This window comes from Dermacentor silvarum, chromosome 9 (assembly GCF_013339745.2).
Source record: "Dermacentor silvarum isolate Dsil-2018 chromosome 9, BIME_Dsil_1.4, whole genome shotgun sequence".
NCBI classification, from domain to species: Eukaryota; Metazoa; Arthropoda; class Arachnida; order Ixodida; family Ixodidae; genus Dermacentor; species Dermacentor silvarum.
In genome coordinates this window covers 26,586,434-26,730,612 of record NC_051162.1, presented here as the reverse complement: position 1 = coordinate 26,730,612, position 144,179 = coordinate 26,586,434, and the positions used below count along the sequence as shown (strand labels likewise).

At 45.6% G+C, this 144,179-nt stretch overlaps 2 protein-coding genes across 2 annotated transcripts in view; both read left to right on the top strand.

Annotated features, from left to right (window-relative positions):
- The first annotated feature begins 25,611 nt into the window (after positions 1–25,611).
- LOC119465170 (sulfate transporter-like) lies at positions 25,612–97,251 on the top strand. Its single transcript, XM_037725965.2, has 17 exons — positions 25,612–25,911; positions 32,164–32,419; positions 44,276–44,386; positions 46,343–46,506; positions 52,306–52,470; positions 57,619–57,774; positions 59,238–59,320; positions 61,584–61,731; positions 65,206–65,319; positions 71,023–71,100; positions 71,558–71,653; positions 74,103–74,209; positions 78,429–78,507; positions 81,994–82,130; positions 93,845–93,944; positions 94,770–94,824; positions 97,078–97,251. Exons 3-17 carry the CDS (start codon positions 44,359–44,361, stop codon positions 97,227–97,229), a joined length of 1,662 nt encoding a protein of 553 aa, XP_037581893.1. The 5' UTR covers positions 25,612–25,911; positions 32,164–32,419; positions 44,276–44,358; the 3' UTR covers positions 97,230–97,251.
- A 24,815-nt stretch (positions 97,252–122,066) lies between these two features.
- The window catches only part of LOC119465169 (sulfate transporter-like), a 215,725-nt gene continuing 193,612 nt past the window's right edge, over positions 122,067–144,179 (top strand). The window contains exon 1 of the mRNA XM_037725964.2: positions 122,067–122,165. The gene's annotated coding sequence lies outside the window, so the exon portion shown is untranslated. The remainder of the gene's footprint in view (positions 122,166–144,179) is intronic.

The window sequence follows — 144,179 nt, the reverse complement described above, 5'->3', positions numbered from 1 at the left end:
AAGTCTAACCTGCGATATTCGACTAGAAGCATAATTAGTGGCCTATAGAATTTTGGTAACGATATTGTGGGGTCTGGGAGCACATTATATTTTAGGTTTGTTAATTTGAATAAACTTACCAGTGGCAGTAACAGTGACAGGAGGCATCTGGGTAAAGCCCGATCTCAGTACAACTGGTGCACCACCAGTTGGCTCACGATAAAAATTGACGCGGAGAGCGCATTCGTTGCATCTGAGTGTTCCTCCTGAAGAACATGAACCCCATCGGGATTGTTTAAATATTGGAAGAGAGATTTTCTGGGCTTAGAATATTCGAAACGCGCAGAAGATTTAACAAGTCTTTGCGAAGACATTTTACGGCGTCTTAAAGGTTAGTATTTTCGTGTAGAAATATTGTTTCCATTTATTTAACAAGGTCAACTTATTGGCTGCGCGGTAAAGACGATTTGTTCGTATTTGAATCATTTCGAGTGCAGACCAGGGGTAGATGCTTGTCTATTAAAGTTAGTAACCTTTGTTTGTAGAGAAACATTTTTGGTCAGCTGTTCTAGCCAGGGCACTTTGACAAAAATAGCTATAAACATTTCCGAGTTCCAAGGTATAAACCAAAATATTAGCATTTCTATTGACGCAATCGTATTTTTGGGGCGGTTGGCGCACTGAAACAGAAAGTGATAGGTTGAATGAGACAATTATGTGGTTGCCCTTACCGTCGTCAAAATACATTGAATAGATTAGCTCTGGCTTGGAAAGACAGACGAAGTCGAGTATGGTAATGCAGCGAGCTGGTGTGTTAACTGACCGGGTGAACTTAAATGAATGAGATTCATAAAATTCTGAGACGCCGTGATGCTACAGTTAAGCTGTCTCAGTCATTATCGAGGCGGAGGAGATCACCGTACATAACGTATACGGCACGAGGAAGGCGGTAAAAAATTTTCAGTAACACCAAATGCAGCTCGTCGAGGAAAGAGAGATTGAAGTCAGGTGCGCGGTAAGAGGCAGCTAGTATACAAGTGTGCTCGAGGCAACAGACAGTGTAGCGTAAATAATTTCGTGGTTTCCATTAACCTTGAGTAGACAAGACAGCAAGTAAGATTTTAACACCAAAACACCTCCCCCACGGCGCACCCTCCTGACAAGACAAAAAGTTGTGAAAAGTCTCTTATGGGACAAACTTTCATCATCAGTTACTTCCGGAGTCAGCCATGATTCGGTTATCGCGGCTGTCAATGTTGATGTCCTCAAGGAAATCTTCAAAAACGTCTTTTTCCGGCGGATAGCTTCGAGTATTTGTTAGTATGCAGGACACACCGTGATAACGCAAACGAGTGACGTGGATGGGCGTTGACAACGAAGGCAGAGTGCAAGAACACGCCGTGATAGCTGTACCTTCAATTCAGTTTCATTCTCGGCACTGCATATGAGCTGCGTATTATGCACAGAAACATAGTCTGATACGTGAGAAGAATGCTTCGAATCAGCGATTTGTTCGGTTGCGATGCTTTCGATTGGTGCCTCTCTATATTCGCCGTAGCTCGTAAAGAAAGCCAGTCAGCAGGTAGCCCAGGAAGGAGTGTTTCTTGCTGCAGGTGGGCCTTATCCTGCAAGAGCTGTGAGCAAGAGCTTCGTCCGAGCACCACTTGGAATATTGTAGGGTTGTGAGTGCGTGAGATTGTTGCTTGTAACACTAAACATTGTGTTACGAACAAGGGAAGACTGAACGGGAGGACGGGTGTAAGCCGAGGCGAAACCAAGGAGGTTTAAATAAAACTTTGAGTGAAACTAGCTCCGTGCCATATATCCGACGTCGACCACATGACTCCGCAGCAACATTACAGATCTGTATCATGCATGAAGTACATGATGGATGTGTATCATGCATCATGAAGTTTAGTAGCAACCGAAACACCTCGCTTGCTCATACTCAGTTTCCCCGTGGAAACAGAATGTCACTTTCACTTGTGTGTGAGCACATGTTCCGTATCATTTTTTCTCTTAACAGATTTACGTTCTACATTCACAAATATTCGTCGATGACAGAAAGATCCTGACAGTACACACACGACGAGTTCACTCCGAGTACTGTGTTTTAGTGCCGTGCTTAAGTTTGCACTGACCCTGATATTTGATGACCAGCCACGCACTCTAACATAGTAACTTGTTATTCGATGTGGATCTATGAGTACGATGTCATCGCGTCTTTCGAATCTATCACCAGGTGTCTTTCGATTGGTGACCCAACCTTAAGGGACAAGGCAGGTAGGCTTTATACTCGTCATACAGTGGTCTTCACATTCAGGCCTTCAGAATGCTGCTTTCTTCGATAGTCGTCGGTTGTACCTCAATTGTCAATGGTGTGGGTCCGCGGTACATTGTTTACAAGTCAGTCTTAACATACATTTTCGACACCTGTTGCCGAGAATTAACGTTAGACATAGACCACACAAACACTTAGTTTGCTTATAGCTACATCAGCGCAGCAATTACATTCTAAAAATAGTACGAAGTGTTCAACACGTCAGGAATGGGAGACAAATGAACAGCATTAAGCTTCTTTTGTGAAAGGAAAGACGTAAAATTAGAGCAGCAAAATTCACGGGGTCAGCCGTGCTGCTGTTAAGTGCAATGCTTAGTTTAACGGAAGAGAAAGCCTGTCCCGGCATTGTTTCATTTCACCCTCCTAGCTCCTGCTTCAGTAAAGTGTCACACTTGAATAAATCTTACTTTCAATTTTTCTTTCCCTGCAAAATGCGATAAAGATCGGTCACTTAGCAGGCCATCCTTGGAGAGGGTGAGTGTTGGCTCCAGAAGTTAACGCTAGAAGACCATGAACTTGCAATGGCGCTGATTTTGAGCTCAGTGCACCACAGTTATATTCAATAGTGCACCAAACTGGCCTGAATTGAGCCCGGAACACGGCAGAAAATAACGAAACTCTGTAGGTGTGCACGAAACCATTACAGGGCAAAAGGGGGAAATTGACGGAGAAAAGCGGACAGTGCACAAACGAGCCACGAAAACGAAGTCTTTATTGGGTGAACTTGTGCCCAGAAAAAGCAAGTAACAGTGAAGCACAACGATTGCTGTGTGTACGCTTGTCTGCTGCCGAAATCTGATCCGCGGGCCAAACGCGTCAGTTATTTACACATGACTCTTCGCACGTTGCAGCGTAATCGCTGGCGTTCGCGTAATGTTCCACAATCTATACAACACTATTCACGATAAGCATGCAATATGATCTGGCTAGGTTCCCTCACCATATAATTGGCGAAAACATTCGAACGAGTTCTGATAGGTGAACGCGCGTCTTGCACCGAGCGATAACACTGTAACAACGGTTGGCCGTTGAACAACGATCACCGAAAAAAAAATTTACTTTTGCGCATGTCAATGTAAAACGCAGCATCTCCCGGGGTCTATACTTTGTTTATTGTTCAATCAAGTAAGTTTCGCTTTACATTAATAACAACGACATTGAGGATAAGAACAACAACCAGTATACATGGCCGGTAAACGTTGGAACTTGAAGTGCAATGTGAAGAGTACCCTCAATTCATGTTGCTGAAAGGCAGGCATACAAATATGAGCACAAGAAGGCACGAGGAGGACAACACGAACGTCGTGTGCCGCACAAGCAAGGACGTAGTCCTGGCACGGCACGAGCAAATAGCAGTGAGGGAAGCTGCAGTAGTGCGATGGATAAGTGGGAGGAAGAGGTTCGGCACTCATTCTACTATAAATGAAACGTAGAACAATCTGAACGACTGCAAAGTTCACAAGTTGGTCCCTTTCAAACTTTGTCGCCGGTGCATGCGTATTTCGGCGGAGCGAAAGATGACCACCTGCGAGAAGAAGCACGCCAGAACTTTTGTCCCTTGCTTTATGAACGTTGTGCATAAAATTCGTTTGTCACGTGCCGACAAGTATGTCGGGCAGACAGGCCGATGCATAGTGCGTGAGAACATCATTTATCTGTAAGGAATGAAACGTTTCCTCGCAAGCTTCCGCATTGCAAGGAGTGGTCCTGCAAGATGTTCGTGTCTACTAGGGTGCTCGGCAAAAGTTGTGACACGCGAGCTGCTAGAGGCACACATTTAGTCGGCGGGATGGGGATATGTGTGTCAATGGCAGCTCTGTTTTCCTTAGAAAAACATAATTTGAAACGGTCGACATGCTTCTCTGAGTGCATTTAATATGCTTTTATTGTGCGCATATCTAATAATCCGAAAAAACGTTCCTTCTTTTCGTGCCTGTTTCACACCAGCTGTAAATCAGAACCTATCCTGTGTCCTACCTGGTATCTGTAAAATGTGTCCTACCTGGTCTTTGTAAAATCTTGTGCTCGCCTAAGAACGCACATTGGAAATTTAGTAGCAATTCATATTGCTGAAAGGTCAGCGTGCAAACTCGGACAAAAGAACCTACGGAAGCGACAACACAAGAAAGTTATACCCGAAATGGAATCGCCTGTTGCTCAGGAAAGCAGTCAATGAATATAAAAAGAAGACCATGTCAGCTGTCGCAACCTCCTTTTCTTGACCACTGCTTCGCTTGAGTGATTATACAAGGTTGTACAAGTTTTTAGAGGTTTTCGTGGTGTCTTTACTCATGCCGTGTTCATTTTAGGCGAGCTGGGAAAAGCAAAGATAAAATGGCACAAAAAATTTGAACGTCTTTTGTATTACGAAAAAAAGGTAACGCATGTTTCAGTCGAAGTTTATTGAGATACACTCTCGTCATTGCTTGCAATGTTACTCTCATCGTCTCCCTTCTCACCCATATTTACACCTATGACTCGAGTGCCACTGAACTCAAATCATATGCCAACGCCATTACCGTGTTATTTCGCAGTAAATTGCAAGAATTTCCATCTGACAAGTTTTGCTACTCCCGTGCATCACTGTGTTCGTTCTCCTGCTCATCATACGCACCTGCATAACCAATCAGTGTGCAGGCTATTCTCCTCCAGCCTGAACACGCGCACACCCGTAGTCATTTCCCTCAGGGCATAAAAGGATTGGAACGACGTGCCCCCTCCAACAGTAGCGATCTGTAACCTAAGTAGTTTCCAGGCTTTGTTGTTTCAAGTGAGAGAGAATATAAAAAGGAAAAGTGGGAGTTGAATCGGACGCGCGTCCAGTTTGCTACCCTACTCAAGCGAAAGTTGTTTAAAGTATCAGAAGGGTGCCGCTACATCCAAAGAACTCACCCACTGACAAGAAGCCCCTCCCTCCCCCCTCCTCCTCGTCATGTAAGACCGCTTTTTTAGGAGCCTTCGACGAATTCTAAATGGATAAAGAATTGCGCAGAAACAACCGACGATGGTTGTTAGTGTAAGCTAGAGTGTACTAGATAATGGTCGAGTGGGCCGAACGGCGCTCTCCCGCTGAGGCGCCGCGTGTGGAAAAATTATGCGAGGGCGCTGCGAGCGAACTGGATTGGGGCGGAGACGCGCTCCGCGGCATATTCAACGTACTTTCGCTGCGGGCGCCGAGGCCGATTGTGCATAGTACGCTCTTAAAATAGTGCTTTATTTCAACTGCAAATTTATGTTTACACCATCTTGCTAAACATATATATTTGAGGCATGGATTATACAACGCGTCGTCTTCAGTTTTGCTGTCGTTGTCAAGCGCGTCGTCTGCTAGCGAGCGCACGTTCGCTACGCGGATGCTGGCGGCGCCCCGTTTTTCTCGCAGAACGCCTGTGTAGTGCATTTTTTTTGTTGTTGTTTTAGTTGCTTTGGTGCGCCCATGACTCTTGACGGCGGGTACCAAAGGTAGTTTTAGCCAAGTGAACCATTGTTTTTAACACTGTCTTCTAAAAGCAACTGGCATCCCTGCATCATGAAGCTACGTAGGAAAATTTTATTACTGATAGCGTGTCATTTTACGCGCGCTTCTTGTCGGTGGATATTGATCAGGAACAATGATCGAAGAAAACAATATTAAAGTCAAATCAAAGGGTACATTGAGAGTGGTACAAATGGTACAGTGAGAACTCCCGACCGTGCACGTTTGCATACGAAACACACGTATTAGTGAATACTGCACATAAAACTCTCATTCGCAGAAATAATATTCATAGCAGGCAATTAAATCTATATATATATATATATATATATATATATATATATATATATATATATATATATATATATATATATATATAGATGCAAGTGTTATTGATATGCTGTACGACGCCGAACAGTCGTTTCCGTACGAATGTAACGCATAACAGCACTATTGCAGTCTCAAAGGTGAGTTACCGATGCAAGTGCGGACTGTTATTCCGAATGATTGTGCTGCCGGAGAGTTGTGGCTGTTGCGCAGAGGGGCAGTTCCTGAGAGAATTAACGCAGGGGTGTTAATAAGTCCGGCTAATAAGCTGCTAATAAGCCCTGCTAATAAGTGTAATAAGCTGTCATTCAATATAAATGCCCCGTTTTGTGGCAGCCTATAAATCTGCTAACTTGATTCAGGCAAGGAAAACTTTTTTTTTGACAGTCTCACCATCTTTGCAACCCATTAAAACTGGGTGCTCCATGTGGTACCACACTTATCTTCTTGAACGAACGCAGCAGATCTACACATATCTGTACGTGTATGTGAGGTATGCCGTTTCTCTAATTGCTTCCTTATTGTCGTTATGATAGTGCGTTGAATAACTGAAAGCAGCCGTTTATAATATACAAGCTGCTTAGTTGAGCGGACAGACATTTGGGAATGGCATTACATTTATGTATGAAATATAGGATAAGCGTAACATGTTTTTCTCGGAAATCAGACTCGAGAATAATTTATTTTGTTTACACTCCTAGAAAAAAGACGAAGAACGCAGCCACCTGTCTTTTTATTTTTTAGTTCAAACAAATTTGTGGGTTTTATGTGGCAAAACCACGATATGAGTATGAGGCACCCGGTTTAGATTTCCCCACCTGGGGCTTTTTAACGTGCACCTAAATAGAAGTACACGAGTGTTTTCCATTTGTTCCCATCGAATTCCGCGACGGATTGAACCCGCGAGCTCCAGTTTAGCAGCGCAACGCCGTATCCACAATACCGGGTGTTCGAAATTAAGGTTTAGGGAATTTTTAAAAATCTCCTGTGGCAGTTAGCACAATTCTCATTGATGAGCTGGGTTATTCGAAGAGGCGGACATTAGTAGCACGAGAAATCGAAACACATATTCAACTTATTAACAAAATTGATTAATGAGCTTCTTAGTTATTACTTTACGACACATATTGCAATTTACTGAATTGTAGCAGGTGAAGTGGCAAAACGCATCCACTTGAAATGAATTTCCAGAATGACACCGACCGCGATAAAGGACCCCGTACCAATTACTCCGCATTCTGTTACGCGGGCGGAAACTTGAATAGAATGTTGCGCTGCAGTTTTTTTTTTTTTCAATAACAATGCTTCCCGTAAATTTGAGTACCAGCCGCGGGGGCTCAGTTAGCTAAGGCGTTGCGCTGCTGAGGACGAAGTCGCGGAATCGAATCCCGGCCGCGGCGGCCGCATTTCGGTGGAGGCGAAATGCAAGAAGCCCGTGTGCTTGCGTTGTAGTGGACGTTAATGAACCCCAGGTGGTGAAAATTAATTCGGAGCCCTCCACTACGGCGTACCTTATAATCAGAACTGGTTTTGGCACGTAAAAAAACCCAAAAGAAGAAAGAAATCTGAGTACAATTAAGGTACCGGATGGGGCAGATATGCTTTACTTGTTTGAAGCGGCAAGCAGGAAGGTTACATATGTTTCTCCGTTTGTGTTTCGCAAGACCTACTGATGGAAAACTATATGCGGAACAATACACACGAGAGATACATGCTGCTTGAAGAACGAGAAAAATATTTGTTCTCCAAATGGAACCGTACAATAACATAGTAGAATGTAAGCCGACACTGCGGCCGCAATGCACGCGCATCACCGAGCGGCATTAAAAAATAAAAGGAAGAGAAAGAAAGGCATTTATTCTTAAGACATATATACATGTCATATTCGATTATGAACACCATTTGAGAGGTCTTAACGCAAATACCAGCGCGCGAAGTAGTGCGAATGACCCTGCCGAGCAGTATCGCCAGCACTTTCCAACGGCGCGACCTTGATGTGGCCCAATCCAGTTCGATCGCAGCGCCGCCACAGTATTTTTCCACGTCGGGCGCCTCACTGCAAAGCATGCGCCGCCCCAGCCGCTCGTCCCAGTCGACCATATTCTAGTACACTCTAGTGTAAGCGAACAGCCCGAACAAACGAATGTATGGTCCAGCTACTGAAGGAGGGAGAGAGGGAGAGGGAGGAAGAAAAAGATAGAACGGACAAATGAATGTTATCCTTGCCGAGTCCGACCACCGACCAACCGCGAAAATGGCCGAAAGAGCCAAAGACAGCTATTCGCTTGAATAAACTCCAAGTATAGTCCACATTCGAGGAGAATTAAAAGTACGTGCGCCTGGTGTTAATGGTTTCTCGATGATAACGATCTGTAGGAGGACATCACGCCTAATTCTGCAACCCTTGAGGGAGCACGACGCGGCGTCGTCAGGGGAGAGGGAAGTGAAAGTGGATACAGGAAGAGAGACGACGATAGGTAGTAGTCTCCACCATGTGCAGAAGCGGACAGGCGCGCGCTGATTGGCTGGTTGAGCACTACGTGTCGCGAAGGAAACAGTATTGCCGAAGTAATCGTCGCAGAATACGTCCCAAAATGTGGACCTAAGACGCGATTAGAAACGCGAAACGCGATTTGTCCATCAGCGACAACATCTTTAGCAACATCGACGTTGAGGTATGCACCCATTTATTGCAACAAAAGTCAAAGTGCTTAGAGATGTGTGGAAAAACCAAACTAAAACGAAGTAGTAGATTTCTTTCCAATGTGAAAGACGCTAATGACATTGCTGGTGTGTGGAGTGCGAATCATTTTTGTGTGTTTGTACCTGCATACACACGCACACTTCTTTGTGAAAGTCGGCCTCGGAAGCATGGCGAAATGTTTTCTGGAACTCATTGCAATGGTTTTGTACACAGTAGTAATAGGTCGTCCTAGCACTTTAAGAACGAAACTGCATTACAGAAATATTTGTGGTGCAATATAGCGTCGTTGCCTGTTTAAAAAAAAACTTTAACGTTAAGCATCTCCTACTGAGTTTGCGTAGTTCAATTACGCTCAGTATCACTTACTCGGTGAACGAAATATTTAAAAGAATGATAAGTAATGTTTGTTTTGGCGACACTTACGCTCTGTTAATAATGAAAGGACTCGCAAAAGCTTATGACAACAGAATAAATTAAGTGCTGAAAATAAAGTAAGTGCTATTTACACTTGTGGAAACTACTACAGCTGTCGTTTGAAAACAAGCTACCGCCTGATATACTCACTGACCACGGGATGAATTTACAAAAAATATTTCCGCTTTGCTTTGCTGCCAAAGCACGCTATCTGCGGCATACGGAAAGTAAATTGTCGATGGTTTACTTGCCGAGTGCGACCATACTCTATCGACCCCTTGCAAACAACGAAAACCGGCGATACAAGAAAAAAGTTATTTCCGTGAAAATGCGTGATTTGACCTTACAAATGAGGCTACGGTCACTGAGCAAGTCAATAGGGTTACTTGACGTTTCGAAAGCCGTACGAGTACCTTGTTCGCAATGAAATCGACAGGTGCTGTCGTGCGGTTAAAAACGTAGAACGTGATGTAACTAGCGGCAGTAAACTTGGGGTAAATTTCCATCTGGCTGGTGGATAGTGTCTGGTGTCGTCTGTATCAGTAGAGATTCAAGGAGCAATGCGGTTGTCATGTTTCTTTCTTTAGCCGTGATTGTCGCGCTTTCCCAACCGATAAGCCGATGAGTTCTGTGCGCATGTTCCGCGAGTGGGCTGGATACACGGCGATCATTCTGGACATCGCGTCTGTGTTCCTTCCGTCATCGTGCGAAGTTTCCCGTTTCGCCGATAGAGCAGAAGTTTCCGTATTTGCATGGAATCTTATCGACCACTCCCGGGAACTTACTGTCTTCTAGGCGATCCTTCACATTCACAATATGGTTGCGGTGTCTATTGGATGACGCGTTTGCAACGCGTAGGTCATATTTCGAAATAAAAATGGCACAGTTTCGCCCTAAGGACGAAGCAATGAATGCGATAGCAACACAGCAATGTCATACGAAGTAAGGTGAGCGGCTTTGGTAGCAATATGAAGTGTAGTAAACATGAGCTGATTAAGTAAGCAGGTGTGCTGCGGCGTAAGTAGACCGACGTGAAGAGAGACTCGATGACCACGAGAAGGCGCATGTGAAACGGTGGTGTTGATGAGAAGCGCTTCCAGTGGGCAGCGCGTGCGAAGGGACACACCTGTAGCGCTGCACTGCGGATCCGGGCAGCATTGCATGTGTAGCGTGCGTTGGAAAATGTGGCCCGACTATTACTAACTGTGGTGTGAGCGCGCACAAGCAAACATGAATAGATCACACTGAATGACTGCAGACAAAGACTGTCAAAACGCTGGCAGCAAGCGCATATACGCCGCAGCGGGCGAAGGTACGTGCGGTCTATCGCTTCAACGGAAACTGAGCGGCGAATGCACGGCGCATAAAGGCCAGAGCCGTGTGGAGATAAGAGACGGTGTGAGGCGAGCGACGAGCGCGGTTGTTGGCAGAGTAGAAGTGCGCCCCCCCCCCCCCCCCGCTCTCCCCGCTCCCTCCGGCGCTCGCTTCCCGCTTCCTTGCTTGCGCGTGGGAGATTGAGTGCGTTCGCTCTCCGTGACAGCGTGGGTCCCCGCACGCTTCCGCTCGGGCATACGGCGCGCGGCGAAGATTTTATCTATACGGAACCTCACGGCGACGGCGACGCCGACGGCAGACATCCGGTGGAAGTGTCCATATAATTGCTATCGCAATAAAACAATTCGCGACAGTGCTTCGCTGCATGATAGCAGGCAGGTACGAAATGTTGGATAAGTTCGCTTCTCAGTCAATTGAAAGTTCCGCACCCGTTTTTAAATGCGATGCATTTGTTTGCCAATTGGTAGCCAAGGTCAAACGCCAGGCCGTCCAAAGTCACAGTTTGTCGCCAATGCGCGCACACCCCCAAGCACTCGCTTGCTAGCCGCTATGGTCTCGGCCCCTCCTTGCTCCACGCGCATGCGCGTGCTCTCCGACGCGCCCGCTCATACAGGCACATGGCTTGGCGCCTCGTCTCCTTGCTTCACTCTGCGGTAGCGGTGCTCGCGCCACAAATAGACGAGGCTCGGCTGTGCTATATGCGCTATGTTGCACGTAGGCCTCTACTTGTAGATACAACAATGTGCTCTCGAAAGTACCAAGCGGAAGAGGAGCGGAAGAGTGCAAAGGCTGTGCAGGCACTACACCGGTATGCGGCGCATACTGAAGTTGCGAGGCCGGAGGCGAAACGACGGGCCGACGAGATACGCGTGGCCGTGGAGCGCGAGCAACAAGAGGAAGGATGCGCGGACGAAGTACAGCGGCCGGCCAAGCGAAAGGCAGTTGAACATGCCGCCGAGACTGTACTTGTACACGTTGCAGAAAAGCAAGTAAACGATTACAATTACAATAACTTCAACAAAAATGTAATTTATTACACTGACCAATTACTGCCCCATTGAGATAACTGCGCAATTATGAAAAATCAATCGATTACTTTTACGTTACTTTACTTCCAACATTTATTATTATTGCACGAAGACAGTAAATATAAAACGAGCTGGCCTGGTTTTTTCAGAGCCTCGTCACAACCCTTCATATGTTTTTTACCTTAACAGTTTTTTTTCATTCGTTGAATGCCACACGGCCTAATGTCCGTATAAAATTAAGTATAAGCATGCAGACCCGTTTCATGCAGGTACTGCAACAGTGACCTAAAGAACGGGTTGTCAATAATCCGTCACGCATATTCTTCAGCTTAATCACTGTTCAATTTCACAGCTCTAAGTACGCTTTCGCGAATTGTCTCTGTCCTAGGACACGTCCAATGTAGATGGCGAGCTGTTGATGCTTCAGAAGCTTCGGACACAGCACATTGTCATCGTATGTTTGACCTGAAGAACAAGTGATGGCGGATATAAGGGCAGCATCCGCCCCAAGTCATTGAATATAGACTTCTTGCTCCCGAGAAAGATTGTGGGGAAGGGAGTGGACGCTTCAGCGAGCTGTTGGAGATCTGCCGTGTGTGCAAGGGCGCATGACAAGAAGGTAAGTGCGAGCTCAAATGGCTGGTGGCTTCATACGCGTGCTGTCTTCCAGTGTACTTAGTGTTGGAGGTCGCGGAATCGGTGTTTTGTACTTACGTGCGTGTTTTAATAAAACAAGCCGCCGCGAAGGTGAATGGGAGCCAAGCGGAATTCAACAGAATGGAGAGAAAACTCACACGCACCCAACGAATCCTTAATGGAGTCTAAATGATGTAACAGCATTCAAGCAAATTTGTCAAGCCTCATACCATTCGATAAAATAACGACATAATATCGAAAGGCAATCAAGACCATATCATCCAGCTAGTGCATTGCTCATCTCGCCGACTGCATGCATACGACCCAGACCCAGTTGACCCCGAGTATTCAGCCATCCTGAACTACCACAGAGGGAGTCGCTTGCGATATCCACAACCCCATCGAAAACTAAAAATGGAGGATGCCGCTGCCTGGCGTAGGCTCCAGATAGGCACTTACACGAACCTACACATATTACGTCGCATGCACCCCACAGCCTTCAGGGACGAATTCACGGGGTGCGGGGCCACACCAACCCTATACCCGATTACGTGGGAGTGCACGTTACACAACGTAGAACACCACGGCACGAACACCACGAGGGAGCAATGGTTGGCAGTGCTGTCCAGCTCGGCCCTCGACGACCAGATCAAACTGATTCAGACAGCAGAGAAGATGGCAAGAGCCAGCGGAGCCCTTCACAAGGGGCCCCGACCATTAGCGATGCCCCTTCGGGGGCAACACAAAACACTTATTATTCTTCTAATAAAGTTTATCTATCCTATCTGCCAAGTGCGTTGAGTCTAAGTGGAAACCAACTTTATTATTCTTACAAAGGAAACTAATGCGAGCAGTCAGGGCAAACTTGGATCATAGGTGATGCGTCATAAGCACTTCTATCGGCTCTGCTTGATGCACAACCCATGCAAAAGTTGCAATGATAAATCACAAAGTTAGCGTTAATAAGTAACCCTCAAATCGCTGTATATGATGCGCCTAGGCGCAGTTTTCTGCCGCTATGGTGTAGCGTACGCGAAGGCTTGGCGAACGATAATCTAAACTTAAAAGAGAGGCTTAGAAATAGATTCATAGGCGGATTGGGAATACTTGAATCCCATTGTAATATCTAGCCGCAGCCACACGTCCTTAAAACGACGCTGCAATTTAAGCACATTAGACCCAACTAATAACACAATTTCCGTTAGCTCACATATACTAACTAAGCCACAGTTTAGATGCAATGGTTTCTCGATATGTACAGACACTCAGGCATGTTCTTGATGAGATCCTGTTGTGGTTGTTTCGAAGTAAAGTGTCCCTTTGAACGCCGATGCTAGTTGCGCCTACCCTGCAGCTAAGCTTCCAGGAGGCTGCAGTACACGGGCGTAGATACTGTATATGCTCCCTACGGGAACAGAGTTCCGCTTATGTCCGCCATCTTAGCCGCCGACGCATCCGTGTTAAGCAGAAATACCATTCTCCTTGATGTAGGATATGGCGCGGCTCAGCTGCCGAGCGTGGTTGCTCCTTCATTCCGCGAAGGCGGTGGCGCGGTGGGCGGCAACGAACAGAGGCTTACGACGACGGTGGTGCAGCGGCGTGCGGCAGTGCAGGCCATAGAAACTCTATGTTGCAGGCGCAGCTGTGAAGCTGGGTTTCCCTCAAAAGGATACTTGTTGCGCATGTGACCAGATTTTGCAAATTGGGATGCGAGCGGTGCGTTCAGTCAGAAGCGCAACTCTCAATCAGAAGAGCATATACAGTCACTCTACGCGGGCGCTGGACACAACGCCATCCATTGGCAATTTTCACCTCCAAGACATATACTCGGCTTACCAGCTTGGTGAATCTTGTTCTAGGTCCCATAGGTTTTATTTCACACCACTGTTAATTTCCATACAACCTCTATTGCTCGTTTGGGACAATATTCAATACGTGAGGAAAATTTAGCATTTGTTGTCGTTTGTTGCTTTTGAGAATGCCCCCGTGGCGTAGGGGCTGGAACTGTGCATGGTATAGTTCGCGTCAGTGCTGAGTCACTTCTACTGAGTGACTAGAGAGGCTGCATTGAGCACGACTATGCCATCATTCATTACTAAGTATACGTACACGGCCGTAAAAAAGGACGCAGGCAGCAACAAAGGACCTAAATATGAAATTGCAGATGATTAGGCGAACGCTTTATAAAGAGAATCAAAATCAGCTTAGGCTGATGAGCTATTCTTTCAAAGTTTCAATTTTGTAAATTTTGCTTTAAGAGATTGATTACTGCAACATTTAATAAGCACCCAATCCCAGCACTGATACTTTAGGGAGTTCAAGGTGCTTTTAGTTACCTCCACCCTTATGAAACCTGTAAAACTTCTCTAACCTTGATAGGTTTGCTCTTATTGCTCCTTGGGAATGCGCTGCATGTAGATCCACACAATTATCTAGACTCAAACAGGCGCAATCACATTTCGTGGCTTCAAGGTGAACTGGCGTAAAAACTTCGACGGACAGACTCCCCAGAATGTTCAGTGTGTGGTGTTATAGAGACTATAGACCATGTGCTCATGGTGTACCCTGAGTATGCGCGCGAAAGACTTACACTGGCAGCCACCTTGAGGCATTTATATAATAGACCACTGTCGGAGGACCTCTTGCTAGGCGCAGGGCCACAGAGTTGGCGGACGATAGAGGCAATGCGTGCTTTTTCACGTTTCCTAGGTGACACGGGCCTGGACTCACGCTTGTGAGAACATTTATCAATGTGTCCTTTCACCGTCTTCCTCCCATTATCATCCCCCATTGTGACCCTCTTTCTTCCCCTATTCCCCTTCCCTTACGTAGAGTAGCAGGCCAGATGCTCCATATTCCGGCTGACCTCTCTACATTTTGAAATCAATAAACTACTTCTTCTTCAAGGTGGCGTTGCCACACGTGTTGCAATGTTGGGTCATCTCTAGCTTATCCACCATTGCTACGAATTACATTTTTGACGTAATAGTTCAGCGGAAATCCGTTAGGTGGAGATAAGTAATTAAAGGGAAACTGAGACTTCCACCCAAATGTAGCAATTTGCTACAATGGAAACCCAACCGGCTTCATCGAAAGAAAGCCTCGCAGTTGAAGAAAAATTCCTCCTGCTCCGGGACTCGAACCCGGGACCACCGCCTTTCCGGGGCAGCCGCTCTACCATCTGAGCTAACCAGGCGGCTAGCAGATGGCAGGGCGAAGTCGAATCTGTCGACAACTCGAAGCAAAGGCAAGTGTATGACGTAATAGTTCCGCGGAAATCCGCTAGGTGGAGATAAGTAATTAAAAGGAAACTGAGACTTCCACCCAAATGTAGCAATTTGCTACAATGCCTGGTTAGCTAAGATGGTAGAGCGGCTGCCCCGGAAAGGCGGTGGTTCCGGGTTCGAGTCCCGGACCAGGACGAATTTTTCTTTAACTGCGAGGCTTTCTTTCGAGGAACCCGGTTGGGTTTCCATTGTAGCAAATTGCTACATTTGGGTGGAAGTCTCAGTTTCCCTTTAATTACTTATCTCCACCTAGCGGATTTCCGCTGAACTATTACGTCATACACTTGCCTTTGCTTCGAGTTGTCGACAAATTCGACTTCGCCCTGCCATCTGCTAGCCGCCTGGCTAGCTCAGATGGTAGAGCGGCTGCCCCGGAAAGGCGGTGGTCCCGGGTTCGAGTCCCGGACCAGGAAGAATTTTTCTTCAACTGCGAGGCTTTCTTTCGAGGAACCCTGGTTGGGTTTCCATTGTAGCAAATTGCTACATTTGGGTGGAAGTCTCAGTTTCCCTTTAATTACATTTTTGTATTGTTGAAGGGCATGAAATTTAGTACAACAGCGCACCTTAATTTAATCTTTAGTGCCTCTTTCAGCGAGAGGCATAAGCGCTTAGAAATTAGGCCGAATTGGCTGTAATGCAGAAATTAAAAGAAATAGAAAGCAAGAAACGTTGTAAATTAGTAGTTACAAAGTTCGAGAAAACAATAAAGAACGTTGGAAGCACTAAACCAGCAAGCACGAGATTCATCTCCGCATTGGCATGAGAAACTTTCACTCAGTCCAAGATAAAAGGGAGAATTGTCATAAGCAACTTCGACAACACAAAAACGTCGCAGTGTCACCCGAAAGGCGAAGCATCGATTGCGATAGCGAACTCTAGTGGACAGCTAAACGAAGTAAACATAGTAGTTTTATTGGCTGTATTAACTTGTAAACATAGACATACTAACTAAATTAACAAGCATGGTGTTAAGCGCGCTCAAGCAAACATCAACGCATTTCACTCGATGACCGCGGAAACCCGCTGTCAAAACGCTGTAGTTAGTGAGCGCGGCAGCAGCAGCGAGCCAGTTGACCTTCGTCCCGCCGCTCGCATCAGCGCGAACTAAGCCACGGAAACAGCACAGGGAGTGCAGGGTGGGAGCGCGCGGCTTAGTACGCGACGTCCCCTTCTCTAACATCCCCCCGAAGTCTTGCAGCCCGGTGGGCGCGCGTGGGCACTCGGGCGGCGCAGAGTAAAACGCCCTCCTCCCTATCTTCCCCCCGGGGCGTTGCGGGTGCCTGGAAGAAGGCGCGCTTTCTTCCCGCTTCGCGCCGATGCGGGCGCGAGATTGAGCCGCGATCTCCGGCTCAGCCTCGCACGCTTTCACTCGCACATAAAGCATACGGCGCGTAGCGAAGGTTTTATCGCCCATGAACTTTATACAGAACCTCACGGCGACGACCACGGCGACGTCGTAAATGCACCTCGAGTGTCCACATAATTTCTCTCGCAATAATAAAATCAGCAGGTGTATGCTGCACTGAACTGAACAGTGCCCTGAAAAGGCTCGTTGCCGCGGTTACTTGTAGAAGCTGAGATTGACTGCAAGTCTCGCTTGACGACGAAATAATATAGAAGGTTCTTGCTGGACATCAGCATGAGAAAAAAAAACAACTAAAAAAACCCGCCCTGAACCAAGGTGTGACCCAGCCAAAGGTGAACAGGATTTCGCTTGTTAAATTACACCTATATTGTTATAATACAACTAATGTCCTAAAATAGATAATAAATAATAACGCAGTTCATCGAAGTTAGTAAAAGAATACCTAGCGCGCTTAAGAAATTACAATGAGTAGCTCATACACACTGCGAACAATATTCCATTGTTGCGGTCCGTCTACGGACCGCAACATTTCACGAATTTCGGGGCGTTTGTGATTTCACGAATGATGCATCAAGCTTTACGAAAAATTTTGTCAGCGAAATCGCTTCGCTCCTCGGTTACCGAGCCTCCTTTTAGAAGTATTGAATGGTTTTCTATGGCGAAAAGTCTGCCGCCTTCTCGAGCTATGCCTGTCAAATACCTACTTCACCTTCCGAAGCAGCTACTACAAGCAGGTGAAAGGAACTCCCATGGGGGCCTCAATTTCCGTCACCATGGCTAACCTAACTATGGAAAATATCGAAGACAGAGCTCTGAGTACTTTTTCCCCGAAGCCAAAAGTTTTCCTCAGGTACATGGATGATTGCTTCTGTATCGTGAAGGAGTCGCAAGTCAAAACCTGCAGAGCCATTTAAATTCCATAGACCCGGATATACAGTTCATGTCGGAGCGCGAACAAGGCGGATCGTTACCATTCCTAGATGTACAAGTTACACGAACCAACGGCAATCTAAAATTCTCAGTCTACCGAAAACCAACCCACACAGGCCGCTACCTACACTTCGCATCCAACCATCCGGCAAACCACAAGGCATCGGTCGTATATTCTTTATAGAAAAGAGTCGAAACTCATTGCACATTGGAATAAGATCAAAAGAAAGAAAGGAGAACGGTTCTCAACGAACTCAAAAGGAACGGCTATACAACGAAATTCATTCAAAAAACAACCCGACAACAAAAAAGAAAAAGCTAACTACGAGACCTCCAACCGTTGACTCCCCCTCGACCACAGAAACGAGTGTCCATCCCACACGTCAAAGGTACCAGCGAAGCTCTCAGCCGAATAATGAAAAAAGAAGGCCTCAAAGTCGCGCATAAACCGATGAACACATTGAATATCCTCATTCCTAAACCAAAATACCGTCCACCAAAAGAAAAAGCTCAAGGCGTCGTCTATAAAATCAGCTGTGCCGACTGTCCGGCGTCGTAAATCGGGGAAACCAAAAACCTAAAAGAAAGAATCAGACAACATGAAAACGACGTCAGAACATTCAACCGAATACGCAGCGCCGTCGACGAACATTCCGAAGACGCCGACCACGAGATTTCTTTCTAAGAAACCCAAATCCTCCAAACAGAGACAAACTGGCGAAAAAGGCTACTACTGGAGTCTTCCCATATTCAGAACACGGCGGGTAATATAAACCGCGTGAAGGGCATCCATCCTTCCTTCGTTGTATGTTCATGGCCTTGCAGACGCGACGAAGGGAAGAAAGCCCCCCCCCCCCCCGCTCTAGGTCAGCAACACCAAAACAACCCGTCCCCCCCCCCCCCCCCTGTCTCGTCAACGCATTCCCGCGACTAAAGGGCGCCCAGCATCGGTCAACCCAGCCGACCAGCGACGCCGAAGCCCCCCCCCCCCTCCCCCCCCCCCCCCCCACCCGCGACCTCTTTTGTCTGTCCAGAACCGGTGCCCTGCCAAGTGTCTCCGCACCTTACGCTCTCTCCCCCTTCCTCTCCTTCGTTACGACGGACCTTTTAAAAGCGGCACACCGCCACCTCCGAAGAATACCCCCTGAAGAAGGAGCCGAATTGGTTCCGAAACGTCGGGCTAGTAAATTTCCTTATTTGGTTGGAGTCAATCTCTAAGTCTTAACCTGAAAGGTGGAAGGCGGCCGCTTTATTCGCGCAAGCTGATTCAGACAAGTTGATGAAGCAGGCAAGAGCTGCCACAGATAAAGACCAATGCGATGCTTGTAACTTTCGGCTCTTCCAACTTCTATGTTGGTGCTTGTGCAGTGCCTCTTCAGCAAAACCATTGTTAATAAAGTGGGGTACGATTCACACGCACTCAGAGATTGAAATGCGAAACTGGAACGCCTCGGCAGCCGGTGCTTTGCGCGCCACCGTTGAACAGTGGGTGATCAGTGAGGTGCCGAATGCAGTCACAAAGCATAACAACGGCTCTCGCCTTCAAGTGATACAAAAGCGCGCCGTTTGCTGTACAGGTATGTACGAGTGAAAGCGCGCGAGGGGAGCTGACGATCGCGGCTAAATCTGGCGCGCGCAAGAGGGGAAGCTGACAGTGTGGCTTTCTGATATGATATGTGATATGATTTCTCATATGATATGTGATATGTGTGGATTTCTGTCTTCCACACATATAAATCCTTGCATTAGACACAGGTGTACTTCCCGAGAAAATGAAAACCGCGAAAGTCACAGTCATTTAGAAAGATGGAGATAAAAATAATTTGGGTAATTATAGACCAATTTCAATTCTTCCAATATTTTCCAAGGGGCTTGAAAAATTGTTATATACAAGATTGTCCAAGTGTTTTTATCAACACAACGTCATTACGTCGTCACAGTATGGGTTTCAGCCTCGAGTTTCAATAGACAGTGCTTTGCTATATCAAAAAGAATTAATCATAGAGAACATGGAAGCAAAAAAACTTACACTAGGAATATACTTAGATTTTTCGAAGGCCTTCGACCGAATTATTCATATTACTCTGTTAGAAAAGCTATATTGTTATGGCATTCTGGGTGTCATTTCAACTCTTATAAAAAGTTACTTATCAAATCGGCATCAGTGCGTATCTATTAACAGAGAGTTGTCATTGTCTAAAGGTGTTAAGAATGGCGTACCACAAGGAAGTATACTGGGGCCCCTTTTAGTCGATATTTTCATTAATTACATTGTAAGAGCTGACAGCTGTGTAGATTATGTTATTTATGCGGATGACACTGCTTCATTTTTTTTGTGAAACCATTGACAACCTTGTTGTGTCTGCTAATGAAGTACTAAAGAAAATACACGTATGGACTGTTAAAAACTCGCTGCACATAAATTGCTCTAAGACTAAAGCTGTACTGTTCCGAGCGAAATCAAAACTTTGTAAACCATCTCAGAAATCATTTCTCAACAGTAATGAAATCGAACTTTCGCCATCCGTAAAAACACTTGATGTTATCTTTAGCTAATACTTGTTATGCGATTACCATACAGAGCACATCAGTCATAAACTTTCCAGAGTGTTAGGCATATTGCGAAGGTTTCAACATATACTACCTGTCCCTCAAAAGCTTTTAGTGTACAATGCCCGTTTTTCTTCTCATCTACATTATTGCTATCTAGTTTGATCAACAGGCTCTAAAAAGTATTTAAATGCTTTAGTCACCCTGCAAAAAAATGCATTACGGTCTATTGAAGGTGTCTCTTATAATGCGCACACCCCTGAACTGTTTAAGAAGTTTGGAATCTTGAGAGTTGATTATTGCTACGAATACCAGCTCTTGTAGGCTTTTAAATCTGAAATACGCAGAGGCAGTATACGTACATACGTAATATAGCTGCCTTGCAACCTAATACAGCCTGTCGTCCAACTCGACATACGGCCATTTGGTATTTATTTATTTATTTATTTAAAAATACCTTATAGGCCCAAAGGTCATTGAATAAGGGGGGGGGGGGTGTACTTAATACAATGAAAGCACACGCAAACTAGTATAGAACAGGGTTACAATGCAAGTGAACATCAAAACGCAACGCAACAGAGTAAATTGCAAAACGTAAAAGAAGTTTCCAACGCAAGTGAAGAAAAAAAAAAGAATATGCTGCACAACAGAATACTTTTCCGAAATAAGCACTAAAAGAGCATTTGAGTGCAAGTGAAGAAAAAAAACTAACAAAAACGCAACACATCGCAAAATAAACAAAAGAACTTAAACGACGAGACCATGTTACAGCACTATTTAACAGAAAATATGTACCTCAAGCTTCTGGCGAAATGTGTTAAGGTTATTATCACAGGCGATATCGTCGGGAATATCACTCCACATGCGGATGGCTTGTGGAAGTGCGGATGTGTTAAAAGCGTTCGTCTTGCCAAAGATGCGCGTGAAGCTGAGGTGATTATGTATCCTGCGTGACATGAAAAGGGGGTGTTCAAGGTGTAACGAGGCTATTTTATTGCTGTAGACGCACTTGTGAAACAGGCATAGGAGAGACATTTGACGGCGGATGGCCAATGGCTGAAGGGAATGATCAAGTTTAAGTTGAGTCACACTTGAATGATTGTCATAGTTCCTTGATATGTAACGGGCGGCTCTGTTCTGAACTGCTTCAAGCATGTTAATTTGATAATGAGCGGAAGGGGACCAAACAGATGAGGCATATTCAAGTTGTGGGCGGACGAAAGTTAAATAGGATAATTTGCGAACGTTTGAGGGGCAATGACGGAGGTTTCTTCGTAGATACCCTAAAGATTTTGAGGCTTTCGCGCACGTAGCAGAGATGTGTTCAAACCAGGAGAGGCCTGGTGTAAGGTAAACGCCAATATATTTATAACATGATGCCCGCGAAAGCTTGTCTCCCTGTATGTGGTAGGAAAAAATGGAAACGTCACGCTTACGTCCGAAAGAAGTAATGTTACACTTGTTGGTATTTAGGGTCATGAGCCAGGTGCTACACCAGATAGAGATAATGTTGAGATCGTCTTGAAAGATCAGCTGGTCGTCGGGACTCTTTATTGCTCTGTATAACATGCAGTCATCAGCAAAGATTCTAATACTTGATGATATGCTATTTGGCAGGTCATTTACATAGATCAGGAAAAGAAGCGGGCCTAGAACGCTGCTCTGTGGAACGCCAGAAAAGACGTAGGAAGAGTAAGAGGAAGTAATATTAACAATCGTGAACAGCTTGCGAAGTGAAAGGAAATTCCGAAGCCATGATAAAGTGAGAGAATCTAATCGAAGGGCAGATAATTTAGAAATAAGGCGGCAATGGGCAACACGATCGAAAGCTTTGGCAAAATCAAGAAATATGGAATCGGTCTGTAGGCCATTGTTCATGTTGGAATGAAGGTCAGTGGTCAATTCCAGTAGCTGCGTTTCGCATGACATGCCCTTCCTGAATCCATGCTGGTTTGGAAAGAAGAATTTGTTAGTCTCCAGGTGATTGTAGATGTGGGAGGCGATTATATGCTCAAGAAGTTTGCAGCAGATGCATGTAAGTGATATCGGACGGTAGTTTTCAGATAGATTCTTATTTCCGGATTTAGAAATTGGTATTATTTTAGCAATTTTCCAGTCGTCTGATAGTTGCCCAGATGATAGTGACTGTCGAAATATGTGGTATAATATTGTGCTAGATATAAAAACGGTATTTTTAGCATTTTGGAGTTAATATCATCGATACCGGCTGACGAAGATGCCTTAAGCTTCCTAATTTGACATGCGATACCATCCACCGTGATTTCAATGGGCTGCATGTACTCGTAGTTGCGCTCAGGGACATATGGCACGTCGGAATGATCTTCCCGAGTGAATACAGATGAGAAAAACGTATTAAATGCAGACGAGCACTGAGAATCTGAGAGAGGAAGCTTGTTATCATCCAGTAATGATAACTGGTTTGTGCCTTGGTCAGGGGATATGAAGCGCCAGAATTTCTTCGTATTATTTTGCAAAAGGGAAGGCAAATAGGTGTGGAAATATTTATCTTTGGCATTGCATATTGCAGAAGAGTAACTGGTCAAGCATTGTTTGTATTTTTCCCAAGCAGAAGATGTACCAACGCGCTTTGCATTACAGTACAAGCGTTTTTTCCTGTTTCTATGTTTACGAAGGGATTTGGTGAACCAAGGGTTTGATTTATCGTTAGAAATTGTGATAATTGTGATACATTCGTCAATGAGCAGGGACATTTTATCTTTGAAAAGTGCCCAGTTTTCATTTACAGAGCGATTGTCGAAAGAAGGTAGTAAAACTAGATTTAAAAATGTTTCGAGTTCTACGTTAATTTTGTTATAGTCGGCTTTGTTGTAGTCCCGGATTTTCTTTTTTGATATTCCTGTGAATGGTAGAGGCAAGTCCAATGTCACTTCAATTAAATTATGATCACTAAAGCCTTTTTGGCAAGACACTGTCTTAAGTGTTTCCGGAGCGTTCGTCAGTAACAAGCCTAACTTGTTTACACCACGGGTCGGCTGATCGATGACTTGAAACAGGTTAAAGTCTAAGGCTAAGTTGATAAATTCTGTTGAAAGGCTACACGGTGACGATAAATTGGTCGAATCAATTAGCGGTAGATTAAAGTCTCCGAAGAGATAAGTTACATCTGTGGGACAAAGATTTTTGGCATCAGTGATACTAGCACGAAGTTCGTGTACAAAGGTATTGCTAGAGTCCGGTGGGCGGTAGCAAATCCCGAATAGGATTTCAGCGTATTTAGTCACACAGACTATCCAGATGATTTCAAGGGTCGAGTCCAGATTTAGCGCGTACGAAGTGAGCGTGTTTTTTACACCAAGAAGGACACCGCCACCTCTTTTGTCGTTGCGATCTTTGCGATATATGTTGTAGCATTTCCTATCAGCAAGAACCTCGCTATTTGCGATTGCAGGGTACAACCAAGTTTCTGTGAGCACGAGAATATCGGAATCATTGTCTTCTAGTAAAGAGCAGATGGCGTCACGCTTGGCCATTATGCTTCGAATTTTCGTGAATGATATCAGAAAGGAAGGAGTGACAAGAGGTGGCGTGGGCCCTTGGTGGTGCTTTCGCGCACATGTATTAGTTGCGAGCTATCTTTCCAACAAAAAAACAGCTTTGCTGACACGGTCGAGTATATAGGTTTTGCCGTCCATGCGCATCCTATCAACTGAGAGTTTAAATGGTTTCTCTTATGCTTTAGCGAATTCTATCAGCATTTTCCTTGCCTGTATGTACCACGTATTCGAATTAACTATGGGGGTTGAAACTCTTCGTTTCTGTCTTCCAAATGTACTAAATAGGTAGAAACTAACAATTGAGAACTTGAGTAGTTTATCAAAAACAGTTATATAAAATGATAAATTTATTTCAACAATTATAGAGCATCTAGTTTTCGTGTTATGTAAATGCTTTATTCGCAATTTCCTGTGAAAGACCACATAAGTATATGTATTTTTATGTATCGTTGTTTTCTGCTGCCTGTGCTTGTTGTTTTTGTTTTGTTTTAAGGGTGATGGGGCTCGTCAAGCTGCTTCTATGCAGCTTTTTACCCGTCATACCCAACCACAAATGCACATTTCTCATGTACCAGTGTGGTTGAATAAACTCAATCTCAATAAACTCAAACTCAAAACGCGCCGTCTTCTGCCGCGGAAAGGCAATGGGAGATGGGAGGAAGAGAGGGGAAGGCGGCGTTGTTTTCTGACAGTGATTGCGTATTTCGCGGCCGGCTCAATCTCGCGCGCGCAGCGAGGGAAGCTGGGAGGCAACGAGGGAGGGAGGGGGCGGCGTTCTACTTCGGCACCAACTGCGTGCTTTGGGGGGCCGCGCGCGGTCGCGTGCGCCTTATCTTGAAAGCAATCTGCAGTCGGCTTATACATTTGTGCGTGCGGTGTTCTCGTCGCTTAGTTTGGGGAGCAGCAGTAGACTGCACCAAGGTCACTTCACTCGCTGCTGCTGTCGCACTTCCTCACGCCAGCGTTTTGACATAGAGTATCCACGTTTATCGAGTGTGATGTGTTCATGTGTGTCTGTGCGCGCTGACACAACGCTTGTTAATTTAGTTATTAAGTGAATATTTCCAAGTTGATAAGGTCGATAAAACTGATATCCTTACTTCCTATAGTTGTCGACTAATTTGCTATCGAAATCGATGCTTCGCCTTTCGGGTGAAACTGCGGCTTTTTATGAATCTTAATGTTCGCTGTTTTTCAGGCTAATTTAACTACTTTTTATAAATGCGGGTTTTCAGGACACGTGGACGCTCTGTATATGATGAGGTTTCTGTTATTCGGGTGGCGTATAAATGGGAGCTGAACAACAAGTCATTGATCTACTATCAACTGCCATTATAAGATTTCGCCTCGCGCGTATTGTTTGCACTGATGAGATAAAAACAGCGGTCACAACTACACATAAGATCTTCGAGTGCTGATTACATTGATACAAAGAACTTGCTGTTGTCTCGGACAAGTCTACGGCAACCTTACCACCGAGATAAAGGGAAATGCTCAATACGGGTCTTCAGCCACACATCCTATGAGAACAGCTATCACGCAAAAAGAAAAAAAATGCCAGGAGATAAGGTTTCTCATGACGTACAGGATAGAAAGGATATTTCAACACAACAAAGGTAACACCAGCTGTCACAATCGTGCGTAATCTGATCTGTACTTGCAACTACTGTTGAGTAGCATTTTATTCTAGACTATGAGAAGCATCGGAGGTGATTTACTCCTATTGAAAAAGAAAATGCCAGTAATGCTGTTTCGTAGGAAAACGTCAACTTGCAGAAGAAACGCGTAGTGGATAAACATTTGCTATCGCCATTGTTCTTTCCCTATAATTTATTGCCGGTAGTCGCTCACAGTGAAGCTAACAGGTGTCACGCAGGCATTATAAGTAACAACACAGTGACGAGGAAGAATTGTGGCCGAAGCTTCTCAACAGACCTGAGAGGGACAGCGAGAAGTAATGGATGGCGACATGGCAGCTCGGGAGACGTCATTCACTGACCAACGTACGTAGTCACTGAAATTTAATCTCTTCGACAAACGTGCATTATGAAATCACCATTGTGTTTGTCAAAGGAGACTTTGAAATCGTAGTTTCGCATGGCTTGATTTTTAAAATTTTTGATAATTCTGACCTGAGCGCTTGAGGCGCATCTTAGTGTTACGTTTTCCAATATAATTTGATATTTCTCGCACTAGTCGAAATTCATGCAAGATAATTCCAATAGGTCAATGTATCGTTCTAAAACAAGGGATATCTCAGGCTGCAGATACAGGCAACGTTAGGACAAGGGAACTTGCTTTCGTAAGGGCAACAACTCCGTTCTTTCGCAGCCGTTTGTATAGCTCCCTCTCCCTCATTCGGATGGGGGATGACAATAAGCGCATGCTTATTGATTACATCGAGGATAGTAACAGTGTCCAACAAGGTGAGAGTTTGAAAACAGGAACATAAATCGGGAGGGGTGGAGGAGGCGTCATGCTGCCGGTTCCAAGAAGCCGCGATGATAAACACGCACACACACAAAAAATATCTTGACATATGCGCAGCTACTGTAAAACCGGGAAGCTATTTTTTTCTATTAGAAAGCAGGAAGTAAGAATTCATAGTCCAAAGGCAATTGAAGTATTTTGTTCATGAATAACAGACGTATTGACAGCAATTTGCACAAAGAGAGAAGAGAGACAAACGAAGCAGCATTACGACTTATTGTGCTATGTGTATTTCCTGCATGTTTCTGCCATTTATGGTCAACTTACCACTCTGAAAAAAAATCTCCACTTTCGATAGTTGATCAACGACCAATAAAGTAAGAGGAAAAGGGGTTAACACACTGAGTTTTGTCGAACGACGTACGGTTTAGAATAAAGATTGCACGGGTGTACAATATTCGAAATTACAAATCTAATGGTCCTTGGTCTTCGATTTGTATTCATTTCGAGAATTGACGATTATAAGTTGTAGAATTTTTGGTCTGTTTCACTATTGAGAGGCAGCAAGAATTTTTTCCGTGTGCAGGGAGACAGGCGGATCCAGATAGTGACTCTCCCGAACGATTCAGCGTTGCGAGTACCGCGGCTGTTGCGCAAACGCTCGAGTTCCTAAGCAAACGCACTGACGACTTTGCTTATACACAGCAGCTTCCACTTGTTAAACAAGCACTGCGCAGCCTTAGGCAGCTTTGGGATCAGCTAAGGCAACCTACAGACTTGATACCTAGGTTTGAGCAAAACTATTTGTTTTTTGGTTGATGTCATCTTATTAGGATTCTTTTTCAACCATGTCATTTGCAGGCCTTTGAAAGAAGTTAGTCCGAAATCCAGTTAGTAACAGCATTACATGTGCAAAAATAATTTAAATAAGCATTTTGTTACCAAACGAACTCCACAGAAACTATATATATTGAACAATAATTGCTATTTAACTCGATTTTCCGAGGTCGATTTTCACGAACATGTGCATTCAATTCAATTTGAAAATCTGGAATTTAAAATGCCTTAAAATTTTGAAATGAAAAAAGAAAACAACCAGTAGGAATACACCATAGCTGAGGGAGAGATGGGGAAAATGGGGCAAATATATCGCGGCTAAACGAAAGAAGAGGGAGCATTAAACACAATTTATAAATGACAATCAAATATTTCCTAAAAAAGGCAATAAGTGAAAAGCGCCGTGTGAAATGAAACCACATGACTGCAGCGGCTGTTAATATTGCACCGGTTTTATCCAAAATTAAGATCTCTAAACTTAAGCGGTACACTTTATTACCACCAAATAGCTAACAGATTTGAGAGCTCTATATACAGGAGTGATCTACATATATATGCTGCGAATAAAAGCAGTTGATACGTTGGCGAATGCAAGTCCCCTTTCTCAAACGTTGTCTAGTACCGAATATAGGCCTCAGTTCGACCACTGCCCATTACTTCGTGTACATTTGATTCAGTAGAGATACCAGCAGTCATAGATGCATAGCGTAATCAAGGAGCACAGCAGCCATAAGTTAATATCTTGGCAAATATCTACAAAGATGCCACAAAGATTCCAAAGAAAAGCAGGAAGTTCCCTATCAAACAAGGGGTCAGGTAAGGAGACGCAATATCTCCACTGCATCTTTAGAAGAAGTATTCAAGGCTGTTAGAATGGGAAGGCCCAAGAGTGAGGAACAACGGTGAATATCTCAGCAACCTCCGGTTTGGAGAAGACATTGTCTTATTCAGCAACAATGGGGGCGAATTACTACAAATTATTGAGAACCTTAACCGAGAAAGTGTAAGAGTGGGGTTGAAGATTAATATGCAGAAGACAAAGATAATGTTCAATAATTGAGCTGACAAGGGAGCAATAATTCAGGATCGCCATTCAGCCTATAGATTCTGTAAATGGGTACGTTTACCTAGGTCAATTTCTAAAAGGGCCGCCTGATCATGAGAAAGAAATTTACAGAACAATAAAATTGAGTTGGAGTACATACGGCAGGCATTAGCAAATCCTGGCTGGGAGTTTACCACTGTCGTTGAAAAAAAAAGTGTACAATGATTGCATTGTACCGGTGCTAACATATGGGGCAGATACTTGGGGGGTAACGAAGTAGCTTCGGAACAAGTTAAGGACCGCACAATGAGCCATGGAACAAAAAATGTTAGGCCTAACGTTAATTACCAGGAATATAGCGCTGTGACATCAGAGAGCAAACGGGGATAGCCGATGTTCTAATTGACATTGCAGAATGAAATGGAGCTGGGCAGGCCACGTAATGTGTAGGATGGATAACCTCAGAACAATTAGAGTTACAGTATGGATACCAAGAGAAGGGAAACGCAGTCGAGGATGGCAGAAAACTAGGTGCGGTGATGATGTTAGGAAATTTGCAGGCGCAAGTTGGAATCAGGCTGGCGCAAGACACAGGTAATTGGAGATCGCAGGGAGAGGCCTCTGTCCGGCAGTGGACATAAAGATAGGCTGATGATGATGATGATACCACCCACCGGTATATTTACTATTTGGAGGTCATGCGCCCCGTTACATTATCGTGTCACTGCGCGAAAAACCAAGACATGCAAATAGCACATGTCAGAAAACGGCATTCATAAATCGACATTCGGAATTGTGGACGTTTCGCTGGCACAGATACAGGCATGGCTGCTTCCAATACCAAGGGATACTTGCTACTTTTCGTCTTGCTTGCAATCTTTGTCCCCGAAACCGCGGCTCACATGCACGAAAAGTAACGTGCAGGACCAAATGCGCGAAGTTATCCTATTTCCTCTTGTATTTTCGACAATATGATCTCAACGGCGCCGTGTTTTGTCTGGCCGACCTAAAGTTTACCACACCTCATATCTAGGAAGTACACAACTGCGATGGATCATTTATTGAACATACAATTGTGCCTTGTCTTCCACCTTAGTGTGGTTTCAGCGGAAATTCGAAGAGAGCTTTTCCTCTTATAAGAGCTAAGAATACCAGAGCGGCGTCATGTCTGCTTGAAACTTTCTTGTGATTGCGAGAAATCATGGTCATTGTCCTTCAGCTCCAGCTTCACTTTTTTTAGGATGCACTCAGCTGCGCAACTCACGATGATCTTAGGGAAGGACGCAGCTAAAATCACAATCAAATTCTGGACTTTTGCCAAATGTTCGGTCTGAATACGAGGCATGCCGTAGTGGTGGGCACCCTGGCTTAACATTGACCACCTGGGTCCTAAACCTATGTATACAAGCGCTTTCCCGTATCGTCTCCATTGAATTGTAGCCGCCGCGGCGCTGGATCGAACTCATGACCTCGATCTCGGCAGCGCAACGCCATAACCACTTAGCTAGCGCAGCGTAAGCCCAGTGCCAAATGGCGGCTTATTTTGTACTCAAAGCTATCCTGCATGAGGTGCGGGCACGACCTTCGGAGCGCAGATGCCATTCAGGCTACGCAGTACCTCTTTTCGTATCCTAAAAGTATATAGAAGGCTATTGCACAACAAAAGAATAAAATATATGGGCAAGCACACCATGTAACAACGCTAGATCAAAAATGCAAGATGCTAGACATGTATAAAATATACACATGCAGTATTCTAGGTAGCGTGAAGTACACACACAGCAATAATTATGCCGAATACCAGCTCTGCGAAATTTGATACCACAATGTTAAGCATACAAATGCTTACAAAAGACTATAACACGACTGGTTCACCACACAACCACCCCTGTTGCTACAATCCACAACCACCACCACACAAGGTGTTGCTATCCTATGGAACCAAAGAAGGAATAATTCTTAAACTTTTGTTGCAAAAAAATGCCAACTTGCAGTTTTGAATCATATAAGAACGATCGTAATGTTTGTTTAATAAATTATGTAATAAGTAAGCAAGTGCCCGAGTTTTATAGTTCTGAATACTGGTGTTCCACGTCAGCTGTGCCTAAGGTAGTCCGGGTGTACAGACCGGGAGAGAAGATAAGGACTGAGTACAGTGGGGACAGAAATTTTTGTCTGTGTATATAGAGAACACTTGAATAGAGAGAGCTAGTAAACTTCGAGCATTTTAAGCTTAGAGAAGCAATGTCCTCTGTAGTCTTATTTTGGTAGGCTTTCAATGCAGCGCGCATCTCTCTTTTTGTAAGGCTAACAACCTGTCTTTTTCTTACTAGTTGCGCACCAGATCAGTATGCAGTAGGGAAGAGTGAACTGAACAAGGGCATAATGTTACTGCTTTTAAGAATTTCGGCAACAAGCGTTTAAGATTGCATAATACCCATATCGGCCTACACATATTGGCACGAGCTTTGTTTGCGTTTATTGTCCAGCTGGTGTTCTCTTTAAGAACAACACCTAAATATGGGTGGGTGGATCTCTGTGAAAAAACAGCTGGTAGTAGCGCTCGTCCGTGTCTTTCTTGCGTTTGTGTCTGTCCGCCATGTTACTCTGAGTTACCGTAGTTATAGTGAGAAAGCATGTTTAATAGCTTCTCGATCTCTCCTAAACATTAACGTCTAGAAGGCTACGAAAATAGCGAAGTGATAATTATATAGGGCATTTCGAGGTTCTCCCTCCTTACGTACTTCCCCAAATTATTCGAACCGTGCCTTAAGCGCTTCATACTTCCCAGGTTGATTTTTCACTTCAATTTTCATTGTCCTTCTTGCAAGGTTTTCTCCTTCCAGATATTGGCGGTTCATTCTCATGGCCGAATTTGTCGTAAATGATTGCTAGCATCTGCAAGGCCTTCAATCAATTCGGTTAGCTCTTTAATACAGAGAAATTACAAGCCAGATCATTGCCGACATATTACGAGGGAGCTCTTCCACGTTTGTGGCATGTTCCTTTTCATGCGTATTATTATCTGTATGCGATCGTTTCAGATGCACTTAAACTGCGCTTTCATTCCAAGCTTGAACATTTTTGTTGCGACACGTGATCATCTTCCAACATGATATGCACTAAAAATGCTACAGAATGACGTAAGTTTACTTGAGCCGAGAGCTGCTGCCATGTGCCTGCCTCTGCTGCCTGTCCTTCATCTCGAACTTCCAAGTCTCGGCCTCATAGGTCAATTCTGTTAGAAACCATTAATTGTGCACTTGCTGCATAGATAGAGATGAACTGCCATTCATTACATGCTAATGCTTGCCGTGTGTTCTCCAACTGATTTTATTCTTTTCTAGATTTATGTCTTACGATCCGGATCGTCCATTAACGTGCGTAGTCTTACGCAGATTCTGTAGGCTGAGTGTCAACCACAAATTCTTATCCTCTTGACAGGATATTGGCATGACCTTTGTCTTCTGCACACAATATGGATATCTACTCTTACACCTTGTCGTCTAAAGTCCTCATCGTATGTATAAAATGATGTCCAGCTTTGCTAAACAGAAGGATGGCCCCCGCAGACCTCATGTTTCTGAGACGTTCCCCGTTGATCCTCGCTCGTAATGCTTCCCAGTCTGATAGCTTGAATACGTTTTGTGAGAATGGAGTATATAACATTTGACATCTGCCTTCTTGCCTGACCCATTTATGATCGCTTTTGTTCGCTCCTCTTGTGTATAATGAGGAGAGCTCTGAATTGTCTAAAGTGTTTTCTCAGGCATTCAAGCCTGCTTCCTGAACTCCTGGATAGCACAATGCCTCCACGACTGCTGGTGCCTAGGACTAAATCGAACAACGTTTAGTAATCTATGTTGTGGTTGAATACACCTTCAGAAAAGTTTGGCAACACTGGTGCTTTGCTTATGTGCCTTTTCATATCTGGCCACCGCAGCGGAAGCCAGGATCATTGTCGACCGAAAGGCGCTTACAAACTGGGCGCTTGAGATGCTGGACCCAAAACAGAAGGAGGTGAAAACACTCGGTGCAGTGGCTGCTGATTTTTGTCGAAACACGCTCCTCGGGCACCCCATCGTTTTTACTCGGACTCTTTCCCATCTTGACGTGGTTGAGGACCTACGACCTGCGGACGTTCCTGCTACCGGACATTCTTGGCGGACTCTCAACGGTCGTTATCAACGTGCCACAAGGTACGTGAACTGGGAGCACCACCTACAATGCACAATCAGTTTTGTACGGAAACATTGAAGCGTGTCACTGCAGCGCCCTTGTCAGCTTGAAACAAAAATAGGAATTTAAGGTAAAAACGCCATTTTTCATAGCAAACTATAATTTTTATAGCAATATCAAACACCCCAGTTTGCGGGCCAATACCACTACAATCATTATTTACCAAATTTTGCTAGTTGGTTTTTAAATAATATTCTGAGAAGGCATATTGTGAATAGAAAGTGGTATTTCAGAATGTTCAGATTGCAGCCATTATCAAATACTGACGTTTCACTAGGAAGTCTGGTCCTTGCACGAAGTTTGTGAAATGCTGACCGAAAATGGGCTGTGAGATCCGTATCTGTAGTACAAAAAAATTTGCTCATCTGTTCTTGGGGCGAGGAAATATATCAACTGGAACAGCAATTCACTTGTCTGTAGACTTGGACAAGTTATGACTCTTAACTCGCGCAAGGCATAACAGTTTCATCAAATAATAATTGTAACAGTAAGCTATTTAGTACTGTACTGGTTCGGAATGTCCGGAAAGGAACAAATTAGTTTTTGATCACCATAGCTTGTGCATGAATGGGGTTTATTTACCTATTGCTTAGTTAGTGTGTAAGCGCTTGCTTCGTTATGATACCGAATCTCAAGCGAAATCTCGTCTGCTTATGTTGACGGAAAGCTTTCTGCGTTCATTTGCACCTATACAGTTCCTTTATTTGGCGCATTTTGTGTACTTGAAGTTATGGTGCAGTGTTTTGTGTATCAGAAAACTTTACTATCGTTCGCATTGCTCGTTTGAGCGAAAAAGCAGTCTTTCTCGAGATCTCCCGCAGACTTCCCTGTCAGGGAAGTTACGTCGTCAGCCGACGTGGCTCAGCACGGGACAGCACATTAACGAGTCGGCGTTTACGTATGTCCATCTGTACTACCTATAAATATGCGCCGGTCACTGACTTACCGGTCACAGGTCACAGAATTACGCAAAGAAACAACAAATGCTACCGGTATATTTTCCCCCACAAAATTCACAGTCAGGTCCTTTATTCCTATATTAAACCGAATTCAAGTGTCTCGTTCTGTCGTTTTAAAGTGATCCAGTTTATTTTGCTCTTTTGCCCATTTCTGACTCGAGCGGACGCGTTCCTCGCCGAGCCAATATTGAGACGCACCAGCTGTCGCATGAGAGCTCTGTTGGTTTAGCTGCAGTAGTTGGTGGTTGCGCTTTGTCATGTTTCCCTATCGCTAATTCTTGCTTTCTGGTTCGGGCTATCGAGATGCACTGTAATTCCATGAGCACAACAAATCTCAGTGGCGCAGAGTGGCCACTGTTTCTGCAGTAAACTATATTAGTTCAGATATTAACATATTCCCAAAATGCAGTTGTAGAAATTTAAAACTCTTTGTGTGGGCTTGCGTTTTTGACCATCAGAGTGAACAGGAATGCGTTAAGTGTGAGTGAACAAGTGTGTTGAATATTTTATATTTTATCATCATCATCATCATCAGCCTATATTTATGTCCACTGCAGGACGAAGGCCTCTCCCTGCGATCTCCAATTACCCCTGTCTTGCGCTAGCGTATTCCAACTTGCGCCTGCGAATTTCCTAACCTCATCATCCCACCTGACTTTCTGCCGCCCTCGACTGCGCTTCCCTTCTCTTGGTATCCATTCTGTAACCCTAATGGTCCACCGGTTATCCATCCTACGCATTACATGGCCTGCCCAGCTCCATTTCTTCCGCTTAATGACAACTAGAATATCGTCTACCCCCGTTTGTTCTCTGATCCACACCGCTCTCTTCCTGTCTCTTAACGTTACTCCTAAGATTTTTGGTTCCATTGCACTTTGTGCGGTCCTTAACTTGTTCTCGAGCTTCTTTGTTAACCTCCAAGTTTCTGCCCCGTATGTTAGCACCGGTAGAATGCAATGATTGTACACTTTTCTTTTCAACGACAGTGGTAAGCTCCCAGTCAGGATTTGGCAATGCCTGCCGTATGCACTGCAACCTAATTTTATTCTTCTGTAAATTTCTTTCTCATGATCAGGGTCCCCTGTGAGTAATTGACCTAGATAAACATATTCCTTTACAGATTCTAGAGGCTGACTGGCGATCCTGAATTCTTGTTCCCTTGCCAGTCTATTGAACATTATCTTTGTCTTCTGCATATTCATCTTCAACCCAATTCTTGCACTTTCTCGATGAAGGTCCTCAATCATTTGTTGTAATTCCTCTCCATTGTTGCTCAATAGGACAATGTCATCTGCAAACCGAAGGTTACTGAGATATTCGCCATCGATCCTCACTCCTAATCCTTCCCATTCTAAGAGCTTGAATACTTCTTCTAAGCATGCAGTGAATAGCATTGGAGAGATTGTGTCTCCTTGCCTGACCCCTTTCTTGATAGGTATCTTTCTACTTTTCTTGTGGAGAACCAAGGTAGCTGTGGAATCCTTGTAGATATTTGCCAAGATATTCACGTATGCCTCCTCCACTCCTTGATTACGCAATGCCTCTATGACTGCTGATATCTCTACTGAATCGAATGCCTTATATTTTATATTTACAGGTAAATAATACGTATGATCACCTCTTTAACATCCCATTTGCTGTCCAGTTGACCCATTTCACGAATGCTCATGTGGTTTCTACTACAATTTTGTTTAATTGGGGTACCTCGATATTAAGCCAATGCTGGCCGGTGGATAAGGCTATTTGAAATGCTATTCAAAGGTGTCACATCACATATAATGAATGGGTTTAGAAAGAGAATAAGAAAAAAATAAATTCTACTAAATAGTTCTTTTTAAAGGATACGGTTTTGTGTGTTAACATTATCAACATTGTCTTGTCGTAAGCCTGTTTACGTCCACTGCATGAGAAAAGCTCCTCCCAGCGCTCCCCGATTCCCCCTGTGTTGCGCCAGCTGACCACATTTTCTGGTCCTCGACTGCACTTCCCGGTTATTAGTCTCCATTGTTTGTAATACTTACACACGACCAGTAATCCGTCCTATGCCTTACACGGCTGGCTCAGCGTCATTTTTTCCGCTTAATATTTCCAACTAGAATGTCGGCAACCACTGTTTGCACTCTGATTCGCACCACTCTCTTTCTTCACATAGCATCGGTAATATTACACAAAATTAAACAAGGTGAAGCTTTAAATTTATTCAAAGCTAGAAAATGGCGTAGCAAATCTCTGCAGCTTATGAGCAGAATAAATGAACTTTTTTTTTCACATGGGTGGCAATAATATAGGTGAGGTGACATCGTTTTATGTAGGCAGTATGCACCATTGCTGACGCCCAAGATTTCCAGTTTTTCAGCTATTCAACGACGCCTGGTACGTAACTTATCAGCGTGTCAAGGTTATTGAAACATTGTTTTTGCTTATCCGAAGAAGCTTTGCTTATGATCATATCATGGCGTACAGCGCTGATTCTTGAATTACTTATAAAAATTGCAGAAGCTACAGAATCTGTGATTGGGTCATACCGCTTTGGTTTCACAGAAATGTAGAACAAACTAAGCAATGAAACATGAACTGTACACTTTCAGCACCCGTTTTTCATTTAAAGAGAACTGACGGGTACTTTTAAAGAGAACTGACGGGATACGGACAGGACATGTGAAAATTTTACGAACATTCTGAAAACGAATTCTCAGTGTGTGATTACACCGAAAAGAAGTAGTCACTTAGCTCATTTTTGAGCCGATGGCTTTATTTTTGGCGTTTTTGTGAGCGAGCGCCTTGCCGCCCCGACCCGCGGGAGTTGGAAGGCGTGACGTCACGACACCCTCGTCGGATAGCCAGCCGGCCGGCCGCGGTCATTCGAAGCGCGCCGACGCCGCCATCGCGAGCATGAATTAGAGTTCTGGTTCCTCTACCAGCGATAAGTACACGTCTGAAAACGAGGACCATTCCAACTTGGCAAGAAATATTACCGCTTAAGGTTACCAGCCTTCCGTGTCAAGCGACGAAGAGGAGCAGGCGGCCGTGGAAGTGCCGGTCAGGTTTTCGCGTACCGTAGCGCGAAGATTTCGCTCTGTACGAGACACTTGTGCAAGAATTATTTGTCATTTCCTCTGTAAATTAGCTTTTTCAAGAGCGAACGCAGGCGAGGCAGCTGCGGGTTACTTCAGCGCTGCGTGGATGACTGAATAGTAGTTTATGGCGTCGGTGTGAGCAACTGCTGTGAGGTATCAGTACCTCTGAGTCTCTCACGTCCACTTCGCCAGCCGACCGACAGATGGCAGCACCTGTCTGGCGTTCTGCCCAGTTTTTTCTGCTTTTAGCCTGTGGAGAAGCGGAGCTGTGTGTGCGTCTGATCTCGTGAGTGGCGCTCGCTAGTCTTGTATTCTTTTACTATGCTTCGCCAACATTTTTAAAGACATTGCTGCCTTCGTGCCCAGCCTCGGGTATCTCGCGCCAGCCTCGCCCTCACACTGCTCAAGAAGGCTGCAAGTGAACGAAAACAGTACCGACATCTTTCGCCTCCTCTTTTCCAACGCGCCGCTGACCATTTCTGCCTTGCGTTTTCGTGAGAAGACCGATGGCACAGCGTCAGGCTTTAAGCGTTGCCTTTTGAGCGGCATGCCGAGGCTTTTCAGCACAGCTGGCTGGTCACATAATCATCGTTGACGAAGTGGTCCGCGCAAATGAAGTCATTTTTTAGAGGTCTCCAGGCGGGGCGTGATGGCTGACAGGCAGGTATCCAAAGTTTACGCACCTTATCGTCTCTGGGAAACGTGTGCGATGGCTTGTCACGACCGACGATGCTGTTATAACAGTAATGTCTAGGGCATTTCCTTCCGCGCGACGAACGCGTCAATACCGAGCGACGACCGCGGGAAGGCGCATGTAAGACGCACCACCTGTGTGGAGCGCCGACGAGGATAATGTTTGGACGGACCACGCGCGAAGATCGCCGAAAGGGGTTAAACAAACGCTGCAAGGGACTGACACCCCCGCAAACACTGCAACGGCTGTGGCCGAACTTGGCCGCGCGCGCGCGCGCAGGTGGGTGTTATGACGTCAAATTTCAGCTTCTGCCGGCGGCCGCTTGGAGGCAAGGTGCAACAGAACAACTAAAAAAAAGTTTCTTGTTCTTTTTTTTCAAAGCAGCTTGTTGTATTCGTCAGTTTCAGAAGTTCAACTTTTGTTCCGACGCAAAAAACCACCCGCCAACTTTTGTGTCCGTGTCCCTTTAAGTGCACTGTTTCCGCTACGATCAGCGGCGTTGTCTTATGGTAGACATCCTCAGCTTCTGAGAAGGTGTTTGCCAAGGGGGCAGGTCAGCGCGTCTCTCAAGTCTCGCTTTTCGTTGCCTTTCGTATCAGTGACCCCTCCCTAGTGCTACAAAACCAAGACACTCACTGGACAGCCAAACCGTAGAGGTCCGGGTATCACCACTCGAGTTCTTTTGTCCAACGCCGCGGTCGCCACCTTCGCGAGTGTAGAACTTACGTTATCAGTGCGTGCTCATTCGGCAGGGCATTCCAAGAAGTAGCAGAAGCACTCCAACGCACAGGGTATCACGGGGAGACGCCTATCCGTGAGAGAAAAGATAAGTGTTTGCGTCAAAGCAGGTATGTCGCTGCCAAGGAGCTGGCGGCGTTGTAGCAGCGCCCATAAAGATGTTTACGACGTCAGCACCAACCCATTCGATCATGCGTCCAGTAATATATGGTTTATTATTTAACGTTGTCAAAATTTGAAAGCCTCACAAATTTGCAAGCCTCCAGGTCCTAGGGACTCACCGACATATTCCTGTATTAATAATGGCTGCTTATTATGAACGTCTGTCACCAAACAGATGGCGACGATTGCCACCAATCTTGTCCTTTAGGGCTTGGTAGAGCATACTGTCTGGACGTGTGCTCTACCAAAATTCGTTGTTGGTGTATTGAAAAACAAGATTTCTAGAAATGCCGGAACGACGCTAACGAATTAGCATGTGACTCTGATATGGTATTTTCTTTTTCTTGGCGCCACGACTAATCTACACAGATCCTGGAGTTCTCAGAGATGCTATTAAAACCTTCTTACGAGCAGTGTCACGATATTGTACACTCTATAAAGAGGTTAGATAAAACACCAATGAAAGTTTGATGTTGTTAAGGCAAAATTAAGTTGTGTCGTTCGGGTCAGGGTACTGCCCAGTCCCGCTCGAATAAATCAACGCTTTGTCGGGCTGAAGAAATATTGTATTTCTGTATTTTACATTTTAATAAAGAAATAATAATTATTAGGAGTTGATCCTATGGACATAATTTGTCTGATGCTCACACTTCTGTAGTTTTAAGTTCTTGCTGATAGTTTAGCGGTAACTATGTTCTATGCAAACGTATGACCTCTCTTTGCAATTTACTACACCTGTAAATGACGAAAACAAGTTGTTTTATAATGCAATTGATGGAATATTTTCTTGCTGCACGTGATGTAATGAATTCTAAGATCAGTGTATATCTGTGAGATACCAATAGAGACAAGTACACGGCTTTCTTTTTCGTGTTTTTGTGGTTGAACTGGGCGTTGTTGAACTGGGCGAAAGGGTTAACAAATTTCATGATCTTTGCCTTCGACGAGAAACGGATTTTAATATCGGTCAAATAGAGTCACTTGCTAAAACCGCATGTAACGAAAGCCTGTTATACTATAATCGCTTATATCTGTGAAACCGTAGTACGCACTCACCTTGCAGTGGTGCGGTTGTGTAGAAGAAGAAAGTCCTTACTCGATCATGCATGCGTCGCATGCACAAATAACGCTGCTGTCGCGCCGTACGCCTGACGTAATCGAAGCTAAAGTTAGCCTCTCCATTCGATGTTCTCACAGGCATAGCACTGCAGTGCGTTATCCATGTAGAAACGATGGATAAACGTACGTTTATCCATTCGAGCAGAATTGGTCGCGTTTGAGAAGCTCACTATGTCATAGTAGGTATGATTCATCAAACTCAAACTGGTGCTGATCAGGAGTTATAAGGCCTACAAGTGTAGGAATTGTACAAGAAATTTCACGTTTGCTCGGCTACGGGCCCTTGCTCTCGACATATAGCATCCAGAAAAGTGAAATTATGCATATAAAGGCAGGAAGGTTAATCAGAGGTAGTTCCGGTTGGATACCCTGCACGGGAGGAAGCAGTAAGGAGGTGAAAACACAATAAGTGCGGAAGGGGGGGGGGGAGAGAAAGATAAACAAGTAAATTGCGTAAGGAGGCTCGGGCAGCAAGACAGGGGGATATCGAACACATTTGACCGATGCAAAGCTGGTCTATTTCTATAGGGAGCGCAAGCGCAGGTGGCGCAACCATCTACGAGTGCTGCGGGCTCCAACGTTGCAGCACAGGCTCGGGCGCCATGAATAACGGGCGAGAACGATTGCAAAATTAGACTATAACAAACCCCTTCCTCTAACATGGCTTAGGCATGTAAGCTTTCTAATGCGTGAATAAATGCAACTTGTATCTTTGGTTGCGTTATTTATGTCCTCTAATGCCCAAAACTATCTGCAATACGCACACGAATTTCCGCGTCTCCACTGGGGCTGCGTGTCTGTTACAGTGTAACCAAAATGTTTCTTTTTGTTGCTTTCAAGTATTCGGAATTCTTCATTATGCTCATTGTCACATATGAAAAATAAAAAAAACACAAATGAACAAAAAAAAGGGAAAAGGAACAATGCTAGATTGCTATCTGCTATATAATATGCTATATTTCCAGGCAAAAAAATGAAGTGCTTCCACCTGAAAACTGAGTATATTGCTTCATAGCTGAGGTTGCGCACGTTATATGCCTTCCGCAGTCTGAAGCCAGCTATCAATTACTGGTCGATGTTTTAAAGAGTGTATTAAAAAGTATGCGCAGGAGGACTGCTGCTCCAGCGGATGGAATTCAATGGTTGAGTAATTCTTCTGACATTTCCCCCTTCCCCCCCCCCCTTATTTTTGAGCTCACGTGATGTCAGTAATGTATCCGATAATTCTACAGATTTGTGGCTTACATGGCAAGCCATGCATCGTTCAGAGGTCCATAATGAAAAATAATTTAAAAAAACACGACAGATTGAAACGGCCGCAACCGCAGTCGTGCTCGCGGTGCTCTTGAAACTAAATCTCTCACTTCGGATTGGCACGGAATCATTCATTAGTCATCAGTGTTCTCATGGGTTTCACTATCGCGAAATGCCGGACGCTTATTCGTCCCGGTGGCTTGAACGCATGGTCACTCTAGAGGGAAAACGCATGCCACATTCCGCAGCGCGCAGAAAGTGCGCCGAAGCTTTAGTCGGAGCCACCTACACTGTGTAGCTTCCAGCGTACTTGTGGGGATGTAAAATATAAAGAAGGTCGCTCATCCGCATGATAACTATGTGTAACTCTGATAATAGTAAAATGATTTGAAACACTGTTGCTGCAGAAGATTGGTGAGGCTATTTCCTTTGATACTGGAGCCATTCTATCAGTAATTAGAAACTATTCCAGGGCCCCATCGATGTTCCCCGTGGGACGGTACCATATCAAGTCTGAGACAAAGCTATAAATATCGACCGTTGTTGCCTTTTGTCGCACTTTGTGACATTTGTTATCAATGTGCACCAACCTAGTGTCTCCCGATTGTCCCAGTTATGCGCGGCAAGCTGTTCTGCAAAAAAAAAACAACATTAATGAAGGACGAGGCAAGGTTCAATTATTAAACCTACCATGTTCGGCCTTCACAGTTCTGACAACTGAACATCGTAGGTCTTAAAGTGGCATCTTGCAGCGCGTTTCTTTTATCTTCATATTTTTTTATAACCGCTCCGCGGACGTTAGCTGGGACACCCTACATACATGTGGATACACCCACCCTACGTGGTTGTCTTAGTAGCGTTGCCGTTGTGCTGCTCAGCAAGAGCTCGCCGAATCTAATCGCGCGGCGGCCACATTTCCATGGGGGCGAAATGTAAAAACGTCCGTGTACCTTGTATTGACTGCACGTTGAAGAGCCTCAGGTGGTCAAAAGTATACTGGAGTCGCCCTCTGTGCATGGTTTGCCTCACAATCAGAAGGTAGTTTGACACGTAAAAACCCAGAAGTAATTTTAATATATGGATACATTTTCCATGAGCACAATTAGGCTAGGCACCTCCTGGTATTTTTGCAAGGCAGTTAGCCAAGCAAACTGAAGTAAATGCGTCCTAGTTACTGCATAGATGTTGCACAAAAATCACGCTGGAAGCAAGGAACGTCGATGTCTCGCGTAATTCCGGATGACACAATTTATTGCGGAGATTAGATTACTTGTAACCTCCATGTGGAATTTTTGCGACGGTGCTGAGATAGCTTTATCAGAGAAAAAGCAATAGAATTGAGTGTGATGTGAAGAGTTTCATACCCCTACCCGGTTTGAAGTGCCAGAGAAATCTCAAGTAGGTGGATTGAAGAAGTGTCTCCTGGTTTATCACTGACATTCTCTGCATCTTTTCGTTGGCTGTAGATACCGCGAACAGGAGAAGGAATTGAGTGAATAGGGCGCACAAGATTCAAGGAAGGCCTACGGGTGTCGATCATGTTTAACGAAAATGCATGTTTCTTTTTTTGCATCTCATCATGTATCCACCACGGCGCTGATGCTCCACATCCTTACATGGCGTTGCGCTCGCACTAAAGTAGAACGCAAGAAAAAAACGTGCACGCGATTTAGTGAGATATTTAGGGATAAATATGAGGTGAAGCCCAACCCATAGATGTCCACTGCGTTGGCTCTAACTGAACTTTAGATACAGAGGGGAATCAACTTACTGTTGATCCCCTCCATGATTCCTTTCCATTAAGATGCTCTCGATCAGCGAGCCATGAGTCAAGGCGCTACTCGGTATTGTCATTTTGGCCCGCATTGACTTGCAGGTCAATGTCTCATTTTCATCAAACAAAACCAGCCCCCATATCACCTGTTCATGTGTGGATAATGTAGGCTGGCTTGTGCATAGTGGTGTTCAAGAAAACCGTGCCGACAGGTTCGAGCTAAAAGACGCCCTACTCAAAACTGTGTGTGTGTGCGTGTGCGCGCGTTTCAATCCTGTTTTCCCACTCATGGCGTTAGGTACGCAAACGACTAATCAACAAGAGCTTCTTGTTGTGGTAGCGGCTGTTCTTGGTGTTGTCGGCTGATATTTAAAATCTTCCCGTAAGTATAGTGAGTAGGCTGATATTTATAGCGTCATAAAACTCAAGTGGGCATGGAGCAGGCACGACTTCTGCTCTGCGGCCAAATTAACTAAATTCTTGTCAAAGGGGCAGTACCTCTACGCACAGATTTGAAAGACGTTAAACGGATGCAGTCGAGCCGCGATAACGCAAGGAAATAGTCACAGGGAATTATCTAAAATCACACTGCTTGCAGTCCGTGAACCCCACCTGGCTGGAAAGGTGTTGTCTTGATGCTATAATCATTGTAAACGAAAATATCGCTTAAAAATCGGCCCAAAATTGCTAGCTGTGGCCTTGTATTTGTCGCTAGTTGTGGCCTAGTATAAAATTTCATAAATATAGCGAACCGCGAGACTGTTAAGGAAACCGAGAAACCAGCTGGCTCTATCGCCGACATTATTTGTACTATTTTTGCGTCCATCGCAATTGTATATTTATACCTCAACCTGGACGTCTATCACGGTGGATAGCTGGGCGAGCTGACACAAGCGTCGCGGCAAAATAAGACACAAGGAAAAACAAGTAACGGGTAACGAGACTTGCAACTGAGTCCACGTGAAGAAACATTACATAATACACAACCAGCGTGCCATGTTAGAACGGGAAAGCAAGTGTTAGTTTGGTCTAGGCGTCTAGTTTTGTGAGATATTTAATGTTTACTTCTGCACACTTCTTGCTTTCCTCGTCTTTCCATTAGGATATGAGTGGTAGCTTTCCCTTGTAAGCCACGTAATGATTACGCTATGTTCATACCGTTGGCGTAATGCTGGGTGGCAGGACGACATTAGTGTGGTTAATAGAGCGAAAGAGAGCAGTTGATATTGTACTTCATATAAGAGCACGAACGCAATTTTACGGGTCGTATGCTACGCATGAATAATTAAGTGGTTGTCTGTTGCAGAACCGGAGGGTCCCAAAGGTATTCTACGACAGCAAGTAAATGGACTATGTCACAGAATTTGTAGGCAGAGGATGCAGTACGCTGACGCAAAATGGGCTACTTGAGATTGCATAAATAGAATCTTCGCCATGCTGTAGACTCATATTAAGATATCGTTGACATCGTATATTTTATAGCCATCCAGACTTGTGACTGAGGCCTCGCTTCAGTTTAAGCTGACAAAAATATTTCCTCCTGGTCAGTCCATATATTGCTCCGTTATGCTGTTAGATGGAGGCTCTCAGGAATGCGTAAAAGTTCTGCAACTAGCCCAAGGTCATTACACATCTTCATACCTTTCACAGAGCGCATAAAGGCCCCCTAATGGGAAGTACGTCTGAGATTACGAGCACGTGAACGGAAGGCGAATTGAATAACTTAAAGATCACCCAGACTAGCGTTTGCAGTGTTCATATGGCTGCTGCAAACTATGAGCGCATAGGAACTACCTCAGCTGACCACCATTGTGGAAGAAGTATCATGTGGCGAGTCGTAGACCATGTGAAGCACAGCGGCACACCTGTTGTTCCAGGACGTCCTATCCTAACATTATGGCACCGCTGCGTCATCAACCACTAAGCAAAATAAATATATTTGAAAACTATGGAACTCACATGTAGACATATGTGAAACTATAAAGTAACGCAAATTGCATGATTCACAAAAATAAGTAAATGCCTTTTTCGCGGCTTAGGTCTTGTGCTGGCCATCATCGCGGGAGTCGATCCAGCCCTGGGTCTCTACACTTCGCTCTATCCGGCGCTGGTCTACGTCATCATGGGAACTTCTCCTTACGTATCTATGGGTATGTAAACATACCAAGCATATTTTCTGTGCAAGAACACGTTCTGCTCTACATTTTTTTTTCTGTTTATATGGTCGTAGCAGTGCATAAAGAGCTGCGACGTGACGAGTCGCTGTCCGACTCAAGATTTCGAATGATTGCTCACAGCGATCGCAATCATGAGCATTAACCACTTCTTGGTTGCCTTGTTTATGTGTTACACTGCGAAAAAGAATGTTGTTATACTGCCTTACAATCGCTTCGCGACAGCAGTTATGTACAAATAAACAACTCAATTGCCGGACGGTATTTGTTGTAATTGTCTAGCTACTGAAGACTGCCTCAGAAGCACAGACTTAGGAGGAAAGCTTGACTAGTTGTTTATGCACAGCGTAAAACTAAGCGCTGTACTTGTGATAAGTCACTTGCTTTCATCCTTTTCATCGTCGTACTGTTAGTTTTACATGAAGAAATACTGGTCATTAACAAAAAGAAAACTTATTTTGCACTAATCTAATGTATCCGGCGCTCTTGTTCATTTGATCCCGGCGGACTTCCTCTCCTGTAGCCATCAAATTTTAGCGTTTATGGCCCTGTTGCGTGAAGGAATTAGGCAAAATATAAGATATTTGTGCGTAAGTTATTATTCGACAAGTTTATACTGTTTGCTTTTTTTGTTAATCATCACTTCTGAGGATACGAAGGCATCCCTACCTTGAAAACAACCTCAAAATCGCGGACTCAGCACTTTGGAATATCAGTGCCGAGAACCATTGGAGGGAAGAACAGTCCACAGGGACACGAGCTCTGTTGTGATCCAGAATTAATTGTCGGTACACATGGGCAAGTCACGCAACACAATAGTCAAAATTAGGCAGGTGTCCGTACTACATCCTACACTCGGAAATTTTAGTGGAATACTTATGGACTACTGGGCTTGTAGCCAGAAACCCAGAGGCCTTGATTAAAAGTTAACTAGTATGCGTAGCGCCACTCCATAGCACGCTGTCGGGACAGGTTGGGTGAAGTGCTTTGCGTGTTACTGGTCGGCTCCCATTGGCTTAAGCGGTCACAAACGAAACTGTTTTTTTTTTCTCCTTTTCTACAATCCGTTCAATCGAGTGACGAGGAGAAAATCTAGGATAATTTTAATCATTTTATTAAACCTGAATTTTTCACTCTCTCTCCGCTTGAAATGTTGACATTTATTTCGCTAATCAGGAAATAAATTCAATTATTGCAGTTTTTTTCAGTGCAGTAATTCGTCTTTGCACTGCCTTTTAGAAGGAAGCTCCGTAAGCACGATGGCCCTAGCCTACGAGGCTCTTAGGTACGCTAATACGACGCCCCGCCTAGCGCATTGCTAAACAGAGCATTCGACGTGCCGTTGACAGAGTTCGCTGCGTCCTAATCACGTAAGTGTTGCAGTTACCCGAGAGTGCTACATCTGTCAAGCCTCCCTGACCCATGACTGTACACGACCACTACGACCATAGTCCACCAGGAATTTTAGCAAGGGACCATAGACAAGGAACCATAAACTCACATTCGTGTCACGCCAAGGGGAGCTGCCCGCTGCTTGTGAAGAACAGTTTACCACCTGTAAAACGTAGGAGACGGGGGCGCTGGGACCCAATATGCAGATAAAAGCGGATATGGGGCCATTCATGGACAACACCGTAACGAGGCTTAAAAGCTATACAACCTCGCAAATCTAAGGTTGTGCATTGTGCTGAATCTAAGGTTGTCGATGTACTACTGCTCTGTTAGGGCGGCCACCAAGAGGCACTTTGCAGACGTTACATGTGGAGCACTGGTACTCATGGAGTAGCGCAACAAAATGCACCCAGAGTTGCTTAGTGCACAGCATTGGTAATATGTATAGTATGGCACTGAACACGCAACGCATACAACACCCCTCAGTACTTTTTGCCATTTACTGAACTGTTACGTCCTGTTCACTACCATTCGTCGCAGGCATGGTCCCCGTGTCGGCCCTCATGACCGGAGTGGTCGTACAGAAGTACAGCGCTGTCTCGGACAATATGACTCTCGTCAAAGACGGTGTCGACGAATTTTCTATAGAACGGTCCGGCGCTGACGTGGCCATTACGCTTGCGTTCCTCAGTGGACTAATTCAGGTGAGGAGCAAACTGAACCCCCATAGCCTAGAAAAAAAAGTGTTTACGTGGCAAAAATGAATTTTTTTACAGTGTAGTCGATTGCGCAGGCACCGTCGAAGGCTTTCATAGGTTCATCATAACATTTTTTATCCCAACAATGCTGATGATGTGTTATTGATCAATAACGATAATTATGGTGGAATTTGTATTCGTATTTACCATTTGCTGTCTGATTATCTCAATTTACATAATCTCTATACTTTGTTTAGTATTTTTATTTCCCTGCTTTCGGTGTTTATGAGAAAAAAAGGAAGCTTTTTTGAACGCTTTGTGCTTGGTTTTGTGTACAATGTTACTGCCCTGCTGTCAGTGTGTAGGACTTAGGGGATCTAAACCCGGTAAGTCCCCCCCCCCCCCTTCCCCTACCTTTATTTGGAAATGGAACATGAATAAGTGCTTGGATGACATGAATGAATGAATCAATAACATGTAAAAGCGGGAAAGACGTTTTGTTTTTGTAAATAGTTCCATGACAGACTATTAAATTGCACACAGAACTACGCCACACAGGCATTACAGTTTTCCGGCTATTGTTTAGGAACTCCTTTCTTTTTCATGCCAAAAAACGCGTTTCAGAAGCATGACAGCCTAAGATGTTTAGCAGCTGCTGCAAATCAGAAAGCAGAGCACTGTATCAGTCAAACGGTCTCAGAATATCTCAGACCCTTTGGTCAATGAGATACTAGTAAACGAGAATCTAGCTTATTATTTTTGGTTTGCTTCATTTATAGTACAATTGAGCAATTGAAATCAGCATCCTGAAATTTTAAATTTATGGGCTTACTATGAATCAGTAAAGAATTGCTCTTTTATCTTGTAGTGGCTGCACTAGCATTGCTCATATTTACTGCAGTCAAGATGGGAAGTTCAGTAGCGAAAAAAGTGTTACGTACAAAATCATGGTTTTAGTGAATTCAATAAATTCTTACAGGCACTGAAGCTTACTGTTACGCGTTCTTAAAGGGGTTTGTAATGAATTCCCCATAATGGGCTTGTATTACAGGTAGTTTTATACTAGTTACAGTTCGGCAGTTTTGCTTGCTTCTGGTGTACAAGTTTTCTGGAGTGTCAACGTAGTATTATTCCAAATTATAAGCGTGCAAACGCATTCAGCTGAGTAACAATGACCACCATCACCTTATCATCAATGTTGGTTGTATATATATATATATATATATATATATATATATATATATATACAACCCTTTTTATATTAGCGGCATCAATGTGCTGCTCATGCAATTTCTGCTTTGCATAAAGTAATATAGAAGCGGTATCTTTCGCGTAAATTCTGTCGCTGTTTTCATCGCGAACGAATATATACGCGAAACGAAAATAAGTTACCAATTCACAATGCTTTTTCTTATAAGGAGCTGTATGCAGTTTACCTGCCACCATAAATAACTATATATGAAAATCGAGACCGGCTAGCATCATCATCAGCAGCTTATCTTTATGTCCACCGTAGGACGAAGGCCTCTCCCTGCAACCTCCAATTAACCCTGTCTTGCGCTAGCTGATTCCGACTTGCGCCTGCAAATTTTCTAACTTAATCACCTCACTTAGTTTTTGGCACCCATTCTGTAACTCTAATGTACCAGTGGTTATCCATAGAGCACTGCACGGGCCCATTTTTGCGGCCCGGGCCCGGCGCGGGCCCGTTTTCACATTGGACGGCCCGCCCGAGCCCGATCAAAACTTTTATGGCGAGACCCGGGCCCGGACCGGGCCCGGAAATAATCTACGTTACCCGCCCGGCCCGGCCCGCCACCCCTTTACCTTAAGCCCGAGCCCGGCCCGAGCCCGACTCGAAACCGGCCCGAACCCGGCCCGAGACCGAAAAATACAAGTTTTTCAGAGTTGAGAAGCCCGAGAATAACTCGCAGAAAGCCCGAGCCCGGCCCGGGCCCGCGTCAAAAAACCCGAGCCCGGCCCGGGCCCGGGTCAAAAAGCACACGCCGTGCCCGAGCCCGGCCCGAGCCCGTGAAAAAACTCCTCTACCCGGCCCGGCCCGGCCCACGGGCCGGGCCGGGCCCGGGCTTTCGGGTGAGCCCGAGCCCGTGCAGTGCTCTAGTTATCCATCCTACGCATTGCATGGCCGGCCCAGCTCCATTGTTTTTTCTTAATGCCCATTACAATATCAGCTATCCCTGGGCGCTATAACGTAAAATGATTCCAAACTGTTTTGATTCCAATTTCTGCAATCAGCCTCCACGATTGGTGAAAACATTTTCGGGCCACTCCCAACTTTGCCTGTTTGTCAAGCGACGTCACGAAAACCGCGATAGCTCCCAATCTGATATAACGTGTACACACTGATTATACATGATTAAACCGCACAAAAGAAAAATAATCATTCCTGATTCGACGCCTTTTCACCATTAGCCCTGTGCTATTGGTCCAATGTTCTCTGGCTACGCCCACTTCGCCTGTCTGCCACGCGACCTCACAAAACCGCGAAAACTCACACCTCAAAGTGACGTGTACGCGAAAAAATGCATTAATATGCCGAACAAATCTGAAAAATTTTTCTGAATAGCCACAGACTGCCCCGTTCTGAAAGGAATAGAAGATGGCTGCCCGCCGATCGCTCAGGCCCTCGCTACTCGCACCTGCCGCTGAGCATGTATTTATTTGTGCGTGATAAACCTTTTTGCGGGGCAGTAAAACGTTATCGAGCCCTTTCGGCATGCATACGACATTGCTCGGCCAACTCTTCCTTGCTGAGGATCCGTTTTAGCGTCATTTTTATCCTTCCGTTGCATGCCGCCGCGATTTTCAACCAGCCACCGCAAGCTAAGTAAGGCGAAGCGGACCAATCGGAGAAGCCAGCACCACCCTCTTCATGCGGTTATTTATTTTCACTGTGCTGACTCGGCCCCATCGAAACCCTCTCCACTAGAGCGTGCTCCTCGCCTCTTGTCAGCCAATTAGATAAGAAAAAAAGATGTCACAGTTTCGCCCTAAGGGCGAAGCAATGAATGCGATAGCAACACAGCAATGTCATACGAAGTAAGGTGAGCGGCTTTGGTAGCAATATGAATTGTAGTAAACATGAGCTGATTAAGCAAGCAGGTGTGCTGCGGCGTAAGTAGACCGACACTGAAGAGAGACTCGATGACCACGAGAAGGCGCGTGTGAAACGGTGGTGTTGATGAGAAGCGCTTCCCGTGGGCAGCGCGTGCGAAGGGACACACCTGTAGCGCTGCACTGCCGATCCGGGCAGCATTGCATGTGTAGCGTGTGTTGGAAAATGTGGCCCGACTATTACTAACTGAATGAACAAGCGTGGTGTGAGCGCGCACAAACAAACACGAATAGATCACACTGAATGACTGCAGGCAACGACTGTCAAAACGCTGGCAGCAAGCATACGCCGCAGCGGGCGAAGGTACGTGCGGTCTATCGCTTCAACGGAAACTGAGCGGCGAATGCACGGCGCATAAAGGTCAGAGCCGTGTGGAGATAAGAGACGGTGCGAGCGAGCGACGAGTGCGGTTGTTGGCAGAGTGGAAGTGCGCCCCCCCCCCCCCCCCCACCGCTCCCTCCGGCGCGTGGGAGATGAGTGCGTTCGCTCGCCGTGATAGCGCGCGTCCCCGCACGCTTCCGCTGGGGCATACGGCGCGCGGCGAAGATTTTCTCTATAGGGAACCTCACGGCGACGGCGACGACGACGACAGAAATCCGGTTGAAGTGTCCATATAATTGCTATATATAATATATAGCAATTATATATAATATAATAAAGAAAAACCGCTGAGTGTAGACAATGTTATTGGTTTTGAAAGCGAACAAAGGTGACCTCCTATAAACGAGGAGAGTGTTTGATTGGGTTGTTCAGACAACGCTGCGGGTCACCGCCCGATGCTTGCGTCGGTGGTTACGTAAATTTGACGTCAGGAGTTTGGAATCAAAATAGTTTGGAATCATTTTACGTTATAGCGCCCCCTGTTTGCTCTCTGATCCACACCGCTCTCTTCCTGTCTCTCAACATTAGGTCCAAATTTTTTCGATCAATCGCCCTTTGTGCAATCCTCACCGCTCTCTTCCTGTCTCTCAACATTAGGTCCAAATTTTTTCGATCAATCGCCCTTTGTGCAATCCTTAACTTCTTCTCGACTTTCTTTGTTAACCTCCAAGTTTCTGACCCATATTTTAGCACCGGTAAAATGCAATGATTGTACACTTTTCTTTTCAAACGATAGTTCAAACGACAGGCTTTGGCAATGCCTGCCGTATGCACTCCAACCCAATTTGATTCTTCTCTCAATTTCCTTCTCATGATCCGGGTCCCCTGTGATTGATTGATCTAGATGAACGTACTCCTTTACAGACTCTAGAGGCTGGCTGGCGATCCTGAATTCTTTTTCCCCTGCCAGGCAATTGAACATTATTTTTGTCTTCTGCATGTTATCTTCAACCGCAATCCTAGACTTTCTCGGTTAAGGTCCTCAATCATTTGTTGTAATTCATCCCTACAGTGGTTGAACAGGCCAATGTCATCTACAAACCGAAGGTTGCTAAGATATTCGCCGTTGATCCTCACTCCTAAGCCTTCCCCGTCTAAGAGCTTGAATACTTCTTCTAGGCTTGCAGTGAATAGCATAGGAGAGATTGTGTCTCCTTGCCGGACTCCTTTTTTGATAGGTAATTTTCAACTTTTTTTTCTGGAGAACCAATGTAGCTCTAAAATCTTTGCAGATATTTGCCAAAATATATTGTATGCCTCCCGTATTTCTTGATTACGCAATGTCTGTATGCCAGCCGGCATCTCTATACTGAATCAAATGCCTTGTCATAATATATGAAAGCATAACAAAGCATGACTATCACAACAAGAGTTAAATCGTAAAATCGTCATCGTGGCATCAGCCCAGGTAAAGTGATCCTGTACTTAAATGCTAGCCATGGAGAGTAAGATAAAGGTCTAAAATTTCCAAGATTGTCACTTCCCGTAATAAGTGCAAATATAGAATGAAAATTGACTTGGGCAGTAATTTGTAAAATAGTTAACGCACTCATTCTCGAGTGATATGCTAAACACGCGGCCCCGAGATCAAATCCCGGCTTCGGTGGCAGCATTTGAATGGGGACGAAATGTAAGAACGCCGTGTCCTGTGCATTTCGCCCAAATTTAAATGCTGCCGCCGAAGCCGGGATTTGATCCCGGGGCCCCGTGCTTAGCATATCACTCGAGAATGAGTGCGTTAACTATTTTACAAATTACTGCCCAAGTCAATTTTCATTCTATATTTGCAATTGTTACGCGAAGTGACAATGTTGGAAATTTTAGACCTGTATCTTACTCTCCATAGCTCCCATTTAAGTAGAGGATCACGTTAAAGATCTCCCGGTCGTCAAAATTCATCCGGAGTCCCCCTACTACGGTGTGCCTCAAAATAAAATAGTGGTTTTGATACGTAAAACCCCAGAATTCAATTCAATTCAATTCTTGAGTGATATCTATTTTAAAAATAACTTCAACCACGTTCTGACTGCTGCATTTTTGCAACATTTAACACCGGGCCGCTTTCAAAGCATACACGTCAGGACGAGCTTATAGCCAAAAATACATCGACAGCTTTCATGACTGTGGTTACGAAAGAATTTATGCTTCCCGTGCGGCTTCAGAAGTCAACAGGCGCCAGAATCCAGAACAATATTATCCATGCCTAAGTGTACGCTAGATTCTGGACGTGCACGCAGTTTTTTTTTCAATCTTTCCATGGTCACCCCGTATGGATTCCACGTGGAAAGGTCGCTCTGTGGCTGCTGCGGCTCGACCGATTGGCAGTGATCATCTCACCTGTAACAGGCGAGGCTTTCCTCACAGGCTGCTCTCTCATCGTGATCATCAGTCAGCTGCCGTCGGTATTCGGCGTCGACGTCAAGCCCACGCAAGGTATCTTCGGTACACCTTTGGTAAGCACATATCGATAAACTGTCGTATACGAGGGAACATCTTAACTCTTACCAATGCGAATAAATTTGAGTGTAAATGGTATGAATTAATTGTTAAGACATTTCCACACGATTCCAAGCGTCCGATCTCAACTTTTTCTGTCCATTTGATGGTGGCATACTTGTTCTTGGGTGAAAGCTGCTGTTTCTAGGAACTGCACATCGAGAGGAAATCCACTTCAACAGCCGCACATTTGAGCGCTACACTAAAGCACACAGCAGGTGGTCCGTAACAATCAATTGAGACTTCGCGCGATCTGGACAACGTTCCGCCTGCGAGAATATTAAGCAGAAAAGAATAATGACAATGTTCACCCAAAATGTTGTTGTCTTCACCAAGATTGGTAGTTTGAATGTTGCTGTAATTATGCACTTTGCATCCTCAGTGTTCGCTGTGAACTAGCTGTCCTACGGTTATCCGGCGCTGACATTAATCCATGATATATTTAGGTAAAGTCCTAGGCCAGCTGATATCGTATGTCTATGAGCCCAAATGTGGAACCATACACTTATTCATCAAGTACACCTTTGGCTTCGACTTTCATGCGGATTGCTTGTCTCCAAAAAAAAACATTGTCGCCGCGTATCGTAAAATATTCACAACACAGTTTACCTACTGGAGCTTACTGTCATCGCTACATAAAAGGAAAAGTACAAAAAGGTGCTAGCCTAAACAAATATTTTCCTAAACCGAACATATATCCAGAAAAAGGTTGGCCAACGTTGGAGTGAGACAGACGAGAGGCGTCGTATCAGACCGGAATGCAACGCTTGGACGCATTGCATTAATGACTCATTCCCTTATTTTCTTTTTACAAATTGAAGTAACGAGAGCGCAACAAGACTCAGTAATAGAAGGCACGTGCAAACCAATAGAAAGGCTCAGCCTGCTGCCAATATCTTGTTTTAGTAGTTTTTTACTTTTGTTAGATTATTTCAAGATAAACAAACTAGTCAAAATCATAGTGCTTCTGCTACATGGTTGAAGTTCGCGTGGTAGTTATGTACTGCTGAACGCTTGTGACAAACGTGTCCGTGCATAACTTAAGACTGATGAACGACTGAGCCAGCCAGTACCAGGAACGGCCAGTCTGTACGAGCCGCCAGTCTGTACAATTTATTTGGTCATGCCACGTCGCAATTTACATCATAAAAAGGTGCAGTGGTTTCCCGAGTAAAACGGCCACCAATAACAGTCGATGTACTGTGAACGGCTAGGGGCCTACAACAAAGTTTAACCGCGACAAATCGAAAGGACGTTTAAGATTAGGACAGTGTAAGTAAAACAAAAGAGAAGAATGCCCACTAAGCTGTTAGGTAGAATAAAAATGAATCTGGGGCACAATTGACAAAGACTTTTGTTCGAAGTGCTGTTTGTCATGGGCTGGGTTCTTTCGCTAATGATATGTCCGACATCACTATTGGCCAGCATCTGTTTTGATGAACAGTTATAGCATAAGAACTTAATGCTTGTGAACATGTGGTCCTCGTCTACCGGTGATTATTCAGGAGAAAAAAATGAAATCCGGGACATTAAGGCGTCCCGATTGGGTGAAGTCGAGACTCGAGACTTTTAATGGACAAGACTGTTCTGTTAGATTTGGTACGGATGGACTCACTAGCTGAAAGCCATGTTTGATGAACGCTGAAAGAAAAAAAGAACGCTCCATCCGCATTTTTTGGCGTCGCATAGACTGCAATTAGTTTGCAGGTTCGTACTTTATGTTATAGCTTCTCAGTTAAATTGTGTGAGCCTCCTACTTATAACTAACGTCGTTTGCGGTGTGTTGCGCCGAGAAATATTCCAGCTCCTAATTTGTGGACTTTGTATCACCGCCAATACAATGATGAGGAGGAAATAGCGCGAGAGAAGTTCGCATACTGGGGCGCTACAAAGCGGTTTGAATTTCTGAGAGGAGAAACTGGAAAGAATGGTGTACATAAGCTGAGCTAGAGGAAAGGCTAAGTATAGTGAAGGAAGGAATTGCCCCCCCCCCCACCCCCTTGAAAGGGAAGGATAGAGAGAGAGAATTTTTTTACAGCAAGGCAGAGCGGTAGGCCTCAGCTATAACATGCTCTCGCCGGCTACTCCACTACACTATAGAAAAGGGACGGGGAGGAAAAGGGCTCATGAATGATGATGATGATACGAGGAGGAGTTGCGTATATACAAGTTCACATTGTTGTGGAATCTCTGAAGCTGTGCGCCCAGCCCAGTAGCTTGTAGAAAGGCTACAGTGGCACTTGTTATCAGGGCTTCGCTGTTTGCTTTAGGCCACGGACCTAAAACAAACTCGCCTGATAATGACCTCTTATCGACGTTTGCAATGGAAGAGGCAAGTTTCTGTCGTTCTTGCGCGCACGAGGTACAAATTCAAAATATACGATCAAGTATTTCCGGTACCTGACAGTATTAACAATGTTGGCTGCAGTTTGACTGCACCATGCTTGTTTGGCGTCTTTTGAGCTTGAGCGGCATATTGGGGGGGGGGGGGGGGGGGGGATTTCATTCCTGGTTCCATTTATGCACTCGCTTGTGTAGTTGATCTTGTTGTGTCCAGTGCTCCAACGTACGGTTGCGTATTGCGCAATGCAGTAGGTCGGTTTTTTCGGTTCCTGCACACGGAATGCGTAATTCTGAAGCATTATTTCAAGCACTTTTCGCTTCAGCGTCTGCCTGTTCGTTCCCTATCAGGCCTCCGTGTGAAGGTATCCAATGCAAAGTGATACTGTGGCCATTTCTATCTGCATGGTCGAGGTGCTCTGTAATTTCTATAGCCATTGAGTAATACGGCCCGCGTCCTTCGACACAGTCAATGGTTAGAATAGCCGGCTTGGAATCGCAGAGTGTCGTCCATGCGCGAGGAAGTGCCTACCGGATAGCAACAAATTCTGCGGCAGTTGATGTTGACCTATGCTCTAGTTTAAACCGCCGGGAGAAGATGATATTTGGAATGACGATGGCTGCAGTGGAGGCATATGGTGGGACAGAGCCATCGGCACACACGTGCACAGTATCTCCGTACTCTGCGTAAATGTGAAACAGGGTAAGTTGCTTCTAGCCAATGGATGCAACGGGAGATTTGTAATTCCAGGGATCTACAGAGTAACGGAAGGTTTAAGCAGGACCTAACGGGTGTTTTCTCGGAAAACAGGCTGGTAAAAATCTTAATAGAATATTCTGATGATGCGATAGATGCCTTGGAGAGCTGCAACCTAGGTGGGTGGCAGGTGGCAGAGCGATGCCAAAGTTGGTGCTTGTGTCTGGTCAACAAGCGAATAGGCTCGCAGAGCAAGTATACACGAGCAAGTATAGGACAAGCCCGAGCTTCCGCTATTGTTTCATTTATTGATGTGCTTCATGGGAGGCCGAAACATGTGCGCAATGCTTGAGAGGCGTCCCTTGTGCGCAATCTTGAGAGGCGCAATATTTGCCTGGCCAATGCTCTCGAGCGTGCGCACACAGCTAGGTCCCATGCTTGAGAGGCGCCGGCATGCTGTACCGTAAGTACCCTACGAATAGTGTTTAGCACTATTGAAGTAATGAGGACTACGACGCAGTGCATCTTATTCCTGCAATGACGCAATGGGCGTGAATGAAACGAAACTCCTCAGCTTTGGCTTCTGCGCAGCGACGTGTCTTGACCAAGATAGTTCCCGTTCTATAACTACGCCAAGGAATCTGCGGTGTGTTACTGCTGGTATTGCGGTTCCATTAGGAATTGTGGTATACCTGGCCTGGACAAGAGCGCACTTCGCGGCAGGAGTGGCGGCGCTAGATCGTGCAGCGTGTCTAGAGGAAAGACATGGTAAACATAGATGCAGATAAAGTGATTTTAAGGAAGTGAAAAAATAGGGAGGTACAGACGAAATGCTAGACTGATAAATATGTATAGATTACTTGATTACCTCAAGCAGGCTCCGTGACTACTTGTTGGGCCGTTTCGAAGGGGATGCCAATAAAATGTCATCGTCTAAGCGTGACTAAGATGCCCAAATGCAGTTCACGCGTCATATAGATAAAGCGTTTCGCCGGCGGCAATGTAATAAGTCACTTTATCGGTTCAATTATAATCTCATTAACGTCAACAGTCATTCTTAGATGATTTCTGTCGCAATTTTATTAGCGGAGCTGTTTAAGGGGCTTTTCGTTTCCCCGCGTAGCATTCGCGAAAACTCGCCTAGCGATGACGTCACTGCGCACAGCTGCGCCTCGCTTCGCCTAGCTCCTCCTCCACCACGCTAGCGATGACGTCATTGCGCACAGCTGCGCCTCACTTCACCTTGCGATAGACAATCGATAGCCAATCAATAGGTTATCAATAATCGATCAATAATCAATAAACTCCAAAAAATGCTCGGGATGACTTGGTAGTGCTCTGCCTAGCCCAAACACGTGGCCAATACCTTGCGATAGCCAATCGATAGCCAATTAATAGCTAATCGATAATCGATCAATAATCAACAAATTCCGGGAAAATGCAGGGGATGACTTGGTAGTGCTTAGCCTAGCCAAAATACGTGGCTAATACCTTGCGATAGCCAATCGATAGCCAATCAATAGTTAATTGATAATTGATCAATAATGAGTAAATTCCTGAAAATGCTGGGGATGATTCGTTAGTGCTTAGTCTAGCCCAAATCCGTGGCCAATACCTTGCGATACCACGTGTCAAAGAGTATTACAAGTAGTAACGTTACCCCTTCGCTACTCTCACTGGCCTCGTTCGTGTTGCTGTTACTCGCAAAAGGAGTCGTAGATGAATAATCAATAAATTCCGGAAAAGCATAACCCGTAAGGCCAGGACCAGCTAGGTGCTGATCAGCTCGGCTGTTTCTTTAGCCTTGCGCCACTAGTGCAAGCTATGAAATTTTTTTTTCATCTCTTATCACACCCTGTAACACACACAAAAAAATGTTTCTTTTACAGTGAATAAATTCAGTTACAAAATCAAAAGTCTGATTGCCACATGAATTGCTGTGATATATTCAGTATAGTAGAATGACGTTTAGAGTGTGCTGCTTAGAGGGCAACTTAGTGAACTTGCCTTTTGGTTGCTTTTTGCGCGATTACGTTGCAAGTGTTTCTTATAATATGCTTCATTGCAGACATTATACCACGTGTCAAAGAGTATCCCAAGTAGTAACCTTGCCACTTCGCTGCTCTCACTGGCCTCGTTCGTATTGCTGTTACTCGCGAAAGGAGTCATCGCCCGCAAGATGAGGCGTTTCACGGCGGTTCCCTTGCCGTCAGATCTGCTGTTGGTGAGTCATATCGGCAGTAAATAAACAAGCAGCCGTCGTTTCTACATTGCCCTCTCTTTACATTGGACCTGATTTCGTGTAGCATGACATAAAAAGCACTTGAGTAATAAATACCCGCTCTGCGGAAGCGCGTGCAGGAGAAGCGAACATTGGGTACAATGTAAATGGTAATGCACAGAAATTCAGGAGATGTTGTTGAGTTCCTCCACTAGGCCACTACGCGATGTATTGCCATGTTCACCCCATGCATATGGCCTAGACTTGCACAATAGACAGTGCTTTAACGCAGCTAATAGTAGCATATCTCGGTTTTCCCAATTAGTAACATCATTCAATGTAATAGGCGGATTCTAAAATCCATAAGTTGGCTTAATGTGCAAGTGTCGAACTTGAACGAGTTGGCAGCGGTTCATTTTGGTAGTGTTCATGGTGCACGCAAACTTAAAGGCTCGAATGCTTTCGACATAACAAATCTCCAAGAAAAAAGCAAGAAAAAACAATGAGTACAACTTCCAATGTAGAAGACATTAGATGTTATTCCTCTTAGGAGAACACAATCTCAGAAAACATGGTTTAAGCTCCTGATTTGAGCTTGCGACCACAAAATACACTGGTTCATAGCACCCGGAAATTGAGTTCGTTTAGTTTGACTGACATGATTGTAGTAATTAAATTGTGTGTGCGCGTCCCGAGTGGGAAAACTATGTTTGCTAGCATATCCCGCAAGCTCAACTTCATAACCTATTTTTTAACGTTACAATGATGGTACTTGCAGGTAGGTGAGCTGCCCGACGCTGCGCACATTAGAGCGTGCGTGAATGCAAGTTGTGGCTAGGCATTCCGGGACACAAAATGTAAACACGCCACTACAATAATCGTCAACGTCTGTAATTCTTATGGGTAAAGAGGGCTGTACTAACGCTCACGCGACAATGGGCGACGCAGTACTAGACGGTTTTCGCCGAGAAATGAGTTCAGAAAAGCAGTCTGCAATAATGGCATGCCGCATCATATTTTTTTTTTTTTTTGGGGGGGGGGGGGGGGGGGACTGGGCGCTGGTTGTACTTTTCACTAGGTTAAACTTAACATATGGGTAAACAGTGTTAGTTGCGAGAACTTCCAGGCGTCTCAAGAGGTGGAACTAAGAATCAATATTTGCCTGGCCAAAGCCATTTTGTAATGGAAACCGGGCGTTATTTCTTTATTTTTCCGTTCCCAGCATCGACAGGTTGTAGCTGTCGTAGTGTTCCAGGCGTTTCGGCAAGTGGACTTTTTTTCGTCATGGAAACTGCTGAGTAATCTCTGGTGTAGTCGGGTATTGATCACTGTATGGTGTAGTAAGTGTTTGGTTATTGTAGTTTGTGGGTTATTAAAGCTTGAAAAGAAGTGCCATCAAAGGAAAGCTACTCAACGTTTTTCTTCAGTGGGAAAGAGTAACCCTTGCTTTCCTTCGTTTGATGCAGGTTGTGGCAGCCACTCTTTCTTCTCATTTTCTGGAGCTAGACACCAAGCATAACGTCCGAGTGGTCGGACACATCACTCCGGGGTAAGTTACCAGTGATTATTTGACAGGGTTATTACATGTCGCTTCAAGAGTGGATACAAAATTTGGTATTGCCTGATAAAGGCGAACCGAAACTAAGTAAGCGAACCGAGTTGTTTATAGGCTCAAGCACAATATAATTACACAGCTGTAATATAATGGCATTGTTTTCAATATTACTTCTTCATTTTCTCACGGTTAAGCCAGAAGTACCTAACGAAATTTATTTTGTAAAACTCTCTCCAGGAAAACTTATGAAGCCATCAGAAATAAACACCACTTCAATATAGCAAGAAATCTGTATTTAAACGGCCGGGTCCTTGGCTGATAAATCGTAGGTAATAACTTTTTCTTGCTGCCGCCGGCTGTCTGACCTCGACTGTGTTGCTGTATGGATGTTTAAAGTATTTAGGAGATACATTATAGACTTAAAATTGATTGCATGCCTAGTATTATGTGGTAAGAGTGCTACGAACTAGAAAGGCTATGCTGGGTGCAGGTTCACATAGTTGTTTTATGTAGTTTGACATCAGAGTTCACCTGGGAGAACATTATATGCGCGCGTTTTCATGTTTTATTTATTAAACTAGCGGAAACGATTGCGGACATTTCAGGCACTTTACATTCCCGCTACTCTTAATTCACAGACGTCCTTATTGTGGGCAGCCTACATCTGCAGTAAAATCCACAAAACTTGTTTATGTTCGACTACCGGTCTTTTTCGAGTACTGCATAGAGCGCCGCTATTGCGGCTGCGCAAACTCAAGATGGACGCTGCTAACTCATCAAGTATCTCGTGGCGTGCCGGCAAATAAATCTACAATCACTGTGTTCCCTTAAGAAATTGGCAAAAGGCGATCAAGAATATGTCTTAATGGTTCCGGCACTTACTTGTGTAACAGGAAAAAAATAGCAGATACCAGATGCTCTTGTCAGTAAAGTACTTTCAAAGCAGTCGTCAGTGCGAACTCCAGTAAGCCCCCTGCTCCACAAAGAGGCAATTAACCTCCAATTTAATCGACATTAAACTGCGTGGCGGCAAGCCTGTATTGAGAAGGGGTTATGGCACATGGAAGCCACTCAGCTATATTCACAGTACGAACACGATTCGTGTACAATGTGGCATTAGAGTGTAAGGTCGGGCGTCCTGCACCTGCATGTACTAGAAGGTGAGCAAAACGAAGCACTCCGTCTGTTTTTTCCAGTGGCTTTAGCGTTGACAAAAACCCCCGTCTGCACCGCAGATGCATATGCCACCAGGTGAAACGCCTCGGCATATTTAACTGCCCAGCTGGTCTGCTAATAAATGCGTTTAATCATTTGAATTTGTTTTGACCTTTTCCTTGGTTTACATGACTGTTTTTTCCGTGCGTTTTGATAAATACCACTACATTTACAAAAAATAACGACTACATCAATCTCTCATATCTTTTGTAAGTCCCATTGACAGACTACATAAATGTATTTGATACGTGTCTCTACAGTGTAAAAGCTGAAGAGAGCTAATGGTATAACAAATGTGCCCCTATCGGAACGCCCATGACAGGATTTCACGGTACACCGCAAGACTTGCAGAAAATGTCAGACATCAAATTTCCGCAGCTTGTCGGTGGCATGTGTTTAAAAGAAGGATGCCTTCTTACAGCTCCATATGCTTAAGCTTGACCATCAGGAATCGGATATGGCATCTGTAAGCCGCTGCCCAATAAATGAGTCCTCATGCGTGCATAACTCCTAGCTCTTTCTCAAGAAATGATATGCCGCAGAACCATCTTGAACCACACGTGGCTGTTTATGCATACGGACACAGCTATGTACGGAGGTCAAGATACTTGTCTAGAATGCTGTAGGCGTGTGCACTTGCTTGCCTTGGTGACACTACCGATAACACGTGATTTGATCTGAAATATTGATTGGGTGAATAATTGTATAAAACCAACCTAATGGCACCATGCACAGCCACTTTTACGAAAGGCATTGTCTCCTCTTGCTCTGCTGATCGCCCAATGCTTTACAGCTGCTTTAGCCATACGGAATGCGTCCTAGGGAATTGTCTTGACCTCTGCGTACCCCGTCATGCTCTGAAGAAAGATGTCGTTTTTAGAAAACACGGCCAAGCTGTAAATGCTGTTGAAGGCTGTATTTACAGGCAAGTTGTACTATGTATTTTCCCTAACATCTGCACTGGCAGTTTTGTTCTCCAAGCACATGCTCATCGAATGCCAAATTTATCAGCGACACATGTTCAAAACCGCACATATTGCAGATTTCCCGTACCGGGTGTGCCTTCCCTCAACCACTGGACTTCCCTGTTGCCTGACGCTGCAGCAATCGCAATTGTCCAGTTTGTCGTTACGTTCACAATAGCGGAACTCTTCGGCAGGAAGCGTCGCCTGAAGACAGACGCCAGTCAGGTAATTTGTTCGCTCAGGCTCTGTGCAATGCTTTCGACACGCACGCATAGTCAGAATGCGTAGCCAAAGTGCAATGTGTAGCCAGTGTAGCCAAATCAAGTGACGTCGATTCTGAAACATGTGACTCATGATTGATACGGCACAAACTCCTAAAAAGGTGGTATCTAATATGCAAGTACTGTTCTACTAACACTGCGCCAAATCCTGTGCACGGAAAGACCTGCTTCTACTAAACAATACTGCTTTACCCAAACATGGAGGTATAAGGGCGAACGCAAGATAAATTTTAATGCGTAGTCACTTGCTAAGTTTGGTTAGGTTTGCTCATGACAGAGGTGTTAGGAGCGTACAGTTGACCCACAAAACAAAGTCGAAACGCGAACAAATTGCAGTACAGCGCGTTGGATGTAAATGATAACTCTCTTGGAGCAGCATCTCATTCACGGGAATGTCACTCGTGACGACACCCATGACATTTGGCAAATAGGTTCTGCTGAAATCCAGTGGGTGGAGGAGTTTTTATGCAAGAGAAAATAGTCGTCCACACGAGAGTAAGGTAGAGGGGAAGAATGAAAGCCAGAGAAAAATCATCCTGGTCGGGAGGTCGGACCCGGGACCAATGCCTTTCCGAAGTAACGACCCCCGCAAGGCTTTGGCCTTTGGTTTTGTATCCGGGCAAGAACATATTTTTCGAATGTACTTTATTGACCTATGTTAAGGGCGCGGATATTCAGCGATCACGAATTTATAGGAGTACCTTTGCAAATTGCACCCCCAGGACCGATATGCTCAAAAATTCATTTTTCCCCGAAACAATTTCCGAATGGAATTTGTTGCCACCAGATTTGGTTGGTCGCAATACTGCGGATTTATTTTACGAATGTTTGGGCCCCTCGCAATAATGCCAACAAAGGCGCTGCAGGTAATGTCTGAAATAAAAAAAAATGACTATTCTCAGTAGAATTGCTTTTGGAGGATCAACCACCGTTCTTTGCTAAGGAGCTGTTTATGTACATTTGCGATTTTTTTTGCTGAATGCCCATAATCAAACATTGTGGTAGAAAGTATTTCGAACGTTCGTAAACTTTATGAAGAAAGTGGTATGGTTTACACTTTTAGGTTGAATTTTCATGACAAGAACATAATAACGTAATATGGGAGATGTTTTTGAGCAGCGTGCAGGTCAGTGCTTGCCTCCGTCGTGCCTTTGCGTCCTATGTCCGCTATCCAGCTGTGCACATCATGTACGTTTTAGGTGTTTCACCCCCGCGTTTTTGAGCACGAGACAACATACGAGATAATATAAAAGCGCCAAAAAGCACTATGATGGTTTAATCTAGACGTACAGTTGCGTACAAGATGGTTAGAGTGTAGAGCATCTAGAGCGGAAATAAGAGGGCATCACGCATACGTATAACTCCCCCTTCTCATTGTCAGTTCCCTGTACTAGCCCGATATTCGTCAGTTTTAGTGTAATAGATGGTGTGCTGGCAAATAAACGTTAATTTCAAGTGCATCTACATCAACTCGCCATTATATCATTTACACGCGTAAGAGAACTGACATTTTTTTTAAATTGTGGCGCGAATAAAATTTTATTCATACATTCACCAGATTTCTCAGGTAACTCTTCTGTTGCGGACTATTATGATGCACTTTGTGTATAGTTGCACTCATATTTCTAAAATGAGTCGGAGAAAGCTGAACTGAAACAGGGGACCAGCACCTAAAAGAACATCGCTCAAACGCACTATACCAACAAGTTGCAATGCATCGCGTCTTTTTATGATACGACCGTGCATATATCAGACAAACTGGACGAGGCATATATATGTGAAATAGAGAGCATGCTGTCTCACTCAAGGTACCAGCGCTTTATGAACACCTAGCGGCTAACTACAGAAACTGTGCTTCTTATGCCCATGTTTATCAGGTGAGCGTTTTATGAAAAAAAAAACAGCAAGGAGCGAAAATTCCAAACTCTGGGGAGCACGTGCATGAGCACCACCTCAGGATATCTGACAAATAAAGAACAAGCATATATTTCCGTCAGACGACTTCCGATCGCGTATTGGCTCCCTTTGCGTGGCCGATATGAGGCGCAGACACTGTGCACCTTTTCTTAGATATTGCGCGCGCATTATTATATATGTTGCAGCTTGCGTGAAAATATGTCCCATGATAGTTCTTCGAAGTCCTTGTCGGTCTCCCATTGCCGCGCGTTTCAGATCGTCTGTTAAAACTCTTCTTAGCTGTGAACTATCTAGCTCAGTTGAATACTATTCTAATATGTCCTTTCGCCCTTCGTAACTTCGACCCGATATCACTGGTATGTGAGAAATAATTCCGTTTCACTTTAGATGTTGTTGCCTGCATGTTCTAACCCACTGTCCATGCTAGTACTCTTTGGAATTGCGTGCTTAATCAACTGCCTGGTTTTATTTTTTGCGAGAACCTCAATACAACACAACGATGCTTGTTTACTGGCCTAAAAATGTCTGCTTTTTTCTTCCCTGTCAGAGCTCTTGTTTTTCGCGGCCACTGATTCAAGGAAGTCATGGATGACAGTCAATGTTTGAATAATTGCGTTTGTGTTTTATTAAGTGGATCAAAGATGCGGTAGCATAATATGTTATGTCTTACGTCCAACATTACAACGCCATGTTTACGTACACAAGTTTTAAGTATTTAGGATCCTACACCATGATGACTTCCTCTCCCTTGGTAGCACCGTACTGCACCTGTACGGAGAGCTAAAACGGAATCCATTGTGAAGAAATTTTAGAGCTGACTTGCAGTGCAGTTTATATGTAGTCTAGCCTTCAAATGCTAATCTTTGTAGCTGACTTTTTCTATTTTAATGACACGAATATTGTGTTTAAGGAGAAGCAACTCTTGTAATCCATACAGTTTAGCTCCTACGAAACCTGCCTAAATAGCTGCGCCTTATTTTCACGCCTTATTTTCAAGGTCAACTTTCGCAATCAGCTAAGGAGACCTGTTGAAGGTTCTATGTGAGGTCAAAGCCAGCCTCAAACACACTTTCCTTTTGTGGCGTCAAAAAAGAAAATTGTATCAAGAACAATACGACCGCCCCTGTACTCTAACCTTTCTCTGGCCTTTAAAGAACGGTCGCGTGCGATCACAAATCACCACAACTCCCCACCACTGCGATAAATATATTATTGCGGCAGAACACATCTCACGATAAATGTCCATGTTATTGCGACTAGAAATGAGGCATATAGCGACAGACCGTACTACAATGTTCTCACCACTAGATGTTCGAATACAGACAGACAGACCCCGGAAAATGCGTGAAGTACTGCAATAACGTTAATCACATTAACTCTAAGCAGACGCCTCTTTAGCAAGTTTACCTTCTGCCCTGTCATGCTGAAACAATTTTCTTTGTGTGATTTGGAAATGTACTGACACCTGCACACATTTTTCATATTTTTTTTCTATACGCAGGAGATGTTAGCGTACGGCATGAGCTGCGTTGTCGGTTCAATCTTCATGTCCCTGCCAGCCGGCTCATCACTGTCCAGGTCCGTCGTCCTCAAAGACGTTGGTGCACGGACACAGGTGCCTCATTTGTAACATCCTCTTGGGAGTACAACCCGGCTGATATGACCACCTCGAAGAGAACAACTCGGCCACCGTCATATGCGAGCTCTACCACTTGCACCATGTGGAGAAATTCTATGGGCGCATTGGTTCATTATCTTCAAATAACCGATATTGCTTGAATGCCTTATAGGCTGAAGTTGCCGGGTCATATCACTTGGCTTTTCAAGGTTGGGCCGGTGATATTAAGGAAGTAGAATCAGTGCAGGGGCTTTTCGCCTGATGCAGGGAATGTGTTTATTTATAGCTAAAGGTATAACTACACAAGGGTCACATGATGCAAGTAACACCTTTTACTCATCAAGCGTGGTGTTTGCAGCAGTCTCTCTGGTGTGAGGCTAGCATTCAGTAAAGACAGTTTTATAGAATCTTCTTGCCTTGTGACTTTTATATGAAGCGAGGCTTCAAAAGGCAAGAAAACGATTGCCTTTATCAAGCCGTATTCACCATGAAATGCAAAAACTACTTGAGCTGCAAACATTTGTGGATAGACTCGCCAATATGCTCTCCGTGTAAAATTCCTAATAGCTTACAACGTATTCTACGCGATTACTGCCGTTAACTCTCTGCACAGGCAATCTCTAAAGGCCGCACTATTTTTGCAAGAGAACCCTAGCTGAGAGCTGCTGGGCATTACCGGTCCGTAGGGATGCACCACCGAGGTGTTTCGAGCTACTAAAGAGCTTTTCGTTTTATTGCGATAGCAATTATATGGACACTCTAAGCCGATTTCTGCCGTAGGCGTCACCGTCACTGTCGCCGTCGCCGTGAGGTTCCGGATGACGTCAAATGGCGATGAAATCATCGCCGCGCGCCGTATGCTGTATGTGCGTTCACGGGGAGCGAACGCACGGCGGAGAGCAAACGCGCGTTCTGCGCCGTGCTCCCTGAAGGGTTGCAGAATTAAGCGTCCCTTTCCTGCTTTACAATCACCATATATATAGAGCAAACGCGACCTCTTCCGTCGTGCGAAAGGCCGTGTGGGGACGGGAGGGAGGAAGGGAGGGGAGGCGACGTTTAGCTGCGACACCAAATGCGTATTTATAGAAAACAAGTTGTCGCAGTTTCACCTGAAAGGCGAAGCATCAATTGCGATAGCAAATTTGTAGAGAGATATACGGAGTAATGATATTAGCTTTATAAGCTGTATAAACTTGGACATGCAGCAGCACCGGCAACGCAGAACTGTTGTCGACGCCGTCGGCGTTTTGCCCGCGTTCCCTCAAAATGCGTGCGGCGTTAGTGACTGTTGCCGGAGCCTCTGATATAAACAGGCACTTGGTGCCGCAGCTAAACGTCGCCTCCCTTCCCTCCCCCTCCCCCCCCTCCCCCACGGCCTCTCGCGCGTCGGAAGAAGGCGCGTTTGCTCGACATATATGGTGATTGTAAAGTAGGAAAGAGACGCCTACTTCTGCAGCCCTTAAGCGAGCACGGCGCAGAACGCGCGTTTGTTCTCCGCCGTGCGTTCACTCCCCGTGAAAGCGCGCGCCCCTCGCGCCCTTTCACTCGCACATACAGCGTTCGGCGCGCGGCGACGATTTCATCTCCATTGACGTCATACGGAACCTAACGGCGACGACGACGGCGACGCCGACGGCAGAAATCTGCTTTTGAGTGTCCATATAATTGCTATCGCAATAAAACGTTGCGAGGCGAGAATGTGGTAAAGACTTCGGACGTTGCTCGACGAATGTGCCGTTCTGATCTCGTCGAAAACCGCCGAGCCGCTCCTAGACGCACCGGCAACAGTCACCAACGCCGCGCGCGTTCGGGGCGAATGCGGGAAAAACGCCGACGGCGTCGACAACAGTTCTGCGCGTTGCTGGTGCGGCTGCATGTACAAGTTTATACAGCTGATAAAACTACTATCCTTACTCCGTATAGTTCTCTACTAATTTGCTATCGCAATTGATGCTTCGCTTTTGGGGTGAAACTGCGACATTTTTTGAGTGTCAATATTGATTCAAATAAGCTTTTTGACTTGGGATGCGTGCGTGAGTAAATGTATACCCCGTTTTTATGCTTGTTCGATCACTCCATGTACCATAATTCTTCCCTAGCACCTGGAGTGAAGGAATATTAGTGTAACATCTCTAACTCCTGATTAAAGGTAGAATCTCTCATTCTCTTTAGAAAACTCCTGCGTATTTCTTTGCCTTAGCGCGTAGGCCTCGTGACCTTTTAGCAAACATCTTAAAGCGAACTTTTGTTGCGGAACCCAACCAACTCTTGCTGTCCACGGCTGCACACGTTAACCACAGAAAATAAATATTTACGCGTCCAATAAAAAAAATCAAACTGCGGTATCCCAGCACAACATACTGATGCTCTAACCGGTTATTAGGCCACATTTGTTTTTGTTTGATTAACAGTCAAGCATTATTCGCACGCATATATCTTTCGTGACAACCTCAAATAGCTGTTTCAGACGATTGGCACGCACGTCACGTGACATAGCACGTGCGTGCCAGATATACCAAACAGGCATTAACAAGGCGGGCGAATAATTAGTGTTCATCTCTCGCGTCGGACTTCTTTCCGCATACACCGCTCCTCGTTACTGTTCACTCAAGAAACATCAAAGATTGCCTGCGTGCTCATGACATTACTGCCTTAAGGAAGGAAGGAAGGAAAATAAGAGGCGAAAGGCAGAGAGGTTAACCAGGTTAAGTGTCCGGTTGGCTACATTGTTCTTCTCTTGTTTTCTTTTTTTTTATTCAGCATTTATTCAGACACAGTGAAGGTCTTGTAGGGCAAGGCTAAAGGCAGAACATAGTCTGCCTGACGAAGGCCCTGTCACCCATAAATTGCTCAATGGTAAGGTAGCATATCATAAAATATAGTATACACACATATCAATGGCATGGATTACGCATACATAGCATACATTACAAACATACGTGCAATTAAATACAAGAATCATGGTAAAACTTTGTAAGTAGTAACAGCTTAGGTCCAACAGAGTAATATTAATACGAAAAAAAGTTTTATATATATACAAGCACAATAGAAACCGACTTAACATAATTATACATAAAACACACAAGAAACCAATTAGCGTAATGTCAATCAGGAAGGGAAAGCAAATATTTTTAATAGCACTTTTACAGCAGTTTAATGATCTGAAGTTTTGCGCAATGGTGATCGTGTAAGGGTGTGCATTTACGAAGGATAGGACTAAGTATGCTAGTTGTTTTCTACCGTAGTTGGTCCTGCAAAATGGAACTCTAATATGGTCATGCCTGAAATTGTATGTGGTGTAACTTGAGAGGTTGGTTTTGAGACAAAATGAGTGAATCTTTTCTGCCCTTACCCAATCCCTCTGTGCAGAGTAGCCATTTACTGCCTTAAGGTAGCAATGCTTGCATTATCAAGTACGGCTGATTGCATTTTGGCATAGCTTGTAAACCCAGCAGGGCTTAAACATATCATTGCACGACATTAAAGTTGTGCATGGGCAGTGCATGGTTAAAAATGTTGCATTAGATTACCGTATTTGCAAGTAAATAACGCAACCACGAATATAACGCGAGGTGGGAATTTAGGTCTCAGGAAAAGGAAGAGCAGTTATATCGATTATAAAGTGAAGTGATGCCGCATAGAAACAGGAAACGATGAATAAAAATTGGGAGGACGCTTAAGGTTCGCTTTTATTAATAAAAATTGGGAGGACGCTTAAAGGTTCGCTTTTAAGGGGTATAACGCGGATCGCTTTCTTACACACTCGGCAACGCCCAACTAACCGCAGTTAAAGAAAACAAGTATCTCGGACTAATCATATCAGATGACCTGAGGTGGGAGGCACACGTAAATCACGTAACTTCATCTGCATTACGACGGCTATTCTTCCTGAAAAGGCGCCTCCATTCAGCACCGCATCCAACAAAGCTTCTAGCATATAACACATTTGTTAGACCAGTACTTGAATACGCTAACATCGTCTGGTTCCCACCTACAAATAACTTAATTAATAAACTAGAGAGCGTGCAAAGAAAAGCGGTAAGGTTCATTTTTAACAAATACCGCACATCTGATTCCCCCACCGAACTAATGCAAAAAGCCGGAATGCTAACCCTCCAAAATCGCGCCAAACTCGCACGCCAGAAAATGATGTTTCAACTTTTTCACAATGCGCTTCGTATTGATAGCACCAAATACCTATCTAACCCAGAAACTAGACCCTCACGTCATAAACACCCCCATTTTCTTCAGGAATACCGGTTCAAAACAAACTGCTTTAAGTTTTCCTTTTTTCCGCAGGCGATAAGGGAATGGAATAGTCTTCCTACTTATATAACTACTTGTCATAACCAAGATAAATTCCTATCACTTCTTGAAAACTACCTACGTATTTCCCATATATAAACTATTTGTAGCATACGCAAAGATCCCTGACTGCTACTCATGGTTCCCGACGACTGCTACTTATGCAACCGTAATGGTTACTGGCAAACATTGGCGGTGAACGCTATGCACGTAGGTGAGCTTTCTGGTGGAAACACGGCCTCTTGCGTGGGCCCATCCCGGAGATAGTGCACAACCGCGCCAAAGAAATTACATCGTTTTCAGGCTTCCGTATTTGTTCCCCACTTTTAATATTTCAGTCTGAGAAGATTTAACATAAAAGGCATGCGCTGTGGGTGTTTTCTTTCATTGCATTTGTTTGTGGATTGTCATTCTCAAAATTCCGAGGAATAGATTTGCCACGAATGCAAGACAAGGTATGAGCAACATTAATGATAGAATGGTGTGGCATACCTAAACGTGGTAACGTGGTAGGGGATGACTTCTCGGCCGCGGGCGCAAATGCCGACGCCGACGACGGATTTTCTGCGACACGGGGCCCTAAAAACTATGGCGTTAAAAGTGGATGCCCGCAAGGCTTTGTCAATTGTCACTGTAAAATGCAGTTGCAAAATGAAGAGAAAGGACGAGTGAATGCGCAATTTACTCTTTGTAACAACTGACGTTTTTGTCACTGTCGGGAACAATGGCGTCGTCCTCAATGTCGCCAAGGATGATTGGACAGGCACCACTTCAGGAAATGCCCGCGACACAATCTAAAACGCCCAAGCCTTTCACGCACAGTGCGGTAACCAACCGAGCCACTTCGACAACTTCGCAGCGCTTGAGAAAATTGAAGGGATAAATAACGTGTTGGATGTCAAGGACCAGAATATAACGTGACGTGCCATCGGAGGACAGCAATTCCGGATAATGTTCGCGTTAAATTCAAGTACGTATGATACATGTAGCAGATAATGAGAATAACACATTTGTATTTGTCGCATTTATTCAAACAAAATTTCATATATTTATATAGAACAATAAATTAAACATGGTCTCTGGATGTGCTTAATATTTATTTACAGGTGCTATGCCACAATATAGCGTTATTACGCAAAATAATGGTGCGCTCGCTGTCACAATATTTTCTGTCGAAATTCCGTTCTACATCGGTAGGAGATACCGGCTAGAGAACCGCCAAAACGTGGGTACGCCACCACCCTCCCGTCCTTATTCCAGGTCATAAAAGGGCGAAAAAAGTTTTGCTTTTAAATCAGGAGAGGCAAATGAAGTCATCGCTTTTGTCGCGCACCTCACTTCAAAACGGACACACAGCAATCTTGTGTCAATTCTAATTACATTCTCTTTTTTTAGGCGTCTGGCCTTGTCTCAAGTGTGTTCGTCGCGCTGACGCTGTACGCCTTTGCTTCTCTTTTCCGGCCAGTGCCCGAGGTGAGACATTGATCATGTAGTTTTACAGTTTTGCGTTGACTCAGGGTGAATGAATGGTAGTTTCTGGAAACGGAACTAGCAGTTCAGAACGAGTGTGGTGGAACAGCAATGCGTAGGATTGACAAAAAGGCGTCAACCTGCATCACGATCTCTTATCTTAGCCGCTTAACGCGCTCTTTTCACTGCTCAAAGAGCACATGTGTAGCACTGCGGTGTAGGCAAACTGTGTGTGCTGATAACATGTAGGCAACCACTAGTAGCATCTTCTATCACTCGCAAATGTTGGCGAAAATAAGCTGTAAGTATTGAGCGCTTTTGCTCTATGTCGGTGCACTTTCACCAGAGTCGGATACCTGGACATAACGCCCTAAGCCTTAAGCTTTGTCAAACAACTGATCCGAATTAAAACCTGGCTAAAGATGAATGATCTAAACTGGTGCGGTGTGTCTGATTTCAGTGCGTCCTTGCTGTGCTTATCATTGTCGTTCTACTTCCAATGGTATTCAAGCTGCGAAACCTACCCAAGCTTTGGACAATTAGCCGTTTTGATTTCGTAAGTTGTTCAGACTTTATGTATGTGTCATTGTGTGTCTGCGTTGTGTCATTGATTCATTGTATGTATCACATTGTGGTATGCATACTGCTGTTGAACACGGACGCTAATACGTGTGCGCTCAACGTTCATACCAGCAGCGGAAGCCAGAATGTTGCCGTGTCTAGAACGAAGCGGTATGGAGCGTCCACTTGGCTTAGTAGCTCTTGCAGCCAAATGCACTCGCGTCTCAAGAAGCCTTCTAACCACAGAGAAAGAATTTAAACAAGAGCGCACTCTCACCGAAAACTGGAAACAGGAAATTCGTCACGCTAGTATTGATGCCAGCCATTGGCTGACGCGAGCATCGCAAAATAGAATGTGAAATGAAGTTAACAGACGTTTTACTTTTTTTATTCTTTCCAGCTAAAACGAAAAAAGCTTCGCATATAATGAACTTATATTTTGCGACTAATTTTGATGCCTTACCTAGTGACACGTCAGGCGCACCAGATGCATGCGCCATGCAGAGACACGTCACCGAAGCGAGCGAGATCAGATGCGCATGTGAGCGTTTGCCTGTTCGGCGACCCATCTGTAACATTTTTTTATGCAGCCTGATTTCTTGAGCGCTCGGCGCATTCTTGCGTTCCTTCTTCACTTCGACACGGCACCACTGCGCTATTGCACTAGGGCAAGGTGACAAATCTTGTTTGACAGTCTGCACTGCATTTCGGGCAATTTAGGCTTATGGTATGCCACCGAATCTTGTGACGCAGTTAGTGAAATATAACTCGGCTGTTATGGCGCAGTTAGTTCGGCGTGTACTGAAGCGTACTGGCACATGTTTTAGATGCTTTTTATGGCTACCAACATTATTGTAACTTATTTAGCTACTTTTTTGGGCGCGCTCGCCGCAGTTGGCGATTTGACGCCGTTAGTGAAATGCAGATCAGCCGTTGTGCCTCAGTTTCGCCTGTACTAAATCTTACTTGAACAAGTTTGTGGTACTTTCTCTGCCCCTCCCCCTCCCCACATTATTTAAACTAATTTCGTTACTTTTGGGGGTATTTGTGAAGCACGTTGACCGCACCCGGCGTTGTCATGCAGTTAGCGAAAAGCCGCTGGGCCGTTGTGACGACGCAGTTACTTTCGCGTGCACTGAATCTTACTGGGACAAGGTTTTTACTCTTTTTATGGCCCCCCAACAACGTATACCTTCTTTGGGTACTCGCGCTTGTCACAAACGCGACGAGCTATTGCGAAGAATGATAACACGGGAGTGTGTTGCTTGGGCCGGCAGAACGCGCAAGAGATAACACCGAGGAGCTCAATAACGAGGAACTTGTAACTCGGAAATTCCGTCTTTTAAACGAATGAAAGAGGGTTTCCACGCATTTGTCTTGAGTGCGAGTAGAAGGCATTCTGTGAGCGTGTAGCATGGTCTGGCTGGAAGCATGTGACGCGGCCACCTATCTGTACGTGGCGCACTATCGCGCCGGCTAAGGCCAAGTTGTGTCGAAAACGTACAGTCGCCCATTTCCGTATTTGTGCTCTTGAAGTGCGGGAAGTAAGGCCCTGGAGTGGGGGAAATGCTTGCAAATCAGATTTTCTCATCATATTTTATATATGGTATTGTTTGGTATGAGTCGGGGATTTTCCACGCTGTGCTTGTAAAACCGAATTGTTTTGTTTGTAATGTCGCCCATTAACCACTTTCGCACGTTTCGCCTATACACGCAGTTTTTCTATAAGGTCTAAATAACAAAATTACACATGCTGGTAATTTGCTTTTTTCAAGTGATGCCGTATGGTGGAGTACCGTATGGGAAATACTGCTGGTTAACTGGCGCCGCGCTTTCTCACTCCAGCGTTTTGACGAGTTTACGCGGTCATCGAGGGAGATGTGTTCATGTTTACTTGTTTATTTAGTTAGTAAGCGAATATTTACAACATTATACGGCCGATAAAACTACTATCTTTACTTCGTATAGCTGTCTACTAACTTGCTGTCGCAATCGATGCTTCGCCTTACGGGCGAAAGTGCGACTTTTTTTAACCATCAATGCTCAGACCGCGCAAGCGCTTGAATACTGCAACAGCCCGACGGCACCAACGCGCTTCAAGCGTTCGTATAATTGCTATAGCGAAAGAAAAGATACATAATTCGCGTGTCCTAGAAAATCTACACAACTCAGTTGAATCGCTTGATAAAGTATGTCTATTCACCCGGTACATATCTGTTGAATGCATTTATGATAATTCTGGAGCGGATATCACGCTTACCTCTCTTTCACCCAGGACCCCAAAACTGGCAGGTAGTATTCCCGGCGGCAATAATTCTGCAATTAGATTGTTTTCATGGAGCGAGAAGCGTTTCCTCAGCGTTTAAATGAACGAAAAAGAAACTTGTGAGCAAATAGGAATGCGCAGAACTACTATACAGTGTATGGATGTCATCTTTCCTTAGGTGCTTTGGTCGCTAAGCTTTCTGAGTGTGGTTTTTCTGAACGCCACGTACGGACTCATGGTGGGCATTCTTTTGGGCCTCCTGATAATCTTCCTGGAACTCAGCGGGTAAGTTACTGCATTGTGTTTGGCAATGGAACTTTTGTGCATATATGGGTGCGCAGGATTTGAGGTCATATTCACAACTTAAGCACAAGCAACGGTATTTCTGACAAGATATTATATATTCGCTCCGAAAATTTATGAACCGTACAGTTTATTTATGCTCTTAGGACTATTTGGCGAAAATATCCTCAGGCTCAATATAACATAACATTTTGTTTCGATTACAACTGTATGCTCGATTGAAACGGGGCGTGTTGATATTGCCCAGTGCAGCCACAGTATCAGCATTTGGCGCGTTCCAGCATTGTGTGACGGTTTGTTAGACTCTGTACTTCTCCCATATACGTAGCACAGCGTAGCAGGAATACATATTGGGAACTAGGATGCCACATGGAGGGTGTCGAGGCTGCAGAACTACGGAGGTAGCCACACTCATGTGGCGCAGGTATTTTTGTAGGTTTTACGACCTCGGGCACAGAAAGCCTGATTTTGCAACCGGAAGCTGCTAAGTAATGGCCGTGATGGGCTTATCGGGCTGCTGACACAAGATTTTCTCTATGTGCTGGATAAGCTTCACTCAATGAATGCCGTCTGTGGCTTGATGGCGTTGTTTCTCGGCATCCGGTGCGCTCTGGGCTGCAGCTAAGGGCAGCGCCACTACATCGCAAAATGTGGGCTAGAAAACTAACCAGTTGTATTGTGGAATCTCAGAGATTGGTCGTAGTTAAAAAGTAGGAAACATGCATAGGCAATATACTCGGTAGAGGCTATGTATGGGAAGCCAGCTATCAAAGTGAACCTGAAGGAAAAAATAAAATTAGGAAGCAGATGGGCTGCACAATTCAAATTGCCTACCTCTAGTGTTCCAGGCCATGCTTATTTTTTCTTGAACTGTGGTGATAAGAAATAATGTTTTCCCATGATGAAGGCTCTTCCATACAGCATGGAAATGATGTAGGAACACCAGTACATGTATTGTTGTGATGTCATAGAATGCATTCAGCTGAAAGTAGAGACGTACTAGGCCTGCTCTATGATCTTCATTTTAAGGGCTCTATGGGAAACAAACACCTGCTTTGGAGCCTATTGAGAGACGGCTTGAAAAATGGTTTAGCAAATGGAAGAAATGAGGCAATGAAGTGAATACTCTATTTTATATAAAAAATAATCAGAGCTGAGTGTTAAAACTAGATATGGCATAGGACGCAGCACAAATGCGAGAGTGAGCGTGGTGGCAACTGCTACCACTGCGTTACCGAACATATACTTGTTATTGTATTCATCATTGGTGTCATAAGAATAAACTTAATTTCATTGCGACTCACAGTGGTTCTAAGAAATTTTACTACATTACCGTCATTTAGTCTCTCTCCTGCGCGTCTTAATCTTGTGAATTAATGCACGAGGCTTGTAAGAGCGAGGACGTTTAGAGCTCTACAAATTTTGTAAAGTTTAGAGGTGGCAAACTCACTTAAGAACATTAATTATTTATTTAAAATAGAAGAATAAAGTTGAAGTTGAATTCTCAAGTCATATCCATTCCAAAGAAATTTTGAAGATGACACCAGTTTGGGGATATGCGTTGCCAATGTTTGCGACGAAATACATTGTGTTCAATTACGTTTTGCATTTCAATGCATACAAAAATGTTTTGTTCAGAAAGTGGGTGAAACAACATTGGAATTTTCCCGCAATTTTTCAGTAAGCTAATCTCGAAGGTGGCGCTGGTTTCGAAATTCGTTGTAAGTGCATATGATGTGTCAAATCGCTGGCTTCAATTACATGCATTGCAATATGTGCGCTAGCGTAATTACTTAAAGAGCTGATTAGTTGAAGTTTGGTTATTGCTCATTTATGCATAATAATTTCTAATGTTAGTTATGCCGGCCTCTTCCGGTAATCCAGTTCACTTAGTAAATTAGTCCCTGCACGCCACACAGGATTTTAGAAAGCCTTAGGTGTCCATGTTAGCGGTGACATTGCCGTGATGTCACCTTGGCCTAACGGCACGGTGACGAAAAATGGTCGACGCCGCAAAGACTAACAGCACCTCTAAAAATCCTCGGATTGCCGGCACACTTCTCAGGAGGTTCCTGTGAACAAAGTAAATCAGTGGCCACTAAAAGAAAATTTGGTAAATTTCGGTCTTGGGAGGAATCAAACCCAGGCCTCCGCGGTGCGAGACGAGCACGCTTTCCTGAAGCCACGGGTACTCCGTGGCTCTGGCTTACTAAAGGTGTCCCTAGTGCGTGCCCGATTGCACAAGTCACCTGGCGACAGAGACGCGCTCGTTCCACTACTCACGCGCTCCTCGTCTTCTTCCACAGCTGGCTGCGATGCCGCTGATCATCCCAGCGTTCACATATTGCCCCTCACACTCGTGCCACTGCTGGCGCGTTCGTCTTCGTCCTCTTCCACAGCTTCCAAACGCGTAGCACATGCTTACTTTTTAAGAAATTCCGTTAGCATAAAAATAAAAAACAAAGCCCTTTTCTTAAAGATGGTTGAACGCGAAGCTTTTTTCCATGCGAACTGAATCAAAATCAAAAGACAACGACCGCGCAACGAACCCAAGGTTGAGCGAACCCATCGCATCGGGTTGAGCGACCCGATGCGATGCATATGTGATTCGATTGCTTGTTTAGGATTGTATTTTTTGAACGTTGAAGACACATTTTGTTAAGTTCTATAGTTTTTTTTATTCATATAGCCGTTGATTACACGCATACACTGATACTTTCACAGACGACTCTACACTTGCAAAGTATTACCTTGTGATCGCTGTGGTAGAGGGTCAAAGGCTCTGCCGTTGCCGATACACGGGATCGGCCGTACGTGCACGATCGCACTCGCGCTTACGTTCGCCTACGGCAACCTTTTCTGCTGTGCGCTGCACCCGTGGCCTACCCATGGTGTAGGCCAAGATTACATTGCGTGATGCGCTTAATGCAGTGCAGATATATACGGTTCGTCTGGGTTGTGTGGCATTGCAGTTCCCATTGTTCTTATCGGTACAACTACGAATCTAAACCCACCGCCGCCGGGCACCCACTAGTTCAAAAGAGTACAAGCGTACCCCGGCCTGGCGTTCGGCTTCCTTCAGGGGTGATACGCCTGGGAAAGGAGCCTGCGCCCTGAATTCCCGTCGAAACCAACGTGAGCACGGAAAACAAGTGGTGTCAACCTCAACCCGAAGGTGCCCCCACCTCAATAGGTGCTTGGGGCGCCACATGGGAAATGACCGCCATGGGAGCAGCCCAGACACCACTTTTTTCCGTGCTCACGTTGGTTTCGACGGGAATTCAGGGCGCAGGCTCCTTTCCCAAGCGTATCACCCCTGAAGGAAGCCGAAAGCAAGGCCGGGGTACGCTTGTAGCCTTTTGAACCAGTGGGTGCCCGGCGGCGGTGGGAATCGAACCCACAGCCTCCCGCAGCCGCGGCGGGCGTTCTACCACTAGGCCACGGCTGCGATATGTTCTACGATACGTATGTCGTGCACCGTTGTTCTATTGTGTGCGCAGATGCGCAAATAGTTCCAATATGTAAGTTGCCTTTCCTGCAGTGCGTTTCCGGCACTCACGGACGAATTATTGAGACATAGAAAGCTTCGCTTTAAAACATCCGATATATTTTACTTTGCAGCATCTTTGCGCACGGTAGTAATTCTGCTTTTTTGGGGCTGTAAGCTAGTGTCCAGGAAAATACACTTAGAGAGCACGCACTGCATTACAATGGGGTAGACTATTGCAGCTGTTTGAAAAATCCATGCGGTGGCTGAGACCTTTGGCGCGCGTGAAGGCTTAGCTATTTAGATGTTGTGGCAGAGGGCGCTCGTGAAGGACAAACCTCCTTCTCTTCTACCACTCTCTCCCCCTATACGGGTGTGGGAGAGGAGGCTGGCAGTCGCCTTCGGAAACCGGCACTCGCCCGGCTGAAAAAAAAAACACATGTATAGTTACATATACATTACGGAGGAAGATGGACAGACGGGATAGTTAGTTGACATTCATCTGCAGACCTTTTCAAGCTCAAAAAAATGCGAAAGACACAAGAACGACCGTACAATGTCTTCAGTTTTTTGGGGGGCTTTAAAAGCTCCGAATATGATTTTAGACCCATTCTGTCGTTCGAGATATGCTAGTTATTGGCTCTGCATTTACGGAAATAACATAATCTATGGAATTATCGTGGATGGCTTCCAAGTTTTTTTTTCCGTCAACAGGCAGAAAGGATCACGCCTGCAACCTCGGAAACCTGACGTCTTCATCTCTTCAAAACTAAAATCAGAGGTTAATGTCATGGTGAGTTAATTTCCCTCCAATAGAATCATGTTTTCCTTGCCCTTCTGAGCATCGTCTTATTCTGCCAGTCACTATTTAGGGCAAGATCACACTTTATTTTCTCTTAGTTATTTGGTGCACTGTTCGCGAACATATATTCTATGGCTTCTCTCGGGCACTGGTTAGCATAGAGCAAGAGTCCGCGCTTGCTACGCCCTAGCACATATTGACTAATACACATAACACCATAATCAGGTGCCGTTTTGAATGTTTCGAGGTTACTAAATAAGAGACTCGCTTACAGGACAAACCTCCTTGTTGAGCGGTAGCTTGTTGAATGGTACCATTTGCTCCCGCAGCATTTACACAGACCAGTGATCTTAAAGCGAGGAACCATAGCGAGAAGAACCTAACAGCACGTGCAATGAACACACATATTATAGTTCAGAAGTGCGCGAAGCAAACGGCGCAGAAGCGAAAGGAGCATGGGGAGCGATCACGGCGCATGCATAGTCACAGCAAATGCAGTCGTAAACGGTCAGGCTCGCTGGCGTGTCGGCTGTAGCTTCATAATACCCGGGCACAACGCTGGACATAGAAAAAATACACTTAAAACACGAAAACAATTTGGGAATACATCGGTTCTTGTCCAAAACACAAGCGGGTTGTAGCGGAGCGGCCTTTGTGTCATATAGCCAAGGCGTAGAACACTGACGATGCTTTGTGGACGCCTCAAGAATTTTTGTTTTATATATGCGCGTTGCGAAGGTTTCTTTTTAAGCACAAAAGCACTGCGCAGAAAAAAGGCGACGGTGAACAATAAATGCTCAACTCCCATAAACAAGGTAGCGATATGTGTCATGTGGAAAAGCCAAACAGGAAAACCAAAACTAATGTTAAATTTTGGTGCAACAAGGCAAAATTAAGGGAAACTCTTCATGACAGTGATAATGTTGAATAACGAGGCGCCTGGCGGGAAGGTATAAAATTACTGGCACATGATTGATTCGTCAGGCAAACTAGACTCAGGAATTTCCCGGTTTCATTGAGCACTAGCAAAAAATGTTGAACGAGAATTCTTTAACTGAAAGCGTCAGAATGGTCGAGCGTTATAACCCCCAGGTGAGGAAAATTGAGAGCTATCATGTATTGCAGAGCCTACCACAAGCCAATGGACAAACTGAAAAGTTTAAGAAAGCCTTTACTATAGACTTTGGTGTTGCCTAGCCCCGGGCACCAACAGTAATAACCGTTGAAGAAATAAAGTTTATTCCTATTCTATCCTATTGCACTAATTCCCATGAATTAATTCCCATGACGTTAAGTCACAAATGTTTTAAACAGAAGCCGGGGACGTCGTGGTCAAGTAGGCACCATCGGTGTTAAACCCTAAGGATGAATAGTCTGGTCACCTCGATAGGAAACCGAAGCTTTGCGGCGTGAAAACGGAAGGCCATTTACAGCTAACATTTAAATAAAGACAAAGAGAAGTGCGTTGATATTAATTAGGAAAGAATCCTTCACCGCGGTAACACCGCGGTAGTCATCCGACCATATTAGCAAATTTTGACAACCGAAGTCCCCACTAGGTCCTTTCTGGCACGAGCCCTTTCAACAAATGGTAGATACATGCTCCTCAATATTTGATGGGCTATAGCGCTAAGTTGCTCTTTTCTCTTCTTAGTAACTGAATCCGACGTATAAACCTTCTCGCTTTCTACTGTACGTACATGGTGCCGCAATTTTGAGGGAAGCGCTCTTATTACGTAAAAGTCAGCATAAATGCGAAAAGATAAACCAACCTTACCAGCAGTCTTATGGCCATTGTCCTTCACAGAATGAGCCAAATTCCGGCTACGCAGTGACGTCCGTATGTGAAAGTATATTTTTGTCTCAGTGGTCATTCATACGACATGAATGACTGTTTTTTGAGCCACCCTCCTGCATTCGGCGAATGAAAGTGCGAGAGCTTCATGGAAAACTATTGCGGAACTCTGCTCTTTGGGGGGCTCTAATATAGTGACTATTCGGGAAGAGATCATGGTGCAAATAATGCCGTTAAAGTTTACTGGTCATGCTCTTCGACATTAAGAAATTTAGGAGTCGTTATGCCCTGTAGTCAAGGAGACACAATCTCTCCAATGCTATTCACTGCATGCTTAGAATAAGTATTCATGCTATTTGACTGGGAAGGCGTAGGGGTGAGGATCAACGACGAATATCTCAGTAACCTTCGGTTTGCAGATGACATTGTCCTATTCAGCAACAATGGGGACGAACTACAACAAATGATTGAGTACCTTAACCGAGAAAGTGTAAGAGCATGGTTGAAGATTACTATGCAGAATACAAAGATAATGTTCAATAGCCTGGCAAGGGAACAAGAATTCAGGATCGCCACTCAGCCTCTGGAGTCTGTAGAGGAGTACGTTTATCTAGGTCAAATACTCACAGGGGACCCTGATCATGAAAAGGAAATTTACAGAATAAAATTGGGTTGGCGTGCACACGGCAGACACTACCAAATCCTGACTGGGAGATTACCACTGTCGTTGAAAAGAAAACTGTACAGTCAATGCATTCTACTGGTGCTAACATATGGAGCAGAAACTTGGAGGTTAACAAAGAAGCTCGAGAACAAGTTAAAGACCGCCCAAATAGCGATGGAACAGAAAAGGTTAGGCCTAACGTTAAGAGACAGGAAGAGAGCGGTGTGGATCAGAGAACAAACGGGGATAGGTGATATTCTAGTTGACATTAAGAAGAAAAAATGAAGCTGGGCAGGCTATGTAATGCGTAGGATGAATAACAGGTGGACCATTAGAGTTACAGAATGGATGCCAAGTAAGGGAAGCGCAGTCGAGGACGGCAGCGGGTGGGTAGATGAAATTAGGAAATTTGCAGGCGCAAGTTGGAATTCAGCTAGCGCAAGACAGGCGTAATTGGAGATCGCAGGGAGAGGCCTTCGTCCTGCAGTGGACATAAATATAGGTTGATGATGATGATGATGATATATGGGATAGCTGCATCTTTGAATGTCGTCTGATGTTGTGGAAAAGCACTAAAACACGCAACCGTCAGGTTTCTTGCATTCCGCCGCCGCGTAAACGCGGTCGTTTTGGGTGGTAATGAAACAAGCGGCTTCATGTTCAGCTGAAGTCACAGACACCGAACCAATGTGGTTGAATCAGTGTCATCGTTAATGATGGAAAAAATAAGTAACGTTACAGTAATGCTGAAAAAGAAAAACCTTCGTCTAAGGCAGCTGACGATGCATACAGGTGACCCTCGAGACCATGTGAATGAATTGGTACTTACGAAGCCCTTACTTGTCACAGAAATAAAAGTAGAGTGCGGCATAAAAATCGCACCTGTGACATATCGTTTGGAATCATTTCGTTTTTGTGACGTCATGACATTCATAACTCACTAGTATTTTTTATGAACGCCTAAAATACGACTACGTGATTTTGTTAACTCTTGCTTCTTTCATGTGCAACGACTTAGGAAAACAGACTGATAATCTACAGATTCAGCGGTCCTCTCTGCTTTGCTACGCACCACAACATAGTTGCCGATATTCTGAACTTTCTCAAGCGAACTGAATCCAAGGTCGAGGAAGGCTCCACGACGCTACAACAAGTGTAAGTAAATTGAAATTAACACAGCCTCATTGTTTGCAGCATTTATATGGCTCATACCAGCAGTTGAGTTTGTCTTTTGCTAGACCATAGAGGCTTGGGCTAGTCGGTACATACCCGAATGGGAAAACAGCGCGAAAACACACGACAAGAATACAAAAAGGGGGACACACACCAGCGCTACTGGCTATAATATTTTTTATGCATTTTAGGTTAAGTGCATGAGCAAAACTACGGCACTGCATCTTCAATATCAAATTGTTCGTGGTATGTTATTACATAAAAGTACCGCGGATAAATGAGGAATATTAGGGTGCCACTCCTAAGACTACGTACGTTAAAAGAAAGCCACGATTGCTGTGCCCAGCTTCTCCCTACACTCACACGAACACACGAACACGCCAAAAAACTCTCTTCGTACTTGTAAATGTCACTTCTTCCAGGAATATAATCTGCAGCAAGCCTATTTCTCACAATATGCAGCAAAGGAATCTCTAAAACGGATACCACGTTGTGAAACTATGAAGCAACTAGAGTATAATGTCACAGCCTATATTTTTTTTCAAAACCACTCACATTACACACCTGTAAAAGGTACTTTACTAGTCTTTACCTATGCCACCTTGCAGGTCCAACGCAAGGCAATGAGTAAGAGGCGAGGGGTAGCATCGAGTTGTAGAAAATACTGCAACCAAAACTGCAGCAATAAACCAAACACAAAGCGATATCGAGAAGAATACACGATCATACATTGTGCAAATAAGCAGAACAGTTTTTAAAAAACGTGGGCAGCTTGCACTAGTGGTGCAAGGTTGGAGTAAGCAGTGCAGCTGGTGGTCCACCTAGCTTCTTCTATGTTTTACTAGGCTTGGCTAAGTTTTGCTAGGCAATGCTAGGTGCTGCTAGGCACGGTATTCCGAATCGGCTCGCCGCCGACGCGCAGATTCTCGCTTGGCCGCGCGACGCGCTTCAAGATGAGCGGCTTCTTCTTCGGCTGTCCAGATTCTTCTTTGGTCGTCCCATGTCAAAGCTACATGCACTCGCCACAGAGTCAACGAGAGTTGTGCCGCCGTCGCGGCGGCTACGAGGTTTAGCTCCTCGGTGTCGTCACAGCCAAGCTGCGCCTCCACACTTGCCGGGGCGTGGTTGGTCGAAACCTGCCGAGGCGCCGCCAGAGGCGCCTGCTGCAATCACGGACACCGCGCGGGTTCTGCGCGAGCACGGGGAAAAGCGAACGGCGTCGGCAGCAGCTCTGCGCGCTGCCTCGTTGGTGCTGCTACAATTTCTTTCTCTCTCTCGCTCCCTCGCTCTTATTTTCTGTTTCTCTATCCCGAGCATAGCGTGCACCGCGCGCATGCTCTCCTTCCCTCTCATTAACGTCCCATGTCAGGGCAACATGTGCACGGCACGGAGAGGAGGCGAAGCACACGCCGTTCCGCGAAGTGGTTGCTAGGCAACTTAGGTGACTCATCGCTCAGCGATGTTTTTAGATGCGAGAGCATCTTATGCTCGGGGCAGTGTCCGTTCTGCGGCGTCCGCACCCATACGGCGCATGCGCAACTCTCCCGCATTCTCCTCTCCTACGCAGGTGTGCGCTCTCCTCCTCCCCTCTCCCCCTCTCCGCCACAGATGTGGCGCAGCAAATCATTGCATATAACTCTCTCTCTCTCACTCTCTCACTCTCTCTCTAAGGGTACGCCGGTAGGTGGCGCAAGTGTCGCGGCGCAGTATAAAGCGCGCGTTCGCTGTGTTTCCGTCATTTTCTCTCGGTGCAACGATGTCCGAAACGCCATGTACAACGTCAACGTCGGCGCTAGTTGCAGCGGCAGCGTCACCACCGCGGAGCAGCGGAAGGCTTGGGAAGCCGAACGTAAACGTCAGCGTCGGCAAGCGGACCCCGAACTTCAGGATCGTCTTCAAGATACCGCGCGCACCGACGCTAGGAATCACGCACGATCTCTAAATAAAGACGCAACAACCCCGTACAAACGTCTCCTCTCTTCTCAATACGTTCTCTCACTAACTTTCATTGGGTTGTGTTGCCAAGTGAAACGAAACGGCAATTGGATGCGCACCCCCCGCGATGCTTTCTCATCCCACCATGGTTGCCCGTAGGGTGAGATGATGTGACTTCGATGTTTTTTTCGATCGAATCGCGGTTTTACGGATAGCTTAAACAGCTTCGCGGTTAAAACTTTGCAAATAGCTGCGTACTTTGAAAGGAGAACAAATAGCAGGTCAGTACATTGTCACAATGCTTCTATAAAATTTTGATGGTTGGAAAACCGAGACATCATCCGCTATACGTAATGGAAATATTGTCACGTTGAGACGACGGGCTACAACCAGTCTGTGGCAAGTGTGAGTCACGAATCTAACTCTTTATCGGGTAAAATTGTGCACAGAAAAACAACACTCGGAGCACAACAGTCATGGCGAGCACATTTGTCAGCCGTCGAAATCTGATCTACCGGTCAGGAGCGTTGGTAATATATGCGTGACTCATAGTATTTTCTAGAGTACTTGCTGGTGCTCGCGGACATTCCAGAATGTAGACCATTATTCAATTCGAGCACGCAATCTGATTAAATAATATGTAATGGGGTTTATTGACGACTCAGAAACGCGACCGTCTCAGTTGAGCGTCGGACACCGAGAGCGCGAGCCCGTCTTCGTCGGCGGGCCGATGATGATAGTGCGTCCACAGGGCGCGCCAGTCACACAGGGCGCCAGTCTTCTTCGCTACAACTGCCCCCTGGAGAAGAAGGAGCCATCCTGGCGACTCAAGGAGAGCAGAGGACAAGGGGGTCGTAATAGGGTTTAAGTCTCTGGACGTGGACTGTCTCGCGTCCACGACGCCTCAAGTCAGTAGATGGCGTTAGCGGCTCGACGACGTAGTTGACCGGCGTCGTCTGTTCAACGACGCGGTAGGGACCGTGGTATTGAGCGAGGAGTTTAGAGCATAGACCAGGGGTGCTTGAAGGTATCCACAGCCAGACTAGTGAGTCCGGCTGGTAGGTGCAGGGAGGTCGGTCATCATCGCGACGGAATTTTTGGAGACTCTGGTCTAACGCCGTGAACGAACGGGCCAGCTGACGGCATTCCTCGGCATACTTGGAGGCTTCAGACAGAGGCGTGCCCTCTGATGGGTCAGGCCGGTAGGGGAGAATGGTGTCGAGCGTACATGTAGGTTCACGGCCATATACGAGAAAGAATGGCGAAAATCCCGTTGTGGCATGTGAAGCGGTATTATAGGCGTACGTAACATATGGCAAAACGAGGTCCCAGTTGGTATGATCCGATGCCATGTACATGGATAGCATGTCGCCCAAAGTACGATTAAACCGTTCTGTTATGCCGTTCGTTTGCGGATGATTAGCTGTACTGGTGCGATGGACGGTATGGCACGCGGTCAGAATGGCGTTAAGAACTTAGGAAAGAAACGCACGCCCTCTGTCACTAAGAAGTTCCTGCGGTGCCCCATGACGCAGTATGAAGTGATGCAGTAGGAAGGACGCAATGTCGCGGGCTGTCGTTGTTTGCAGTGCCGCAGTTTCTGCATAGCGGGTGAGGTGGTCGACAGCGACAATAATCCAGCGATTGCCAGCTGATGTGCAGGGAAGAGGGCCGTAGAGATCGATGCCGACGCGGTCGAATGGTCGGGACGGACAAGGAATGGGCTGTAAAGGACCAAAAGGACGAGGAGCAGGAAGCTTGCGTCGTTGGCACGCTGTGCACGAGCGAATGTACTTTCGCACAAAATTATACATGCCACGCCAATAAAAGCAGGAGCGAAGCCTGGCGTAAGTCTTGAAGAGGCCGGCATGGGAGGCATTGCGGGTCTGAATGGAGAGCGGAGCATACATCTGTGCGCAGATGGCGGGGAACGACGATCAACCATTTGCGACCGTCGGAAGCGTAATTTCGACGATAGAGAACACCATCCCGCAACTCGAAATGAGAAGCGTGGCGGCGGATAGCACGTGAAGGGCGTGTTGTTGAAGTGTCAGAAATGCAATCCATAAGTGCCGCAATCCAGGGATCGTTGCGTTGCTCCACAGCCATGTTGACGGGCACAGGCGACGAAAACGCCGATTCGATGGCTGTAATGCATGTCATGTCACTTGGTGTAGGCAACCGAGAGAGGGCATCCGCGTCGGTGTGTTTACGGCCAGACCGGTAAATGACGCGTATGTCGAAGTCTAGTAACCGTAGAGCCCAGCGCGCAAGGCGGCCAGACGGATCCTTTAAAGTCGATAACCAACATAGAGCATGGTGATCTGTAACGACGTCGAAGGGGCGGCCGTACAGGTAGGGTCGGAATTTTCCAAGGGCCCAGATGATAGCCAGGCACTCCTTTTCGGTGACGGAGTAGTTAGATTCCGCTTTCGTTAGTGTTCGGCTGGCGTAGGCTACTACGTATTCATCATGCCCACTTTTTCGCTGTGCAAGCACGGCACCAAGTCCTACGCCACTGGCGTCGGTGTGGACTTCCGTGGGGGCCGTGGGGTCGAAATGGCGCAGTACGGGAGGCGAAGTGAGCAAACGCCGCATGGTTTCAAACGCATCGTCGCAAGCTGTGGTCCAAGTGGAAAGTCGTGTGTCGCCGCGAAGCAGCTGAGTCAACGGAGCAATGATGGAAGCGAAATTCCGGATAAAACGACGAAAGTAGGAGCCGAGCCCGATAAAGCTCCGAAGTTCTTTCAGAGACGTGGGTTTCGGGAACTCGGCGACGGCGTGAAGTTTCGAAGGATCAGGGAGTATGCCATGTTTCGATACGACGTGTCCGAGTATAGCAAGCTGCTTGACTCCAAAGCGACATTTCTTCAAGTTGAGTTGGAGGCCTGCCTCGATGATGCACTGCAGGACTTGTTCGAGACGGTACAGATGTGTGGGAAAATCTGGAGAAAAGACAACGACATCACCAAGGTAACATAGGCATGTCTTCCATTTGAGCCCACGAAGCAGATTGTCCATCATTCGTTCGAATGTAGCAGGGGCATTGCAAAGCCCAAACGGCATAACGTTAAATTCATATAGGCCATCTGGGATCACGAAGGCTGTCTTCGGGCGATCGGCAGGATCCATAGGCACTTGCCAATAGCCTGAGCGTAAATCGAGCGAAGAAAAATACTCCGCGCCTTGCAAACAATCCAGAGCATCGTCGATGCGCGGTAAAGGGTAGACGTCTTTGCGAGTTATCTTATTAAGGCGGCGGTAGTCAACGCAAAATCGAATTGAGCCATCTTTTTTCTTAACCAGGACTACAGGCGACGCCCAGGGACTATTAGAAGGTTGAACCACTCCACGCTCAAGCATTTCGCTTACTTGGTTTTCAATAACATGGCGCTCCGCGGGTGATACACGATAAGGCCTATGGCGCAGTGGTGCGTGGGTGCCGGTGTCGATCTCGTGACGTACAGTCGATGTGCGGCCTAATGGGGCGTGTTGACAGTCGAACGTAGATTGGTATTTCCGTAGAAGGCTGAGAAGCTGCGAACGCTGCGTAGGGCTCAAGAGGGCATCCACTGAACTATGCAAGCTATAGGTCAACGAGTTCACGTCTGAACAGGTGTCGTCAAGAGGCGCGTCAAAGATGGTAACCGAGTCGGCAGACTGAAGACGTCCAAGGCACTCGCCACGACGTAAGACGAGGGGCGTGGCCTTAGCGTTGGAAACGAGTAGTCTCGTGCAGCCACCACTGACAGTTAGGACAGCGAAGAGAAGGGAACATTGTCGGCGAACAAAAATGTCCGATGGGACAAACAGGGCAGTAGTGTCAGTGGCGAAAGTAGAGCAGGCATGCGCAATCACCGAAGAGTGCGGAGGGATCGGAGTGTCTTCTGTAACGACCAGTTTGTCGCCGAGATCGTCAAGTTCATGTGAGCGGGTGTCGGGAAGCGGAGAAAATTCAATTTCGGCGCGAGAACAATCAATGACGGCCTGATTATCGGAAAGGAAGTCCCACCCCAAGATGACGTCGTATGAACAGGATGAGAGGACGACGAACTCGACTGTATACGTGTATCCTTCAATGACGATGCGGGCGGTACATGTGGCAACAGGGGTAATGCACTGGGAACTTGCAGTCCGGAGGGACAGCGCAGATAAGGGCGTCATTACTTTTCGAAGCTTGCGGCAAAGTTCTTCCGTAACTACTGAAACGGCGGCGCCTGTGTCGACTAATGCCAGTGTGACGACTCCTTCAACAGACACTTCGATTACGTTCGTCGGAAGAGAGCGAGGCCTTGTGTGGTTCGACTGGAACGCAGTTCTCGCCTCTTGAACTGCGGTAGCTAGTTTTCCTGCTCCGATGGGGCCGGACGCCGCCGCATGGGGGAAAGTGAGCGGCGACGAGGGGATGGCGAGCGACGATCACGGGCAGAAGGAATGACGTTGCGCGTGGACGGCAAGTGCGAATCACGTGGCGGTGAGAAGGACGAAGCTGGCGAAACGTAGGAGGAGACAGGTTGGTCATGACCTTGAAGCCATAAGCGACGGCGACAGAGCCGTGCCACGTGACCAGGGATACCACAGAAGAAGCACACGGGGCGATTGTCGGGTGTACGCCAGGGTCCCGTGCTAGCTGGTGATCTGGTGGTGTACACTGGAGGGATTGGACGTGGCGGTGCAGCAAACGGTGGCGCTGAAAAAGTCGATGGGGGTGGCCGTGCTGCAACCTCGGCGTAGCTGAGAGGTACAGACAATGGTGGCGCTGCACGAGGAGACTGTATGGCTTCGGACACTTGTTCTTGGAGCATTTGACGCAACGGAGGAGCCAAGGACGGCGTAGGTCCGGGGACAGCGGTGAGTAGGGATAGCTGGCGGGCGACTTCGGAGCGTATAAATTCCTTGATTTCGCCGAGCAGATAGTCGTTGTTAGTGACAGCGGCTAAACTTGCAACGGAAGCATCGGGAACAGAAGAACGTCGAGTGAGCAGACGTTGCCGCCTGAGTTCGTCGTAACTCTGACAAAGTTCAGCGACCTCGACCACGGTCCGCGGGCTTTTCGAGAGGAGCATTTGGAATGCGTCGTCTTCGATTCCCTTCATCACGTGACGGATCTTGTCAGACTCAGTCATCGATGGATCGACGCGCTTACAAAGGTCTACAACATCTTCTATGTACTTGGTGAAGTTCTCACCGGGTTGCTGGGAACGGCTGCGCAAGCGCTCTTCGGCACGGAGCTTCCGCACCGCAGGGCGACCGAACACTTGCGTAATGCGCGCCTTGAAATCGGACCAGGTGCGAAGGTCGGATTCGTGGTTGTGGTACCACACGCTAGCGACACCCGTAAGATAGAAGTTGGCGTAGCTGAGCTCCGTAGCATCGTCCCATTTATTGGGGGCACTCACCCGCTCGTAGATCGAGAGCCAATCTTCGACGTCGTATTCGTCGGAGCCGCTGAAGATGGGAGGATCGCGTTGACGCACGGGGCCAGGACAAATCAATGTTGGCGGTGCCGGAGGTGTTGTTTGGCTGGCGTCGTCAGGCATGATGGCCGGCAGCGTCCGATTGCGTAGTTCCAGGGTTGGGGAAGTAGAATCCAGCACAGCTCCACCAAATATGTAATGGGGTTTATTGACGACTCAGAAACGCGACCGTCTCAGTTGAGCGTCGGACACCGAGAGCGCGAGCCCGTCTTCGTCGGCGGGCCGATGATGATAGTGCGTCCACAGGGCGCGCCAGTCACACAGGGCGCCAGTCTTCTTCGCTACAAATATTTTTTCTCCATACAACCGGTGATAACGAGAAACTTCTGTCCCATGTAGGCGCATCTTGCGCCGAGGGATAACAATGTAACCGTGGTAAGCCGGTGAAAACGGGCAGCGTAAAAATATGAACAATGTGGCCATGTCAATATGAAATGGCATGGCAAATTTGTCACACACGTCTGCACGTGGTTGACGACTGTTGCGTATGAGGCAAAAGTTATTCGACAGTTTTAGAATACCGCCTGTCGCTTTACGCACGTTAAATGCAGGTACATTTGCGGGACGTTACGGTGCGTGTACCTTGAAGACATTTAGTTTAACGTACGTAAAATTCTAAGGTAAGCGCGACTTTAGATGACAGGGGGCCGTCTGGTGCCTCGTGGCAAACATAATCAAGCCAAGACGATTCATTGGCAACCACCTTGTCGTTTCTAAGCCTCCTATGTTAGGCTTAAGGACGCCGGAATCGCTGGAGAATCTGAGAAATTAGACGCGCTATGCGCTCATAACTAAAAATGTTTCGAGGACGCACAAGGCCAGTTAAACCGTTACTGGAGATCAACGGCAGCAAGAGCGTAGCCATCACAATAATTCTCGTGAAGCGGTAGCCATGGGTGCCGCCGTGCTAGATAGCGCTATTTTCAGCGTGCGTAATCATTGCGTACTTAGATTTGCCAAATAATGTACGTTACCACAACTGTACCTAAGCCATAGACACCAAATAATGTACGCAGCGTCCACAGTGAAGGCAACGCTATTTTTTTAGTACGTAACGTGCTTACGCTTGGTTGTAAACGCTGTTCTTAAACTGTCTGTTGTCGAATGTGATGCGATAGACAAAAGGAGGGAGGTTAAGGCTGGAATCCATGCGGTGACGAGCTATAGTAGTATGTTTCATATAGATAGCACGACATGGTGTGGCGCCTATTGAATGAATGAGAGTAGTTATGTTTTATCAGAGTTAACGCTAGCTTGACAATCGTAGTTTTCAGCATTGAAGCAATCTGTCCTGTTCGATATTTGTCCTACCATACTCCCAAGTATTGATCATGGCGAGACCATGCATTTGATACTTATTCCAGTTTAGTGTGTGTTTTAGTGGTTCGTATGATACTCGCATAATTATTATGACTGCGTAAGTTCGCCTGCGCACCAGAGGAAAGATTGCGTGCTCAGTGAACACCCGAGCATTTCATGCGCATCTACGCAAAGACTAATTGATTTAACTACTACGCTTTTCCAAGGACCATTCGTCTTTGTAATGACCTTCCTAACACCGTGGTTTATAAGAGTGAGCAAAAAAACTTCCGGCTTCTTCTTACAATGCATTTTTGAAACAACTCTACATAACCTAACTGATTATTTTTGTCTTTGCCTTTCCCGTTAATAATGTGCAACTACGCGCTAAATACTGTTTTATTATAGCCTAATTATGTCTTGCTCGCTCTGTAATTCTATTGATTTTTTTACTGTGTGAAATTTTGTTGTTTAATGAGCTGTCACGGCTGAAAAGCGTTCGGTTTGTTCCTTGTACATATTGTAAAACTATATTACTCTATACTTGTGCATTTTTACCCTACATTTTTGTATATGTATTCACATGTGTATTCTAAGTAGTGTATTAATTATCTTTGAATCTACTCTGCCCCCCCCCCTTACACAATGCCTCTAGGAGCCTGTAAGGTATCTTTGAATAAATAAATAAATGTCATTATAAGCGGAACGGCTAAATATTCATGTGGGCAGCTTCTATGCAATTTGGTGTGGTTTATAATGTTAGATAAAATCCGAGTTTTTAGGCTTAGGAATGCTGTATGTTAGTTAACACTATAATGTTAGGAGGATTTTGCTAAGCGATGTGTTAACTATGAATCAAGTCCCGCTAACGTTAAAGCACAATGTGATTATGATGTGCAGGCTAGATAAGGCCGTCATCCCCGACTAGTCAATTCTGCAATCATACCTTTATAGACTATTTAATTTATTACACTAGGAAGAGTAATGGGCTGGAGACTCTTATCTGCAGCTTACCTGACGTTTTATCTACGGGTTAGCACATAATGTTGCTCATGACAAAAACTTGCTGGTGGAAATATAGGAAATAGCGAACTCATGGCAGGCTTAGGGAATCAAGGTGGAGAATGGTTGATTTGGCGATAAGACGACCGTGAGCAAGACAACCACACATTTTGGTGAAAGCTAAAAAAAGATGTGGTTGGTTTGGTAAACGTCTTCAAAAGTCGTGCTGATATGAGAACAAAAGCTGCTGCTCGCAAGGTAATTATGTCAGAGACGATAAGATGTGCATGAGAAATTTATAGGAAATGCAGCTTACGGGAATGGGGTGAACTTTTTTTCATTGATTTCTGATTGCCTTATTTACACAGAAGTAATGCTTTTTAAGTTGTCCTGTCGGCTGGCACGTGCCCAAATACTAAACATTTCCTGCAAATGCGAAAAAGAAAGAAACTAAAATTTTCACAATAAGCCCTAAACGGAATGTCCATTTCATGATCCAAGGGCACGTTGAAATGGAAGTTGGTCGTCAAAATCAAGTCGAAAATATTGTTCGGGGCACTCAGACACTCCTCATCAGCAAAATGTTTTCAAATCCCGAAGCAACATGGTGTGACTAACGAATTTTCGGGAATGCTTTCTAACATTTCTTGTGTAACAGCCAGTCTTTAGCATTATATTTATATTCTACCCACAAAACGCGTAACAGTAGATCTACATACTTCGTGATGACGCTGTTTATGCGCGCTCAGCTACACTGGAGAATCTTTACTTCAGGGTGTTTTGGGTCATATAGGGAACAATGTGTATTTTTTCATGTTTGCTGTGTGGACGAGTACGGTGTTTTCCATTTTTTTCTTATTGGCTGTGCTATTTTCTTCCTAAAAGGACCCAGCTATCTTGAAAAGTCTTACTGTGAAAAAACGACGGAAACTGCAGATAACATTACCTCTTTCAGCAAAAGCTTACAAACTCTCTGGGACATATTAGCTCTTTATAGACGCTATATGAACGCTTTGTTATTGCTGTGATTCAAGAGGGGCGTATTTCTTCGTAGTTTTCCGTGTGTTTCGACTTGCCATTAGTCGAAGTCGTTCATTCTGCTTGTTCTATGCCGACGGAGCTGCCTCCAATCTGGGCTATATTTTGTCATGTGAAATCAGCGCTGTGAGTAATCTATTCTGTCCCTGCTACGAGAACGCTACTGTCTCCATGCTGAAAATTTGTCAGAATTACGCAATTTCACCATAATAACTGGTCATAATTCGACTTTTTAACAGATTTCATGGCACTGGATTATATGGAACTGAGATCGGCGAAGAAGAAGCAAAGGTGGCACGCAACAATGCCAGTAATAGCATACAGTTGGCCATCTCATTTTTTGACCAGACACTAATGCTCTAGTGCATGCACTATGGCACGAAAACGCTTGAGCATAATAGGCGCTGCCGAGTCACTGTCACTTCCAGCTTCACGAACTCGGCCTAGACATACAAGTGAAGTTAACGCCCTGGAGCAAAATGGAAGCTTACTGCACAGATTACGACTAACTGTGGCATTAACTCGGCGCTACCTGCACCTTAATGGCCAGGCAAGCAGTCCAGACTGCGGTGGGTGCGATATAATAGAAAATGCGATGTGCTATGCAAAGCAAATCGTTGCTACGACATTTGTACCAGTTTACCAATGAACCTCTGTCTGAAGAGGATGTATTGAGATCTTGGTAGGATTCTTGTCGTCGGCGTGTTGTTCTAAAAGCTCGTATCATATTCTTGCACGACAACGCTCTGGATTTGAGACTGGAATAGTAATTGCTTTTCATATTCGCTCACCACCATGTGCGTCCTCATCATCAACACCTCCTCTCCCTATTTACTTCCATTTCCCTTCCCCAATGCTGATCAGCAGGCCAAAAATCCGATTCAGGCCGACCTCTCAGGATTTTCATAATAATAAAGGTGTCTCTCTCTGTGTGTTTTATTTTAGGGAAGAAACCACCGGGGCAGCTGCAGCGACATGGGCGATTGTGATCGATTGCTCGGCTATGAGTTTCATCGACTCGAGTGGTCTTCGCGCTCTTGATCTTGTAAGAGAAGTACTTCCTGTCTGTTTTTAGACAACATACTGCACGTATATAAAGAAAGTGTACTGCCAGTGTTTCTGCGTATGAATAGGAGTTCATAGTTTACAGGTAACCGTAGTAGCTTGACGAATTTTCCTCTCCAAGTTGGGCAGGCTTATATGCTTCACTTTCGAGGTAGCCAGGCTGGTCTCTAGTCTACTTGGTCATGTTGATTACCTAGTTTTCAACAAAAAGACCTTCAATTCTCAGGGAATGCGACAAGGGACAAATGATTGGGACTTAGGCATCTGACAAAAAAAAAAAAACGCGTGCGCCGCATGCGTTAGGCGGAGATGTAGGTTCTGTCCCCACCTGCGGTAAATTATCGTTTTGTTTACTTTCATTTTGGTTTACACTAATATTTCTACATTTCCATTAAACATTTTCATCTAGATAAATTTTTGTCATGTCATGCGATTAAATGCTACGCGTGTCTTTATATGGCATCGTCTGCAGTAAGATTAGCATGGTATGTGCCAAACGTAAAAGTTGTGTGCGCCCAAGAAATAGCTGCATTCGCTGTCTTTGTTTGCTCATTCTAGCTATCGCTTGTGTGCTCGAGAGCGGAGCTGCAGTACTGTAGTTCCCTGGTAAGGCTGGCATGTCAGAAGTACGCCAAACGTTTACCCACAAACCGCTACGATTCTACGAATCTGTTAATATTTATACCCTCTCTAGTCCAATATGCTTGGTGCTTAATGAGCAGTTCTCTCTCAAACAAAAGTGAGAAAATGCAGTTGTCACTACTACGCAAACGATTAATGACGCACTCTGTTTTTATCTTTCAAGGTAGTGGACATGTGCCGCGAAAACCATTGCGCCCTTTATCTGGCATCGTTGCAAGGTAGGTGTCCCAGTAGGTGGGTCTTGCAAGGTGGGTGTTCTAGAAGCTCCGTTAAACTGACGGTAACTACAAGTATCACCACCATTATCGTACTGTCTTCTTATAGTTTTTTGATAGCCAGCGAGTCTAGAACTCGTATTTCTCAAGTATTGCTTCAGTGAGATGATAAGAGCTCTACGAAAATATTGGGTGTATAGTCCTATCGCCTGCGTATATTTATTTTTTCCTTTACTCATATCAGTTTCACATGTGTCTTCAACATTTATCGTAGTGATACGCCTGCTAGCGAGGAGTTTCAACCCTCCAGAGTGACTCATTTGTTGAGTCATTATCCTGCTTCTAAGTGATGAGGTTGTTGTTTGGTCTCCTGCCGCCCTGGATGAAATGCTAAGTGCGCCTAATGCTTTGAAACTGTTATCGCTGCACTGACCTTTTGTTGCAAGTAGAAGACCTGAAGTCTTCCAAATTAATTCCTAATCCTTTCTTTCATGTCTTGATAGCCCAGTAAATTGTTTGTGGCTTGAAGCCTCCTTTGCTTATAGCCACAAATCTGTGCAATTTTTGTAACTTGCATTTGGACATGAAACGCTTATTTCTCGATGATCCATGTCGCAATTTGATGGCCTTACGGAGTCAATAGAACGTGAAATACCAACTGATGATATTGAGGATGTCAAGAAGGCATGGCACAGAAGCATGCTTTAGATGATGATAATGATGATGACTGTATTACTGTACGCAATGTCAGTAAGGGGGATTGGCGGTTGGTCGAGTGGCGCAATAAAAACGTAAAACGTGCTCGGCGTGGCAATGGCTTCGCTGTCCTTTTTTCTGCAATGTCTAACTTATTACCAACTAACGCAGGATGGTACCTTGATAATAGGTACTTTGTGTTAGGTTGATGCTGAAACGAAAGCAACATTTAATAAAGCCTGGCAAGGAAACTAAAGTTCGTGAATGGTTGCCTCTAGAAATTCACACAATAGTTGTCATCTGAAAAAGACAACACTTGGTAGATCGACAATAAGTTTGCAAATAAACTGCTATCGTTCCTGGTTGACGTACAGTCGTCAGCTCTCATTCAACTTTCATTTATTCCTGATATGCCTTGCGGTAAATACGTCTGAATAAATATAAATCTGAGACAAGAAGTCATAGGGGATCAGAATTACGAGGAAGAAATTTGAGGCAAATAAAAATGAGTTGGAGTGCACACGGGAGGCTCTGGTAATTAATTCATAAGCCGCCAGTTCCGCTCTCTCAAAAAGAAAAATATTAGCGCATTCATCCAGTACTAACCTATTGGACTCAATCAGAGAAGCTTGAGAAGACGCTACGAACCATGAAACGAAGAATAAAAAGAAAAACAAGAATGAACGCACTGCTGATACTCTAGTCATATTTTCATTATCTAAGAAGACAAGCGTTGACGAACGGCCTTGATGGTAAGACATACCTAACATTGTTTTAGGCACATTACCGACGAGTAGAAGCGCTTGTTTAGCCTTCAATACGCTTGAAACAGTCTTAATTATGATTAAGAGGTGTTTCATTGGTTCTGTAATGCTTGCTTGTCCTATAAAATGTGCAGTACATAATTTGCTTTCGCCGTATTTCTCACAAAGTTTATTGTATTATTCTCAAACCATACTATAAGGCTATTCATGGCCTATTACCTTCAAGTAATTGTGCCAAGTCACTGAGGAGCGCATCTACAAATCATACGTTGAGACGATAACCGATGCTGCATGAGAGTAATGCAATAGTTTCCAAGGCAAGGAATAAGGCGTCGGGAAAAGAAGATAATTATATTATGTGGCGATTAAACAAGTCGTGTTTGCTCTATATATATGGTGACTGTAAATGGACGAAAGACACGGTTAATTCTGCAGCCCTTCAGGGAGCACGGCGCAGAACGCGCGTTTGCTCTCCGCCGTGCGTTCGCTCCCCATGAAAGTGCGCGTCCCTCGCGCGCTTTCACTCGCACATTCATTATACGGCGCGCGGCGACAATTTAATCGCCGTTGACGTCATACGGAACCACACGGAGACGGCGACGCTGACGGCAGAAATCTGCTTTGAGTGTCCATATAATTGCTATCGCAATAAAATTGCAGGCACGTGACATGCAGGCTGCTGATGCTAGACGCAAAAGTTGGGAAACGAGGTAGCTAGGAAAAGTTGTCGATCAATTGCAATGGGAGCGCCTGCTGGTGACGATGACAATACTGTTGATGTTCTTTCTGTTTGTAGATGCCGCACTCAAGGTCATCAAGGGTCAAGAAACCGTGTTGCAGAACGTTGGCATTGACCATATCACCCCTACTGTTCAAGATGCAGTCGCACTAGCCAACTGCCAGCTATCTGCACGATTTTACAGCACTCAGCTACAAACGTACCTTTGACGGCAAATAAAGTTTACTGTGATGAAAGACTAAAGAAGTTCATCCCTTATCAAACAGGATCATCGAAATCGATTGCAGATATGATATCACTCAGTGATTGAACTGCTAAACGTTTTTCATGTAAATGCGCTGAGCATAAAAAAACAAGGAGGACAAACACAATTGCTTATTCGGGTCAATCGCGTACAATTTTCATATCTTATTGTGTTGTGAAACATGGCTTACTGGTAATGGTAACCCCCGTATTGTGAAAATCACATACCATGGGTTAGTAAGAACAAAGTGCAGATGATGTGGCGTAGCTGTCTATGTTAGCAGTGCCTTGTACATGAGGTTTTTCCCTAATTTTCACTTGTAACAAATAATGTAGAATGTATAATCGTACGCTTAGAATATGTCACAGTTGTGGTTATGTATCGCCCACCGTTGGGAAGCAAACTCACTTTATTTGATTTCCTTGAACAAGTTCTGCATTTCCTGAGCCATTCATCCTCCCCCTTTATCATAACGGGTGATGTAATTATAAACAATTTGATGGACGACATATCATTCCGACAGTTTGCTGGTCTAATCAATTTGTTCATGTGCACAAACATGATCTCGGAACCCACGAGGCTAACGGCGCAAACGGCTACTTTACATGATATATGTATAACCAATATATACCCAACTGACTGCCTTGCTGGCCTGTTATCCGCTGAGATAAGTGATCATCCTCTTGTATTTTGTTTGATTCCTTACGCGAACAAACGAGGCAAATGAGGAAAAAAAACACAGATTTGTAGTTTACACGCAAGAGCATTAGAATATTTCCGTTCCCTGATCGTATCAACAGACTGGTCATGTGTATTTGGAAAACAAGATCCAAATGCGGCATACGAATTGCTCTTTGATAAAATAATTACGTTACGACCAAGCGTTTCCGTTGAAATTGTGCAATCAGAGGAGCAGGAAAATGCGAAAACCCTGGATAAATGCTGCATTGCTAAAAATGATAACAAGAAAAAACAAAATGTAGCACTTGTTTCACCGATTCACCGATTTCAAAGAAATACATAGAAATAAGGTCACCGCTGAAAAAAAGCAAGCAAAAATTCAGTACTATGAACGGTTATTTTCTACAACAAAAAATGACCCTAGGAAAGTATGGAATAAAGTTAAAGACCTTACTTCTACGAAAAGACAGAACACAGATATACACATAAAGACAGACATTGGCGTGTTTACAGGCAGAGAAGCAGCTGCTGCTCTGAATGAATATTTTGTTTCCAGCACCCAGCATCATGACAGGGGGAAACCCGTGGCCGCACCTATACTGAACAAATTCAGTCTTACTAACTCAGTGATACTAACACCTGTTAAACCTGCTGAAGTTGTGCAACTTCTGTTTAAAGTAAAAAACAACGTCTCTGCTGGGTATGATGGTTTGAAACCAGTACCAATAAAATATACTGCGGACATCTTTGCACCAATCATTTTTCTCATCTTAAAAAGAAAGCGGTATCTTTGTTGATTGTCTAAAAATAGCACGTGTCTGGTCTATTTACAAAGGAGGTGATAAACATTTATTGACAAACTTCCGGCCGATATCTGTCTTACCTGTTCTATCAAAGGTGATCGAGAGTGCCCTGGATGTTAGACTACAAACATTTTTCAGTAAATATAATGTAATCAGTGACATGCAGTAAGGTTCCCCCCCCCCCAAAAAAAAAATCTTGGGAAACAGCTCTTCTTAATATCAAACATAAAATAATAACAAACATCGAGAATAGAATATATACATTAGGTTTATTTGTATACCTTATAGAAAGCCTTTGATTCAGTATGCCACAGTTTATTAATTAGCGAATTAGAACAGCACGGTGTACGATGTATCGTACTGGCACTTTTACGACATTACTTAACTTATCGTTATATTGTTATAATATGTCAATATAAATAATGACGCTTCATCTTACGTGGAAATTATCACGGCTGTTCCACAAGGATCAAGACTTGGACCTCTTTGGTTTGAAATTTATATTAATGATCTGTGTGACATCGCCGAGTCTCCTGAATTAGGTATGTATGCAGAAGATACTAGCATATTTTTTAAAGCTGCTACTATAACAAAGCTCGAATTGAAAGTGAACAATTACCTTAAGCAACTCTTTTGCTGGTTGCAACAGAATAAGCTACAAATGAATTCTTCCAAAGCAATATATATGATATTTGCTCCTACTTATTTAATAAGCCACGTAACTGCAATGCGGCTATTCTTTTTGAAGATAGGTTGATAGAGCAGGTAAAATCTCAAAAATTTCTCGGAGTGTGCTTTCAAGTAGATGTGGCCTGGAACATGCACATCGACAAACTTGCTATGGAACTAAGCAGAACTGATCGTTGCTTATACAGACTCAGTGCTGTGGTTCCTCCATGGTTCAAAAGTTCATTGTACTACGCACTCTTTCCTTCTCGAATAACCTACTGCATATTAATTTGGGGCGCTACTTCGCAAAAAGATTATAATAAATTGATAGTACTACAAAAAAGAGTCATGTGTATTCGAAGGATATCATGGCCTTTTACAAAACTTTAGAACCAAATCATTTTTTATTAAACATTCTAGGTTAAAGGCAAGCCATTTACCTAGCTTCATATCTGTGATTGTTGATGTTTCTTTGTAATGTAGCTCCCCCTCCTCCCCCCAGGGCTGTGACGCCCGCAAGCGCGCTGCTGGTATCAAATACAGTTTTTAAAAAATTGATTCACCATCCCTGCCTTGTGAATGTGGATGTCCAGCGAAGCTGTTGCAAAACTACCACTATAACTGCACAGGCAGGTATGCAATGCTCAATCTATGGTTGGTATGCTTCTTTTGAGCTTGCGCTTTATTTAAAGATATGCTGTTCCCTGTGCAGTTTGTGTGATTTCAATGAATGTATGCACTGTTCGCTTCACTTTGCTGAGCGCTCGTGTCCTCTGCCTTACGGGGTTATGAGATATTGCTGCTGGTGAAGGTACTTGTTTTGAGCTTGTTCTTTATTGAAACGTACGCTGTTCATGCGTGATTCAATGAATGCATGCGTGATTCCAACGTATGCATGCACTTTGCTGAGTGTCTGTGGGCTCTGCATTACGAGGCGGATGAACTATTGTATTTTTGCTTGCTTATGGGAGTTGAGCCATTGCTTCTGATGATAATTTCTGCTTACGGACGAGGACAACAAATGCTGACTGAGAGGCAATACACCTGTGTGAAACAATGTCTCAAATAATATCCGCACACTCATGTATTGCTCGAATTGGCAACATTTAAGCTTTCAGCTTACATTCAAGCTGCAATTGGGCCTTGTTTTACCCCGTTCACATCGCCTACGCCAGTTCTTTTTTAGAATGGTTCCTAGCTCCATGCAGTGACCCCAATCAGTGGCCAAGGACCACGTGGTCACTGTTTAGGACATCTCCGAGAGTGGTGACCACAGGCTACAAGCGCTAAGATGCTGTTCTGCTTTGTGATAGATGTGACGACGCATGCCGCCTGCCCGCGTCATTAACCTGTTTTTCTAGTGGGCATGAAGTTGACGAAGGCAACCTATCTGCATTTGGCTCACAGCCAAGCCACGGTCACGGCTGGTGGCACCATGCTCACCCATTGGTGACGGAAGCGTTGCTGCCTGGGCCACATCAGTTGAAAAGCAGCGCAACGACACATAATCTCCGGGATTTGTGGCCACAAGCTTCAAGGGCTAAGTTGATGTTCTGCTTTATTATAGGTGTTGCGACGCTTGGGTCATGTGCGCGTCCTTGCTCTGTTTTGCCAGAGGCCATCAAGCTACGAAGACAAGCTATCTACGTCGTGTTAACTGCAATGCCACGGTGACGGTTGGCGGCGCTACCTTCAGCCGTTGTTGACGCCGGCGTTGCTGCCGAGGCCACATCAATAGAAAAGTAGCGGAACGACACACGATCTCCTGGATTATTGGCAACAGGCTACAAGCGCTAAGTTGCTGTTCAGCTTTACTCTAGGTAGGCATTCAGTGCTTTTTCTTTCTGTAGTTTTACGTGCCACAACCAGTTCTGATTATAAGGCACACCGTAGCGGAGGGCTCCGGATTAATTTTGACCACCCGGGGTTCTTTAACGTGCACAACAACGCAAGCACATGGACGTTTTCTCATTTCGCCTCCATCGAAATGGGGCCTCCACGGCTGGGATTCGATCCCGCTATCTCGTGCTCAGCAGCGCAACGTCTTAGCTCACAGAACCACCGCGGCGGGTGGTAGGCATTCAGTCTCGTTTGAGTAGTGTTGTTTTATCTAAGTGGCTGATAATAAGGTTTGGCTATTTCATGTGAATGGCTAATGAAAATGTAACCTGCACCATTGGCCTTGATCTCAGCTCATGCGGTGCTCGTACTGGGGCAGTCTGTCCATGCTCAGAAGGCCGAAGTTCAACTATCGACCATGTAAAATGGAATCTGTGTTTTTTTCTGACACCTCTTGAACTAGCTTCCTTGCGCTTTGTCTTGCGCCTGCTTTGAGCTGATAAAATTGAGGCCAACCCTGGGCTTAGGTTTGATGATGTTCTTATCCCCCTCAGAAAGCTCATTGATGATAACAAAGCAAAATTCGAGATTACTATACGATGACCCTAATGGAAATAAAAATACATATCACAGAAGTCACATTACGAATTAGTAGCATTGAAAAGAACATTAGTGGTATCCCCGAAATTAGGGATGACGTTTGTTCGGCTCATAGCACAATAAACGACAGAAGGTAGTTCATATCCAATACAAAGGAAGAGATCGGCGATGTTGTAGATTACCTTAATACCAGATTGAGAGGCAAAACCTTCTTGATAAAGAGATTACCAGAGAGAGAAAGAGATGACTATGCAATCAGTAAAAGGAAAATCTGAGATTTCATTTTAACTGATTTAATTTTGCACTTAGAAATGGCATTGAAATAGCATTGGCATGCGTCCAACCTCACAGAATCGCACCATTATCTTAAAATGCCTAAATCGATCTTCAAGTTGAAGGAAGAAGTACTGCGCAATTGCAGAAAACTAAAAAAATGTAATGCCCGAGGTATGGCTACAACTACACTTCACGCCGAAAGTATTATTTCCCCCCGAAAGTTCATGGATTTCACTAAAATCAAATGCAAGATAAATGAACGCTTTACAATGAGATTTTTTGAAACTCCAACTGCATGGTAAGATGTTCAAATACGACGCAGTCTTAGGTAGGGTCATCGAGACAGCCGCACAAGGGACGCGTCTTCCTAATTGGAAATTGCTATTACACAAGCAAGAGCCGCACACGAATATTCCACTAGCAGTGCCACTCGCAAATTTCCGCAGTATTCTTCCTAAACATGACGCCGTGAAAAGTATGATTCACACATGTAGCGAGAATGTTATTATCGGCCACGAAACATGGCTGACCGCTGATGTTCCCAATTGTGAGCTATACCCCGAATAACTTGGCAGTTTTTGCAGGGATAGGAGTGATAGCAGGGAAGGAGGCGTAATGAGCGTAATATTTATTTATTTATTTATTTAAAAACTCCTTACAGGCCTCGTGAGAGGCATTGGGTAAGGGGGGAATCACAAAGAAAAGGAAAACAGCATGCATAATTGATACATAATACACAGGCACAATTAATTGGCATAATAATGAATGATTTCCTGCGTACGTTGGATGAACACAAATATAACAGAAGGTACAGTTCGCATAAGAATAGTCAATTCAATGTCGTATACATAAGAATACAAAAAGCAACTACAACAAAAAATAACAATGGACAAATAAACTGACGGGTTACATCAGTATTGCATAAAAATATATTGGACTGGTGACATTCTAATCAGAGAAAAAAAAGCAACATAGTAAAACACGAGAGAGAGCAAAGTGATCCCATAAACAAAAAAGCTAACAGAACGCATATCATGAGGAAACTAAGTAGGGGACACGCATTTTTGTCGAGATTACGCAATGAAATGCGAAATGAGGAGCTGGCGAAATTTGTCAGGATTTTTTTCGGAGACTATGGAATCAGGAAGGGCATTCCATAATCGAATGGCACGGGGAAGGGCCGACCAATTGAATTCGTGAGTGTTTCCGTATATCCGAGTGAAGCTGAGGTGATTATGTAGCCTGCGTGATGTGCATGATGCGAATTCAAGCCGCAAGGAAGATTTCCTATCCACATGGACGTAATTATGAAGCAGAGATAAGAGAGCGAAGTCACGACGGACACTGAGGGGTGGAAGTGAAATATCTAGTTTTATTTGCGAAATACTAGATCGGCGATGTTGTAGAGAAGTTAATAATCGTTAATCAATGTAACGATTATCAACTGTAGCCGATGCCCATTGGTACTCCGCTTGAACTACTATTGGTTATGTTTCTTCACATATGCATCACGTATATCGTAGGTGCATGTTGCCGCCGCCCTACAAATTAGTAGGATTTCAATCTTCATTTTGATGATTGATTAAAATACGTGTACAGCCTGCATTCACAATGATTCTAATATTAGGCGGTGATTTTGTTTACCCCGGTATAAATTGGACCACGTCTTCTCTGAACTTTTCGATTAATCGTTACGAGTGCTCTCACTTTATCCACACAATGCGCATATTCTATTTCATTCAGCTGGTACGCGAGCAGACTAGAGGCGAGGATGCTGGATATTTACTATTTGATGAAACTGCAGGTAAAGTCCATACCAACACACATTACGAAATAAGCTGCCACATATTCGTTCACTCTACACTCATGCTATCTATTTAAGCAATATCTACTGTCACAAAGCAGGTACTATACTATTCCAGAGCTGACACCATTAAAATTAACCTATTGTTTGATGCGTTTGCCCCCATTTTCGAAGGCACCTTTAATACCCGCACAATAAATGAGAACTGGATTGTCTTCCGCGATAAAATGGAAGAAATAGAAATTGCTTGTATCTATAAAACAACCGTTAAAACCAGAATTGATGCACTGTGGTTCACACAGGATGTTAAAAATGTCTTAATAGGAAAAAATATAGTATACCGAAAAGCGAAGACGACCAACAATGAGAGTAATTGGCACAAAGTACGAGGAGGAGCTCGATAATGCTTATATAGCAATTAGAGAGGCTAAATACAATTTGTTATACGTTGCCTAACTTGTTAAGACCTAATCAGACAACCTTTTGACAAGTAAATAGTCCTAAAGAGGAACGCACAGTTTATATGATAAACGATGAAAGCGGCAATGTAGTCCGTATGAAAGCAATGGCCAATGTATTACAGCGTAAGCTGTTATGGGCTCATTCCAATAGCCCTTTCGCTTCGCGATGGTGTCCGCCGCCACCTCGGCCGCCGTCGCTGGTGAACGTAACCGCTATTGCCGGAAATGCGAAAAAAGTACCCAGTACCCGCCGGGATAGAACCCAGGCCCGCTGCGCGGAAGTTGGATACTTTACCACTGAGCCACGCAAGCGCTTGCTAACAGGCAGCGGAAAAATCACCTATAAACGCGCCCAAGGCAGGCGCACATTCGCAGACGACGAGATGCGATTCAGACGAGGCGCGCAGTAAACACAATCCCAAGCCTCTGCCGATATGGTGGCGCCATGTAGTTAAGGTGCCTGCAAACGCAGCGTGCGCCAGCGCAGACGACGAGATGCGATTCAGACGAGGTGCGCAATGAACACGATTCCGAGCCTAGGCGAGTATGGTGGCACCATGTAGTTAAGGTGCTTGCAAACGCAGCGTGCGCAGGCGCAGACAACGAGATGCGATTCAGACGAGGCGCGCAATCAACGCGATCCCGAGTTTCCGCCAGTATGATGGCGCCATTTAGTTAAGGTGCCCACAAACGCAGCGTGCCCGACATTGCATGCTGCATGTAACTGCACCTGGTTAACTCAAGAAGGCTAAGTGACTATATGTCACCAGCCCGTTTTGAAGATTCCAATAAACAATCATGATCATCATCGTCAACAACAATAACAACGTACCGTGCCACTGGTCAAGGAATGTGAGATGTGCTCCACGTATTCTGGATACCTCTTCGCTACACGTTATGACGTCTCCTCTGTAAGGTACGAACCGCTGCTAAAGAAGCGAATTGTAGAGCTACGTGCGCGGCTACAACCACGCATCATCGGGCTCAGCAGACTGCTGTGCAGAGAGCATTACAAGCCGCAGCTCGCCGTCAACACCAGGCGGACCGTTCAGATCGTTCTCTTCAAAACGAAGCGAAGAGACTTTGCCACGAAGACCCTGTTGTGCGTGGTGCCGAAATTGTAGCTGCTCTTGAGCCTCTCCAACAGCTTACGCTGTGACTGGGCTGCGTGTGCCACGCTGGCCTGTGAGTTTTTAATAAGTCTTTTCTGAAAACTTAAAGAGGACTCACCTATTGAGGCTATTCCTAATCGCACTCATTCATACCTTCATCGTCCATGTGTACCGGTAACTATAAGCCTACCAGGCGTAGCCCATTGAGTGGCTGACACTTAACTCAAGCGTTTGTTCTAACGTCATCAACACTAAATTTCTGAAAACAGCTGCATATTTTATCCATCTTACTGTCACTCATATTTCAGTAGTCCTTGAACAGCAAGAAAAAAATGACGCATGTCATTCCCATATTCAAAATAGCACGAGTCCTAACAATTACCGAACATTTCACTGACCTGCATTGGCGGCAAACGGTTAGAACACATCCTTCTCTCACACATTCCAACTAATTTAAATACGGGTAATTTATTTTTACGCAGGCAGCCTTGCTCCAAGCACAAAAAAATCTTGTCAATCACAATTGTTCGAAATAGTTACTGACCTCGATGAATACATACGTGTGCAAAAATACAAACACGGAATAATAATTGATTTTTGAAAACCTTTTGGTCGTGTTGCCCATACCAGACTAGTTAAGAAAGTGGATACTGTAGAATCAGATACTAACAAAACCCGTTAAAGTGCCGAATTCATGATAGCGAGATATCATTGTGAAACATACATCAGCGAGAACGCAAACCATCTCTGGAATATACCACAGGGATCACTTCTGTGCCAATTTTTTTTTCTAATTTACATAAACGACTTAACGAATAACATATGTTCTAAAGTGTAATTTTAGCAGATGACTGCGCCGTGTACGGGCAGATATTAAATTCCGAGGACGTAACTAGCTTAGAAGCGCACTTCGTGCAGCTAAGCAAGTGGCGTAAGGTCTGGCAATTGGTAATCAGCGTAGAAAAAACAAAGCTTATGACATTTTCTAAGCCAATTATACTCCTCTAAACCGCACACAATAAACAGCACATTTATGCTGAGAATGCAATGATTTAAATACCTGGGCGTCTATTTAAGTGCGGATCCAGCTTTGCATGCGCACATCGAATACATGGTAAGTAAGCCATGTAAGAAATTACGACTAATCAAACTCCGTTTGTATCCCGCGAACTCAGAAACGAAGCTTCAAGCTTACAGATCTCTCATCAGGTCTTCGTCTGAATATGCATCTATCAAATGGCATTCAAATATATTTACATTACAGAAGCACGTCACATCAACACACAATAAGGCAGCAAGCTTCACACTTTCTTCATGTTCCCCTTTTGTGACCCTGTACATGTTAAACGGCAGCATCAACATTTCCGACGTTAACACACGACACAAATATTCGAGTTTAATATATTTTCACTTATTATGTTACGATGTGACAACATTTCCAACCGCCTGCCGTTTCTAAGCATACTGAACAATACTTTTCATAGCAAAGTACAGCAGTGTGCGATTTTAGTTATTATACCAGTTTATTGCATTTTTATTATTCGCATTGTCTCAAATAGAACACCAAGTTTTCTTGAGATTCGTGGTCGGCAGGATTTTCCAAGAATCTGTAATAAATGCCGCCATAGTGATACATGTAAACTCAGCAATCTTCGCTTGACGTTGGTAGAGGCGAGGATATGTTGGGACGCTCGACCCCGATATCCAAATGGACACTGCGCCGGCGTGTCATGTCAATAGGTGGACGAGTTACGGGCCTGAAAAGGAAAAAAAGAAGGAAACTGTCCCGTGAATAACAACCGCACCTCCCCAACCTCAACGAGGTTACCCACTCCCTAGCGCGAGGGCTCGTTTACCGCGCGGGAGACGGGGAGGCTGCCCCCACCGGTAGGGATCGCCTGACACGCTACAATGATGTAGTTAAATCCTTCTACTTAGAGCGTAGGATTTTCCCCGGCCCGTACAGCAAGCTATCGCGAGCGCAGGCTACAACTTTCCGCCTGCTACAAACCAACACTTACCCCTCGTTACACCTTTACAACAAGATTTACCCAGACATTTACCCCAATCCCACGTGCCATATCTGCAAGACACAGCCAGCCACACTTACACACATGCTTTGGGACTGCACACAACAATACCTCGACACTAATCCCACGACCCTCTCGTCGAGATGGCACGCTGCCCTGCGTAGCTCCAACCTCGACGACCAACTATGGGCGACCCAGCAAGCCTGCGAGGCGGCGAAGAGGCAACACCTCGACGTCCCCACGTGGGAGGCCTAGGCCCAGCCACCACCTCTTGCTGGTTTTAATAAAGTTTATTCAGTCAGTCAGTGAATAACAAGTGAAATGATTTGCATACAATTTTATGGACTTTCTTTTTACGCCACATTGTATGTTTGAGAGGACTAAGCCTATATTACAGCAGTGCAAAATAGAAAAGGACTGGTTTGCATTAGCGTGGCCTCTGTAATTACAAACACGTGAAGGTGGGATCTCGGAGTCCACGGCTGTAAGTCGAAGCTCAGAGGGTGGCGTCGCCGTATATAAACTGCCTCGCGACGACTCCCCTCTGCACGACTCGTGCCGCACGCAAAGTCAAAGGCAGAGCAGCAGCGAGCGTCGAATTGACGAATGTCTTTTACAGCGAAGCTGTCTATGCGGACCCTGTGCCATCGTTGTCGGTTCGCTAAAAAGGGGCCACTTGAACTAGCGCGGGAGGAGAGGAAAATAAGAGCTCAACCCTATGAGACTGCTGCGAGAGGGTGCAGCTGAAATAGAGAACGGGGAAGGGTGTTGACGTAAACTCCCGCCATCCAATACTTGCGTTGGAGGGGGAGAGCGTGAGGCGCGCCAACCAATGGCAGTGTAGGAAAAAATCGCAGTTTCGCCCGAAATGTTAAGCATCGATTGCGATAGCAAATTAGTATACAGCAATACGAAGTAAGCATAGTGGTTCTATAGGTCGTATAAAGTTGTAAATATTCGCTTACTAACTAAATAAACAAGCACGGTGTCACGCGCGCACAGGTAAATACATATGGCTCGATGACCGCGGAAACTCGTGAAAACACTGCAGTGTGAAAGCTCGCCAGCGGCAGCGTGCAAATTGACCTTCGCGTTGGCTTTCGCTTCAACGCGAGCTAAACATCGAAAGTTTATAAGGCCGATAAAACTACTATCCTTACTTTGTATCATCATCATCAGCCTATATTTATGTCCACTGCAGGACGAAGGCCTCTCCCTTTGATCTCCAATTACCCCTGTCTTTGTATAGGTTTGAACAGCTATAGAAAGTAGAACTCTTCGCTAATTTGCTATCGCAATCGATGCTTCACCTTTCGGGCGCAATTGAGACTTTTTTGTGTTCGTAAGTATGATGTTTGCCATGCCCGCTCGTTTTCACTAACGATATGTCCAACATCACGATTGGCTAGTATCTGCTCTTACGAACAGCTCAAGTTCTAAACCGGTTTCTTTTTGGGAACACTGGCCCAGATTCTTCACGTTGGACGAAGAATCCGGGCTCGGCTATAAAAACACTGTCTATAACCGGTATTGGTGGCAGTCGCACTCATAAAAAAGTTGCACCCTTTTGGGCATCTCTCGTCCCACAGCAATAATCGTCATCTATCTTTGCCACATTGCCTTTTTTTTAACGCTGCGCGCCCGGTACTTCCGGATCACGAACGTCATGCGCATTATCAGCGTGACTTAGTATTCTCGACAGAACATCAGCGAGCTCAGAGTTTTAAAGAAAGAAAATTGCGAGGCAGATAACGATTATTTTGTCGGACAAGATGAGCACCAAAGGGTGCAATCGTTTTTAATATGGTGCGGCACACAAAAAAAGTTATGGACGCCTTTCTTACTGTTTTAGTTTTTATTAGTTATTACAGTTAGCAGTAGTTAAGTCGTAGGCTCGCTTTGATCGGTGAAATAAACTTCATGCGTAAGTGTCAAATGACCCACTGAGCGAAATGTAGCGTGAAATCTGGGGAGGTGCCAAGCATGCAGTGATGCACCGCTAATGGGCTCAAACTGCCTTAAGCAATGACTGATAACCCCGTAAACGCGGCCTCCCCAATACGACGACAGAAGTGAAATTCTACGCTCGAATGACGAGCGGCAACGCAGGCACCTGTGGAAGACGACGACGATGACGAACGCGGGAGCGCTCTGCACGCGCTCGTGCCGAGCGCGGGCCGCTTGCTTACCGTGACGACAGGAGGCAGAAGTGCGTGGCGCTTGCTTACCGTGATGGTGACGACAGGAGACGCCGACATATTCTGGCGAACCTTCCGAAATGGATTTCCGAACAACGCACAAACGCAGATTGCATCGCGGCGCAGATTGCACCTCGCATCGACAAGAAAAGGCTCAGAAATGCCCACAAAATACCTTTTTATTTACACTATTGACATGTACGAACTTATAAGAAACACAACGTAGCTTACACAAAGCACGTAAGAACACGTGAGTACGTTCATCAACGAGCAGATCACCTTCTCGCTGAGGGCAAGCCTTCTGCTGAAGCGGCATCTCCTTTGGAATGCAGTGCAGTCTGCATCATATTTAATTACAGTGGTATTTTCCCGCAGCTGTCGTTTTTGCCTGCGTCGTCAGAATTGTGACTAGACTCGAGGCGGCAGCTGTTGGCTTAGCATTCTATTTGGATGCCTACGGCGAGTACTGGAACACAGCCTTTGTGGCCGACCGCTGTCAGGCTTTTGACCACACGTTGTAGAGGTGGTAGACAAAAACAGCAAGCAGCCTGCATTCATCAACCGATAGTGTGTGCGGTAATATATATATATATATATATATATATATACTACTGTTAATAATATAGAAATCATTATTCCTATTATAATCCTGTTTAATGTAAGACACCTTCTCGTGTGCCTAGTGGACAATCGCATACATGAACACATTAAACAGGATTATACTAGGAATAATGATTTCTATATTATTAGAAATTATATTAGTATATATATTAGTACATTATATATATATATATATATATATATATACTGCTAATAATATAGAAATTATTATTCCTTTTATAATCCTGTTTAATGTGTTCATGTATGCGATTGTCCACTACGCACACGAGGAGGCGTCTTATTTTTAGCGCCTACGCTTGCTGTCTCGGATCTCGAAAACCTTTACCTCTCCTAATCAGTAATCGTCCTTAGGTGTTCAAATATCGTCCTAAGCTACGAGGATTGCAGGACACCAAGCTGCAGGGTTCTCGTGAATCGGACAGCTGCTCTATTCTTTCAGACGGGCCCTGCGGAAAAAAAAAGTCATCACCTTCGCTCACTGTGCTTCGTTGAAACCTTAGGCGACGTGGCATTCGTGGAGTCCCCGGACGATGTCTGGACCGAGGGGGAGATGCGGACGAAGAAGCCCTTGATCACGTGCGAATTCTCGCCTTGGCACCTGCACACGTCATTGAGCCATTTGCCATACTCATTGCAGATATTCGACGCGTTGCAGCTGTCACCCACTTGGCCAGACTTGGTCACCGACGCGTAAGTTCTACGCCTCTAGTTGTTCCTACAGAGGATACAATGATGGTAAATAATTACAAACCAGCTTTTCGTGTTAAAGGTTATCACTGGTAACCAAAATGAATACGTGGGTGAGCTCATAACTGCGATTGCTGTGAAACATTTAATTGTAGAGGAACGGGCGAAGGAATTGGAAGCATGAAGGCAGGTGTAACATCAAGTAGCAGGAACCGTGCGGTATGGAATAAAGGGCCAACTAGTGTAGCTGCGATTCTACTTGGTATTATGAGAAACAAGTTCATCTGGACAGATGGAGTAACGCATAAATCAAATAATAATAAGTCAGAGATGAATAGTTGACCCAGGATTGGGAAACCAAGACGAGGACCCCAAATAGTGCAAGTCATATTGACCGCAATTCAAGAATGAAGACAAAGAAAGAAAACCACAAAACGACACGGGCGGTAACTTGCAATTGATTTATTCACGGCAACACGTAGCAATATATAGAAAAGTATCACATGCGCAGAACGGAGCAACAAGTCCACTCATCAGCCTAGCGGGGCAACCACTTATAAAAAAAACATCTCTGATTGAAACAGCCTAACGGAGGCATCGCTAACACAGTATTGACTTTTCTTTCTTATATGATATACTTCCATCAGTTCTCGTGCCAACTAGTATTGGATTTTCCCCAGAATGTTTATCTTCTTGAAACGTGGCTCACAGGAGCAGTGTTAGCAATGCCCTGGCAAGTGTGCCAATTTGTCTTTCTTAAAATTTTGTTCATCTTTAACTTTCTTAAACCACGTTTCAAGGAGACAGATTTTGGGGAGAAGCTTAGAATCTCAATTCGCCCCAGATAAAGATTTTGGGGAAAATTGCAAAAAACACGGACAAGCATGTAGTGCGTTACCAACTGGATCAAGCTCACAAGCCACAACAATATATTTCGAAAATTGAGAGCCTACATTGACGGCGGAAATAGCTCGATCACGCAGTAAGTTAAAGTCCCTTTGCGCACCTTGTGCATTTCACGCGGTGCCATGCACAACACTGACGCAGTTCACATGAAATCTACAGACAGAACCAGCAATATATGCAGCAGAGCTTGCGTCTGTGTAATGTTTTCTTGGATGCAGAATGTAAATGCTGGCATTTACTTTCGTCCTAAAGCACGTTGAAATGTTTCTTGCTTGATTGTTTCATGGTACATTTCTGAATTTCCGCATCGGTCATTATAAACATCCGATGGTAGCAAGAAGAGCCAAAGCTTCTGTCGAGAATGTACCGGCGTGCTTTCTTTCTGAACTTCTTAGATGTGATCGTACGTGTGATCTCCTCAGTTAATGAAGGATATCAGGGTATTAGGCGTTGCTTTTGGGCTAGTTGTCTATGAACTCGCTTGTAACTTGTTTCTGTGACCAAATTTTTTAAGGCAAGGTTTTTCATTCAACATGCTGAGCACGCCGGCCATGTGTGAGACTCGTTTGACGCGGTCCGTGTTGAGGCAATTGAGTGTACTCAGTGACTTGAAATAAGGTTTGTTCTAGGGACGTTCGACCGATTTGCAACTACGTGTGACATGAAGCGAGATATTTCATGGCATTTTCCAAGTGAAGGATGATGAACGCTCCTACTGAAATTTTTATTAGGGTAGTAATTACATGTACACTCCAGGCGAAACATCACCGTCGGCGTCGCCGTGATGTTCCATTTAAAGCATGAGTGTAATAACATCGCGGCAGGGCGCCGCATGCTGTAAGTGCGAGGGAAAGCTTGCAAGAGTGAGCCGAGAAGAATGGTGGCTTGATGCAGTGGTGTCTTCGCGCGCTCGCAATGGTGGAAGGCGGCCAGGATGCGCGCCGGCTTCTCACGCGCGCAACGGGGGTAGTGGGGAGATGCGCACACACTAGTAGGGGAGGAGGGGTCAAGTTAGTGCGCATCTCGTCTTCTAACTCCAGCTGTGGCGGTTGAGCGCAACAGCGCGTGTCCTTGGAGGCAATCTGCGCTCGGTTTGAAAGCTAGCCGAGCTGAGATAGCTGATGGCTTTGTGTGCGCTGTGTTCTGGCACGCTCAGTTCACCTTGAAGTGAGAGGCAGCACGAAGGAGAACTCGCTTGCGGCTGCTGCCTCTCTTCATCACGCCAGCGTTCTGACAGCGAGTCATCGAGTGAGCTGTGTTCGTGTTTGCCTGTGCGTGCGTGACAACATGCTTGTTAATTTAGATAGTAAGTGAACGTTTACATCAGAGGGGGGGGGGGGGGGTATTCTGTAAGAGTCCACCTAGTGTACTGTCCTCTTCGGCCAGGCCAGCCAGTCTCCTTCGCGCTCGTGAAGCTCGAGCCACTGGCGACAACCGAAGTGGACAGTCCACTAGGTGGACTCTAACAGAATACCCCCCCCCCCTGTTTTTGGAGCTAATAAACCGACTAACTTTACGTCCTATAGCTGTGTAATTATGCTATCGCAATCAACGCTCCGCCTGTAGGGCGAAACTGTGACCTGTTCTATTCTGCTGATAACAAAGAAGGTGGAATGGATGCTTCTAATTAGCTCCAGGCAGCGCATAGTCTGTGTTCACGTATCGACCAAGAATTTATGGATAGGTTTTCGTGAGGACCGTTAACGAGTGGAATAAGTTGCCGGCAGACGTGGCTGGACGAAAAACTAACGATTCAGTTTATGGTAACTGCAGCCCCCCGAATTGTTGCCGAAACTGGGGCTGCGTATTTTTTTTGATAAATAAAGTAGAAATAAATTAATATGAATAATAGAAAACTAACGCGACCCGAAGAAACCAGACACAGAACTACTCCTCGTTCCAACTTCGTTTCTCGCAGTGCACGCCTGCGCACGTTTATTCCGCGTTCTTTACGTACCCCCCCCATAGAGTTTTCCAATTCGAGCATGCACCATTTCTGAACTGGCATTCTTATAAGCATGCCAGTTGAAACTTGCACACGGCAGGCTCAGGTTATTTCATCTCGACCAGGGAAGTCGTCCACAACTCGTCCCAGTGGCGAAATATCTCTACAGGTTTTAGGCTCTTCGATGACGTCACGTTGCATAGCCTGAACACTTCGAGCTTCGTAGTCACCGCTGGTTAGCTCTGCAGAGGCAATAAATGAATGTCCGACCAGAAAATGCACAGGAAATATTAGAGAGGGCATTATAGCGGCGGTATTTTGAAGTCGGCCACTAATTCGAAGCTGCCCGCTTTGATCTAGGTAAGGAGGGAGATCACGCTGTACGGAGTGTTTCGTGACAGTGTCTCTAAGCGGAAGGTATTCAATGTTATTCGTGAATACTTCGAGCTGAACACGACAGAACATTTCAGCCTTGTTTAGCCCCTCTGTCAAAATAGATCCACCGAGCGACGTTCGGGTACGACAGCGCAGATATACAAAATCGAAATACCCAGGTGGTGACGCGCAGGAGCTTCTGCAGGTTGCTAAACTTCCTTAAGTCAATCAGGGTGTCCTCTGTTCTCGGGGTTTGGAAGAAGTACATGTTGCGTGTCTAACTCTGACTCTTCCGTGATCTGTGCACTCACGTCTGATTCTTTAGGCCAGATTGATATTGGGTGGGATAATCATTCAGCTCCGCTCCACCAGCTGTGACTTGTACGTACAGTCTACCGATGCGCCTCTAGTCAAAAGATCTGACGGGTTGTCTTCTCCTCGGCAGTAGCGTCATAGCAGTGGGTCAGCAACTTCGGCGATTTTAGTCACTCTAGGCTTTACAAACTGACCCAACTTGTTATCGTCACCCCGGATTCTGCTCAGTGGGCTCGTTGAGTCTGTCCACATGACACAGCGAAAATTCGTCGAATCCCAGGATGAGCGCAGTAATTGTTGCAACTCTGGATTGAGGTCCAAATCTTTATCCAGGCAGTCGTTGAGGGAGGGGAAGCCTTGAGCGTGTGACGATGCGTCAAACACGACCCGGAGCTTGGTGGTCAGCGATTCCTCTCTTATAAGTTCCCGATGTTGCATATAATAGGTGGCCCGATCAATAAGAACATTCTCAGGTATCACTTCAGCGTGGCCTTGCTCCAGGTACTGCCGGATGACTGTGTCGTATCGCTTCAATAAACATTCGTTCATTGATGGCGTTTTTGTCAGTTTTTTGTAGACGTGTGAGGGCGGTATCACGGTTGTTTCCGAGTAGCTGTTTCTGATCGTCCTTCCAAGGTAGCGCCACGATGTATCTGCCGTTTTTCTTCTGAATTGTTCCTTGGAACGTGCCATGGACTCGTGAAGGCGGTTTCCAAAAATCTACGATGTCCATTGCATCGAGTTGCGAGAACGATTGCAGAATTTGTGAGCTTTTTTCATTGTCTCTAATCGTTTCCACTGGCAGAACGCAGACCATAAGGTCAGCGTCACAGTCAAGAAAGGCTTTTTGGCGACTGGGCCCTTACAGTATCCATCGAAATGTCGCGTTGATTGCGACCAATTCTTGAATTTCTTTGATCCTTACAACTTCTAGCGTCATGATTTTCCAAAGATGGTCAGCTCCTATCAGCAAGTTGAGTCCGTTCTCTGCCTTCGCACCAAGAAAATTCTTTTCGTCAGCAACAAATTTGCCCTCACATCGCAGCTTCTGCATAAAGTTATCAGCTGTCGGCGCAGCAATGTCGTGATACATAACTGGAGCCACAAATGCTTGAACGATATGGATGTAGGAACAGTGTTGGCCACCCAGTGGTACTTCAACAACCTTTCGTATTTAAGCAGAACCTGTCGATGTGTTGCCAAACGTGTTGAATGCAATTGGGCAGTCTCCCTGTACCTGCATTTGCAGTTTTACAGCGACATCTTCTGTGATAAATGATCTCTGACTGCCTCCATCTAGAATTCCTCTGATGTATCTGGACCTGCTATTTTTAACGACAAAGGCGCGAAAGTTCTGCAGATACACTTCTTTGTCCATCTTTGCGCAAGCGTTTGTGGAATCTGTCACACAGCATTACTGATTGCGACGAGACTATCCCTGCTGTGCTACCTGAAGCCTCCACTGGTCGCGAAGTTTCCACCGCAGTGTCTTCCTTTCTCTAGTTAGGGTCACACATACTCGAGGCGTGCCTTCCGTGATAGGCTGAGCACGTGAGTTTGACCGTGCCTGCTGACCTCGTGATGTACATCTATAACAGTGGTTATCCTTAGCTAGATTCTCTTTTTTCGAAACAAGAGAGAGGTTGGCGTCGCAGGCGCATGTACCGTGCTCATTAGATAGACAAGAAGAAGCACTCGCTCCAGCTGTATGACGCACTTTGCAGTACGAGAGCGTGCTGCTGCCTCGAGTTCTCTCACCACGGTCATCCACAGATCCTAGTGACAATGGGTTTCACTGTTCTCGGCTCTCTAACTCAATACATGTGAACATAAGCAGCTCTTTTAACACCGTTTTTGATGCTGCAGCTACCAGTGTTGGCTCCGAGACGTTCGTATCAGACCCATGTTGTCTGACTCCGCTTTCCTTGCGTATATGCAAGAACGATCTCGGTGGAAATGCCTTCCTCTAGAATATCAATCAGCAGTGTAGAGAAACTGAGAGCGGGTACGTTTAGTACAGTCGGACAGCGGTTATTTAGTTGCACGGCATCATAAAGTTGCTTGAGGCCTCGTACATCGCTTCCCGACTTTATATGAGGTAGGTTGCGAAGCGCTGTCAGGTGGCGCTTCTCCATCTTTTATGATCGCCGAAACGTTCTTTTAGGTCTACGGCATCTGCGTAACAAGCATCGAAGTCGGGAAACCGGCGATGGCCGCTGCCGCTTCTCCCGCCAAGATCATGCCGTAAATAGAAAAAAACTTCGTCGTTCTCGATATAGCGTTGTGGAGATAAACAGTCTGCTCGAGCTGTTCCCAGAAAGCTGCCCATTTGTGAATGTTGCCTTTAATTGTTGGCATTTCAAAATTCGGAAGTCTTGGGCCTATTCTGGGCAGAGCGCCGGGAACTGTCGGGGTTGGATTATGAAGCGCAGTCTCCGCTGTACTGTCCACGCGTACCAAAGCGTCGATCTTGCCCCGTATCTCGGCAAGCATGCTGATAGCTTGATCGTTATATTCTGCAGCAGTTACGTATTCTGCTTCGAACTCATCATCAGCAATGTGCTCTTCATGTGCATCGTTAAGCTTCGAGAGCTCGCTTTTGCTAGCAGACCGACGGTCAAAAATACCTGACAGCTTGGGCTTGTTCACGGTAGGATTTTATTGCGATAGCAATTATATGGACACTTCAACCGGATTTCTGCCGTCGGCGTCGCCGTCGCCGTCGCCGTGAGGTTCCGTATAGATAAAATCTTCGCCGCGCGCCGTATGCCCGAGCGGAAGCGTGCGGGGACGCACGCTATCACGGAGAGCGAACGCACTCAATCTCCCACGCGCAAGCAAGGAAGCGGGAAGCCAGCGCCGGGGGGAGCGGAAGGGGGGGGGGGGGCGCACTTCTACTCTGCCAACAACCGCGCTCGTCGTTCGCCCGCACCGTCTCTTATCTCCACAGGGCTCTGACCTCTGTGCATTCGCCGCTCAGTTTCCGTTGAAGCGATAGACCGCATGTACCTTCGCCCGCAGCGGCGTATGCGCTTGCTCCCAGCGTTTTGACAATCGTTGTCTGCACTCATTCAGTGTGATCTATTCATGTTTGTTTGTGCGCGCTCACTCCACGCTTATTCATTCAGTTAGTAATAGTCGGGCCACATTTTCCAACGCACGCTACACATGCAATGCTGCCCGGATCGGTAGTGCAGCGCTACAGGTGTGTCCCTTCGCACGCGCTGCCCACAGGAAGCGCTTCTCATCAACACCACCATTTCACATGCGCCTTCTTGTGGTCATCGAGTCTCTCTTCATGTCGGTCTACTTACGCCGCAGCACACCTGTTTACTTAATCAGCTCATGTTTACTACAATTCATATTGCTACCAAAGCCGCTCACCTTACTTCGTATGACATTGCTGTGTTGCTATCGCATTCATTGCTTCGCCCTTAGGGCGAAACTGTGACCTTTTTAAGAAGCAATAAAATGGCTCATTTTATTGCGATAGCAATTATATGGACACTCCAAAGCGGATTTCTGCCGTCGGCGTCACCGTTGCCGTTGCCGTGAGGTTCCGATGACGTGAGCGGCGATGAAATCGTCGCCGCGCTCCGGAGCTGTCATCATCATCATCATCATCAGCCTATATTTTTTTATATCCACTGCGGGACGAAGGCATCTCCCTGCGATCTCCAATTACCCCTGTCTTGCGCTAGCGTATTCCAACTTGTGCCTGCAAATTTCCTAACTTCATCATCCCATCTGGTTTTCTGCCGACTTCGACTGCGCTTCCCTTCTCTTGGTATCCGTTCTGTAACCCTAATGGTCCACCGGTTATCCATCCTACGCATTACATGGCCTGCCCAGCTCCATTTCTTCCGCTTAATGTCAACTAGAATATCGGCTATCCCTGTTTGTTCTCTGATCCACACCGCTCTCTTCCTGTCTCTTAACGTTAGTCCTAAGATTTTTCGTTCCATCGCTCTTTGTGCGGTCCTTAACTTGTTCTCGAGCTTCTTTGTTAACCTCCAAGTTTCTGCCCCATATGTTAGCACCGGTAGAATGCAATGATTGTACACTTTTCTTTTCAACGACAGTGGTAAGCTCCCAGTCAGGCTTTGGTAATGCCTGCCGTATGCACTACAACCCAATTTTATTCTTCTGTAAATTTCTTTCTCGTGATCAGGGTCGCCTGTGAGTAATTGACCTAGATAAACGTACTCCTTTACAGACTCTAGAGGGTGACTGGCGATCCTGAATTCTTGTTGTTGTTGTTGTTGCCTCAAAACATAGCTCGTACCCACGAGGGGGATTGGCCATTCTTCTTCCCTTGCCAGGCCATTGAACATTATCTGTCTTCTGCATATTCATCTTCAACCCAATTCTTACCCTTTCTCGATTAAGGTCCTCAATCATTTGTTGTAATTCGTCTACATTGTTGCTGAATAGGACAATGTCATCTGCAAACCGAAGGTTGCTGAGATATTCACCGTTGATCCTCACTCCTAAGCCTTCCAAGTCTAAGAGCTTGAATACTTCTTCTAAGCATGAAGTGAATAGCATTGGAGAGATTGTGTCTCCTTGCCTGACCCCTTTCTTGATAGGTATCTTTCTACTTTTCTTGTGGAGAACCAAGGTAGCTGTGGAATCCTTGTAGATGTTTGCTAAGATATTCACGTATGCCTCCTGTACTCCTTGATTACGCAATGCCTCTATGACTGCTGGTATCTCTACTGAATCAAATGCCCTTTCATAATCTATGAAAGCCATGTACAGAGGTTGATTGTACTCCGCAGATTTCTCGATTACCTGATTTATGACATGGATATGATCTATCGTAGAATATCCCTTCCTGAAGCCAGCCTGTTCTCTTAGTTGGCTGAAGTCAAGTGTTGCCCTGATTCTAATGGAAATTATCATGGTGAGTATTTTATACAATACTGAAAGCAAGCTAATGGGTCTATAATTCTTCAGTTCTTTAACGTCTCCCTTCTTATGGATTAGCATAATGTTGGCGTTCTTCCAGCTCTCTGGTACACATGAAGTTGTGAGGCATTGCGTATAAAGGGCCGCAAGCTTTTCAAGCATGATATCTCCTCTATCTTTGATTAAATCTACTGTTATTCCATCTTCTCCAGCAGCTTTTCCCCTGGTCATGTCTTTCAAGGCCCTTCTAACGTCAGCGCTAGTTATAGAAGGAGCCTCTGTATCCGGTTCATCATTATTTTGAATGAAAGTAGCTTGGCTGTTTTGGGCACTGTACAGGTCAGTATAGAATTCTTCTGCTGCTTTTACTATGTCATCGAAATAGCTGATGATATTACCATCCTTATCTTTCAGTGCATACATCTTGCCTTGTCCTATGCCAAGCTTTCTTCTTACTGATTTAATGCTGCGTCCATATTTTACGGTTTCCTCAATCTTTCCCACGTTATAATTTCAAATATCCCTTACTTTTTTCTTGTTGATTACTTTTGACAGTTCAGCGAATTCTATCTGATCTCTTCAGTTGGACATTTTCATCTTCTGTCATTTCTTTATTAGGTCCTTTGTTTCTTGGGAGAGCTTACCTACTGGTTGCCTTGGTGCCCTACCTCCCACTTCAATTGCTGCTTCTGAGATCAACCTAGTTACGGTTTCATTCTTACCTCTATGTTGTCTTTATCTTCCTTTTCTAAAGCTGCATATTTGTTTGCAAGCACCAGCCTGAATTGGTCTGCTTTTACCCTTACTGCCTCTAGGTTGGCCTGTTTCCTCTTGACTAATTTCACTCTCTCTCTCTTCAAGTTGAGAGAAATCCTAGACCTCACTAACCTATGGTCACTGCACTTAACCTTACCTAACACTTCTACATCCTACACTATGCTTGGATCGGCAGAGAGTATAAAATTTATTTCATTCCTTGTTTCTCCATTAGGGCTTTTCCAGGTCCACTTCCTGTTGCTGCGCTTCCTGAAGAAGGTATTCATTATTCGGAGCCTATTCCTTTCCGCGAATTCTACTAACATCTCTCCTCTTGCATTCCTAGAATTTATGCCGTAGTTGCCAATTGCTTGCTCACCAACCTGCTTTTTCCCCACTTTTGCATTGCAGTCGCCCATGACTATAGTATACTGAGTTTGCACCTTTCTCATTGCAAATTGGACATCTTCATAAAACTGTTCTATTGCTTCATCATCGTGACTGGAAGTTGGGGCGTAGGCTTGTACTACCTTCATTTTGTACCTCCTATTCAGCTTTATTACGACGACTGCTACCCTCTCATTATTGCTGTAGAATTCATCAATGTTGCCCGCTATGTTGGTATGCACTAGAAATCCTACCCCGGATTCTTTCTTATCTGGAAGACCTCTGTAGCAGAGGACGTGGCCGTTAGTCAGCACTGTGTAAGCCTCACCAGTTCTTCTAACCTCACTAAGGTGAATAATATCCCAGGAAGTGCCTGATAATTCTTCAAATAGTCCTGCTAAGCTAGCCTCACTTTAGAGGGTGCGCGTGTTGAACGTTGCCAGGTTCAGTTTCCATTGGCGGCCTGTCTTGACCCAGAGATTCTTAGCACCCTCTGCCGCGTAGCAACTCTGACCGCCACCTTGGTCAGGTGCTCCGCAGCCACTGGGAACTGAGGGCCATGGGTTAATTGTCAGAGTCTTGAGGGAGGTAGTGGCCGAATACTGCACCAGGGAGGCCAATTCCCGTTCTGGTGAGGGAGTGACTTTGATGAAGCTTAGTGGGCCTGCCTAGTTTGGTTGCACCTGAACTAGTATAGCCCCACTAGCTCTCGGCAATTTTTTTATTTTTTTGCCGGTGTCAGGCACCACTCCATGCCTGAAAATGTAGTGGACTGGAGCAGGATTCGAACTTACGACCTTCAGATTTGAGGTCGGGTGTTCTACCTCTGCTCCACACCACCACTGTATGTATGTGGACGCTGTATGTGCGAGTGAAAGGGCACGAGGGACGCGCGCTTTCACGGGGAGCGAACGCACGTCGGAGAGCAAACGCGCGTTCTGCGCCATGCTCCTTGAAGGGCTGCCTCCCTTTCCTCCGTCACAATCACCATATATAAAGAGCAAACGCGACTTCTTCCGTGGCGCGAAATTCCGGGGGGGGGGGGGGGACGGGGGGGAGGGAGGGGAAGCGACGTTTAGCTGCGGCACCAAATGCGTATTTATATAAAAACGTTGCGAGGCGAGAAGGTAGGTAAGATATCCGACGCTGCTCAACGAGTGTCCCATTCTGATCTCGTCGAAAGCCTCTGAGCCGCCCCAAGAGGCACCGGCAACAGTCACCAACGCCGCGCGCGTTCGGTGCGAACGCGAATAAAACGCCGACGGCGTCGACAATAGTTCTGCGCGTTGCTGGTGCTGCTGCATGTCCAAGTTTATACAGCTGATAAAACTACTATCCTTACTCCGTATAGCTCTCTACTAATTTCCTATCGCAATTGATGCTTCGCCTTTCGGGTGAAATGGCGACAATTGTTTTTTCGCTTCGAATACAGGACGTAGACAGACGACGGTGAAGACTGCAAGCATAAGGATGACCGTCCACATGAAGAAGAACATCTATCACCCAGACCTGCATGGAGAGACGAGTAGGTGTTCAAATCAAAATCTCGGGACTTATCGATAGCACGTTTTGTACAATGCGAAAATATAGCGTGCGCATAAAGCCTATTTAGGTCTACCGTTATACAGTAAATCTTAATGGAGACACTAAGGATAAACACATACCTACGTCGTCTGATAAACCATTCTTTCGAAACCGCAGTTTCACTAATGTCCTTGTAATATAACCAATACGCGGAGAAGAAATAAAGGTCAAAGTCCCATTTTAAATATTGCGTGTTGTAACCCCCTTGCCGATACGTCAGTGTGAAATCACGGATTTCAACGTATATTTTTGAATTTGGCCCATTGTGGCTCATTAAAATTTCTCGTATCTTGCTAAGGTCACTCTCTCGATGATTTATAATACAATGCATTCCATCATTATTGATTATCATTAACTAGGCCTTAGAAGTAGTCGCGACAGTGCATCACCACAAGACGTCTTTCATGATGACATCTTTCGTTATTGCGCCGGTTCTCGCTTAACAGGCGTATTGTCACGGTAAAAGTATCGGTTTTGATGTTACCGAAGAGTAATTTCCAATACACTCTAACTTATCCTTCTATTGAGTGGTCTTTTAAAGAAGAACTTAATCATGCAGCCATGAAGTCAACGTAACCAGGAGTTTCTATCTTTTATCGGAAAAAGAGTCATACGTGTATAAGCACTTCAAAGGGCTACATCTCTAAATATAAAAATAAGAAAGAGGGTACTCATGCCACATGTAAAAGATAATTCATGGCAGGATTTTAACATTTTGTTCCCTGTACTGTATTCCCCATACTGTACCAGTGCAGACGCATGCCGGACAAATAAGCTTCTGGGGGCCCATTGTGAGACTCCCGTCTACCAATGCAATGATATTGCGATGAACGACAACGTGTCTGGAATAAATGCTGGTGTAAACGTCTTATCAGCCTAATGGTTCTGCGCAAGTACTCCGGTTGTTCATGTTTCGCAGAAGATAGTCGAAACCTCGCGAAACTATTTCCAAATAATTACAGTTGTCCACACCAGAAATCCAGTGCTCGCCTGCGTCCTTTATGAATTCGGTATAGGAATAGGGATTGCTTCGTTAATGCGTGCGGTTCGCTAAAGGAGTCTAGCGTTAAAAAGGCTACTTTTAAGAAAACCTTGTATTATGTCAGCGCAAGATCCTCTATAACAAAACAGCACGGTTGGTGTGGCATGCACCATTCGCAACTTTCTGTTTTATGTTTTCGGCCCTCGCAACAGCCATGATGACTAATTAGCATGTGTTCACGCGAATGAATCGACTAGTCGGTTATTCATTTTCAGGCGGGAACAGCGCTCAGCTGAAGGCCAAAGTGAAGGCGCATAAAAAAACGATATACTGCGCTGGCTGACAACTGAATTATATTTGTGACAGACAATAATTCACAAATTGGAGGCGCTAGGCAGGCATAATCAGACTTCAGTTGAGTTGAGAGAAAATGCACGCTTCTTTCATCATTCATTCGCGATCAATGGTAGCGAGAGCACAGGTAGTGGGACAATTCGCACTGAGACAACGAACACGGGTACCGTTGTCTTTGAGAAAGCAATTTCGTAGCCTATGTAAACATTACGTATAATAAGCTCGCGAAATAGCGTACGTAGGCCACAAAAAACAATAGCGTACGGAGCGTGCGTAATGAGAACGGTGTTTGTTTACGTACACATGTCAATACACTTGTCTACAACGTGCGAACCGTGTGCTTTGGGCTGTGCTGCCGACATCGAGCGACGACATCTTGTTTTAAGGTGACTGGATGGCAGCATTCGCGTGTACAAGGGCGAGATTGCCTTCTCCGGCCCTGCTGGTCCCTTCACGTGATTTTGGCTGCTTTAGCCCGTCGAGGTCGTGTTCTAGTCAAGCCTCTTCACGTCTGTACGTGAGGCGTTTACGTTTCCTTGCAAACGCTATTTTAAGATTTCTAATTCAATATACCTCAGGCGTTTTGCCTGTTTGCACCTTATGCCAATATCATTTAACTCTGTAATACGGCTCCCGTCGGCCCCGATATTTTCTAAAGATTCCTTTCACTTGATTCTGTTTCTTTCTTGTCATTTCCCGTTCATGACCAGCTGATCTGAGTGATAATGTTCGAAGGAAGCCGCTCGAACTATTGGCTAAGCGTGAAACGGAAGAGCACAATGGAACATAATCGTTACAGCGTCCCGGTCCTGCTCTCGTATTGCAAAAACTGCCATTGGGAACTTTACCACATTGCGAGGAAATTCATTTCACCGTGTGTTATCTAAATCGTGTTAATCGAAGACGAGCAATGGCATAACACACTTCGGGGCATCAATAACGACTCATTTTTCAGCGGTTTCCTTTGTCTTCACGTACGGCGGCCTCGTTGCACTGCTGTCGGAACCAGAGGTTCCGCGCGTTTAGGACCATTTGAACCTGCAAGCAGAAATCGGCGTGGTTTCTGAAAACTGTGGACAATCCCGTGGTCTTTAACTTCCTGTGCCAGCCTTAGAATTAGGAGGCTGGTTTGTGCAAGTCGTCGAGCGGTTCTTCGCTGTCTTCTTTGTTGCAGGAATGTTATGCGCAGTGTTTTGGTTTTGTTTCGAAACACTGAGTCTTACCACTACGGGGGATTTACCAAGAAGTACGGGATTTTACAAGCTTGTGTGCTTGAGTAGACATACCTGTGGAGTACTGCTCTTGCTGTGGCCCTGAGTGTCTTGTGGGATGGTTAAATATATGGTGGTTAAAAGAAACAGATAACCAAAAATGTAAATAATAGTTTGAAAGTTGGAACTTATAAAATGAAAATTTTAGAGTGCATAAAAAAAAGTAACACAAAACCACAATCAACACAAAACGCAGAATATCAGAAAAAAAGAAGCAACGATCCATCTATCTTGATAATTGATAAGCGCAGCCCCATCCGTGTACCAAACATGAATGAATTAACTCTGCGGTGATCTTTTAGCTTGTGTGAAGCTAGCGTAATGTGCGGCTGATGCTAATTCCCGCATTAAAAAAATTAGGAGACAAAAGAGAGAGTCTATACAAAGCATCAGTCCTCACAAGCACACGGAATGCACTTGAAAAAGCAGTCCCGTTGAGACTGCTTTCATGCAGTTTGGTGAATAAAAAAAAGTGCACTAGTACTTTTGGACCAACGCGGGCCACCTTTGGTTGTGAGCCGGATACCAGAATTTTGTTTTAAGGAGACGGTTGTCAAGCTTATCCAGCATGGTGCAGAGAGCACTTTCCTTTTGGGTGATGAAAGACGCATAATTAACTCCTCGCAGCCACAAACTTCGTGCTCTAGCCACTGGCCATTCCGAAGAAGAACGAGTAGGAAGCAGCGAATGCTAATCCCCACCATAAACAAAAATAAGCGCTTCTTCCAGGCATCTTTAAATGCAAAATAGCCCACCAGACCGTTATTCTGGCTAAACTCTCCGCGATTGATGTCTTTATTTCTCTCTCTCTGTAGTTAATGTCCGTGTAGTGACTCTTTTTTATGTTGTGATTTTTTTTGTGTGGCTAGGGCATGGCAGTATTTTTTAATTGCTTTCTTTTGTTCATGATTCCTGCTTAAATAACTTATTTGGGACATCGGTGTGTATGTCCGTAAAGAAGGCCTACCTTGTCTACATTTAAAATAAAGAAGTTCGTGCGTTTCGAATATTGTATAACCGATATATACCTTGTGTAGTGGGGAATATGCATGTAGGCGCCGTGGGCTCTGCCATCGCTTCGGCGCGAGACCTGAGCTCAAGCTGCTGATGCCAACAGCTAGGACTGTGCATAAAAAGTCACTTGCAATCCCTCGGACGAGCTTCAATAAATCCACCTTTCATTTGGTGGAAGTGCTAGGTAACCTCGAAAACTGGAACTCAGAAGCCGAACTCCACCCACTGCTGCGACCATGCCTGACGACACCGCCCAAGAAGATACACCTCAGCCGCCAGCGGTCATCGTTTCTGGTGTGTTGCGCCAGCGTGATCCTGCCGTCTTTACGGGCACCGATGATCATGACGTGGAGGAGTAATTGTCATCATAAGAGCTGGTAAGCCGGCACAATAAGTGGGACGATGCCAACAAGTTGCACAAAGTGTTGTTTTACTTTACCGGCGTTGCGAACCTCTGGTTCCGAAAGAACAAACACGATGTCACCACATGGACTGCATTCAAGACCAGTTTTGCAGAAATGTTCGGGCGCCCCGTTGTGCGCAAGCTTCGAGCTGAACAACGCCTACGTGGGCGCGCACAACATCACGGTGAAACGTTCACCAGCTACATCGAAGATGTCATTGACCTGTGTAGGCGGGTGAATTCGTCAATGGCAGAACAGGACAAGATAAAACACATTATGAAAGGCATTGATGAGGACGCCTTTCAAATGTTGTTAGCGAAGGACCCGCGTACCGTGGCCGACGTTATCAATTTGTGCCAAAGTTTTGACGAGCTACGGAAACAACGCATCTTAGCTCCACGCCCACCACCCACGGAAGATTCGCTCGCAGCATTGGTTATTGGCGACAACCAGACAACTTTGCTGACGCAGATAAAAGAATTTGTGCGGGAGGAGGCTGCCCGACAGCTCTCCATTTTGCCGACCACGGAGAAGCCTTCTCACTCTTTGGCTCCAGCGATCCGGCAGATGATTCAAGAGCAAGTGACCGAAGCTCTTCCATCTCCATGTCAGCCGGCTCACGTGGCCGCACCTCTGAGGTATGCTGAGGCGGCTGCACGGGCTCCTCGCCTACAGGTGTTCTCTCCTCCGCCTTCAGCGCCTCGCCCGCCGCTGTTCTCTCCTCCGCATGTGCGTCGGCAGCCAGCGGCTCACTTCTTCGGTGCACAACAGCAGGACACAAATCCTTGGCGCATTGCTGATAACCACCCCATATGCTACGCCTGAGGCACCCCGGGATATGTAGCGCGCTTCTGCCGCCGGCGTTTCCCGGCCTTCATGGGCACCACGCGAGCCCCCAGCTACGGATTCCGACCATATCGTATGCCACAACAGCCGCCACTGGATGTGTACGTTGCTGATGACGTGCCAGCTCTGGAGTACCAGCCCTTTGGTGCTCGTCAGCTCGCCTTCCCCTCGCCGCCGCTCCCTTTCACTTATGCGTCGTCGGCCCAGTGGCAGTACTGAGGCGGAAAACTGATTTCCGCAGTTCCTGAGGCACGAACTGCGTCGTCGTCCGAAAATCGAAGTACTCGCTTCTCCCCCGCTAACGTTATTGAAGTGTCAGTGGATGGCATCAAATCTTTTGCGCTCGTCCATATAGGTGCCGCTATATCTGTGATTACTGAAAAGCTTTGTCGTTTATTACGGAAAGTGACCATGACGCCTTCGGTATTATCGCTTCGAACAGCCACTGCTCAACAAGTTCAGCCAGTCGCTATGTGCACTGCCAGGGTGCGGATTCGAGACATTTTGTACTCGATTGAATTCTTTGTGCTAACCTGTTGCTCCCACGATGTGATTCTCAGCTGGGATTTTCTGTCGCGCCATCATGCCGTCATTGACTGAGCGCGTGCTGAGGTTCAGTTCGCCGTTCTGTGCGATTTGGCATCTCACAACTTGCAAGTTCCTGATGTTAGCAGCATCTGTGTAGCTTCAGATACTGACCTTCCTCCACACAGTGCTGTATTTGTCCCTCTTTCATGCACATCGCTTACCGAGGCGACGGTCTTGTTCACACCCGCTGCCGTCTTCAGTCGCCGCCACCCTATATCGTTGCCTTTCGCCCTCCTCACGGTTCACCATTGTGCTGCGGAAATACTGGTTTCTAACCCAAATTCGCACACTTTGGCTTTGCGCTGTGGCGAGACTATTGGCACCATCCAGATTGTGGACGCTGACGTTATTGTGTCTTTCTCTGCTGCAGACGACCAGGCTACAACTAACGTAGCAGCACTGACGCACCATGTGCCATCTGACCGGATCTCACCGGATGTTTTTTGTCAATCTATTGCCGATGACCTCGACGCGACACAACGTGAGCGCCTACTTACCCTTTTAACTGACTGTCACGCCTCTTTTGACTTGAACCAAGTGCCATTAGGCCGCACCAGTGCCGTTTCTCACCATATATTGATACGGGGCGACACGCACCATTACGCCAGCGACTTACCGCGCATAGGCGCCGACTACGGGGGGGGGGGGGGGCGGCTCTGGAGCCCCCTCCGGAATTTTCCCGGGGGAGCTGAGCCCCCACCCTCCTCCCGGAAATCTGTAGCCAACACCCCCCCCCCCCCCTTACGCCCCTAAAATGTCATTACCGGAGTTCTGTTACCCACATAATGTGAGGATTCTTTTGCGGCGCCTCTACATTTTCACTTTTGTTGTGGCTAAAAGCTTACAGCACCATTGTTCGCACGGACGTTCACGGCTTCTAAATTCTACTTTCGCTTTATTTCGGCAAATCCTGACAATAGGAGGACAAGCGCATTAGAAGCACCAGCGGCGGCTACCTCATCCGTGTTTCCTCACTTTAACATTAAAAAAAATTCCTCTGAGGAAGACACAATATATTTAAATATACACAAAGGACAAAGTTTATTATATTGCTACACGCGTGTGGTATTTGGTTGTTTGAACGAGGCGCACGGGCGCCTAGACGACGAAGACGAACTGCTCTGGGCTCTCGAGCTATCGGCTGATCTGGCGAGCGCTGCAGCAATCTTTTGTAAATATACTTGCAAATAGTCTCCTGTACCTAATTCTTCGTTCGCGTAACATTTTTGGTGGAGCGTGCCGTTCCCCGTCCTCACCACGGAGCTCCGCAGCGGCCGCACCGTCCAGCTTTCGGCCATGGCTCCCGGATTCGATGGCTCCCAGCTTTCCGCCATGGCGACCTCTTTGGAAATCCGACCGGTCGGCAGCAGGCTGCAAGAAAAGAGCTTGCTACACGAGTACAGTCTTCCACTGAATCGTATGTCTCGTACATACAAGACGTGCCAGCTCTTTGCCGGAAAGTCGACGAGAACATGGTCGTAGTTGAGATGGTTGGACACGTTCTCAAGGGGATCGCGGACGACGCGTTCGACTTGTTGATCTTCAACAATGTGTCTACCATCGACGTCATTGTCAAGGAATGCCGCCGCTTTGAGCTCCCCAAAAGCCGCCGCGTCATTCCACAGTTCTGCCGGCTCCCTAACACGGCTGCGACTGTCGTCCTGCGTCGCCCTTACCGCTTCACCCCCCTCCAATGAGACCGTCACGCGTATTGTTCGCCGCGAGCTCGAGGCTGCCAGTCCTGCCACGTTCCTTCCGCGCCCACTTGACCCCACCATTGACCAACCAGCCCCAGCGATCTCCCTCATTCAGGAGGTTCTGCGGCAAGAGTTTGCCAAGCTCGGTTTTCCTGCTGCCTGCACCCTCTCCCGAGCTGACGCCCTGACTGGTGCCGACAGCGGCGCCTCGCAGCGATCTGTATTCCCGTCCCAGATACCGCAACCCTACAGAGTGGAGAACTCCAGACGACAAGCCCATTTGCTTTCGATGCCACCGCATTGGCCACGTCGCTCGCCACTGCCGCACCTCCTGGACATCGCCGTATTCGAGCTACTTTTCCCCGTCTCCTCGCCCATATGCCAACCCTCGCCCCTACTCGCCTCGCCGTATGCCTTCTAGCTCTCACGTATCCGTCGATGACAGTCGTCCCACTCGCTCGCCGTCACCTCAGCGCCGTCGGTCCCCGTCGCCCCAGCCACGCCGCTATTCGTCGCCGACCAATTATGGACCCTCCCGGACGGAAAACTAGGCCATGCAGCTCTTGGAGGTAGTGCTGCATCACGCTCGTCCTGTCCAAATCCTCCGTTGACGCTTCTCACGAACACGAACCTAATTGAAGTAGATGTAGATGGTGTCCCGTTGACGGCATTGATTGATACTGGAGCCCAAGTGTCCATAATGAGCGCTAACCTATGTCGTCGCCTCAAAAAGTTCTTACGCCTGCCGTCACTCGAGCCGTACGCGTCGCCAATGGCGCCACTGTTGCCGTCTGTGGTTTGTGCACTGCTCGCGTAGGAATTGCTGACCGCCAAGTTCCCGTCCTCTTCTCCGTGCTGACCAGTTACCCTCATGACCTAATCATTCGGGCTCGACTTTCTGACGACGCATTCTGCCCTCATCGACTGTTCCACCAGTACGCTGTGCCTCGAGCTTCCTCTTGTTTCCCACGTTCGCCCCGAACAATCGCACACCCTATGCACTACAGCGTTTGTTCGGTTACCTAACCTTCGGTTACCTTACCTAACCTAACCTTCGTCGCATTGGCCTCAACGGCAACCGTGCCTGATGGCGACTCATGTCGTCGCCCCTATTCGTGATGTCCTCCTGGCGCGCGACATCTCTGTGCCACACTCTGTCGTTACCCTTGCCGCTAATCGGATGTGTCTCCCCGTTGTCAATTTTGGCTTGACGAAGCAAGTGTTACCTGAAGGCATAGCGGTGGCCACGCTCCGGTCAGTGACAGACGCCCACGTCACTGCTTTTGCAGCCGACGCGTGTCCAGATCTTCCTGATTACCCGCAGGATGCCTTGAACCTCGACGGCCCATTACGTCCCATGGTCGCTCCGGACCTCACCCCTGGCCAAGCAGCCGCCCTATATCGCCTTTTGCTTTCCTATCGCGACATATTTGACACTGACAATCGCCCACTTGGTCAGACGTCCCTTGTTAAGCATCGGATAAACACTGGTGATGCTGTTCCCATTCATCGCCGACCGTATCGCGTGTCCACGGCAGAGCGGCAAGTTATTCAGCAGGAAGTCAACAAGATGCTCGCCAAAGGCATTGTTGAGCCCTCGTCGAGCCCTTGGGCGTCGCCGGTGGTGCTCGTCAAAAAGAAAGATGGCACGTGGCGTTTCTGTGTTGATTACCGCCACCTAACCCCCAATCACTAAGAAGGACGTTTACCCGTTACCACGAATTTACGACGCTCTTGATTGTCTTCACGGTGCCAAATACTTTTCATCTATTGACCTTCGATCTGGTTATTGACAGATTTCCGTCGATGAGCAAGACCAAGAAAAGACCGCTTTCGTCACTCCAGATGGCCTCTACCAATTTAAGGTTAGGTCGTTTGGTTTATGCAATGCCCCCGCCACGTTCGAACGGATGATGGACTCTCTGCTTCAAGGCTTCAAATGGTCAACTTGCCTTTGTTATCTCGACGACGTCCTTGTGTTTTCTCCTACGTTTGAGACGCACCTTGAGCGCGTCGCAGCTATCCTTGACGTCTTCCGCAAGGCTGTGCTCCAATTAAACTCATCGAAGTGCCACTTCGGGCGCCGACAGATTACAGTGCTCGGCCATCTCGTCGATGCTTCCGGAGTACAACCCGAGCCGGAGAAGGTTCGAGCAGTAACAGCTTTTCCTGTACCTCAGTCTGTCAAAGAGGTCCGGAGTTTTGTGGGGCTCTGCTCTTATTTCAGAGGGTTTGTGAAAGATTTCGCAGCAATCGCTCGACCACTCACTGAACTTCTGTAGAAAGACGTGCCTTTTACGTGGGGTTCCCCTCAAGCTGCCGCATTTTCACGCCCTATCACGATTCTGACCAATCCACCGATCTTGGCCCACTTTGACCCGTCCGCACCTACAGAGGTCCGAACCGATGCCAGTGGTTATGGGATCGGCGCAGTCTTAGCGCAACGACAACACGGACACCACCGCGTTATAGCCTACGCTAGCCGGCTCCTGACAACTGCAGAGCGCAACTGTTCGATTACCGAGCGCGAATGTCTTGCTCTCGTCTGGGCTGTTTCAATGTTCCGCCCATATTTATTTGGCAAGCCCTTCTCAGTAATCACAGACCATCATGCGCTGTGTTGGCTTTCGTCGCTCAAGGATCCTACTGGTAGGCTCGGTCGTTGGGCTCTCCGACTACAAGAATATCCCTACGCAGTGACGTACAAGTCGGGACACCAACACCAGGACGCAGATTGCCTCTCTCGCTACCCAGTCCAAGACCCGACCTCTACGTCTGATACTGACACCGACGCCTGCGTTCTCTCTGTTTTTCCACTGGTCCATGTCGCCGACGAGCAGCGCCGTGACCCGTCCTTGCGTGTCATCATTGACCGCCTGGAATCGTCACTTGCCGAGAGCTCCCTTCGCTTATTCACACTTCAAGATGGCGTACTCTACCGCCACAACGTTCACCCCGACGGCCCAGCATTACTCCTTGTGATCCCTAAACACCTTCGCTCGGCTGTTCTCCACGAACTTCACGACCTCCCCACTGCCGGTCACCTCGGTGTGTCACGTACCTTCGACCGCATCCGCCGACGCTTCTTTTGGCCAGGGCTTGCTCGCTCCGTTCGAAGATACGTAGCTGCGTGTGAGAAATGCCAGAGACGCAAGACACCGTCGACGCTCCCTGCTGGGTACCTTTAACCAATTGACATTCCCGCGGAACCATTCTTTCGGGTTGGTTTAGATTTACTTGGTCCTTTTCCTCTTTCTACCTCTGGGAACAGGTGGATCGCTGTAGCCACAGATTACGCCACGCGCTACGCCATCACCCGAGCGCTCCCTACAAGCTGCGCCACAGATGTTGCCGATTTTCTTCTACGCGACGTGATTTTATTACATGGAGCTCCGCGACAACTTCTCACAGACCGCGGCCGGACATTCCTGTCAAAAGTTATCGCGGACATCCTGCAGTCCTGTGCCATGAGGCACAAGCTATCCACGTCATACCATCCGCAAACGAATGGCCTCACGGAGCGTCTTAATCGCACTCTGACAGACATGCTCGCGAAGTATGTGTCTTCCGACCACACTGACTGGGACCTCGCTCTACCGTTTGTCACCTTTGCGTATAATTCCTCGCGCCACGACACAGCCGGTTATTCGCCATTTTTCCTTCTGTTCGGCCGAGAACCAGCACTGCCCCTCGACACAAGCCTCCCTGTTCACGCAGCACCCACCAGTGAATATGCACTTGACGCCGTCGCCCGCGCTGCCCACGCAAGGGAAATTGCCCGTGGCCGCCTTCTGCACTCCCAAGAGAGTCAACGGCGTTTGTACGACCAGCGACACCGCAACGTGCACTTCCCGCCTGGTTCTTTGGTGCTTCTATGGTCTCCGTCACGTCAGGTCGGCCTGTCAGAAAAACTGCTGTCTCGTTACACAGGCCCCTACCGAGTGATTCGTGCCGTGACTCCCGTCACCTACGAGATCTCCCCTGACGCCCCATCTGCTTCCCAGTCCAGTGATATCGTGCACGTTACACGACTGAAGCAGTATCACCCTCCCAGTGATGACATTTAGACGCTCCGGGACGTCGCTTCTGCCGCCGGGGGATTATGCTACACGCGTGTGGTATTTGGTTGTTTGAACGAGGCGCGCGGGCGCCTAGACGAAGAAGACGAACTGCTCTGGGCTCTCGAGCTATCGGCTGATCTAGCCAGCGCTGCTGCTATCTTTTGTAAATATACTTGTAAATAGTCTCCTGTACTTAATTATTCGTTCGCGTAACAATATTTTTTAAAGAGAACGAGGTAGCCAACTAAATGGATAACCTTTACCTAGAAAATGAATATGTTGATGTATGTTCACCTCACTACCTCACTTCAAATTACTTTGCCTGCTTTTTTGACCCTGAAAAAAACCTGCAGACTTCAGTGACGCCTTCGGCAGAATCTTCTATCAACGGCGTGTGAAAAGCACGTGAGTGATATGTGTCCCAATATTGATTCTCTTTCCAGTAGGCAATGTTAACGACTGGCGATAAAATAAATGAAAAAAGCTCTTCTAATTATTTACAACACTTACGCATTAGGGATGGAAACATCGCCTCTTGCATGCAGAGGCCATAAGTACGGGGTGTTTCAGCAAACACATTCAAAAAAATTTTAAAGGTTGCCTGTGGCAGATAGCACAATTCTAGTTCATGAGCTGGTCTACTCGAAGAGGTGGACATCGCTTGCACAAAAAAATTGAAATGCATAATCGACTAATAAAAAATTCACCAATTAGGTTTTTTACATATTAACTTATGGCCCATGTTGCAATTTACAAATTCTAGCCGTGGAATTCGCAAGGCGGATGCACTAGGAACTAATTCTCGGGATGGCACCAGTTTCGAGATATTAATTCCCGAACATTGCGGAGAAATGCATTGGCGTTCCAGTTACTCTTGCGCTTACCCGCCATGGTTGTTTAGTAGCTATGGTGTTGGACTGCTAAGCATGAGGTCGCGGTATCAAATCCCGGCCATGGCGGCTGCATTTGCTAGAACACCCGTATACTTAGATTTATGTGCACGTTAAAGAACCCCAGATGGTCTAAATTATTCCAGAGTCCTCCACTACGGTGTGCCTCATAATCAGATCGTGGTTTTGGCACGTAAAATCCCATAATTTGTTCTTTTCATACTTTTGTGCTTTGGTGCATAAAACGACGTTTTGTTGAAAAAGTGACTGGCACGCCAATGTATTTCTCCGCAAAGTTAGATATTTAATATGTCGACACTGGTGTCAGCCTGAGGTTTAGTTCAAAGTGGATCCGCACTCCACGCCTAGAATTTCTAAATTGCAACATGGGCCATAAGGTAATTAGCTAAAACTTAATTGGTTAATTTTGTTAATTTGTAGATTATGCAGTTCAATTTGTTGTGCAAGTAATAACCGCATCTTCGAGTAGACGAGCTCATGAACTAGAATTGTACTATCTGCCACAGGCCACCTTTAAATATTTTGGAAACTGTTCGTTGAAACACCTTGTATATAAATTCACTCTGTGTCCGAAATGATGCCAAGCCGGATTCACTCAAAATCAGAATAAATAGAAGTCTAGAAGTCACGCGCAGCAGCGCTTATACTCGGACTCAAAATACTAAAAAAAAATTAAAAGAGTGCAGTTTGGCCGGGAAGGCGAAGCAGTATTAGTGATAGCGAAGTAGAAGACAATTACACGAAGGAAGATTCTTACCGTGTAAATCCGTGTAAGGATCGCACCCGTGTAAGGGCCGCACCCATAACTTGACAGCCAATACTAAAAATAAAAACATCCAAACGAGAAGCAATCGCGTTCCGTGCGCTGATTCTGATCGGGCTCAACAGCGAATTGTCGAGCGCAGCGTACTTTCGCGCATCGCTACTGGATGTCGAGAGGAGTCGATCGCGGAGGTTTACGGCGGATTTCATACACGTAGTTGGAAAAATGAGGTCAAATAGCCCTGTCCCATGAAAGGCTCGTCAAAATCGCGACACTAAAGTGTGGCCCCTACGCGAGTTATAGTGGCCATATAAATTGTCGTAAACATTCACCTAAAAGTAAAATAGTATGCATAGTGGACATAGTGGACATAGTAAGCACGGACCATGTAAACCTGTAAATACCTCACTGGATGACCTCGAGCACTCGCTTTCACAACGCAAGCACTGGGAAGAACGCCGGCAGCGGAGGCGAACGGTTCGTACAGCCGCGCGATTCACCGCAACTCTGAAAATTAGATTCATCATCACAATCTGCCTATTTTCATGTGCACTACTGACGGCCTCTGTGAGTGACCTGCGATGACCTGTGCCTCTTAACTCTGCAACACTAGGGCGCAGAAAGACAGCCCGGCAAGGAAGACAGCGCGTATGAAGTTAGCAGCCATGCTTACTCGCCCGTTATCATTGCACCCACCAATGATTACCGACTATTAGATATGGCACGCGGGCCCCATAAGCGTCAGCCGCGCGCAGTCATTCACAGCTACGGCAGGGCTAGAGGAGAAGACGCGTGCTCTCCTTCCCATTCGCGTATGATTACGTGACCTACAACTAACCCGAATATTGAGCGCGTGGGAAATAATTCCCATCAAGCCGCCAACCTTTTCGGCTCACTGTTACGTGCTTTTTCCCGCACCCACAAGGTACGGGCCGCTCATGCGGCTTTTGTTTTAATGCGCAACATCACGGCGACGACAACCGCGACAATTTGCCGGAACAGTCGATTCAAGTGCTTTCGCCATAAAGCTAGAAAGAGAAAATTGTTAGCAGAGGGTATGTATATATATATATATATATATATATATATATATATATATATTGTGAGACGAAGCCCACGAATACCAACCGACAAGATGATGACGATTATGATATATATATATATATATATATATATATATATATATATATATATTGGTAGGTTTCGGAAAGCTGATCGGGCCGCAGCCCCCCCCCCCCCCCTCGGAAAAATTACAACTTTCCGCCTATGGTACCACGTGTCATCCACCGAGCCTCGTGTCATTACTGAGCAAGTTGCGGACATGCTTGAACGTGGTGTTATCAGACCTTCATGTAGTCCTTGGTCATCTCCCGTGGTACTGGTTTAGAACAAAGATGGATCGATTCGTTTCTGTGACTATCGTCGCCTTAACAAGATTACACGAATAGATGTCTACCCTCTACCGAGTATAGATGACGCCCTGGATTGTCTACATGGTGCCGAATTCTGTTCTTCTCTGGACTTGCGATCGGGTTATTGGCAAGTCCCGATGGAAGAGTTCGACCGCTCCAAGACAGCTTTCATTACGCCTGACGGCCTGTATGAATTTACGCAGATGCCATTCGGCCTATGCGATACGCCAGCGACATTCAAAACAATGGTGGACAATCTTTTGCGAGACCTCAAATGGAAGACGTGTTTATGTTACTTAGACGACGTGGTAGTTTTCTCCCCTGATTTCACCACTCACCTCACTCATCTACGCGAAGTTCTGAGTTGCCTTGCCACCGCCAGCCTTCAACTTAACTTGAAAAAGTGCAGCTTCGCAGCCCGCCAGCTGACCATACTTGGTCACGTCGTTTCCAAAGACGGCGTCCGTCCGGACCCTGACATGCTTCGTGCTGTCGCAGAATTTCCGCGGCCGACTACAGTGAAGAGCTCCGAAGTTTTGTTCGGCATCTGCTCTTATTTTGGTCGCTTTGTGCGCAATTTAGCCTGCATCGTCGCACCATTGACGAAGCTCCTGGCTGGGCCTGATGTCCTTCGTGATTGGACTCCGGCATGTGAACAAGCCTTCATCACTCTGCGTCGTCTACTTACCTCACCACCCATTATCCGTCACTACGACCCGAGTGCTCCGATCGAAGTTCACACAGACGCCAGCGGCGTTGGTCTTGGAGCCGTCCTTGCGCAACGCAAGCGTGGCTTCCCGGAATATGTGGTTGTCCACGCTAGTCGTGCCCTCGCAAAGGCAGAAACCAATTATTCTCTCACAGAAAAAGAGTGTTTGGCTATAGTTTGGGATTTAAGCAAATTTCGCCCTTACTTGTATGGCCATCCCTTTCACGTTGTGACAGACAACACGCGCTTGTGCTGGCTTGCGTCACTGAAAGACCCGTTGGGGCGTCTTGGCCGTTGGGCTCTTCGACTCCAGGAATTTGACAGTCGCATCATCTATCGCTCCGGGCGTCAACATTCTGACATGGATGCCCTCTCCCGGTCACCCATGCGATCCTACGACACGCCACCCGCGTCCAGGGAGTGCCCGGTTGCTGCGCTTACTGTTTCCGACATGCCTTCTGAACAGAGAAAGGATCCGTGGATTGCGTCTCTCATTGACATTCTCACTACTTCTTCAACGGCTACATGCCCTCGAGCCCTTCGTCGCCAAGACACCCATTTTGTGCTGCGGAACGCCATCTTGTACCGCCGAAACTATCAGCCAGACGGTCGCAAATGGCTGCTCGTCATCCCTCGCCATTTGCGTTCTTACATATGCACGTATTTCCACGCCGACCCACAACAAGCACATGCTGGCGTCCTGAAAACGTACGAGCGGCTCCGCCAGCGGTACTACTGGCGAGGCATGTATTCTTATGTGCGCAAATACATTCGGTCGTGTGCTGCCTGTCAGCGACGCAAGACAACTCGTTATACGACAGGCCCACTGCAACCTATACCGTGTCCTGCACGCCCGTTTGACCGAGTCGGGATCGACCTTTATGGGCCCCTTACATGTACTGCTAACGGAAACCGTTGAACAATTGTCGCAGTAGACCATCTGGCAAGATACGCCGAAACTGCTGCTCTTGCTTCGGCTGCTGCTCGCGATGTCGCAGCGTTCCTCTTACGGCATTTCATCTTACGGCACGGCGCACTGCGAGAGGTGCTCAGCGACCGAGGCCGCGTCTTCTTGTCGGACGTTATTAATGAGCTACTGGCAGCGTGCCGCACTATTCACCGCACCACTACGGCGTATCACCCACAGACTAACGGTCTAACGGAACGGTTCAACCGCACTCTTGGTGACATGCTCACAATGTACGTTGCGTCGGATCATTCCAATTGGGACGACGTCCTCCTTTTTGTGACTTTTGCGTACAATACCGCCACTCAGGCTACCACAGGCTTCTCACCATTTTTTCTTCTTTATGGACGTGAACCATCATCTACGCTTGACACCGTACTTCCGTATCACTCGGACGCCTCTAAATTCACCCCGCTTTCAGAAGTTGCTCGACATGCTGAAGAATGCCGTCAACTGGCTCGCTCATTCACGTCGGATACCCAAGGCATCCAAAAAGATCGCCGCGACCACGATCAGCCAACACAGTCCTTCGCCGTGGATTCACACGTCTGGCTTCGGCTGCCATTCCAATCTCCAGGCCTTAGCCCAAAGCTTGCTCCAAAATATCAGGGTCCGTACCGGATCGTCGAATGAACATCGCCTGTCAACTATGTGGTCCAACCGGTGACACCATTTTCGGACAAGCGCCGCCGTGGCCGCGAGACAGGTTCACATAAGCCGCCTGAAGCCGTACCACGACCCCCTCGTCGTGTCATCACCTTAGGTCGCCAGTATGGCTGACCTTTGCAGCGGGGGCAATTGTAGTAGGGAATATGCATGTAGGCGTCGTGGGCTATGCCATCGCTTCGGCGCGACGACCCGAGCTCGAGCTGCTGATGCCAACAGCTAGGACTGTGCATAAAAAGCCACTTGCGATCCCTCGGACGAGCTTCAATAAATCCCCCTTTCACTTGTAATATTAGAGCGTGGATGAGAGAGAGAAAATAACAAATTAGAAGGACGCTAAGATGAATTTTGAGGAAGCTAGTTTAACGTTACGAAATAAAATGAAATGAGCCAGTATACGTAATTTACAAATGTAGCCAGGAAGTGTTTTTTGTAGGTGTAATAAAGTTTTACCAGAGAGAGAAGCTAGAAAAAGCAAATAAATCTGAAAATTGCATTAAAGGCGCCACGGCGCCTTAATTCCAGCGATGACGCGTCGAGGAAGAAAATGGTTGGCGAAGTCAGTGATTGCCTACGCTGGCTACGAAATGAAATTCCCAAACGTTTTTCTTGCCTTGAAAATGAGTGGCAACATATGCAGTAATGATTTAAGTATTCTAGAAATTGTGTAAGGTGGCTTCATGCACTGCCGATAGGCATGCCACATCAGCGACAGTAGCTATTAGACATATATGTGATATCATTCAGAACGCAAAAACGGCTACGAAGCTTATGAGGCGGACAGTTATGCTGCAAGACATACTTGGGTTTATATGGGTTTTAATTAGGAACGCTGTTCAATGTTATATATTTTACAAGCCTATCACGAGTTTAATTGGTAATCCGGTTTTCGTCCATCGATAGCCCATGTCGCTCGCCATAGATCATCCTTGTGGAGCTTTCAAAATGCCCCATATCAAATAAAACACAACAATCTAAACCGCTGACGGTTTCCTGGCGTAACGCGATAATCTAATTCAGTGGATCCGCCTGAGGTATCGGCTGAATGACATCTGCATTGCTGGTATTCAATACAAGTAAGCTTTTTTTCATGACATTCATGTCAAAACTCTGATAATTGCTTTGAATACTATTGATATTATTATACATATTAATTAAGTTATTATAATTGTTCAATAAAATAACTATTAGCGATATTCTAATATTCGGTGTAATAGTAGGTGTCATAATAGGTAGGCCAAGGAAGCGATGCCTTTTTTGCCTACCCATCTTCAGTTTGGTGTGGCTGATGGCTGCTGGCAAGGTTCGCAGCCATCGGGTCAGCAGGGATATATTTGTCGATAAAGAGAAGTTAACTGTTACAGGAACAGATAAAAATTACTAAATTAAACAATTCTGACAATCGCACGACAGGACACGTGAAAAGAGCGAGTCTTCAAGACCTACAACAAAAGTTAAAATACTACAATAAGTTAATTTTACACACAAACAGCAGTTTGAAGGACAGCCGAAAAAGAAGATAGTCACGAGCATAAACAGATGTTTCAAGTACAGTCAACAACGCAAACCATCAGGGGCTTGATAAATTATATAGAGGTATAATACGCAAGTTTCACTTATATTTCAGCGTGGTCAACGACACGCGATTGTACCTGATTGTATCAAAACACATTGACCAGTGCCGACGACACTCTTTTTGGCCGGGAACCATACGTTCGCTGTTCAAAGTACCGAAAGTAAAAGCTTGTACTGCTTAACGCTGAAGTGGAGGCGCGAAAAGTAAGAGTGGTGCCATCTTCGCGGAGTCGTCGTGAAGGCGCGCATAGCCGCCGCCTTCGTCATTATGCCATCGTCATCGTCGTCGTGTCATCAGTGCCATCGTCAGGTCATTGTTATCTTCGCCATTTAATCGCTGTCGCCAGTGGAGTACCAGAGTAGCTCTGCTCTTTCCTTGTCCCCTTCCCTGCACAGTAACATGTAGGCGAATATACGTCGGACGAACACACTGCCTTTCAAGAAAGAGCTTTATTTTTCTTTTATTCCGATAGCAATTACACTCTAAAAAAAAAAAGGAGTGACCCTTGCTCCTTTAAAGGAGGAACGGCGATGTCCCCTATGTTCGTCTTTAAATGGAGGAACTTTCCTCCCTCATGGCTGGGAGCAACTGTTGCTCCCTTTCCGAAAACCAACATGGCCGACTCCAGGCAAGTGAAGCCAGCAACACGACTATAGGCTTAACAACTAGGATTGAAGCTACTAGGGGCGCCAATACAAGGCTTCGAGATTCGCACGCACTGAGCAATGGTCTCGGAGGCTACAGGCAATAAAATATTTTAAAAAATTGTATGTACAAAAAAAGATTTTTCCCACACGCGAAACATGTGTGAACGTATTATTATAATGTTATGACACACATTTCTTATGTAACATTCTATTATTCTCAGACATTATAATATAACACTTAATTAATACACTGGTCATTCACCTAGAGCAGTATTCAAATGTACACATATGCATTCAATTCATAGAGCACTTGACAATCAACAACACACGCACATAGTCACACTGTCCGGTTTATATAATACACTTGGTGACATTAACAAGCATACATAGACATTTTACACATACGTAATCAAACAGATTCATTGACACAAGAATTCATAGAGCACTGACAGAACCAACTCGCACACATTCGCATATAACGACACGGTTCACCTTCTGTTTTTTTTTTTTTTTTGTTACATGTTTTGTCTATCTGCGTACGATCTTTATATAGTCACGAAATGCGACCCCCCAATTGTGCCGGAATGCAAATCAGTTTTCTGCCAAGTTAAACAATTGCTGGTAAGACAAAGCTAAACGTATTAGGTGGTATTACAGGTGCAGGTAATGCACACAGACCTTTTAATATAAAGATGCAGAATTTTGAACGGTTTATTTACAGGGTTTTAAGGTAGTCCCGTGGCTACGGCGTTGCCACGCTAGCCACCCTACCGCTGGGCTCGAGGACGTGAGGGCCGCTTTTAGGCAGAACGTAAAAACGCTCGTACAGTGCATTGAATGCACGTTTAAGGACATCAAAAATACATTACAGAATTACCCGTTTTGTCTCGCAACATAGTTGGGCGCAACACGGCTAGTTAATCATGTATCACGGAGGCCACCACAGCCTCACTAGTGTGCAGGTGGCGCCGTTGTCATTCCTCCGTCTACAACGTGCTTGTTGGATGTGCGAGCGTTTGATCGTGTGTTTTTGTGTTTGCGGTAATGAAATGTGACGTAGTTAGTTTCAATAATAGTGCGAGAAGATAGCTTGTGTCTTGCTGCAAACTCGCCTTATGCGTGGCGCGCCAGGCAAATGTGGACCAACGATTTTCGTGCCGGGTAGTGCGTTGCCTTTGTGTCATGGTTGTGGAAAGTTGGGTGCATGTCGCAAAGAAAGCATGCGAATTATTAGCGTGCCTGAGCTCGTCCACTACGCAGCGGCATGTATGCTGCGACAGCGCCTCCTTTATTTTTAGAAAAATAGAGGAGGCGCTGGCTGGGACTAACATCGTCGATGCAGCACCGGCAACTTGGAGAGCGCTTTTCGACCGCGTCGTACCGTTTGAAAGGTAAGTAATCGTGCTTGCAAACTACACGCGTATTGTGCGTGCTCCCCATGTGTGCACAGAATGCGTGAACGTAGGAAATGGTACTCCCACGACAACAGTAATACCTGCGCTGATGCTTGCTGAGCGCCGGTAGGCAGAATTTAGTTATGCGAGTTTATTGCCTCAATGCGAAATTGAAAATCTTGATCAGCGTCTTCTTCCGATGTAAAATATTACGTTCGGAAATAATCATGATCATCATGTGCACCTGTGCTTTTCTGCTGAAGTTGCATAATAGCGACCCATGTGCTTCACCGATTCTTACTGCAATCCCGTTTACTCGCTTATAAATGCTTCGACGTCGTAAATAATCTCTGCTTATGAGGTTTTCGGTTTACGAGCAGTTTATGAGAAAAAAAATCACAGCTTGCTACTAGTACAGCTTACTTTTTAAGACAAGGCGAGTTGACATAACTTATACGCAACTAAACATGACGGGAAAGTTGGTTATGAAAGAAAAAGAAATGAATTGTTATGTAAAGAAACATTTGTTTGTGATGTGCTGCTCCTGCGTGTGTTGAAAATTTTACTGAGATGAAGGGGCCCTATTATCATGTGCACTGTTGCCACCCTGCACTAGCGCAAACATTGTTTTCGTGACTATTTTTAGGTGCTCCTCGCATGTGTTCACCATGTGACAGCTTTAATGGGCTACTGCTATAAGTCAACACAAAATTTATTTTGTAGTGGCGAGGCTGTGACCACATAACGGAGGGGACTCCTTGGCTATGGCCGCCGTGGTGCAACGTGTAATCTGGATGGTCGAGTCAGGTATGTATGAAGTGTACGTGTTCCAAATAGGATCTCGGTATTATTCGTCGATAGGTTAGTCGACGTATTACTCAACACAGCTTACTAAATTGACTAAATATTTATGCAACTTGCTGCTTATTTGTGTTCATAGTTGTTTTGCACACATTATCACGTTCTATAAGAAAACTAGACCCAACATGTTGTGATGAGCATTTTTTCTTTCAACAATCACTTGGCTGCGATTAACATTTCATTTTTGCTAAGTAAACGGTGTGTTCATTACTTTTCATTATGGTTTCATTGTTCTGAAACTGTTTTTCATGCTGTAGCTTTTATTTCCGATTTTCATCTGTTTATGCTACACGCTCGTGCAGTATCTGCGTATGTAAGAATTCAAAGTGTAGTGGGCCAAATTTGTCACAGGTCTAAGCACACGGCGTGCTTAGCATTGTTTAACATTTACAATTATTTGTCTTGTTCCCAGAATAAATGCCACTGGCAAATGTACATTCGACGAGCTTGGAACTTCTTGAAATGATACATGAAGGCCAGTATTCACTGTGCGTAGCTACTACACCAGTGAGGTGTTTTCTAGTAAGCTTGCTATTTTATTTTATATTCATGGCAAACTATTCCGATGCATGCAAGTAGGCATTGTAGCACTTGCGAGTCTGTCCAGTTACATTGTTTTTCACTTTACGTCAATACAGCATAGACCGCAGAGTTAGCTGGTAAATAGTTCAGTGTATTGATACTGTCTCATTAAAGAAGCACACTACTTCGCACATAGTGCTTAAATGTCTGCTTGCTCTTATGTCATTTACTGGTTATTACAATGTTGCTCATCAAATGCATTTGATTTCAACATGACCACACAGAACATTCTGATTGACACTAGTGTAAT

Bases quoted from the DNA above. Each gene is read 5' to 3' on its own strand.
- LOC119465170 (XM_037725965.2), top strand. From the start codon at position 44,359: ATGGGAACTTCTCCTTACGTATCTATGG. The intron at 57,775-59,237 runs GTGAGTCATATC...CGTTTGATGCAG, and splicing joins TGCCGTCAGATCTGCTGTTG to GTTGTGGCAGCCACTCTTTC. The intron at 65,320-71,022 runs GTGCCTCATTTG...CTCTTTTTTTAG, and splicing joins ACGTTGGTGCACGGACACAG to GCGTCTGGCCTTGTCTCAAG.